Source organism: Spermophilus citellus (genome assembly GCF_964194105.1).
Source record: "Spermophilus citellus genome assembly, chromosome: 1".
Taxonomy (NCBI): Eukaryota; Metazoa; Chordata; class Mammalia; order Rodentia; family Sciuridae; genus Spermophilus; species Spermophilus citellus.
Genome location: NC_138182.1, coordinates 145,805,144 through 145,949,322, shown reverse-complemented (window position 1 = coordinate 145,949,322; position 144,179 = coordinate 145,805,144). Strand labels below are relative to the sequence as shown.

The window sequence follows — 144,179 nt, the reverse complement described above, 5'->3', positions numbered from 1 at the left end:
TGCTTAGGGCCTCATTAAGTTGCTGAGGCTGGCTTTGAATTTGGGATCCTCCTGTCTCAGTTTCCCTAATTGCTGGGATCTGAGGCATGGTATGCGCCACTGTTTGTGAAATGTTTTTGAGGTTCATCCATGTTATAGAATGTATCAATACTTCATTACTTTTTATTTATTTATTTATTTATTTTTCTAGTTGTAAATGAACACAATATCTTTATTTTTATTTACTTATATTTATGTGTTGCTGAGGATGGAACCCAGGGCTTCACATATTCAGGGCAAGTGCTCTTCTAGTAAGCTATAATCCTTCATTACTGAATACTTCATTACTCTTTAAAATGTGATGTTAACATTGTGGGGGGACAGCATTCTAAACTTCATACGATAATGCCAATTTAATAGTTTTAAAAGTATATAAGCACCTTTTGTGAACACCTATAATCCTAGTGACTCAGGAGATTGAGGCAGGAGGATTGAAAATTCAAGGCCAGCCTGGGAAATTTAGCAAGATCCTCTCTTAAAATAAATTAAAAATATATTTTTAAACTTGTAGAAGGATACAATATCTTTATTTTTATTTATTTATTTTTATGTGATGCTGAAGCTATAGAACCCAGTGCCTCACACATGTGAGGCAAGCACTCTACCACTGAGCTACCAACCCCAGCCTAAAAAAATTTTTTTCAAAGGACTGTGGATGTAGCTCAGTGGTAAAGCAGCCCAGTACAAAAAAACAACAACAAAAAAGATAAACAGTAGGAAACACCTACCACTTACCAGCTCATTCTATGAAGTCAATATTTCTCTGGTAATAAAACTGGACAAGGATATTAAGAGAGAAAAGAAGGGCTGGGGCTGTAGCTCAGTGGTAGAGCACTTGTCCCTCACTCGTGAGGCACTGGGTTCCATCCTCAGCACCACATGAAAATAAACAAATAAAATAAAGATTTTTTTTTTAAATCCTCCTTAAAAAGAGAGAGAGAGAGAGAAAAGAGAACTACAAACTAATCTCTTATGAATACAGACATTAAAATCCTCAACAAAATGCTAAGATTTCAAATCCAGCAACATATAAAGAGGTTCATATACCATCACCAAGTGAAATTTGTTCCAGAAATACAAGGTTGGTTTAACCTCTATCAATTAATGTAATACAGCATATCAGTGCAATAAAGACAAAAACCACAAGGTGATCTTATAGCATTTGAAAAAATTCAACATCCCTTCATGAAGAAACCAATCAACAAGGTAGAAATAGAAAGAAACTTCCTCAGCCTGATGAAGGGCATCTACAAAAAGTTGAAACTTAATGATAAGAGAACAAATGCTTTCCTCCTAAGATCAGGAACAAGACAGGAATGTCTGCTCTTATCACTTCTACTAATCATTGTAGTGGAAGTTCTGGTCAGGGCAATTAGACTAGAAAAAGAAATAAAAGCACCTAGACCAGAAAGAAAGAAGTAAAACTATCTCTATTCACAGAGAGCATGACCTCATATATAGCAAATCCTAAGGAATCCACAAAACAACTACTAGAACTAATAAAACAAGTTTGCAGCATATAAGTCCAATATACAAAAGTGAACTGTATTTATGTACGTTAGCAATATAATCCAAAATTGAATTGAGAAAAACATTCCAAAATAATAAAATACATAGTAATAAATTTAATCAAGGAAATACAAGATTTTACACTAAAAACTACAATGCATTTTTGAAAGAAATTAAAGAAAACCTAAGTAAATGGAAATTCATCTCATGTTCACGGATCAGAAGACATAATGTTGTTGAGATGGCAATATTTTCTTAATTCACATACAGATTCAATCTAATTTTCATCAAATTCCAACTGGTTTATTTGCTTAAATTGACAGGCTGATCCTAAAATTCCTATGGAAATCCAAAGGACCCAGAATTGCCAAAACAATCTGGGAAAAAAACTACAAAGCTACAGTAATGAATACTGTGTGTTACTAGTATAAGGATTAGACATACAGATCAATAAAATAGAACAAAGAGTCCAGAATTAAATCCTTATATTTAAAGCCACCTGATTAAAAAAAAATAAATATTTTTTAGTTGTAGATGGACACAATACCTTTATTTATTTATCTTTATGTGGTGTTAAGGGTCAAACCCAGTTCCCCACCTATACTAGGTGAGTGCTCTACCACTGAGCCACAACTCCAACCCCTAAGCCAACTGATTTTTGACTAGAGTGTCAAGAAAGTTCAATGGGGGAAACAGCCTTCTCAATGAGTAGGGCTGAGACAACTAGACATTCGTATGCAAAAGAATGAAATTTGACCCCTACCTCCCACCATATGCAAACATTAACACTAAATGAATCAAAGACTTAAATGTAAGAGCTAAAGCTCTTAGAAGAACAGATTCATGTAAATTTTTATTACTTGGATTAGGCAATGGTTTCTTGGCTATGAAATCAAAAACACAAGCGACTAAAGGAAAAACAGATAAATTGAACACTTCATCCAAATTAAAATTTTTGTGCAGCAGAGGGCATCATTAAGAAAGTATAAGACAGGCCTGGGGTTGTGGCTCAGTGGCAGAGCGCTTGCCTCACATATGTGAGGTACTGGGTTCGAACCTCAGCACCACATAAAAATAAACAAACAAAATAAAGGCATTTTGTCCATCTATAATTTAAAAATTAAAATTAAAAAAAAAGAAAGTATAAGACAACCCAGGAAATTACAAATTATATATGTCACAGGACATTTATATATAAAGAACTCTTATAGGCTCTCCACTCCTCCCTGTTTGACAGGCAATCACATCTTCCTATCTGGTGCAGTGCCAGCCACATCTCTGAGACACAATGGTGAAGGTCATAGTGAATAGATTTGGCCATATTGGGTGCCTCGTCACCAGGGCTGCTTTCAACTCTGGCAAAGTGGACATTGTTGCTATCAATGACCCCTTCATTGACCTCAACTACATGGTCTACGTGTTCCAGTATGATTCTACTCATGGTAAATTCCATGGTACAGTCAAGGCTGAGAACGGGAAGCTTGCCATCAATGGAAAGTCCATCTCCATCCACTAGGAGCGAGATCCCGCCAACATCAAATTGGGGTGACGCTGGTGCTGAATATGTTGTGGAGTCCACTGGTATCTTCATTACCATGGAGAAAGCCAGGGCTCATTTGAAGGGTGGTGTCAAAAGGGTCATCATCTCTGTCCCTTCTGTTGATGCCCCCATGTTTGTGATAAGCGTGAACCATGAGAAGTATCACAACTCCCTCAAGATTGTCAGCGATGTCTCCTGTACTACCAACTGCTTAGCTCCCCTGGCCAAGGTCATGCATGACAACTTTGGCATTGTGGAAGGACTCATGACCACAGTCCATGCCATCACTGCTACTCAGAAGACTGTGGATGGCCCCTCTGGGAAACTGTGGCATGATGGCCGTCGGGCTGCCCAGAATATCATCCCTGCATCCGCTGGTGCTGCCAAGGCTGTGGGCAAGGTCATCCCTGAACTGAATGGGAAGCCCACTGGCAAGGCTTTCTGTGTGCCCACTCCCAATGTGTCAGTTGTGGATCTGACCTGTCGCCTGGAGAAAGCTGCCACATACGATGACATTGAATATGTGTGGAGTCCACTGGTATCTTCATTACCATGGAGAAAGCCAGGGCTCATTTGAAGGATGGTGTCAAAAGGGTCATCATCTCTGTCTCTTGTGGTGAAGCAGGCATCAGAGGGCCCCCTCAAGGGCATCCTGAGCTACACGCATGACCAGGTCATCTCCTGTGAATTTAATAGTGATACTCACTCTTCCACTTTTGATGTTGGGGCCGGCATTGCCCTCAAAGACCACTCTGTTAAGCTCGTTTCCTGGTATGACAATGAATTTGGCTACAGCAACAGGGTGGTGGACCTTATAGTCCACAGGGCCTCCAAAGAGTAAGAGCCTCTGCACCACCTGCCCCAGCAAGAACACAGGAAGAGAGAGGCGCTCAGCTGCTGGGGAGTCCCTGCCCCTAACTCAGTCCCTCAACATGCTGAGAATCTCCCCTCCTCCCAATTTCTACCCCAGGTCCCCTGAAGAAGGGGGAGGAGCTGACAGGCTGATCCTAAAATTCATATGGAAATCCAAAGGACCCAGAATTGTCACATACCCTGTGACCTACTGTCACATACCATCAATAAAGTTCACTGCAACCAGAAAAAAAAAAAAAAAGAACTCTTATAACCTAATAATGAAAAGAAAAATAACCAAGGGGCAGGGGCTGTAGCTCAGTGGTAGTGTTTGCCCTGCCTGTGTGAGGCACTGGGTTCCATTCCCAGCTCCACATATGAATAAATAAAAGTCCATCGACAACTAAAAATGTATATATATAAAAAGAAAAATAACCCAATTTAAAAATAGGCAAATGATCTGAACAGACATTTCTCCAAAAAAGATATAAAAATGGCTAATAAGCACACGAGAAGCTATTCAATGTTATTATCTGTCAGGGAAATGCAAAGAAACCAAAATCAGATACCACTTCATACTATTACAATGCTATATTCAGATATTAACAAGTGTTGGCAAGGATGTAGAGAAATTGGAACCCTCATACATTGGTGGTAGGAATATAAAATGATGCTTTGGAAAAACAACTAACAGAGGTTAACCTCAGAAGGTTAAACATAGAGTTACCACATGACCCAGCAATTCCACTCCAAGGGATTTCTTTTTTTTTATATTTATTTTTTTAGTTATAGGTGGGCACAATATCTTTATTTTATTATTTTAGTTTTATGTGGTGCTAAGGTTCAAACCCAGTGCCTCATGCATGCTAGGCGAGCGCTCTACCACTGAGCCACATCCCCAACCCTCCAAGGGATTTCAAGAGAAATGAAAACATAATGTCCACACACACACACAAAAAAAAATGTGTACATAACCTCATTATTAACAATGCCCCCAAAGTAGGAACAATCCAATGTGTATGAACTGATGAATGAATAAACAAAACATGGTATATGTATACAGTGGCATATTAAATATTATTTGGTCTTAATAATAAGGAATGAAATTTTGATACAAGCTACATCATGGAAGAATCTTGAAAACAAAATGAAAGTCACACAGTGACAAGAAGATATATATATATATATATATATATATATATATGTTTTTGTTGTTGTTAGTGCTGGAGATCCAATGAACTCAAGGCCTCCTGCATGTTAGGCTCTATCACCGAGCCACATACCCAGCTCTGATTCCATTTAAATGAAATATTCACAGTAGGAAAATAAAAAATGACAGAAAATAGGGCTGGGTGGTGGCTCAGTGGTAGAGCACTTGCCTAGCACGCATGAGGCACTGGGTTCCATCCTCAGCAGCACCACATGAAAAATAAATAAATAAATAAATAAATAAATAAATAAATAAATAAAGGTATTAAAAAAAAAAACACTATAGAAAGTAGATTAGTGATTACCTAGGGTTGGAGGTGAGGCCTGAGGGGGCAAAGCTGAGGAATTGCTAATGGGTATAGTTTCTTGAGAAGGAGGGTGATGACATGATGGTTACACAACTCTGAATATACACACAAAAAATTGCACTGTACATTTTAAATAGGTGAATCATAAGTGAATTACCTCAATCAAGTTGTTATTTGGAAAAACTATTAAATAGATCTGGAAGCCAAGTTTCTTGTGATCTCAGCTAAAGTCATTTGGGCTGGTAGGAAGTGGTCAGAGCAAGCAAGAAAAGAAGTCAGCCAGGTGCAGTGGCCCACGCCTGTAATCCCGGTGGCTTGGGTCGGATCATGAGTTTGAAGCCAGATTCAGCAAAGGTGGGGCACTAAGCAACTCAGTGAGACCCTGTCTCTGAATGAAATACAAAAAGGGCTGGAGATGTGACTCAGTGGTAGAGTGTCCCTGAGTTCAATCCCTGGTACAAAAAAAAAAAAAAAAAAAGAAAAAGAAAACAGAAAAATCTCAAGAGGCTCAGCTAGCAGATGAGGCTTGATGGACGATAGGGCTCGGGGGTGTATATTCTGCAGGACCCCCTAAGATATCATCACAGTCCACAGACTGAGGTCCAGAATCTCAAAAAAACTGACAAAGCTGATTCTGTAGGCCTCTGTAGCCTTCTCTTGTGATGCTGGCTAGACCAGCCAGGCCAGTCCTCTCCTACCACTAAAATTCTTCCACCTGGAAAGGCTTACCACACCCTGCTTCCTCTTGGAGCCCTAGAGATGTCGGCTCCCACTGACCACTCTATTCTCAGCCTGCCTTCACACTACGTACAAGATGGCATCGCCATATTGTAGTTTACAGTTTCCACATTCTAAAACTTGCAGATATGGGAAGGATGTAGGCACATACACACTGCTTCTCCAGCTGGTAAGGACAAGGGGATCAGCCATGGTTCCAGCCTATATACCCTTGACCCTTTCTCCCCACCTGCTCAAGCAGGGATTCTGCAGCCCTTTACTTGATGCTCCAGAGATTTCAGATAGACCCCAGGAATGCTGCAGTTACCAAGAAGTTACCATGTCTACATTCTCTTTCTTCTGCCATTCTTCTAGTCACCCTCTGCCTTCCAGAGGAAGTACAAGTCTTACTGGTATTGGTCACATTTGGCAAAGGGATTCCTGAGTAGCACAGCTCGGGTGCTTCTACCTAACCAAATTGGTGTTGAGAAAACCCACTTTTGGAGATCAACTTTGTTCCTGTGCTTTTAGGGGAGTTGGGTGTGCAGCATCTGGGGCTTAGCTCAGAATATGTCCTAGAGAGGAACTACACTGGGCTGGGGATGTGGCTCAAGCCGTAGCTCGCTCACCTGGCATGCGTGCGGCCCAGGTTCGATCCTCAGCACCACATACAAAGATGTTGTGTCTGCCAAAAACTAAAAAATAAATATTAGAAAAATTCTCTCTCTCTCTCTAAAAAAAAAAAAAAAAAAAAAAGAGAGGAACTACACTGAATCCAGCCTCCAGCCGTGATCCCTACCTCTATCTACAAATTCTGGTATGTACTCTGCATAGACCATGAAATTCCTCAGCCGTGATCAGGAACCCTAGATTTTCTGATGCTGAACTGGGAACCCATGTTGGAGAAGAGAAGATTGCCTGGGATCTTGGACCTGGAAACTTTTTTGTAAAGTCTGCCAAACTCATAAATTTAACATTCTTTTACGTAGATTTAACATTTTACATCTATCATCCTCTGCCCAGGCTTGTGGCAGGCAGCTCATTGAATCTGGCTTTCTAGGAAAGCTGTGATATATATATGTGTGTGTGTGTGTGTGTGTGTGTATATATATATATATATATATCACATATATATGCATATATACACACACACACATACATACACATACGCACACATACATACACACACACTTTTTAGTGGTAGGTGGACACAATACCTTTATTTTATTTTTGTGTGGTGCTGAGGCTCGATCCTCATGCCTCATGCATGCTAGACGAGCACTCTACCACTGAGTCACAACCCCAGCCCCAGCTGTGTTTTTCTTGATGCCTACATATGCCCACTCATTCTATCGTGGCCAGAGTCATCAAGTAAGAAATACTTGTGAATCCTTGGGCCCTAGAGATTTTGGAACAGTACAGGCCCCATGAAATGAAGCTTTCTGCATATTGTCCCTCTTTTGGAGAGCAAGGATGTTCATTAATTAGCATTGAAATAAAGGATCTGAGAAAGCCTGCTATAAGTGGTGTTTTGCTTTTTTGAAAGGTGAACATTTTTGCTCATCCCATCCAATATCCTGGAGCATATCTTGGGAAGTGCTATCCCCTTCAATGAAGTCCAGAGTGTCTAGCACTCTGCCCTTGCCAAGCTCTCTCCTCCCACCCCAGGACTCCTCTCCATATCCTACCAGAGGCATAACCCACAGGTGCCTCCACCCACTGGGTGCCAGTATCTCTCCATAAACACCAGGGTCCCCTCTCCCCATCTCAAACCCACAGCTACTCTTGCTGGGGTATCCTGAGATGCCTGTGCTTCCCCACTTCCTCTCCAGGGCATTCCTTGTCCTCTAAGCTGCCCTTGTGAGGCCACAAGCATGGGATATCACACTTGGCAATAAGCCAAGGGGCAGGACTGGCCCTTGAAGGACTCTCAGAACCTGAGCCCCTTTTCTCAGCTTCCCTACCCCCCAAAAGGACTCTGCCTCAGGCAGCAGAACAACAGGGGACAGGATTGAAGGTGGGGATGGGGGTTGGGCAACAACCCTGCACAGCCTTACCCTGAGGCCAACCTCCAGAGCTTGGCGTTTAATGAATGAACAACCATTGAGGTTCTTGAAAAGAAGCACCCCACCACCCCACTCCCCCACCCCGCCCCACACACCTTCCCCACACCTGGTTCCAGACACATTCCCCTGGAGGGAACTGGCCACTTCCCCAAACTCAGACACATCCTGGCTGGAGCTGTCTGTGGGCCGGGCACCCCTGGGGCAGCCCGGCAGGGCGGGGTGTCCTGGAGAGCCGCAGATGGGCCTCACACCCAGGCTGGGCCAGGACACCCAGTCCTTGGCCGAGGCCCAAATCCGCTCTGTTTACAGAATCTGTCAGCTGGGCTCCCCATCCCCCACCCACCACTTCCCCTAGAGTCCTGGGGACTGGGAGGGGGCAGGCGGGGCCAAGGGAGCCCAGGCGACTGCCCTGCGAGTCCCAGCGGCCCCTCAGGTCGCCTTCCCCTCTTGGCTCCTGAGACCATCTGCCCTCGTTTATCCAGTCTTCTGGTTTCCTCTTCAGATCCTCGGGTGACACTCACCCTGTGGGAATGTGCTTTTCTAGAGAAATCTGCAGACACAGTGCTTACCCCCGAGGAAAACGGCGCTAGTAGTGGACAGATAGGCACGGTGCCCATAGGCCCTGAGGGGTTTCTAGGCCAGGGGCTTCCTGGAATTCCTCCCTACAGACGGGAGGAGGCTCCCTGCTTCCTCGGGACCTGCAGTCCGTAGACCCTAGGGAGCATTTCCAGAACTGATGGAGGGACTTGGCGCAAGTTGGATGTCGCCTGGCAAGCAGGGCCAGGGTCGAGGACTTTTAGTAGTAACGACGTCCTGAGATAAGGTCAGCTGCCGGCGGGGCCATGGTGACTCAGATCCAGCTGGCCGAAAGCAAGCCTTGCAGGCCTGGAGGAGTGGGGGGCGGGGCCAGCGATGCCCCGCCCCCTGGATCCGGGAAGGGCTGCCCACCACCCCCAACTTCCCAGAGGCATCCAGATTTCCCATGGATTTCCCCACCTGCTTCAAATAGTAACAAAGGCTGGCATTTTCCAAACGCTCACTCTGTGCCCTGTGCTCACTTGACAGGTATCTTGTCGGTAAGTAACTCCAACAAGCCTCTGAAGCAGAGAGCCATTATTACCTCCACTTAGAGACAAGGAAACTGAGGCTCAGAGAGGCCAAGTGATTCACTCAGCATCACTCAGCTACTGAGTGGTAGGGATTACAGCTTCCAAGCTTTCAGACCTCTCCTGCGCCTTCTCACTCCCCATGTCCCACTCTACCAGGTGCCAGAAGGTTCCTGGGTGATGCCTTCCCAAAGTGAGACTAGGAACCTGGACATCCCCATCCGCGTCGGGGACTAACTCAGTACAAATATCTATTATTTTCAAACAAGTTAAGTGATATTGATTAAGCATCTGCTGAATTCCCAGCCTGGTTTCCAGTGGTGAAAAAGTTCCCCAGCCTGAGTTTCCCCATGACCTCCCATGAAGGAAATTCCCAGATGCAGGGCTGGCCTCAACCCCAGGGGATTACTGCCACTCCAGCACCCAGCCTTGCTCCCTGGGGAGATGTAGTCTCCAGAAAGCCGCTGAATTGCTTACAGATTAGCCCCCGACACCCTACTCCCAACAGCAGGCCCCTGCCCATTTGGGTTGAGGCCAGGACAGTGCCACAGAAAGGCAGTCTGAACCCCAAAGGGAGTCAAGGGGCAAAGAGCAGCCTGCACTAGGGGCCACCCTGTGAAGGAAGGAGCTCCTGTCGTGGAGTGGAAGCATCTGTAGAGAAATGATTCAAAGAGAGGGTGGGGTGAGATGACCTCACAACCCTGAGCTCCTCTATCCTATAGGTCAGAGGGTGTCCAAGAGAAGGCTGGTTCCAACCACTGCTTAGATGGAAACTTTCTCAGGCTCTTCCACTTCCTTCCCCTTTGACCTCTTTCTGCTGGGCTCTGTGATCTTCCCCCTGGAGACTCAGAGAACATCGGGAAGAAGGACACTCCCACGTGTCCCTGCCTCAGTTTGTCACTCAGACTTACTGACCAGTGGGTTGGGCGCTCTGGGAGGCTCTGATTCGTGGGAAGGATGGAGGGAGGGAGGAGAAAATCTTGAATTGAGACTCTGCTCTGTGTTTGCGTTGGTCGGACCTGGGCCCGAGTGGTGGCTCCAATCTCTTTCCCAAATGTGTGAACTTGAGCAAAGCTACTTTACCTCCCAGGGTCTCTACAAAATGAGAGAATTCAAATGTCAGCCTCCTTTCTGTGGAGGATGTTGGTAGCAACAATGCTGGCCACGGTGACCAAACATGAGGGAGCCATGGTGGCTAGTAGGCAGCCCAGCACTACAGTAGACATCATCCTTCATAGTTCTGTCTGGAGGAGGCAAGACTTCAAGAACAGGCAAGTTGGGGTGGAAAAGGAGGGAGAGAGAGGGGGACCTGAGCAGGGAATGCAGGAGATGCACTGTGGTCTGGGGTCAGGAGGCCTGTGTCCTGAAGATTCTAAGTGCCAGGCATGGTGGCACGTGCTGTGATCCCAGCTATGTGGGAGGCTGAGGCAGGAGAATCACATGTTCAAAGTCAGCCTGGGCAACATAGCAAGACCCTGTCTCCAGAAGAGGGTCAGGTTACTGCTTTTTAATTGTGATGATACTGGGGATTGAACTGAGGGCTTCATGCATGCTAGGCAAGTGCTGTATCACTGAGCTGCACCACCACCATCACTGTGGTGCTCAGCTAAGTACTGTTTTTGTGTGCAAGGCATGGCACCAGGTGTTCTCATACATTGTCACATTTAATTCTGTTAATAAGACAGGCACTGTCACTACCCCTACTCTACAGATGCCAAAAACCAAGATTTGGAGAGGTTGAATGACTTGCCAACAGAAGAGCAGCATTCAGACCCAGACAGGCAGATTCTGGAGCCCTGTCCTGCCCAGATCCTGGTTCAGGCCCCTTGCCCATGCCCTATCCTCTTCCCCCACAGTTGTCTTGGAGGCTAGTGCTCAGTGGCCAGGCCAGTTGTGCCCAGTCCTCCAAGATCCCTGCCCTGCCTGGCACCCTCCTTGCTCCCTCCTTTCAGCTGCCTTGACCAGCCAGAGTGGCTTTGGCCAACCTAAGACAGTCTGGCATTATGGCTATGTGGACCTTGTTCAGAGAGAGCAGAGTTGACAGCTCAAAGGGCGAGGGGGAGGGGTCACACAGCAAAGGAAACTGGGAGGGAAGATGGCTGCCTAAACCCCCAAACTAAGAAGTTGTCTCAGGAGCTGTTACCAGAGACCAGATTTGGTTCTTTAGTGTTGGGGAATGTTCTAGACAGTTTTTCAGGGAAGCTGTAAGACTGAAGCTGCCTTAATTATCAGGATGATACTAGAAGACCCCAAGGCCTTTCCCAAGTCCCCCATATACTCTAGTACAGTCATAATGTGGTCCTTCACATCTCCTGTTCACTGCCCCAAATTATAATCCTCCAGCTATCACAGAGCCCCTCAATTCAGGGTACTGATTCACCAGAGGGAGTCTTCCTCCCTGAGAACAGCCCCATCCCAGCCCTCTCACCTCAGCTCCTAGTCAACCCTTCATCTTTCTTTGGAAACAAATAGCTCCCAACTTCAAAGCATCATAATTCCCCCCCGAAGAGCAATCTCGAGAATGTCAAGGGGAAATTATTGAATTATCCTGGTTGGCAGAAAAACCTAATTTATAGCAAAGCATTTCTCCTGAAGTTTTAATAGATTTTTTTTTCTCCAATGGATTTTAATGCACAATTGTTTCCTGGGCCTGGAAAATTTAGTTTAAAGCACTAACATCGCTTTTCAGTTCTTGATTTATTGCCAGCTCCCTGCTCTTGAGCCCGATAGGAAATCCAGCATCTATTTTCCTTTGAATGTGGTAGGATTTTGCTCTGTGGTCAGACTGCCTGACCACATGTAGTGGCACTGCTACCTCATTAAGGCCCAGAGACCCAGCTGAATTCTCCCTGCACTCCTTGCCCTGCTTCCAGGGTCAGTTCCCTTCCTTGAGGATTTTGCTGGAGTCAGATCCTTGAGGCCATGTCAGCGAGGATGCTGGGGTGGTAGCATGGCTAACCCTCCTCTCTGCCCACTGCCTGCCTCCCGGTCTATCACCACGCCTGGCACACGGTTAGAGCTCTGTAAACAGGTGTCGGATGGAATAGAGGATGGCATGGCTGGGTGTCAGTGCTCCTGCTTGGGCCAGTGACAGCTCAGCCTCTCATTAGCAAAGGAACATTTGTGTTGAAATCTTTGCCTAGGCTCTGGTCCAGTGGCTTGGAACCATCTGGGCACAGCAGAGGGAGCAGCAGGCAAGGGTGCTTCCGGGAGGTCTCCATTTATGGGGCAGGGTCAGCTCAAGGTCTGGAGGGCGCTGTGGAATCAGAGAAATGTATCTCTCCCTGAAAGATGAGAAGCCCGCTGTGCCCTCAGCTACCTTTCAAGAACATTTGCAAGGGCAGCTGCACTTTCAGAGGGGAGGCGAAGCTTTTGGAATGAATGACAGGCAGAGAAGAGAGAGATTTGGGGATGAAATAGACTTCTTTTAAGCCCCTGGAGTGGAAACAGAGGCTCAGAGAGGCTTTAGCAAAGCCTTTGCGAGTGGCCAAAGTGACGCTGAGATGCAGGTGTTCAAGTCCCTGGGGTTAACACTGCATGGGAGGCTGTCTCAGGACCTTGCTAGCCTGACCCCTGCACGGCTCAGTAGAGATCAGGTTCCCTGGGAAGAATGGGGGTTCCTCAGTCCCAAAGGAGCCTGCCCATTGTCCAGTGTTACAACAGCTGATGGACTCATGGGAGTTTCTTCCTGAAGGTCAATGCTGTTCTCTCGGGGTTTCTTCTATCAATCCTTCCATCCCTGACCATATCTGTCCAAATGCCTAAAGCCTCTTTCTTCCCAGAGATTGCTTTTATGATGCCGAGTGAGAGCATCACCTGAGCAGAGAAGAGCGGTGAACAAAGCTACCTTTATACCCTTCCATGAGCTTCTTCCCTCTACGCTGGGCCCTTCCCCACCCTTCCCTAACTGCCTGATCCTCAGTGCTCAGGGAACTTGGGTTTCCTCTTACAGCACAGTACCAAGGATAAAGAAGCAAATGACTAGATCCCTGGGAAGCCTCGAGAGGGTCCCTGGGAGCAGAGGGCTGCCCCTGACTAGAGTCATTGTCTGGACAGGGAGGTGAGAGGAGCAGCCCAGGGGGATCATGGGACAAATTCCCATGGACAGGAGAGTCCTGGTGAATAACATGTTTACCACAAAGTAGGATGGCAAATGGAATGGGCATTTTGTCCCTACTTTGTGCCCAGGACATGGGGCAGAAGGATGGAAGGGAGGGACAGAGCAGAGCCAACTTTGCCCGATTCACCAGCTGGCTCATCTTGGGGTGGCTGCTGGTCATGCCAGTGGCTAAGAATGGAGATGAAGGGGACTGTGTGATTTGGGGAGCCCCTTGGAGCCATGTTGAACTCCCATGCTGGGACAGAGGTAGCTGCTGGAGAGAACACTGTGGCTGGATGTTCTAACCTACCTTTTTCTTAGTGCCCTTGCTGGTCCCCAGCAGGCCTTGCCCCCATAACCTGTCTCAATGGCCACCCTTTCTGCATATGGCCAGGCCAGTGCCCCAGTGCCTGAAGTGGCACTGGACACTCTGTGAGGCCCCTCCCCTTCATTCAGCCTTCAGGAGCAGCTTCAGGAGTCCAGCCAGAAGGGAGAGGTCTGGTGGAACCCACAGGGCTGTGGGGTAGGGGACAGAGACATTTCTGTGTGACTACAGGGGCAGAGCTAGGCCAGCGGTGAGGATGCAGGAGGACAGCATCCTCACCACTCAAGTAGCAGAAGTGCAGGACAAGATCTGGGGCGGGGGATGGGGGTGGGGTCAGCCCAGGGAGAGAGCTCCCTGTCACAAGGCTGTTCCTCTAGAAGTCTCCTCTCAAGGCTACGAAAGACACATTCCTGTTCAGGAGGGAGGGGCAGTGACTACCCCTGTGAACCCACTCTGCACCTTCAGATTTCATGATTCACAAAAATGCCACTTCTGCTTGGACACCTGCCCAGCCTCCCTCAGTGCCAGCAGCTGGAACCCAGGGTCCCCTAATTCCATTTTGCAGTGCTCTTTGCTTTATTCCCTGGGTGGCACGTAACCATACTACACATGACGTTGAGCCAGGCCTGAGAAAGCTGAGCATGGTGGCGGGGGGAGGACGGGGCTTCTGTCTTTTTGAAGTAAATGGAGAAGGTAACCTGAGTAGGCTGGTCATCAGATCCTAGCTCCTGGGGACAGAGAGCTCATGAGAAGCCAACCTGGGATACTTTCCTGAGGGGTGCTGGGGAGCAGTCTTCTAGGTTAGGGGCCAATATAGCACTGACTGACACTTTCCAGAAGAGTAAGTTGGGGATTGGGGTCAGAAAGCTGCTGACAGTACCACATATATATGGCAGGTCAATCTTGGGTAGGTCTGGGAGCTCTGTGGTTCCCAAATTAGCCAACTAGAGGGGCAGTTCCAGGAGAGAAGAGGCACTCAGCTCATGGGTCACCCCTTCGTCCCCACCTGCATTTTGTTAAATTGAGGCCTAGTCTGGAAGCCCTCTGTTGACTCTGATAGCCCCCAGGGCCTGGGCCCCTTGCATGGGTTTCTGAAGCTTTGCCCTCTGGTGAGTAATTTCTTAGGGTTTATGTCTGGCATCAAGATCAGAGTTTTTTTTTTTCTTTACCTCCTACCTCTGAAAGAATCACTAGGAAGAGCCTATCTTGGGGGCCCTAGGGGATGCTTCTGATCTGGGAGCAGGCTCCAGAGGTAGGATGGTAGGGCATGTGTGGACCTGAAGTGCTTAGAGCAAGAAGCTCCTGTACCAGGTCCTCCTGCCCACACACCCTGGCACGGCCTCACTGGGTCAGAGTCTGATGGGCACCAGAGGTTGGCTAGCCCTACTGCGGTCATGCAGGAGGCATGCCTACCATGCAAACCCTTGGCCCTCAGCCCATCCCTCACTCCCATGGTCTCTCAGCAATGGGCAGATTCAACAAAGGCCATGTGGATTGGCCTAAACTCAAATGACAGCTGGAAGACCAAGGTTAGACTCAAAGAACTTTTTGACTGTAATGGCTGTGAACATGTAACTGGAAAAGATGGGGGAAGAATATTGAATTTTAAGCAGCTAGGGGCCAGTCTTGTCCTTTTAACCTGTTCTTCCACTGGTACAATCTCAGGGAATGGAATTACCGTTAATCCATTCCCCCAAGTCCCCTGTGTACCAAGTCCCTCCGGCCCCATGGCCAATTCCAGTAGCAGCCCTTGCTTGGCCTCTGTTTCTCCCAACACCTCCAGAATCTCATAGCCTGTGTTAGTCAGCTTTTCATTGCCATGATCAAAATACCCAACAAGAACAACTTAAAGGAGGAAAGTTTATTTGGGGCTCATGGTTTCAGAGGTCTCAGTTCCCAGGCAGCCAACTCCATTGCTCTGGGCCTGAAGTCAGGTAGAACAGCATGGTGGAAGGGCATGGCAAACCATAGCATAGCTTTCCACTTCTACTGCCACTCCCAGCCCAGCCACCACCATCTCTCTTCCAGAATCTGCAGCAATCTCTTCATTATGTACCTGCTCATAATCATGCTCCTTGCTATCTCTTCTTCACTCTGATGGACAGAGTAAGCTTCTCAAAATGTAAGTCAGATGGTCTCTCCCTGCTGAAAACCCTACAGAATGGCCTTGATCTGGCTCTAACCCTACCCAGCTCCTGCCATCTTGACCACTACACTCAACCACAGATACCTCATCTCTGTGCTCCTAGCTTCTATGCTGTCACTTTTCCATCCACCTGGCCTCTTGACTGTCACTTGTCTTTTAAGATGGGGAAAACTGTCCAGATACATTAACTCCTTCCAAGGCTCTGAAAATCCCTGATGAATCCATCCTCCAGCACCTGTCACCTCTTATTATCATATCACTTTATTCTTAAGTCTTCCCATTAGACTGACAGTCACAACCAAACATAAGTACTGGTGGTATAGCTCAGTGATAGAGCACTTGCCTAACATGTGCAAGACCAGGGATTCTATCTCTAGCACTGCAAAAAACAAACAAGAAAACAGCAAAACAAACAAACAACAACAATTAAAAAATGTACACAGATCAAACAAGTGAAATGACTACAGCCTGTCCTCATTGTCACCATTTTTTTGAGAGAGAGAATTTTAATATTTTATTTTTTAGTTATCGGCAGACACAACATCTTTGTATGTGCTGCTGAGGATCGAACCCGGGCCGCACGCATGCCAGGTGAGCGTGCTACCGCTGAGCCACATCCCCAGCCCATTGTCACCATTTTTGGCATCATCTCCATCATTACTGCTAACTCCTATTTTATGTTCCTCCAACTCTTCTAGGCATTTTATTTTAAAAATTTTGTCTTGGCCTAGAGATTGAATACAGGGGCACTTTACCACTGAGCCACATCCCCAGTCCTTTTTATTTTTTATTTTAATTTTAAAAAAATTTAATTATAGATGGATACAATATCTATATTTTATTTATTTATTTTTTATGTGGTGCTGAGGATTGAACCCATTGCCTCACCTGTGAGAGGCAAGCGCTCTACCCCTGAGCCACAATTTCAGCCCTTTATTTTTTATTTTTGAAACAGAGTGTCACTAAGATGCTTAGGGCCTTGCTAAATTGATGACACTGGCCTTGAACCTGCAATCCTCCTGCCTCGACCTCCTGAGTCACTGGGATTACAGGTGTGCACCACTGGCATCCAGCACTTCTAGGTATTTTACATGACTTAAATTATTTAATCTTCATGGGAACCCTATCAGGTCAGATTTTCTTAAATTCTAAAATGCTCCATAAGGGGTCAGTGGGATCTGAAATGGTCATAAATGCTTTGTGATGGGGGTAGGAGTGGAGCTAGGGCTCATGGGATGAGAATAGATTAGATGATACTGGGAGAAACATTCCAGGCCAATAGGAAGAATAATCCCAGCAGTAATGATAAGAATACACTGAGCACTCACTTCATAGTCTTCATACGGCTTGAGAGCTTTCCGTTTATTGTCTCATTGGATGCTCCCAACAACCTCAAGATATCAGTAGCCCCGCCCTACAGACAAGGAGACTAAGCATCGACCGTGGGCCTCCTCCAGCTGGAGACGAAAGCATATCATCCTTAAATAAAAGGGGGACTGTAAAACACTATGTCCCTCAATGCCCCCTTTCCATTCCTAGAAATCTAGCCAAGTTAAGGGAACCATGAGAGCAAGCCTGGACCAGAATGTCCAAATATGTATTATCTTGAAAGACACTGGTTTTCTCTTCTGCTTACTAGAATCTGGGGCAGGTTATCTGTAGGAAGCTACTTTCTTGCATGTGCACCAGGACAGTTGTTCCCTGGGATGCTGGTCATACAAGCAAACTAGGCAAGGATCAAAGTTCAAAGCCACCCTCAACTACTCAAGGTCCTAAGCAACTCAGAGAGACCCCCATCTCTAAATAAAATATACAAAGGCCTGGGGATGTGGCTCAGTGGTTAAGTGCCCCTGGCTACAATCCCCAGTACTAAAAAAAAAATTTGCAAAAAGCAAAACAAACAAAAACTATACCCATTAAACAGTAACTCCCCAATCCTTCCTTCCTTCCATCAGTGGTAGTCACTATTCTACTTTCTGTCTGTATGAAATCGAACACTATTGGTACCTTGTGTAAGTGAGATCACAGTATTTATCCTTTTGTGTCTGGCTTACGTCACTTAGCATAATATCCTCAAGATTCATCCATGTTACACATGTATCAGAATTTCATTCCCTTTTAATGCTGAGTAATATTCCATTGTATACATTTACTATATTTTATTTATCCATTCATCTAATGATGGATATTTGAGTGGTTTCCACCTTTTAGTTATTGATAATGTTGCTATGAACATGCATATACAAATATCTATTTCAGTTCTTGCTTTCAAATATTTTAGATACATAGCCAGAAGTGGAATTGCTGGACCAGATGACAATTCTACATTTAATTCTTTTGTAGAACCACCATGTTTTCTGTAGTGGCTGTACCATTTTACATTCCTAACAGCAATACACAAAGGTCCCAATTTCTCTATGTCCTTGTCAATGCTGCTTTTCTTCTCTCTCTCTCTCTCTCTCTCTCTCTCTCTCTCTCTGCCCTCTAATAACTGTTTTAATGTATCTCATTGTGGTTCTGATTTGATTTCTCTTCAGATGGGTAATATTGAATATATTTCCATGTGTTTCCTGGCCATCTGTATATTTTCTTTGGAGAAATGTTTATTCAAGCCCTTTGCCTGTTTTTGAAATTCAATTTTTCAAAAATTGTTGTGGAGTTGTAGGAGTTCTTTATATGTTCTACTATTAATCCCTTATCAGATTTGCAAATATTTATTCTCATTCTTCATGGGCTGCCTTTTTACTCTGGATGGTATCCTTTGATGCACCAAAATTTTTGTTTTGGCAAAAGCCAAATTTATTTATTTTTTTCTTTTGTTGCCTGTGCTTTTGGTATCATATCTAAAAAAATTGTTGTCAAATCCAGCATCATGGAGCTTTTTTCTTATTTTTTCTTCTAAGAGTTTTATAATTTCAGCTCTTACATTTGGGTCTTTGATCCATTTAGTGTTAACTTTTGTACATGATGTAAAAATTAAGGGTCCAATTTCATTCTGTTTGCTTGTTCATTTTCAGTGTTTCCAACACCATCTGTTGAAAAGACAGTTCTTTCTTCACTGGATGATCTTAGCACCCTTGTCAAAAATCATTTGACCAGCCAGGTGTGATAGTACACACCTGTAATCTTAGCATCTTGAGAGGTAGAGGTAGGCAGATCTCATGTTCAAAGCCAGACTTGGCAATTTAGTGATAACCTGTCTCAAATTAAAAAATGAAAGGGGCTGGGGATATAGCTCAGTGGTAGAGTGACCCCGGATTCCCAATAAAGAAAAAACGATCATTTGACCACATATGAAGATTCATTTTCATGTTCTCTAGTCTATTCCATTGTTCTGAATGTCTGTGTTCATGCCAGCACCACTTGTTTTGATTACTAGAGGTTTCCAGCACTTTCAAGATTGTTTTGGCTATTCGGAGTCCCTTGTGGTACTATATAAATTTTAGGTTGGATTTTTCTATTTCTGAAAAATGCTGTTGGGATCTTGATAGTGATTTAATAGTGATAGTATTGACTCATGTGATTTTAAAGGAAGGAATGGACTAGCTAAGATTATTCCAAGGTGACCAGGCACCAGCAGTAAAATAAGGATGCATGGTGATCTGAGCAGAAGGGGAAGGCACAGACTTGGCACATCCAGGGGTGAGGCAAGGGACCACCCTTTGTTAGAATACTGAAAGTACTGGATGTTCCCCGGCTTCCTCCATCAGAGAGCGGTGCCCACGGGCAGGAGTTTTTCCATGTGTATTTTTTAAGGCACTAAAAAGCTTCTTCCTTTTCCTCATTCAGGTTTTTCAGCTCTTGCTGATTTGTTGGAACACGGGTTCCCTATCCTGGCTTTTAATAGCATGGACACTGTTTTTGATGTGGCTGGGCACTCTGCCTCACCCAACCCGGGACAGGTCATACCTCTAGTCGGCTGGCTGGCCCTTGCAGGAAGAACATGTTTACTTCCTCAAGACTAGGAGGCACACTGGGAGGGTAGCTCAGTGGTACAGCAGTAACCTAGCATGTGCAAGGCCCTGGTTTAAATCCCCAGCACACACACACACACACACACACAAAAAAAAAAAAAAAAAAAAAAGGGAAGGAAGGGAGGGCAAGAAAGTCAGACTAGAGAGAAAAGGAAGAGGTGATTATAAAGACAATCCTGTCATCCTGGGGCCTCTCATAAGCAGAACCAGACGTCAGTGGATGTGGTAGGTCTACCTGTAGCAGTGAAAGCAAATGTGGACACAGGTAGGTAGCCTTCTTGAACAATTTATACCCTGGGGAGATGACTCACTGGGCCCTAAGCCAGACCTCTGACTTGGCCTCAGAAAAACTTCACTCAGCTTATCACTAAAGACAGACAGATGAACAGATTAGTAAAGAGCTCCTTGGGCCCCTCCAGGGGCACAATTTCCAGTTCTGAGCTGTGATACTCACCCTTCCTCCCTGCCTGGCCACAGGGACAAAGAAGGGTCTTTATTCCCCTAATTTTAGGAGGCCTGGCTAGGGCTTCTGGAAACTTAACTGACAGGGAAACTGCTGTTTGTCTCCAGTTCCCTCAGTGAGGCTTGAAGTTCACATATCTGTAACTGGTGTCAGAAAATAAGATCCTTGAGTTATACTCCATGTATGTATAATATGTCAAAATACACTCTACTGTCACGTCAATCTAAAAAGAACAAATGAAAGGAAGGAAGGAAGGAAGGAAGGAAGGAAGGAAGGAAGGAAGGAAGGAAGGAAGGAAGGGAGAAAATGAGATCCTTGAGCCAAGGGGAGCCTTTATCCAAGTTGTTTTTAGAGCATCCCAAGCTTTATCAGGCAGACTTGAGCCATTTTATACACAGAAGTAAAGGAACAAATAGAAAACATTCATCCTATTTCAGAATGAAGCACACAGCCCTAGAAAATTGTATGAATGATGGGAAGGATCATATCTGATTGTGCCTTTTGCTTTGCCAAGTACAATCTGTCCATCTGTTCATTCATTCTTTCATTCATTCATTCAGGGTCTACCCCTGGGACAGGGCCCCTTGGCAGGAACTGGGGTATGGCAGTGAGTAAGACAGGCAGAACCCCTTCCTCATGGTAGGCACAATCTGTTGGGGGAGGCAGATGGTAGTGAACAAGCAAACAGCCCTAATGAAGGGGAGGAGGTAATGGAAGTAGTGTGGGGATATTTCATTATGGAACCTGACCTGGATCAAGAAATCTTTTTCCCTGAAAAAGCACAGATGTGAAGGATATACAGGAGCCAAAAGGTAAAGAAGGGAAAGAGTATTCCAGACAAAGAGAACAGCATGTGCAAAGGTCTGGGGGCCTGGGGAGGTAGAGGCGTAGAGAGGACAGGCCATGTCAATAGTCGCCTGGGAGCTGGATTTAAAACTGAGGCTTTGGATTCCTATATTTCTCCCACCACCACCACCACAGCCCAATGTCCCCAAGATTTATGACCTCAGACAGCACCCCAGTCTCTACTGGGTCATCCAACTCAGGGTATCCTGAGTTGCCCAGAAGAACTCAAAGCAAACCAAAGAGTGCAGAATATTAGAATTTTGTAAAGAACATATAATACTGGGTGTTGTGGTGCACACCTACAATTCCAGTGACTCAAGGAGACTAAGGCAGGAGGATCCAAAGTTCAAAGTCAACCTCTGCAATATAAAAAATTAAGCTGAGGGTGTAGGTCAGTGGTAGAGTGTCCCTAAGTTCAATCCCCAGTTCTGGGGATGGGGGAAGACCAAAGATTAAATGATGAATAAGACAAGTTTAACTACCAAACAGGGAAACTTCCAGCCCAGAGTCTAGGTTCGGGGGTGTGTATGGAGGGAGGGGAAATGAGGTTTGTCATGAGCTATCTCTGTTCTGTATTCAAAATGCAAGTTTTCTGAGAATTGATGATTGATTTGGGAAATATTGGGTCAAGCAAATATTGGGTTGGCTGGAAGTCACCAGCTCTGTATCTAGGGCATCTGCTCCAGGATTAGGGAGTCCAATAGCATCCCAAACAAGATACACCCAAATTAATATTTGGGAACTCAGGCAGACTAGACGGCCAGGTTGGGGCTTAGTACTTTCCTTTGATTTTTCACCTAAGATGAGGACCCTTAACTCCCCACATCCTAAGTCCAATCCAGTTAACAGTTGTTTGCTTAATGAAGCCATAGATCTGGGATCTGCATTCTTAACAACCAAGCCACGATCCCCTTCTTCATTCTACCCCTCCCCCATTCTGTGTTGAATCCTTCCTCTGTGTTCCACTGGGTCCACCCTAGTTCAGGTCACTGTTACTGCTTGCCCACAAGCATTCACTTCCTCTAAACTTATCTCCTCCAGCTCATTCTCTATGTGGCAACCAGAGTCATCTGTCTGAAATTCCACCTTCTGCTTAAAACCCTTCCTTATTCATTCTACTGTAAAAAAAAAAAAACCAATAATAATAAAAACAAAACAAAAATCCTTCCTGACTCCCCTTGGCCATCAAGACAAAACCTGACATTTTGTCAGAAAACATGTGCACACCCAGTCAATTGGCCTCTGTAGCTACCCTCCTGTACTTCTCCCCACACTAGGCTCAGCAATAATGAATTTTCAGTTCCTCCAAAGTCATACTCCTCTTACTCTCAGGTCTTTGCCCATCACATTCCCTCTGAAAGAATCCCATTCCTACCTTTGCCACATCGTGCTTACCTTTCAAGTGTTGGCTGAGATGCTAACACCTGGAGAGAATCTTTTCTGACATCCCTAAGTTGGGGCTAGGTGTTCCCAACTTGGTATACTCTAGTCTCTTCTCCCTATTTAAATATTTATTTGGATTGTGGTATGGAGGAGAGATGTGGTCTGCCTCTCAAGCTCCTTAGAAACATGGCTGGAGCCCCTTGAGAAAGAGTTGTCAGTACACCCTTAGTTCTTTGCCAGATCCTATTGTAAGGAGGTCAGGGCCCATTTATCCCCCAGACTACCCTTACCTTGGGCCACACTAAGGAGAATCACCTCTGCCAGCAAGGAATACTGGCACCTCTGTTGTTTGGTGGTAGAGGGACTACAGACAGACCAGCCAGGACACAGGGCTCAGGGTGATCAGGCAAAGGCCCAATTGGAAAAGGGAAGACCACGGTCCATGCCCTACTTCTTTCCATCTGACCAAGTGACCATATTGTTCAGGCTTTGGCTCAGCTCAGTTAGTTGCTAGTTGTTCTAAACCAGGGGGATTCTACAGAGATCTGGTTGCTTTTTGAACTTTCGTTTCTGGCTCTTGAGTGAATAGAATGAATATTCCCACATGACCTAGGAATATCTCCCTGGGGCACTGTTCTTTGAACTGTCTTGTAAAAAAAAAATCAAGGGGTCCCATAGACTCATTTTGGGGAATTTCTTTCAAAGTTGAACCTATGTCACCACTCTCCAGAGCCTTCCACCAACTCTGCTCATGCCCACCATATCAAGTAATTAGAGAATGTCCCAAGATCCCCTCTCAGGCTGGATAAAATGGATAGCCATGCACATGTCTAATTGTTAACTGGATTACTTCTAGGGGAAGCAGGGTTGGAATGACATACTCTTGTTTTACTGTGTACGCTTCTGTAATGTGGGAATGTTTTTACAAGCATGTATCACTCCTATAATTAAAGATGAAAATCTAATAAAATGCTGCCTCCCTTAGGCCATGGGTTCAGAGGGCAGAGTATGACTAGGAAAACTTGATAGGTGAGACAACATTGAAGCTGGGTCTGGGCCTGGTCAGCTGTCTAGAGCAGTAACAAGGGGGAATTTGGACCAGGTAAATGCAAGATCCAGGCCCCCAAATGAAGATGGGAGATCTTTGTAGGTAAAGAATAAAAAGATGGGCACACACTTGGTTGGAAGAGGAGTATGTGGAAGGCCTGATGATAGGTGGCTTAGTACTATAGTGCATAAAGCCTTGAATGCAGAGCGTGGAGCTTGTAATTAAATGCTTTCTGAACCTGAGAGAGGCCTTGGGATCAGAGCTGGCAGAGGTGAGAGAGGAACAGGGATGCCAGGAGGTTATCTGCATAGCCCAGTGAGAAGAACAACTGGGGGAAAGGGTGAATGTGCGAGCTGTGCTGGCCAGGTCCTGGATAACAAGGGCAAGGCGCACCCTCCTGCTGCCTCACAGGTTCTCTTCTCTGAATGCTGACAGCTCTGTGCCCAGCTCTGGACATACAGAGCCATCCCAATGTGAATTGGTTTAGTCTCACTTGCTCACCTTGCTTCAGAGAGAAGGTGGTGCCTGCTGGACCTCTAGGAGCTTGTGATTCCTTCTGCCTTCATAGAACAACTCCAGAGCAGCTGTTTGGTGGGAGTTTGCCTAGAGATTTATTTGCATCTCACTTTTTCCTGCCTCCTGGAGGTAAAGCAAGCTTGCATACCACAGAAGAGTGACTAGAGTGTGCAATATAAGTCAGATCTCTTTCTTCATGTTGTAGGACCAACTGAAGATGGGTGCTTTGGTGGTACTGGGGGTTCCCGTGGGTTCCGAAGAATCCAGAAGCCTTGGGGAACTGGGTCTGACAGCAGGGAGTGGAGGGCTGGAATGCTTTATGGGCTGTAGCTTTGGCCCCGTCTCCTGCCCCATCAGAACTGGCTAGGGACAGGCAGGCCTAAGAGTTCATCCACAGTCAGTGGGGGGACCTCCAAGGCTGAAGAAATCCTACTTTTTCTCCACTAATTTATGGCACCTTTGACATCATGGGCAGGTACCAAAGACCCAAAGATGGAAGGCAATGCAGCAAATGCTGCAGAGAGGGTGAATCTTCTCCCCTCCCGACTCCACTGTGTTGCTGCATGGATAGAGATCAAGCCACACTGCACCCTGTGGGAGCCCAGAAACTTTGGAGCACGGTGAACACTTCAGGCTCAAAAATTCCCTTGCCTCTACCCTAGGCCATTTCTCAGCTTAGGATCCAAGCCCTGCTTCCCACTTAGCCTGGGATGCCAGGCCCACTGTTGGCTGAGGACTCCTGCTCGTGGTTGCACTTGTCAACTCCCCTGCGGTGCTTTCCCTCTCAACTCTAGGAGCACGCTCTTGAATCATTTCTGAAACTTGTGCTTAACCCATCCCTGCATAGTGCACCCTCTGCTGTTTTACTTACTTATGTGTCTGGGATGATGTCATACGAGCCTTCCTCTGTTCTGTGTCCCCAGGGTATAGCTGGTGTTTTCCCTGATGAGCAGGTGCTCAGTAAGCATTGGTGCAACAGAGCCAGGACGCACAGTCCCAGGTTGCCTGCGTTGATTCAGGCTGTTCCCCCACCCCCGCCAAACACACTATTGGCTCCCTGTCCACCCTTAGCCCCCTGTGGATCTCCCCCTCTGTGTAAGTCTGGCCTCAGCCATGCCTGATCTCTTGAAAGGGCCTTTCAACTATGAATCTGCAGAGGTCCTCGAAGGCTTTGTTAGTGAACTTGGGATTCAGGCCAAGACAGAGTGGGAAGGCTGGGAGCTTTGGTGGTCAACTCAGTGCTCTGGAACTTCACCCTTGTGCAACAGCAATTCAGTGATGATTGACAATCCCCTGTGAAAGAAGGAGCATGGGTGGTGGCCTGAGTGAGTGAGCAAGCATGTGGCCTGCCCAGGGTGTCCTGACTACCCCATCTGGAGATGACCCGATGGTGACACAGGACCCAGGACCTCTTCCGGCTTGGGCTGCCACCCAGACCATGAGGGGGGATTGTGGGACACTCCCAGCCACCCACCCTCCATGCAGTGAAGTATCACTGAGTCCTTAGATCCCCCACTTCCATCCTTAACTCCAGACCACATTCCCCTATTCAGGCTGGCGGTGGCCAAAAAGAGGGGGCAGTGCCTGACAGAAGGACCTTAGCGGTACCTCTTGGGTATCACTGTCCTCTTGGATGCTTGAGCCCCAGGCTTCTGGCTCTAGACTTTGCATTCCTCTAGGATCATAACGTTCGCTGTCATTGGTCACTTGGCCAAGTTAGAGCCTTGTCTTTCTTCTGTCAAGGCAGCTTTTCTTCCTAAGGACCTAGAGGTCTCTCACCAATGGATGGCTTATTTTCAGCTCAGCCAGGCCTGAACAACACCTACCCCTACCCCTCCTCAGGCTTGAGTCAGCGCTCAGCTGGCTGCTCCAGCCCTGGCTCCGGTCTCTAAGAGGTCTCTGGGCAAATCTGCTGCTCAGCTCTAAACACTTCTGCATTTGGTCTCTTCGGTTCATTGATCAGGAATCATATGATCTTTTAAAAACACAGCTGGTAGAGTTTCCCATCTGTGCTTCTGCATTTGGATCCATAAATCAGGCTGCTTGGAATTTATTTAAACCTGCAGTTCTGCATATAGAATGAGGCTGCCCTCACTATGCCTCCTCTGGTAATCTTGCATTTTCTGGATCTTCTGCATTTTTAGGACCATCCTTGGTTAGGCTTCTAGGTCTGGATTTGTTTTTTATGTTACTTTGTCTCTTGAGCTCCTCTAAGGACTATTTTCTCTTTACACAGAGATTAACTAATTACAGGGTGAAGTACTAATCTGTATTCCTCCTCCATCCCATAACACACATAACACTCTTATTTTCTAGTCAAGATGGGTCACAAGTCTTTAACCAGGTCAGTAACTCAAGGTACTGGTGTTCTTTATACACAGAAACATTGCTGATGTGGCAGAGACTGCCAACTGTCCCCAGTATCTGGTCTAGCTTAGCACATAGCCAACCAGAATAATACTAAATTTGCCAGCCTCTACTGCAGCTATGTGACTACGTTCTGTCCAGTGAGATAGAAGTAGCATGGTGTATCCAGATCTTGGACAACATCCTTAAAGGGAAGAGGCACACCCTGCTTTCGTCCTTCCTTCCTCACACAACTAGAAGTTATTGACTGCAATGTGATAAGTGGAATTGGGGCAGCTATCTTGGAATATGAAGATGAAGCCTCACTTTGAGGTGGCACATGTGGTTACCAGTCTCTGAGATAACCCCTAGTGACTCTCAATTTCTGAATTACTTGCCGTTGGCTAGCAGAAGTCAGTGACCATGTTTGAGGTCCACTCGGTCAACCTTATGGAGGATTATAGGTGGTGCAGAACCAAGGCATCCTGCCAACAACCGGAGCCATCTTGCCAGCCATGTTGCACCCCAGTCAAGCCTTCAGTTGATCAAGTTTCCACGGGTCCATCTGAAATCCTGACACTGACCTCATGAGAGAGTTATGCCAGAGCTACTAGCTAAGCCACTGCCTAATGCTGATCCTTAGGAAGTTTGAAAGAATAAATGTTTATCCTTGTTTTAAGCCACTGTTGTTTTGAGGGTGTTTTTGTTTTTTGTTTCAAAACTGGGGAATTGAATTCAGTGGCACTCTATCACTGAGTCACATCCCCAGCCCTTTTTATTTTTTATTTTGAGATAGGTTCTCACTAAGTTACCCAGGCTGGCCTTAAACTTGTGAATCTCCTGCCTCAGCCTCCCCAGTTTCTGGGATTATAGGCATGTGCCATTGCACTCAGCCACTGATTTTTTTTTTTTCCCTGCAGAGCTGGGAATGAACCCAGAGCCTCATGCATGCTGGGCTGGCATGCTACCACTGAGTCACACCCCAAGCCCAAGCCACTGAGATTTGAAGTAATTTGTTAGAAACAATGGAGAAGACCAGGTCTGGTGGTGCAATTTTGGAGGTTGAGGCAGGAGGATTGCATGTTTGAGTTAAGTCTCAGCAATTTATCTATCTCAAAAAAACAAAAACAAAGACAAAAATTAGGCGTGTTGCTCAGTGGTTAAGCACTCCTGGGTTTCATCCCTTGTACCAAAAACAAAACAACAAAATAAAACAAAACAAAACAAAAACAACGGAGTAGAGCAACTACATAGAAGGAAACTTGACCTTTGAAACTATGCGGGCTAACAGCAGCCCTGGACACCTTCTTCAGAATTCTTTTGTTGTTTTGCTTTTATTTTTATTTTTTTGGTGGTTTTGGGGATTGAACCCAGGGTTTACTCATGCTAGGCAAGTGCTCTTTACCTGTCCTCTGTCATTTATTATGTTGTTTTAACAGAGAGAAATACATTTCTCTTATTTTCACAACTATTATTTTGCGTTTTCTGTCGCTCCTATTCCTATTTCTCTTCCATTCGCTCAGAAACTCCAAGAGTCACTAGCTGGAAAGGCCTTAGAGGCCCTCTCAGCCAACCTCCTTCCAATGGCCTCTTGAAGCTACATCTTCCTAAGATGATGGGCAGTGTATTGCAAAAAAAAAGGCCTGTAAAAGGAATTTTATAATGAGGACTACAGGCCACGGAGACAGAAACTACTGCTCCTGCAGGGTCTCACCTATTACTTAGGTGTCTTTATCTGGCACAGATTGGGATGCCCACAAGGCCCAGACAGATCTGTGAATAAAGTGCATCATAGACTGCCAAGTGGCTTTCCTAGCTGGAGAGAGCACCGTGCTGCGGGTCTGCCTAGTTCAAGTTGGAGTTAGCCCACTTTAGCATTTGCAGGTGATCCTTCCATGGACCAGCATTCAGGTACGCAGCACAAGTGGTTTATGGAACAAATCCTCCTCACTGGTGAGATGCCTTGTTCAGCACTATTCAGCCATGGCAGCTGGCAGGACTAGGAGATGGTAATCCTGCTAGTCCATGCTTTCACTCAATCCTTCCAAGTGCCCTGGTTGCAGTAATCATGGCCAGTTCCTCTGAGGCTTCCTCTCTAGCCTATTCCTGCTTCATCAGACTCCAGCATCTGTTTGGAGTAATCGGCTAACACAATTCCTAATCTCCAGCCTCAGCATTCCCAGATCTGCTTAGTGTTCTTCAACCTCTCCCACCTGGCTCTTGCCACACAGTTGGATCTGAAATCTTACCCTCCTGCATTGCACTAAAGGCCCTGCCATCCACTTTCCAGATTTTTCTAGTCCTCCCCCAACTCCTGCTCTTGAATGTTAACAAAGATCTTCTCTCTTTAGAAGTTTCCATTGTTCCCCAGCCTTGTTTGAACCTTCTGGAAAGCCACCCATTGTCTCTAATCCTACATCAGTCAAGGTAATGTGAGATGTTATAACAAACAAACCCCAGACTGTATTTTGGCTTGGACAATGTAGTTGATTTCTTGTTTACAAAACTTCCAAATGAGTGTTCCTGATCAGTGATGTCTGTTCTCTAGGGATTCCAGATCTTCCTCGTGGCCCTGCCATTTCTAACTTGGTTTCCAAAGCTGTCTTAGTTCAGGCTGCTCCAACAAATTGGCTTATCAACGACAGAAATTTATTTCTTGTGACAATGGGGCCAGACATCTGAGATCAAAACACCAACACGCTCAGGCTCCCGTGAGGCTCCGAGTCTGGGTTGCAGACTTCTGACTTCTGCATCCTCACATGGTGGGACGAGAACAAGTTAGTTCTCTGGTTTTGTCGTGTAAGGAAACTAACCTCATCATGAAGCCTCCACCCCCAGAACCTAATTATCTCCCAAAGGTCTCACCTCCAAATACTATCACATGGGGGATGAGATCTCAACATATGAATTTGGAGGAGGGGGGACATAAACATTCCATCCATAAAAAAAAAAAGGGGCATCAAATAGGAAGATGGGAAAAGGAAAGGTGGAGATGGCATATCTCCTTTGTGACTCTTGGGCCAGAATCGATATCAATACGTTTTATCCTGGCAAGAACTAGTCCCTTGACTCTTCTTAGAAGTAACAGATGTGTGGGGAATGCTCTCTCTGCTGGGAAGCCCCTTTCCAGGCTTAACTCTATTCTATGGGAAACAGGGGTGCTTCTTTGTTAAATTCTTTTTTTTATTTTTCAGTCCTGGGGAATGAACCCAGGGTCTCACACATGCTAGGCAAGCATTCTACCACTGAGCTACATCTCTAACCCTTTTAAAAATTTTATTTTGAGCAGGGTCTCACTAAATTGCTGAGGCTGACCTCCAACTTGTGATCTTCCTGCCTCAGTCTCTTGAGTTGCTGGAATTACGGGCATGTGCCACCTTATCTGGCTGAGATCTAAGATAGGGAACTTTTGTTGTTGTTGTTAATGATTAACCTTCTCTGTAGCATACCCTCACTTTCTTCAGAGCCTAATCTAGAACTTCCCTGGCTTCCATGTCCCAGGGACAAACCTGGGTGGACCGATTTGTGCCAATTCAGACTCATGTCCTTTGAAGGCAGCAAGGCCCCTCTGTTGCTAGGCTTCTCTCCTACTTCCCATAACAAGTGTTCCCAACATGCCCTCGTTGCTCAGCACCTTCCTCTAATCCTCACTCTCAGCAAGGAGAATTTTAGGGCCAGGAGGCATGATGCCCCTGCACTTTCCCTCTGCTCCCCACCCCCTGCACTTTTATAAATAAGCTCATGTGTACATACACTCCAGCTGCCTCTCTGCAGTCTCCTAGCATAAGTGTCTCCCCAGGTTTCAGATCTGTGTCCCCACCTGCCTGCCGGGTACTTGCAATTGAATGTCTGAGCTCTTCCAAACAGAAGGGATCATCACTCAGCAAACTTCCTCTTGTGGTTTCTTTCTCCTATGGTGACACCCTGACCAAAACACCTTCCCAAATGAAAACCTGGAGAGAGCCTGGAGTTCTTTGTTGTGTTGTTTCTCAGGTTAAATTCTAGCTAAGACATTTGCTTGTCTGTTTTTTGCTGTACTGAGAACTAAACCCAAGGGGCTCTACTACTGAGCATCATCCTCAGCCTTTTTTTTTCTTTTGGTACCAGGGATTGAATCCAGGAGCACTTTACCATTGAGCCACATCCCTAGCCCTTTTTTATTTAAAGACAGGATCTCACTGAGTTGCTTAGGGCCTTGTTACATTGCTGAGGCTGGCTTTGAGCTCTTGATCCTTCTGCCTCAATCTCCTGAGCCATTGGGATTACAGGCATGCGCCACTAGTCCAACTCTACTCATATTCTTAAACCTTCTAATTTGCAAATGAAGCTTAGACTATCCTCTGAGTTCCAAGACCCACTAACTGGGCCCATTGTCCCCTTGAACCAGCCCCTCATTCCAGAAACACTGGACTTTCCTCTGCATCTGCCCTTCATCTGCCCTGGACCCCACTTTGGGGGGCATGGATGAGGCCCTAGAATAGCCTTTGTTTTTCCATGTCTCTGCTTAGACCTCTCCTTGGTTAAGCTCTTTTTTGTCTGCTTTCGGCTCCATAAGGGCAAGAGCCCTTATCTCAGTACCTCAGTGCTTGGAACAAGGTTTGTCATATAGTAGGTGCTCAATGAGTGCTCACTGAACAAATGAAGAGGGTGAGAAGGTACCTGTTAAAGGGATAGAAAACTTGATTTTGTCTTGCCTTATGCTGAATGAACATTTCCTTCTCAAGAGAGCCAAATTTTATGTGTGTGTGTGTGTGTGTGTAATCTGATCCTCCACCTGAGAGCCTCCCTATCAATTAATCATGACTGGCTATTTGCACAAAACCTTTCCCAAAGCACATTGCATGGAGGGCCAAGCTGCTTGCCCTGCCAGAGCTGTGAGCTACCTTCTGGCTGACTTGGGCAGGAGATTCACATCCATGGCTCTTGCTGGACTGCTGCCCCCACCCCTCCACCAGGACCCCAGGACAAAAGCCAGGAAGTACCAATGACTCCCCATTTTCCATTTCTCTCTTTTTGTCCCCCATATTTAGGTAAGAAAACCTGTCCAAAAAGAATGGTTGTCCAAGGGTGCAGTGCAAGTCAGGTCTCTGATTATTTCTGCTCTACCATAGACCACGGTCCCTCCTGCCCTCTCGGGTGACATAAGGCCCCATGGTGCTAACACAGACCCTGGATGGTGAGCTGGACTCTATAGGAAATTGCCCATGACTGGGGAGGGTTGAGACATGTACCCCAGATCCTTAGGTCATCTTGTCTGTCAGCTATTTTCCTTAGTAGGCAATTATTGCAACTGACACCCACCCCAGCTGACTGGACTCTAAATGCAGGAAATCATCCCAGGAATTGATGGCTCATTGGTCAGGCATTTTGTCTTTCTTACTGGACCACAGTCTTTTCTCTTTGCATTCCTAATCTATTCCTCTTTTCACAAAAGCCTTCACCATCTTTTACAAGGCCCATCATGACCACCAGCCCTGAGTCAGCCTGACTCACAACTTCAGGGCCCACTGCCATGAAAGCAGGCAGAATGGCAAAGCAGAGGAACCTGCATGTGGCTTGGTTCCGCCTATGCGATGAGTTGTTTCTCCTGGGTTAGGCTTTCAAGCCTGGCTCATCACCAAAACAGGGGAGGAGGGGCCGGGTCAGCTGGTACAAACAAAACAGCAGGGATTGTGCAGAGGGAAAATCCTAGGAGGCACTTGTGGGTAAGGATCCAATTACAGGTATAGGGAAAAACTGTGAAAGATGTTGAAATGTAGTGGGTGTCTGAATAACTTACCTACACAGGTTCTCTCTGCCTTTTGTTGTCTTTAACTAGACTATTTCTTGACTCTCTAAAGATAAAAATTAAACTGTAAAAAACTTGGGGTGGGGATGTAGCTCAGTGGTGGAGCTCTTGTCTAGGCATGCACTAGGCCAGAGGTTCCATTCCCAGCACTATGGGAAAAAAAAAAAAGGCAAATTGTGAAATTGTGTCTGGTGGAATGCAACTGACTATCCTTATGACACTGACCAGTTCTGTATTTAGTTTTTTTTTTTTTTTTTTTTTTTTTTTTTTGGTGGGGTGGGGGTTCCTGGATTGAAGGATTGAACCCAGGGGCACTGAGCCACAGCCTTGGCCTCCCTTTTATATATTTTATTTAGAGAGAGGGTCTTTCTGAGTTGCTTAGGGCCTCCCAATGTTGCTGAGGTTGGCTTTGAACTTGTGATCTTCCTGACTCAGCCTCCCCAGCTGGGTCATTTCTAAAATCATTTCAGCATTCCTTATCTGACAATCACGTGTGATCATTTGAGTTCTCCTTTAAATCGATTGCAGTATTTTAGTAGTTCCCTCATGAACTAATAACTTAAATCTCATCTTTGCCACATACTAATTTTATATTATAAGAGAGTCAGGATGACATACTCTTCTAAAATTTTCGGTAAGCTGGGTGTGGTAGCCCACACCTATAATCCCAGTTACCCAGGAAGCTGAGGCAGGAGGATCAGAGGTTAGAGGCCAGTCTGGCAATTTAGTAAGACACTATTTCAACTTAAAAAAAAGGTCTGGTGATGTTGCTCAGTGGTAGAGAACTTGACTGGCATGTACAAATCCCTGGGTTCAATCCTTGGTACCATGAAAAAAATATATATATATATATCTCAATAAATATGGACAAAGCCTGAATGAGCACATTCTTATTTTAGAAACATTACTGCTGTAGAGAGAAAAAGTATAGAAAGATGTACAAGAAGTCATCTGTGGGAAAAAATGGAAGGAGGAGGCACTTATTTGTCTTTTTTAGATCTTTTTGTACCATTTTAATTTTTTAACTGTATTTAAAATTGTTCAATTTCAGTGGACATTACCCAGGCAAAGGTTTGTGTATCATTTATGGATCATTTTTAAAATACTTTTTATAAAAATAGCATTTACTTTACGATTGTTTGTTCTTCTTTTCTCCCTCCCCCCACTTTTTTTTTTTTTTTTTTTTTTTTTTTTGGTACTGGGGATTGAATCCAGTACCACTAAACTACATCCCCTGATTTTTTATGTTGAGACAGGGTCTCAGTTGCTGAGACTGGCCTTGAACTTGTGATCCTCCCAAGTTGCTGGGATTGCAGGCATGAGCCACAGGGCCCAGCTTTAATCATTTGTTAAATTGTCTGTTCAATTGTTTGGACTTTTATGACTATATGTTTTATTTTATAATTAAAAAAAAAACCCAATACATATTATGACAAAATTTTGTAAATTTCAAAGGAAACAGTAAAACAAACAGTCAAAACTACATCTTGGCATATTGCTACAAAGCAGCTGTGAGCAGCCAGGGTGGTTATGACATCGTTGTGACATGCTGCTGCCCTCAGGGAAGAGGTTCACACTTTACCACAGGCAAAGGATTCCAGGCACCAACTACACTCATCTTGCATCTGGAAGTGTTCAGGTGACAGGACTTCCTGCACCTGCCCCCTGGCAGCCCAACTCCGGGAACACTCCATGGAAGATCCTGCCAGAGCAGGAACATCCGTTTCACCTGCCCCTCCTCCCCTGGCAACTTGAGAGGCATCTGTCCTCAATGGCTTGCAACTGAAACAGGAGAATCACTGCCAAACCATTTCTTGCACAACAGTGCACTTCCGAGGAACTACACAAAATTTTTGTCAACTGAATTGTATCTTCCTCCTGACTTACATGATAGTCCAGATATGCTCTGGCTTCCGTGTTCATGGGTGGATCATTATTGGTAATGGCTCCCAACACTTCATATTATTTGATTTCCACTAAATACCTATAAAACAGCATTTACTTCACTATGCAAGGGTAGAAACTTCCTTCTAGGAATTCCTCCATCAAGCAAACTTGAATGTTTGTCTCTGCTGTTTTCTTAGTGGGGAACAGATAGAGAGAGATGGCTGGGGGTCTATCTATCTCAGCCCCAACAGCCTCCTCCACTTCTGGCCTGAGTGTATGTAAGCCTCTGCATTTGGCACATCTGCACACAGGTGTTTCATTCATGAACTCCTGACCAAGGAGGTCAGAAAAGAGGGAAGACATTGGCCTGGGGGATCCCCTGGCTCATCATCACTCTCAGCTGGCCTGACAAGGACTGACCTTGGCTCACCAAGCACAGAGCCTCAGTCACCTCCCAAATCACGAGACTGGTACCCTAGGGGGACAAGAACATCTTATCAAGCTGCAAGTCACCTCTTATCAACTGTCATGGGAAGGCAGAGCCTTACCCTCGTGCCATTCCTCAGGGATGTTTGAGCCCAGACCTTTCCATTTCACTCTCTCCCTGAAGGCCTTCAGGGGCTCCCCACTGTGTCCAGGATGCAATCCACACTGCATGGTCTGGCCTTCAGTTTCCTTGTTTCTCAACCTGGTCCTTGCTATGTCTGTGGTACCATCTATACACTGCTGTGTACCTACCCCTTCACCCCACACACCAGGAGTCCAACTCATACATGGTCTGCAGGCTGTTTTCCAAATCTTTATAGTTGCCAAGAATACCTCATTTCAATGGCTGCCTCTTTCTTATTAACTGATGCCATCCAAAATGCATTTCCACAGATGCAGATGCGGGCCAAACCTATGTTCGTTCTAACGCAGGACCTTACCCTGGTGATCACACAGCCCCTGGGACTGCACCTGAATGAACATCACGCAGACCACTTTCCAGAATGGTTCTCTTCCTGTGAGCAGCTGCAGATCCTCCCCCACCTCCCAAAAGCTCACTGCTGTGGAGCAGAGGCAGTTAGTTGTATTAGGACACATTACAGCATCTCACTGCCAAAGTGACAACTACAATTATGTTTTGGCCGACAGCTGGAGATGAGAGAATATACAAACAACTCAGGCCTCATGCGTGCCCATGAATCAGCAGTTCGTGCTGTCTGCCCAGTTAGTAGGTAAGTTGGTCCCCTCTGCCAGTCAAAATCAGGCCCTCCTGTGGTGGGCAGTTTACTGCCTACAGACCTCTGGTTAGCACTCGGGACCCTTGGGTGAAGTCCTCCATTGGAAGTGGAGGCTACCCTACCCCCAGGACTTAGGAGAACAGAAGAGTCAGGGTGGTCAACCCCAGGCAAGGCCCAGCCTTGAGGGACAGATACTTGGTTCCTAGGCAAAGGCAGAGGCAGGCAAAGGGCCAGGCTGCCCAGGAATGAAGGTTATCATGCTGGGCAGCCTGAGACATTATGTGTTGGTAATTGGTAGAGGGTCTTCCATGAGAAGCCTCTGTGCTACAGACTATGAGCCAAAGAGTGTCAGTATAGGGGCCAAAATCTAGTAGTAGAACCGCCTCCGCAGGGGCAGCAGCTTCCATGATTGCCCTTCCAATGGGCAGAACACTTGTGCCTCAAATACGTCATTTAAGTTTCACCACAATCCAGTGAGTGGATTCTGTTATTATGCCCATTTAACAACTGAGGAAACTGAGTCCCAGACAGCAATTTGCCTGAAGCCATGTGGCTGGCAAATGTAAAGACAGAATTTGAATCCAGATGATTTGGCTTCTGGCTTAGTTAGTTTGTGTCTTGTTGTCCTGGTTTGTCCCACATTTCCACCTAGGGTGAGACATTAGGGCCTCCAAGAAGGCTTTGGCCTGGGAGCCAAGATGTTACTTACCAAGGAAAATAAACAACAGCTATTTTGGGTGACAGGTGCTGGGCTGTGGAAACAAAAAAGCTGCAAGGATTTCCTCATTGTACATTTTTGCATGTTCAGCAGGAATAAGCGTCATTGGGAAACTGCTGTGTGGCTAACATCACCCTTGGAGACAGAAGGCAGGAGTGGGAACTGTCCTTTCTCTGCCCCTTATCCCCCACTGTCCCCAGAGCTTGTCTCTTAGGTTTGACTTTATCCCCAGCCTCTGGAATGGATGCATTGAGGTTGTCAGATCTCTTGCAGGAGTGCTACTGCCCTTTGCTGGCCCCTTGTCGGCCCCTTGAGGACAGAACCTGCCTGTCCTCATGTTCTGCCAAAATTCATGCAGCTACAGGCGAGGGATGAAGCAGGCTAACAACTTTGCTCAACACACCTCCACATGAGCCTGAAAGGCTGGTGGGGCTGGGGACGCAGGAGCGTTTGTATTTCAAGTGGCGGCTGCCCATGAATCACCAATTTCATTTTGTGCTCTCAGCTCGGTGAAGGCATCATTTCCACTAGCCTCACATGGAGCTGGCGGCCAGAGCCTCTTAGTGGGGCTATAAATAGCAGATCATCAACTCACCTCTTCTGAGCTCATCACAGGCTCCTCGGTTTACTGTGTGTCTTCCAGCTGCCTGCACATCACTGTCACTCAGATTTCCCAGGTGAAACCTGGCTGAGAGACCCAGGGCATGCTTTGGGGGGGCTGCAGGGTTTTGGTTCCCAGAGCTTTACAGGGTGACAGTGAGGGCAATGGCAGACTTTTGAAGAGCTTGACATTTAAGACGTCATAATTATAATCTCGGGTCTCTGTGCTCCTCTCCAATTAAATGCAGCAGCAAGGGACTGTCATTTCTCTACAAGTCCTAGAAATCAAAGGCAAAGGAGTCACCCAACACATACCAGAGAAAGCCACACGGAATGGGTAGCAACAAATGAAAGGGTTCAAGCCTTCCTGTGGACTCATCTCCTGACACTGAATGAAATACTTAGGGCTCAATGGCTTCAGCAGTGAGATGGCACTTTTCAAAATGCCTCCTAGCGCTCTCATACTGGGCACTCCCTGTGTGTCAGGCACTGTGCCCAGCTTCCACATGCTGCATCTCATCAAATCAACACAACAGCCTGCGCTTTCTACCTGCATCTACTCACAGATGCAGGTGCCTTGTCCAGAGTCACACGGACAGGATTTCAGTGCAGGGCAACTGCAGAGTCCTGTCTCAGAACCCTCACCCTTTCTGCCTCTCTTAGAAAAGGACTGTGTGTGCGTCCATGTGTGTGTCCCCACATGTATAGGACCAGGGATCTGAACTATAGTCTTATTTTCCCAGCTCCACACACTCCAGGAATGTAAGTAGAAGCCAGATGCTCACAGATTCTTCATCTTCCAAGTCTCTGGCTCTTTTGGCACCCTGAATGTCCCATGTCACCATCTTCTTCCTAATTTGATTTTCTTCTACCTTTTCCTGCAGGGAGAGTACCAGTCTCCAGGAAGCTCTTCTGGCCCCCCTTGATGGTGTTCCTCATAATTTTCTCCTCAGGCCCTACAAAAGGCAGAGTCAAGCGGGACTCCCCTCAAGGCAGCCTTATCCAATCTTCTCCCTCATTTGCCTCTCCAGAGTCACAGTCCCATGTTTAAGATGGGATGTTTTGGAGAAGATTTCTTGTCCTTTCTCAAATCACCTGAAACAAGATCTCAAAGGGTAGAGGCCAGGGTCTCAATTTCTAAAAACTTTCCCAGTGATCTGTCTAGCCATGATTAAGAAACCCTTAAGTCAACAAAGAACAGACGGAGCTCAGAAATAGAGCACCTGCCTAACCCGTGGAAGGCCCTGGGTTCAGTCCCCAGTACGACCAAAACCAAAACCCACCAAGAACCCCCTTGTCTAACTGACCTGGGCATCCTAGGGCAGCCTAGATCCAACTTCTCTCTCTGAGCTCTCTGATGCATGACTGATATATGTATGTAACATTTTTTTTTTTTTTTTGTACTGGGAATTAAACCCAAGGGAGCTTTATCATTGAACTACATCCCCAGCCCTTTTAATTTTTTTATGTCAAGACAGGTTCTCACTAAGTTGCTGAGGCTCGCCTTGAACTTGTACTTCTCCTGCCTCAAACCCAATTTGCTGAGATTACAGCTATGAACCATCATGACTGGCTAGCTTAATGTTTTTAAAGCACAGTTTATCTCCTGCCTCTCTCCTGCTCAAAATCCTTAGGTAACTCCCTACTCCCTGCAAGAAAATCTGAAGGCTTTAGAGTGGCATTCAAGACCCTGTTCATGAGGTTTATCAATTCTGCCAGCTGGCTCCTGTCCCCCTCCCCACAGCAGAGTCACTTTTCCCTATAACAGGTTCCTGACCTGGCTTTCCCTCCTTGGCTTTTCTGGACTTCAGATGGCAGTGGGGCTCAGTGGAACACACTGAAATGGCAGTTATCCTCCCCGAGACGTTGAGCCTTCCTGGAAGAGCAATGAGGAATGGCTGTTGGACATCCCTCATAATTCAAGAGCCATGTGTTCTGTTCTACATGAAGGGGTTTTGAGTGGTCTTCAGATGAAAGGAGCTCCTTGGGCAGACAAAACACCACTGTTGGAAGCAGCCAGCACCCGAGAGCAGAAGAGGTGGGTCCATGGTGAATTCAAAGGTGCTAACAGGGCTGGGGACATAGCTCAGTTGGTAGAATGCTTGCCTTGCATGCACAAGGCCCTAGGTTCAATCCCCAGCACCACAAAAAACTAAAAACAAATCATTTGGACTTTGTTCTATTTCCCATAAACATCTATCCAAAGTAAAATAAAAAGTGACTATTTTGACAAAAAGCAAGAGTTATTTCACAGCACAGCCTGGAAATTGTCATCTGAAAGTGCTTCTGAGTGAACTTCTGGTTCACAAACTTCCGGTTAAACATGGCAGAAGATTCTGTCTTGAATCTGTTTACTCCTTCCCAAAGCCCTACTAAAAACAACTAGAAAGGAGTAAAAATGGGTATAAACAACAAGGTCTCGGAGACCAGGGGAAGAGATAGGAACAGATGAAGGATGTCAACACATTTTTGGAAGGTGGGGAGGGAGGAAAGAAACGGTGAGTCACACGGCAGTGTGGAGGAAGCGGAGGCCCGTGCTTGCAGCAAGGTTCCTGGGAAGGAGCAGGCCAAGCTGCTGGGGAAGGGAGGACCAGGCTGTAAATGGCAGGATCCTGGGGAGGTCAGGTGAAGTGGGCTGTGGGCTGATTACACCTGCCTGCTCCTGCAGGACACCTGGAGTTCTCTCCCTAGGGACTTTGGATCTGCACATCAGACACTCTTCTGGTTGGGTATGAGGAACATAATTGAAAATAAATGGGAATAAATGGAAACTAGATACTAAAAAGTCCCTTTTTTCCTCACCCTGCTTGTAGAAAGCCAGCAGCCAGGTACAATCCTCACCGCCGAGGCTGAAGGCTATTGGGACCCTGAATGAAAGATACACACTGTGCAGGGAAGTCCAGCATTAGACAAGCCTTGTCTAAGCATGCTGACCATCCAGTCATCTCTTTAGGACATAATCCTTTAATATGATCAGAGAGCCAGGATCTCCAGACAATTAAGGAACACCTCAGACAGGAGAGACAGGTGTATGCATGTGTGGGGGTGGGGGTAGGTGGGGGGGGAAAGAACTCATAAAAATTCTCAGGGAGAGACAGTAAGATCTACACCTGAGTTAATTATCATGAAATTTCAGAATACCAGAGACCAAAGAAAAGTCCCTAAAAGAGCTGAATGTTGTGGTACACCTCTGTTATCCCAGGGACTTAGGAGGCTGAGGCAGGAGGAGTGCAGATTTCAGGCCAGCCTCAATAACATAGCGAGAACTTGTCTCAAAATAATAATAATAATAATAATAATAATAATAATAATAATAATAATAAATATATTAAATAATAATAATAATAATATTAAAAGGGCTGGGGATGTAGCTCATTGGTAAAGTGCCCCTGGATTTAATTTCTGGTACTAAAAAGAAAAGGGGGGAGGTGATGAAGAATTAGCCATCTACAAAACAGTCTTCCAAAGCTCTAAAGATATTATGGAGCTTCTGTAACCAGATCCTTTGCTCTGCCTGTAATCGGGTCTGTAGTTTCCCCACCTCCTTTCTGTGAATACTTCTGTTCATCAGTGCTGTGCTTCAAATTAGGCACTCAGACTCAGGATCTCATGGAATGGCCTGGGGCATGCAGAACAGCAAAGGAGTAAGTACAGAAAGTAAAAGCAGACACCAAACCGCTGTTATAAGAACACCACTCAAGGTTTCTGGCAGAGAAAAGACTTGTATAATTCAATAGAAAAACGGTTACATTTACAAGAGGCTTCAACATTCATCCATTGGTACCAAAAATTCCATCTTATATGAATATAAATAATGCCTTAACCAACACATAGCAGAAGTAATCCTCACTACCTGTGCTGTGAGGAGCAGCATAACTTCCGGTGGTAGGATGCCTTTGGGGAATATAATTTCCCTTGCCTTGTGATGTTAATTTGAGGCAATTATCATAAGTAGACTAAAAAAAAGTTTTGCATATTATTTGTCCTTGTGAAAGGTATGTGTTGGAGAGGGAGATTGTAGAGAAACCCAACCGGGGAATACTATGTGGTCCCTCCATTCCTACAAGTTCTTACCTGCTGATAACCAACTACAAGTTGAAAATATTCCGAAGAAAGAACAACATCTCCTTTCTTACCATTATTCCAAAAACAATACATTATAACACTATTTACATAGCATTAATGTTGTGTTAGGTGTTATAAGTAATCTAGAGAGGATTTAAAGATGATTTAGAGGCAGTAAGATGGCAAGTTTGAGGACAACCTGGGCAATTTAGTGACAGCTGTCTCAAAGTAAAAAATTAAAAGGGGCTAGGGTTGTAGCATAGTGGTAAAACACCTCTGGGTTCAATTCCTAGTACCAAATAAATAAATAAAAATATTTGGGAGAATGTACATAGGTTATATGCAAATACTACACTGTTTTATGTAAGGTTCTTGAGGGTCCCAGAACTGTGGATACTAAGGGACAACTATATTCAGAATGTAGATACTTCTGTAATAGTTCTAGATCCAAGACTGGGAAGCTTACCTTCTTCCAGAGAGATCAGAAAACCAGTTTCGAGAACTCAACTCACTCAATATTTTTAATGTACCTTCATATCCAGTTTTTGAGATAGGATGGGCAAGAGTAAAACCACTTCTCCAGGTCATTTGGTTATTTTAGAATTTTTTTTTTCACATATGGAGGAAAAATAGCTCCTCATCCTCTTTGACACATGAATTTAAGTTACTTGCTGAGCTTTCTGGTGGAAAGAAAAAGGAAACCTTGGAGCCTATGGTTCTTGTTCCCACCACCCAGTAGGAGGCCTGGCTGAGACATTTCCAGGGGGGATTGCTCCAGTTGGATTGGCCCTGCTTGGCATGGATGAAAATCAGAAGAGCTGAAAGTGGCCAGAGGGTAAATAAGGACTAGCTGTATTTCCAGCCCCGTGTTTCAGTGCCAGGGCCTCTGGGCCAGAGGTTTCTACAGAGCATCAGCCACACAGCAGCGGGCTGCACAAAGAGAAGACAGGCTGCTTAAGAGAGTCTGGAAATTCAAGAATGTGTGTGTAGTGATTGCAATAACTATTCACCAGATTTAAAGGTTAAGCCTGCAGCTGGTAGGTATGGAAACTTAGGTATAAACTTTCTGGAGGGTAATTTGGCAAAGCATAGTAAAAGCTTTCAGAGTATACATGTTCTTTTGAATCAGGAATTCCACTTCTAGGAATTTATCAGAAGGTGGGGGGACCCTAGATGTCCATAGATGTCTAGTTAAAAGGATAAATCACAGTGGAAGTGATTAAATATTTTTATTACAATTTTTAAAACAAGAAAATGTTCCATTTTAGAAGGAACACGGCAGAAATGTAGTTATGAACATTCCTACATGTAATGACAATAAACTTGCAAACTAATGCATTCAGCAAAACCAGAAGAAAACTGCAATGTCCCAAGTGCTATTAATTGCTGCCAGGCTAAGGATGTGTAGCTCAGTGGTACAGGACTGGCCAGGTTTGTGTAAGACCCTGGGATCCATCACACCCCCACCCCACAAAAAAAAAAAAAAAAATCTGCCATAGAACAAGAAACCCAGTGAGGACCCTTGAGTCAGGAGAGCCCATACAGCTTCAGAGAGCTCAGAAATCTCCAGGAATTATTCCTTTTCAAAAGGGCAGGATACCACTTCCAAAGAGAGCTAGGAGAACAAGGCTTACATTGAACAAATCAAGATTTCTAGGGGCTAAGGGTGTATAGCTCAGTGGTAGAACACTTGCCTAGCATGTATGAGGCCCTAGGTTTGACCCCAGCATAGAAACCAAAACAAAATCCAAAACCAAAACAAACAAACAAACAAATAAATAAAAACAGAAGAATGATTTCTTGGAGAGATATCAATAGATTTCAATGATGAGTCTCGGAAAGCACTGGGAAAAGTAAAACTTGTGAAAGTGGACACATTCTCTTCAAAATAAGGGCTATGATGAAACCTGGAAAACAGAGATGGACAGAGCTCTGAAATCTGGAGAAGAGGTGGCTCCTCAGAAGGATCATGTGTGAATTTTTCCATCTGTCAATCCAGAGAGCTATACTTGACACTCCACCACTTCTTCAGGAAAACAGTCACCACCATAGACAGTGAGCAACACCCAGAATACACTTAATAGAAGAAAATTCTATCCAGCCAACTGATCCTCAAGTATAAGGCCCATAGACAAACATTAAAAAAAAAACTATAAGAAATATAGAAATATTCTCATAAGCCCTTTCTAAGGAACCTATTAGAACCATGGACCAACCTCTGAACAACCCTGAGGAAATCAGGGTAAAAGGATTTTCCTTGAGCACTGCATGAATTTAACTGTAGAAACAAAACTACAACAAATAACAGAGGTTAGGGCGAGAGATCAGAATGCCAAAGTACCATATTTTAGGTAGCATACCCAGAAGTCATCAATACCAGAATATAATCAGCATTAAAAAAAATAAAGAAGGGCTGGGGTTGTAGCTCAGTGGTAGAGTGCTTGCCTAGCATATGTGAGGCACTGGGTTTGATCCTCAGCACCACATATAAGTAAATAAAGGTCCATCAACAACTAAAAACAGTATTAAAAAAAATAAAGAAAAAACAGAGCCAACCATGGAAGTGCACACCTGTAATCCCAGCTCCTTGGGAGACTGAGGTAGGAAGATTACAAATTCAAGGCTGGTCTGGGTAAATTAATGAAACTTTGACTAAAAAAAAAAAAAAAAAAAAAAAGACCTAGGGGATGCAACTCAGTGGTAGAGCTGCTCTGGGCTCAATTCCTAGTACTGGGAAAAAGGAAAAAAAAAAAAAAAAAAAGCCAATCTAATTCATAAACATCAATGCAAAAATTTAAATAAAATTTTAGCAAGCAAAATCTAAGACTACACAGAAAGAATACTACATTGTGCCTAAATGGAGTAGTTTCATTTAGAAATGGAAATTTGACTGTATATTCTAAAACCTACCAATATGTCATAATATTAATAGTTCTAAATAGAAAATAACATGATTATCTTTGTAAATAATGAAATTGTATTTGATATAATCAAGTACTTTTTTGAACCACTGAGCTACATCCCACCCCCCTAGCCCTTTTTTTACTTTTTTTTTTTTGAGAGAGAGAACCTCACTAAATTGCTGAGGCTTACCTTGATCTTGTGATCTTCCTTCCTCAGCCTCCCTAGTTGCAGGGATTACAGGTGTATACCTGGTTAGTGTCTCACTTCTAATGAATAGAATAATCAAAGTGATGGTATGTCCAGTGACCTGGGAGTCTGAAGCAGAAGGATTACAAGTTTGAGGCCAGCCTCTGCAATTTAGTGAGGCCCTAAGCAACTTAGTGAGAACTAGTTTCAAAAAGTAAAAAGAACTGGGGATGTGCTTCAATGGTAAAGTAATTCTAGGTTCAATCCCCAGCACCCTAAATAAATAAATAAATAAATAAATAAAAATTTTTTAAAAAAGTGATGGTATGACCTGTGAGTCCAAAGCAATAAAATATTTTGGGGCTGGGCATGGTAGCACATAACTGTAATCCCGGTAGCTCAGGAGGCTGAGGCAGGGAGGATCATGAGTTCAAAGCCAGCCTCAGAAATTTAGTGAAGCCCTAAGCAACTCAGTGAGTCTCTAAAATACAATAAAGGGCTGGGGATGTGGCTCAGTGGCTAAGTGCCCTTGAGTTCAATCCCTGGTACAAAAAAAAAAAAAAAAAAAAAAAAAATTGGCTTTGTCTTCCTCTTTCTTGGTTCAGTTTCTCTGAAGACCCTGCCATGTGAGGACCCTCATCAACCCTGTGTAGAGATTCATGCAGTGGAAAACTAAGACCTGCTACAAATAACTACGTGAGTGTGCCATCTTGGAGGTGATCTTCCAGGCCCAGGCAAAAATTAACATAACCGCAGTACCAGACAACAAGTAGACTGAAACCTCATCAGATATTGAGCCAGAACCATCCAGATAAGCCACTCCTGAATTTCTGATTATCTTTTTAAGTCTCTAAATGTTGTAGTCATTTGTTATACAGCCATATAACTAATACAGAAGGCAAAATAAAGATATTTTTAGACAGACAAAAGGAAAGAGAGAGTTCAGAACCAGCAGACCTGTACAAATTCTAATGTAAAATTTTCAGGTGTAAGGAAAATGAAATCAGATGGAAGGTAAGAGCTAGATAAGGAATGATGAACACCTAAAATGGTAAATATATGTGTAAATCTAATGTTTTCCTGGATTTAAGTTACTGAGGCTGACCTCAAATTTGTAATCATCCTGCCTTAGCCTCGGAGGTCGCTGGGATTATGGGCATCCACCATTGGGCCTGGCTATTTCATTGGATTTAAAAGTACATTACAACAATAAGAAGGCATAAATATGCGCTGGGGTTATGACTCAGTGGTAGAGCGCTTTGGTTCTTCGATTCTCAGTACCATATAAATAACTAAAGATATTGTGTCTATCTACAACTAAAAATTTTAAAAAAGAAGGCATAAATAAATGAAGAGATATACCATACCATGTTTTTGGATTAGAAGATTTAATTGATGTTGATTATCCTCAAATTGATCTATAAGTTCAATACAATACCAATTAACATATCAGCCACCTGTCTTCCCCCAAATTAACAAACTGATACTAAAATTTATATTGAAAAAGCAACAGACTAGCCAGACGTGATGGTGCATGCTTGTAATCCCAGTGGCTGGTGAGTCTGAGACAGGAGGATTCAAAGCCAGCCTCAGCAAAATCAAGGCACTAAGGGGCTGGGGCTATGGCTCAGTGGTGGCGCACTTGCCTGGCATGTGTGAGGCACTGGGTTCAATTCTCAGCACTACATATCAATAAATAGGATAAAGGTCTATCAACACCTAAAAAGATATTTTTAAAAAATTGAGGCCCTAAGCAACTCAGTGAGACCCTGTTTCTAAATAAAATACAAAATAGGCTAGGGATGTGGCTCAGTGGTTAAGTGCCCCTGAGTTCAATCCCCGGTACTAAAAAATACCCAATCAACCAACCAAACAAACAAACAAAAAACAGACTAAAATAGTCAAAACTATTGTTTTAACAATTTCATAAAAGAACACAGTTGTGGGACTTTTACAACCTGATTTTAAGACTTACCCTAAGCCATAGCAAGGTTGGCAGACTGACCTAGAGTCAGAGGTAGCCTGTAATCTGTTTTTGCCAGAATTTTAAGCTTTTTAAATGATTGGAAAAGAAAAAGAAAAGAGGTGGTGAAACTGACTTTGTCTTTCTCAGTAAGTACTTTAAGAAAGTCTCAGTCATAGCCAGTCCAACTGGTGCACACCTGTAATACCAGCAACTGTGGAGGCTAACGCAGGAGGATCACAAGTTCAAAGCCAACCTCTTCAATTTAGTAAGATCCTGTCCCAAAATAAAAAACAAAAAGGGGCTGGGATGTAGCTCAGTGGCAAAGCACACCTGGGTTCAAATACCCGGTACCAAAAAAGAAAAAAAAGTTTGAATCATAAAAACAAGTTAGAAACAATAAACTGCTTAGTAACTGGTCTTTTGTGAAATGTTAATACTAAAGTTTTTTGGGGTTTTTTGGTACCAGGGATTAAACCCAGGGGCATTTTACCACTGAGCCACATCCCTAGCACTTTTTAAAAAAATATTTTAATTAGAGACAGGGCCTTGCTAAGTTGCTCAGGCTGACTTTGAATTGGGGATCCTCCTGCCTCAGGCTCCTGAGCCGTTGAGATTACAGGAGTGCGCCACCACATACCCAGTTTAATACTAAAGTTTTAAAACTACTTCACATTTCGATGTATAATGTTAACAATTTCACATTACAAAAAATGAATACCTGTTAGTGCACTTTTTTTTTTTTTTTTTTTTTTTGTACCAGGGCACTTAACCACTGAGTCACATTCCAGCCCTTTTCATTTTATTTTAAATTTTTAGACAGGGTCTCACTAAGTTACTAAATCTCTGAGGCTGGCCTTGAACCTGTGATCCTCCTGCCCCAGTTCCTGAGTTGCTGGGATTACAGGCATGTGCCACTGTGCCTGGCCTATTAATGTGCTTCTCATTCTTAAAACACATGTCTAAATTTGCTTGCATATATGTGTATGTATATACATATGCCGCATCATTGATTGCCAAAGACTATGCTAAATAAATTAGTTGCTGCATGACCCTCAGTATTTTCCCATCCTATAGGTTGGGTTGACTGTATAGCTGTAGCTGCAGTTCACAAAGTCTGGATTCCTGTTTCTGGTCCATCCTCTGCACTGTATAATCAGGTGACCAAGAATTTGACTCAGAGAATCCTTGACAACACTGTTTGTCTTTCTTTCTTCCTTCCTTCCTTCTTTCCTTTCTCTTTCTCTCTCTTTAGAGATGGGATCTCAATATGATGCCCAGGATGGCCCTGAACTCTAGGTATTTGCCACTGTTCCTGTTTATTGAATGCTTTTCACATTTGGTATGAATTGTCTGGAGCCTTGATTCTGAGCATGCAGGGGTGGGCTTGGGAATCTGCCATATTAATAAGACTATAAGGAAGTGTGATCTGCATTTTAGGAACTGGAGCTCTGGGCACCTAATCTAGACTGCAGGGAAGAAGCTGCATCTATGTTTGGTTTCATACTCTGTTCACACCTCTTCTTGCTGGAGTATGAGTAGCATGCCTTCCTATTAATGTAGTCAGATGTTGCTGAGCCTGGTGCTAGTCCTCATGAGGTAGAAGAAATAAGAAACAGGTAGATAGGAAGGACAAGGAAAAGATTTGAATTCAGAAGTTCTATCATTCCCTAAATCTGCTTCCCTTCCAGGCCTGTAACTCCCAAATTCCTGGGAAATCTGTAAATCTACCTGTGCACTGTTAATTATCACCCTAAAGAGATTAAGCAAAGAGAGATAACATAGCTTGAGGAACATGTAATTCAGGAGACTTTCAAGTGCTATCTATTGATCAGATAATGAAGACCATATTAGCCTAAGAGATTGACCAAACCACCAGAACCCGTCTTGAGATCACCAGTCTGATATCATTCCTACATATCCAGCCTGGACAATTTAGTGAGAGCCTGTCTCAAAAATAAAATAACAAAGTCTGGGAATGTAGTTCAGTGGCAGAGTGTCCCTGGGTTCAATCCCAAATACTGCCCCCCCCACACATAAGAGTTGAGAATCTCCCCAAAATATATTTTACTCTTGAGATGGCCTGTATTATCCCTTGAATGCGTATCTACTTTCTTAAAGGGGTTTCACTAAGTTGCTTAGGGCCTCGTTCAAATGCTGAGGCTGGCTTTGAACTTGTGATCCTCCTGCCTCAGCCTCCCCAGCCGCTGGGATTACAGGCATGCGCTGCCAGAGCAGGGATTTGAGTTTGCTCTAGTTTATCCTCAGCACCTAGCAAAGTGTCTGGCAAGTATTCATTGGATGGATTACTTACTCAGGCCTCAACCTGGGGGGGGGGGGGTGTTAAGACCCCTGGGAATAAATCAAAGAGAGACCCCAGGCAGCTACATGTATAGATCCCCAGAAATTAGGGTATCCCTCTGTGGCACAGGCCTCTGCTGTCGCTCAGGATAGGGCGGTGCCTGGAGACCTCGCAGGGCAAAAAGGACACAGCACAGTTCTATTTGGTATCCAGCTGCCCACTGGAGGTGGGGGTGCCTGGACTCCACTGGCGGACCTCAGTTTTCCCATCGGTTTTCCGTGGGGTCGATCCCGAGCCGCCCTTGCAGTCCAGAGTACACCCACTCCGCAGCCGCGGCAGGCTGCGGAGGTGTGAGGGAAGCCTCGGGCGCGGCGGGCAGAGCCGGGGTACGCCGCCGGGCCCGGCGAGGGCGCTCCAGGCCGGTCCTCCAGAGCAGTCGCGTGCCGCCGGGGCCCCTCTAGCAGCCGGGCGGTGGCGCGGTGTGCGTCGGGAAAGCGGCGGGAGGATCCGGCCCTCGGCTGCAGCGCGAGTCATGGTGGGTGGCGAGGCGGCTGCAGCGGTGGAGGAGCTGGTTTCCGGGGTGCGGCAAGCGGCCGACTTCGCCGAGCAGTTCCGCTCCTACTCTGAGAGCGAGAAGCAATGGAAGGCCCGCATGGAATTCATCTTGCGCCACCTGCCTGATTACCGCGACCCGCCCGACGGCGGCGGCCGCCTGGACCAGCTGCTGTCCCTCTCCATGGTCTGGGCCAACCATCTTTTCCTGGGCTGCAGGTGCGGACCCCTGCCGGCCGGCTGACCCTGCTCCCTGCCTGCCGACCCTCAGCCCTCTGACCCAAAACCTCTGTCCCAGACTGAACCCGTCCCCAACCTCCCATCGCATTGGCTGTTCCACCGGCTCCTTTCCACCTTGCAGCCCCTTGGAAAGATGCTTAATTTTTTTCTGAGCCTCAGTTTCCTCATCTGGTAAATGGATGGTTATGATGGCTACAGGAATTAAAAGACGAACAGCTTAGTACATGGTGGGCTCCGAGAGTTGCCACATTGCTCTTATCAGTATTACTAATTACTAGCTCAGATCACTACCTTTTCAGAGTGCGTTTTAAGTCCATTTGCTCCTTTCACTCACAAGGCAAAAGTGCATAGACTGAAAAAGACTCCCCTGCCATCAGATGAAGAGGCTGAGGGAGAGGAAATGATTTTTGTAGGGCATGCAGCTTCTGGCAGGATTGGTAGATTTTATACCACGATGGTAGGATCTGTGTCCCAGGACTTTGTCTCCCCAAACCCCAGACTATTTGATCCTGAGCAGGAGCTAGGTTTACTTTTTTGCCTTCCCTTTAATGAACTTTTTTGAACTTATCTTTTTGTGAAGGTCCCAAAGTCCACTGCTTCTTGGCAACTGCATCAAGAGAGCAAGGTCCTGCTTTTGAAATGCCTGATTGACCCTTTTTTGACCCCATTATGAAGAAGGCAGAGATCTTGAAGATCCCTTCTACCCTCTTACAGTTTCTTGAAGTTAGAAAAGAAAGACTTGGTTTGGTGGTGGTTTCTGTATCTTGCTTGACTCTGGTCACATGACCCCTCCAGGTCAACCCACTTGGATTTGCTTTGGTTTTGGTTTTGGTGCTGGAGGTTGAATGCAGGGCCTCTTGCATGCTAAGCACATGCTCTAGCACTGAGTTACACCCCCAACCCCAGATATTGGGATTTATTAGAATAGGATATACCAGATTCACCCATCCCAGACATACACTTCTCTCCTTTCTGCCTTCTATGTACCCCTGGGTATTCTTGGTTAATAGGTTCAAGATTAGACAGATGTCAGAGAATTGAGCAAATGAACAAATGATGCTGTTTTCATTAGACAACATTCTAGATGTTTAAAATAAAAAATATTTTTCCCTCATACCATATTCATGAATATGTACTGCCAGACATATGGTGCCTCTGTTTTTGAAAATCTTGAAACATCTGCTCTTATTGGCATTTCCAAAGCCTAATTCTGTACCCCAAAAGAGGAAGAACTATTTTCTAACCTTGTGCTGAACATATATATAGATTTCCCTGACAGTATCAAATTAGTCCACAGAAGAACCCAGCACAGTGGCCTGTACTTATAGTCCCAACTATTAAGGAGGCTGAGGTAGGAGGATCACTTGAGCCCAGGAGTTCTAGGCCAGCCTGGACAACAGCAAGACCCTATGCCTGCCTGCCTGTCTGTCTCTGTCTCTCTCTGTCTCTCTCTGTCTCTCTCTCTCTCTCTCATACTGGGGTTTGAACCTAGGGATACTTTACCACTGAGTACATCCCTAACCTTTTTTTATTTTTATTTTGAGACAGGGTCTCACTAAGTTGCTGAGGCTGGCCTTGAACTTGTGATCCTCCTGCCTCAGCCTCCTGAGTTTCTGGGATTACAGGTGTGTGTTACCATGCCCAGCAGTAAGACTCTGTCTCTTTAAAAAAAGAAAAATTTAATACTTCTAGAGTTAAGTTTACAGTCTTAGTAACTTGCAATTTCTTATTAACCCACAGTGACTAGTAATTCTTCCAAGGTTTTTACCGTACTACTTTTTATTGTGCAGTTACAATAAAGACCTTCTAGACAAGGTGATGGAAATGGCTGATGGTATTGAAGTGGAAGACCTGCCACAGTTTACTACCAGAAGTGAATTAATGAAAAAGGTAAACAGGATATCCAAGTGCATTTGATGAAAAAGTGTAGATTTAATGGTCCCTGCTTTGATGACACATATTGGGGTATACTGGTTTTTATGTTATTTTTTTTCTTGTAGATGGACTCAATACCTTAATTTAAATTAATTTATTTTTTCATGTGGTGCTGAGGCTCAAACCTAGTGCCTCACACATGCAAGGCAAGCACTCTACCTCTGAGCTATAACCCCAGCCCTGGGGTATACTGGTTTTTGAATACCTTGTTTATTATTCCACAGATCTATGCCCTTTCAGTTTTATTTCCCTGCAATTGGTATAAACATTTTTATAACTAGCTAACAACCCACCTTAATAAGTTATGCACTGTTGGTGGAATAATACCTAAACTCAACCTCTTTGGTTTGTCTACGTACACTCCATTTTAAGTTTTTTTCTTGATTTTAAGGAAACTGTTGGCTAGACTAGTGCAAAAATTTCCCAATTGTTAAAAAATCTTGTTGGTAACAAATTAGTGCATTAGTGCCCCTTCAGGTGAGGGCTGGACCTTCAGGTGTCTGGCCTCTCTGACTTGATAAGGAATGTGGCTAGAGTAATGTCCAGATCCCATAGCTGCTCCCTAGTCTGCCGGGTTGGTTTAACCTGAGGCTCTGGGATTGGACAGGTGAGCTCTTGCCTAGGGTCTTGTATCTGTACCCTGGAGCTGCAGCTATGGAGAGGATAGGGCTGTGGAGGAGATGGGGTGGGGTTTCCCAGCTACTTTTCCAGAATAACCCTCAAAACATGCATTTTTCACATTTTTCCAGTCTCCTCATATAGCAAAACTAATTGCTCCCTTATCTTCTAAAGTTCCTTGGGGCATTTGCCCCAGCAGATTGTGATGTTGATGGTGCCTGATGTTTTAGTCCTTATAACTGCAACAGGCACTCAGAAAATACTTCCAAAATTAACCAAAGCAATAAAGAGCTTCTGGCCCCTTTTTAGTTGTATCTTCAGCTATAGGTAAGCTCTTGTTTCACCCCAATTGGCATGTTTTAGGAGTCAGGGCACATAAAGAGGTCCTCTTTTGAATAGTTGAATCCTCAGCTGCCTAGAAAGGCATTTTAGTTCCAAACTTGATTTCTGGTTTGTTTTTCTTAAAATAAAACATTCTTTTATTAGTTTTTTAATCTAAACCTGGGGTCAGAAGATTCAGGTTGGTTTTTGAGATGCTATTTTATTTTTAAAATCAGCTGCTAATATATAGCAGGGAGCCATGTGAATTGGTAGTTTTGGACTTTTTGGAACCTTTCATATAATACTTTAAAAAATCCTTAGGTGTTCCAGAGTGGTGAGGGGGGCCAGCCAGGAAGGAGCTAGATGGTTGCTGGCTGTCAGACTATACCCCATGAGGCAGGGGTGATCCATCATTTTCTAACTACTTGTGGCAGTCTTTCCTTGTTTTTGTTCCTAAGGTGTTTTTGGTTGTCCTTCAGATCTGCTTTTCTTACGTTAGTTAGCCATTTTACTTCTCTGTCTTGGTTTTCTGAACAGTAGCTATACTCTTTCCAGTCCTGCTGGGCTATTAGAGATTAGAACACTCCATGATATTTGGGCTGTAGATCCCAGAAAGAGACTAAAGAGATTTTCATGTCCTCAACATTATCCATAGAAGTGTGTATACATTGGGAAGGATCTGTCTAAACTGTGGGGTTGTTTTTGGTACCTGGGATTGAAACCAGGGGCATTCCCCAGCCCTTTTGTGTATTTCATTTAGAGATAGGGTCTCGCTGAGTTGCTTAGGGCCTCACACAATTGCTGAGGCTGGCTTTGAACTCTAGATCCTCCTGCCTCAGCCTCCTGAGCCATTGGGATTACACGTGTGTGCCACCATGCCTGGCAGGATATGTCTAAACTGTAAAGGGGTCTTTCACTTTAAAAATGTGTAGAGCCCATGCCCTGGGATGCTTTTTAAAAAAAAAATTAAAAGAATTTTTTTTTTTAGTTGTTGATAGACCTTTATTTTATTTATTTATGCGCAGTGCTGAGAATCGAACCCAGTGCCTCACACGTGCCAGGCAAGTGTGCTACTGCTGAGCCCCAGCCCCAGCCCTGGGATGCTTTTTTTAAATTTTAATTTATTTTTTAGTTTTCAGCAGATGCAACATCTTTGTATGTGGTGCTGAGGATCGAACCCGGGCCGCACGCATGCCAGGCGAGCGTGCTACCGCCTGAGCCACATCCCCAGCCCTGGGATGCTTTCTTGATATCATCTTTACATAAAGCGAGTCTCCAGAGCAGAATCCTCAGGCTTGAGCTTATCATTCCTAAAAGCAGTGCTGCCTGGAAAAAGCCTGCATGGGGGCCATAATTCTATACTTTTATGGATTAGGTGTGTTTTAACTTCCTTTATATGAAACTAATGTTTTCTTTGTAACCAAGTTTAATTTTAGACTTCTGGTCATACTGAAAATGAAATTCATTGCTCCTGAAAAGTGAGATTCTTAGAGGGTACTTGGAGTTTTGCAGTTAAGACTCTTCTAGGGGGCTGGGGATGTGGCTTAGTGGCAGAGCACTTGTCCAGCATTCATGAGGCTCTGAGTTCCAGTCTCAGCACCACTAACAAAACAAAAGCCCGTCTAGATGAGCCCATCCTGAGAACAGGCCATCCACCTGTGTGCCATGACTATCCCCTCCACTGAAGACCGCTCTGCAAACACACTGGAAAGAGCCACAGGGCCTACACAGCAGTTTTGCCCCTTATCTGCAGTTTCTGCATGTTATAGAAGAAGCTGTGAAACATTAGGCAACAGTGCCAGCCCTGAGTGGGGGGAAAAAACCCTGATGTTAAGCCATACACCTGAAAATGTCCATTGTTGTACTGCCCAGAATTGAGTCTTAGCTCTAAAAGTAGAGATCAGTTGGGTTTTAAAGCTAGCTAGCAAGTGGAAGTGATCGCCTGGCATTGTTGGTATCTCAAGGCCAGACAGTGATGATGACTTAGAGACTTAAGCCCTCAATAAGATTTTAAAAATACTTTTTGGCTATTCTGCAATTTTGAGGCAAGTACATTTCTGTGGTCTGTTCAACTTTTTTTTTTTTTTTAATATGAGAAGTGAGTATTGGTCTTTGACAGGTGGGATTTGATAAACAGTTGCAGTGTATGATTTTCTCTTGTGAAAGAGGGTTTCAAACACAAATATATTGAGCAAACAATCTTGATTATCCAACCACTATCCAGAGGCACCTGCTTGAAGCATGTGTGGTTGCCCAGCTCACCTGTTAAAAAGTGATAATTAACAAAGAGGAGCAGCTGACTCAGGGAAGAGTGGCATTGCCATGACTGTCAGAGTTAATATTTCCAAGATAGTGTCTTAATAACGGAGAAAGGAGTGATTGACTCGGAAGCTGTCATTACTGGCTCAAACAAGTTGTCAAACTTAATTATTTGGTCAATTTTTCCTGAGAATATTTGTATATTCCCAAGAGGAAAAACGGCAGTATGAAAAGGGACCGTAGATGAAATGTGGAAAAAAAGTTAGAAAAACCAGTGTGCCTACATTTCAAGAGGCACTTTTTTAATGCATTATGCCCAGTCTTGGTAAGCTCTGAGGTAATGCTTTGGTGAGAATAGCCATGTTTTAAGTATTGACAAGTATTGCTGAATATCTAAAACAAATTCAACCTGTCAGACTCATTAATACAGAGGAGATCTTACATCTCAAGATAAAAAATATGCTCAGTGAAGCTACTTTTAATCTGTTAGAAGTCAAAAGAAGCCAATATTTTTATCTAGTGCCCAGGATGGTTGAATCAATTGCTAGTACCTTGTGGAAAAGACTGTACTGTGGCTGGGCATGGTGGTGCATGCCTGTAATACCAGCAACTCCAGAGCTGAGGCAGGAGGATCACAAGTTTGAGGCTAGTCTGGGCAACTGTCTTAAAATAGAAAATAAAAAGGGATGGGGATGTAGCTCAGCAATAAAGCTCTGGGTTCAATCCCTAGTATCAAAACAAAACACTGTACTTTTAGCAACCTATATCAGTGGCAACTGATGTACTGTTGTAGTTGGGGGTCTGTCCTGTTGGAAATTTGAGAGATAACTGAGAGGACTATTCTTCTTTAGACTGTTTTTTTTTTTAGGTGATACTGCATTCTTCCAAAAGGAGAAAGATTTCTTATATTTTGCTTTTGTTGAGGAATTTCATTTTATCATCACTTTAAAAGACTGACTGGCTTAGCTAAGAAATAGGTCATACCTTGAAATCTCTGATTACTCAAAAGACTCTCAGATTGATTCATTGCTAAATGTTAAGGAAATCCACTCAAATACAAGGTGACAGCCAAAGTGATTTCTTCACACCCTGCTTAAAATTTGTCTAAAGCCAAGTTTAAATTTACCAAAGGTGCTAGAGAGTCCCCAGAAAGAATATATCTGCTTCAGTTCACCACTATTTGAAGACATGCTTTTATAGTTTGTAATAGTGTGAACTCCTGAAATATATAACCTTCACATCTCCTAAATACCCTGACTCAGTGTGAGATGTTGTGAACTACTACCTGAATCTGACTACTTTTAATTTAGACCAAAAAGTGTTTGTGTGATTCTGCTTTTAGAATCCTTCACTGGAGAGCATGAAGGTGCATTTCAAGTATTTCTGTTACCGCTTTAAATTGTGAACATATATAGATTGCAAGAGACAAGAAAATTAGATTCTGGCTTCGAAATGGATGATGTGGTCAATGTTTTGCTAAATTTTCTGTATGTAGTAAAATATTAATAATTTGTGAGTAGACTTACCATCTGGATAGTACATAAATATTATATCACTGCTATATTTTAATTTATGAAGATGAATTCGATTCACTGGATTGCATGGCTATATAACCTTTTCTTTTTTTCCCTCTCAGCATCAAAGCTAAGGAGAAGATGTATCACATTTTCATCATGGGCCACAGGCTTAGAGAGGAGGCTGGAATGAATGTGACAGTGACCACAGCAGCTCTAGACTCCTGGTAGAGGCAGTTGGAATGAAAAAGGAATCTGTCTAGATTGGCTTATAGAAGTCATTATTCTTCCAGTAGCTACCACTGTAAAAGTATGCATGGATATTTATGTATTTATAAATCATGCACTCCAGGATGATTTCGTCAACATCATATAAGCCTTTGTTCAAGATGTCCTTTTTTGGTAAATGTTGTAATAGTGGCAGGTAATGAATTTTATAGTTTGGATTTTCAACAGTATACCTGTAAGTGTGATTCTGGTTGGTTTTTTTTTTTTTTTTTTTTTTTTTGCCTTTTTTTTCTGACTAAGGCAAATCAGATCTTTTATTTCCTTATTTCTACATGAAATTCCTTATTTATACCATACTATTCTTCACTGTCATTATATACCTATCTTTGTGTAGGAAATGAGAATCACATTGTGGGCTAAGGTACTCATGAGCTAGCTAGTTCATGGGAAGAGGCAGAGAGGCAGTTTACAATAAAGTATCTGGCTGCCCACTGCGGTGTTGTGCACCTATAATCCTAGTGGCTGGGGAGGCTGACACAGGAACATCAGAAATTCAAGGCCAGCTTCAGCGACTTAGCAAGGCCCTAAGCAACTTAGTGGGACCCTCAAAATAAAAAGGGCCAGGGATTTAGCTCAGTGGTAAAGCACCTGTGAGTTCAATACCTAGTACAAAAAAAAAAAAAAAAAAAAATAGCATCTGGCCTTATTTTAAAATTCATTGAGGGCCAGGGGTGTAGCTCAGTGGTAGAGTGCTTATCTAGCATTCTTGGGGCCTTAGGTTTCATTCCCAGCACTGCAGACAAAAAACAAAAACAAAAACCCAAAAAACAAGTAAAATTCACTCATAGGAGATTCTCTGGCTTTGTCCAGCCAGCCAGATGATTTGTAGATTGTCCAGGTCTCCCAGGCTGCTGGGTAAAACTTGGGTCTTCTAGACTTGAGGAACTGTCTTGCACAGTCTCTCAAGAAATACAGTATAAATCTGCTCTGCTTTGAAATTTTGGTATTCTCCCTTTAATTAATGTACCTGTTTTGAATCCTCTTCCTGTTCCTTTCATTTAGTTCCCACTATTACATATGTACCTCAAATCATAGTGGGACTGGGGCTTCATTTAAGGGTAGCAATGTAAGTCTAACACAGAAAGAGTCACTCATCATTGATAGGCACTGGCAATAGTTATGAAACCTGCCTTAACTTAATTGGTGAAAACAGGTAGAGCTGGTAAATAAATAAAGTAGAGCTGGTGTCTGTGGGCAGAGAAGTTATACTTTTGGATGAAGGCCAAGCATCTTCCCTTGTATGGGCCACATCTCTGTGCAGCTCCCAGTTCTAGTCTCCCTAATGATCATGAGATGGACTGAGTTAAGTCAGGCTCTCTGATCTGTAACTTTGGACAAGCTACTTCTTTCCTTACTTAAACTTGCTTGAATAATGGAGATCACAGAAATACCTACTACAGAGAAGCATGACAAGGATCAGGAGAGTAAGTTTGAAGGTCAAGCACAGTGCTCCTTGACTTGGTCTTTTTTCCCCTCAAATGCAGCCTAGATTTTTTCCATTCTGATTATTTGTACAACTTTGTGTGAGATTTAAAAAATTACATTACAGAATGGGAAAACATCTGTGTGATTATTCAGTTTTAAAATGAAATTCCCATAGATTTCTCATGGATTTTTCTTTCTTTTTTTTGTGCTGGAGATTGAACCCAGAGCCTTGGCCATGTAAAGCAATAAATACTCTACCAATTAAGCTACATTCCAGCCCTTGGATTTTATTTTCTATATGTAAGTTCCAATGAAATAGCCTTCCCTTGCATAAAAAGTTGATTTTCCCCAATCTCGTTCAGTTTGATTGTTTATTTAGTTTTTGGTGTTGGAAATTGAACCCAGAGGCCTGGGTCATATGAGGCAAGTACCCTACCACTGAGTTATACCCCCAGCCAACCCTATCTTTCAGTTTATTTTTTAAAGAATTCTACACTCTAGTTAACTAAAGTGTATTATTTATCTATAAATCTACCTATTTATTTATTTATAGTACTGGGGACTGAACCCCAGGGACATTGAACCCTGAGCTATATCCCTAGCCCTTTTTATTTTATTTAAAATTTTTAAAAAATATTTATTTTTTAATTGTAGTTGGACACAATATTTTTATTTCACTTATTTTTATGTGGTGCTGAGGATCAAACCCAGGGTCTCACATGTGGGAGGTGAGCACTCTACCGCTGAGCCACAATCCCAGCCCTTAAAATTTTTAAAAAAATATTTTTTTAGTTGTAGATGGACACAATATTTTTATTTATTTATTTTTATGTGGTGCTAAGGATCGAACCCAGAGCCTCATGCGAGTGAGGCAAATGCTCTACCACTGAGCCACAACACCCACTGCCCAGCCTCCTTTATTTTGACATAGGGTCTTGCTAAGTTGCTGAAGCTGGCCTCCAACATATGGTCCTTCTGCTTCAGTTTCCAGTTGCTGGAGGTGTGAGCCACTGAGCCTGACCTCTCATCTTACTTTTTATTTATTTACTTATTTTGGTACTGGGGATTGAACCCAGAGGTGCTTTACCACTAAGCCACATCCCCATCCCTTTTTTAAATTTACTTTTTTATTTTGAGACAGGGTCTCACTAAGTTTCTTAGGGCCTTGAGTTGCTGAGGCTGGCCTTGAACTTGCAATCCTCCTGTGTCAGCACCCCCAGGTGCTGGGATTACAGGTGTATGCCCCTGTGCCTGGTCTCATCTTACTTTTACAATTGGTAGTAACCTCATGTATAAAGTGAATATTTTAAATTTTCATTCTTCATGTATTTCTGGAAAAGAAAATAGCAAAGAAATTTAAATTTTTGTGTTGTAGCATTCCTTGTGTAGGTAAAATGGCCCATGATTGGCTTTGAAACAGGAGCTCATACCACATGCAAGCTGCAAGATTCTGACCTTTACATATACAGTTCTGCCCAAGAGTTGGGATGAGAATACGTAAAATGATATGAAGGGACACGGTAAAGTATAAACCTTCAAGTAATGACTAAGGATGTTTTCTGTTAAAGACACGCCTCAGACTTTATGAAAAGAACAACTAACTTATACAGTTGAGATGTTCAGCTAACAGTGATGGTCTCTCATGTTATTCAAGCTATATCTACAAAATTGCTTTCAGAAATATTCCTTAGAGTCACCCAATCATTCTTCTACCTTATCAGCGATAAGGATTCTCTCTGAACTTTTCCAAGATCCACTTGGAACAGCGGCTTACCTATCTGTGGGCACTGGGAGGAATCATTGCCTGTGCTCTGATGCTTTGGTATCTGTAGTAAATGCATACTGTCCCGTCTTGAATTTTCTATCACTCTGTCAGGTGACTTGTGTTACTCACTTCTCCAGTTCAAAACGGTTTCTGCTAACTGGGTGCAATGGTGCATGTCTGTAATCCCAGTATCTTACGAGGGTAAGACAGGAGAATCCCAAGTTTGAGACCAGCCTCAGCAATTTAGCAAGACTCTGTCTCAAAAATAAAAAGGGTTGGTAATAGTGATTAAGTGCCACTGGTGATGAAGCACCACTGGGTTAAATCCCCAGTACTGCAAACAAAACAAAACAAGAGATTAAGTATCTTAGGATCTCCAGTACCTAAATCAGTCAATCAATCAATAAAGGGTCTTGCCCAGCAGAATGTGTCTGGAAGGAGACTGTCAATTTCTGGATGTCTGAGGCCTGTGTGACCTATGATGTCTAATCATGGCTCTCATTCATCTCCCCCGCCTGCCCCAGGTACTGGGGATTGAACCCAGAGGCACCCTTACCACTGAAGTACACCCCCAGCTCCCCTCCCCACCTTAAAAAAAAAAAAATTGCAACAGGATCTTGCTAAGTCACCTAGGCTAGTCTTGAATTTGCAAAACTTGAATTGCTGGGGTTATAGTCACCTCACCTGGCTCTTATTCTTGACTAGTTTAGCAATAACTTTCAGTTCTGTAGGAGAAAGAATAAGTATGGATCTTCAGAGGTAAGAGTTTTAGAACTTAAAACAGACATTTAGTCAACAAAATTGCTTTAACAATTACTGAGTGCATTGCTAAGAAAAAAAGTCTGCCGTAATTTTGCATGTGTATAAATAAAATGAAAAGTAAGTCAGGCAACACTATTTTTTCCTTGAGGTTCACTGTGCTCTTTCTGAAAGTTAGGATTCCTGGAGCTGTGTGGTGGCATGCTGACTGACTCTTACACTTTTGTTTGGGAGGTTTTCTCTGAGTGTCAGCAGTAGGGCAGAGTCTTTCCCATGTGCTTGTCAGGAATGGAGGTGGGCCTGAGCCATTGAAGAGGTGGGGTAAAAAAGACCATTACCTGAGCCAGAAGCTATGGCACATACCTGTAATCCTAGCAACTCAGGAGGTTTAGGAAGGAGATAGCAAATTCAAGCCCCTTCTGGATAACTTAGTGAGACCATCACAAAATTAAAAAAAGGGCTCAGGATGTAGCTATTACCAACCCTCATTCCTGCCCTGGGTTCTCTCTGAGGCCACACTGTGAGGATAGGAAAATGTCCTAACTTAGATTTACACAAAAGAAAACCCAAGTGTCTACAATCTCCTACCCAGTGAAGCACCACCCGGTTAAATCCCCAGTACTGCAAACAAAACGAGATTATCATTTAAACACAGAGGCTCTTGGAAATCAAGGAACTGAAAATAAAAATTAGACTATTGGCTCCTAATAAATTTGAGCTGATTTTTACCTAGACTTGGCATGTGAATCACAGCTTTTTCCTTTGACAGTGTTAAGACATGTATGCCTCTTCAGAATACAGCCCAGCTGGTCCCAGCCTCCATTCTACTTTCCCAGCCTTGTAGGCTAGTCAGTCAAAAAATTATTCTTAAATATGGCACTCCAACCTCATTTTCCCTGGCAAATGTCACTTAGGGTCCTGCTCTTCTTGGCCCTCCCCTGGTTTAATGAAGGGACAATTGGCAGTAAAGGCATCAACCTTGAGCTCTGTGGGCCTGGTGACTAAAGCTCTTGCATCCCTATGGAAGCTGGCATCAAAAAATCTCATCCTGGGGCTGGGGATGTGGCTCAAGCGGTAGCGCGCTCGCCTCGCATGCGTGCGGCCCGGGTTCGGGTTCCATCCTCAGCACCACATACCAACAAAGATGTTGTGTCCGCCGAGAACTAAAAAATAAATATTAAAAATTCTCTCTCTCTCCCCTCTCTCACTCTCTCTTAAAAAAAAAACAAAAAAAAACCCCTCATCCTCCTAAAGCTGTTGTTTTCCTTTCCCTTTGGCCATGTTCTAAGAATGCTGACCTATCCACAGTAGGTGTGTGCTGGGAGATACATTCTTCCTGTTGAGTTACTTTATTTCAGTATAAGAATCTGTAAAGTGGGGAGCCTCCAGTTTTATTTGGAAACTTCAGTGGAAAAACTCAAAAATGCTTGGCACTTTATGGGCTCTGACTGCCTCATTCCTGCCCTGGGTTCTCTCTGAGGCCACGCTGTGAGGATAGGAAAATTTCCTAACTCAGATTTACACAAAAGAAAACCCAAGTGCCTACAATCTCCTACTCAACCAAGTTCTGTCTCCAGAGATGCAAAAGGTGGATCTTTTCAGTTTCAGTTGTTGAGCAGGGCAAAACATGCAACTTGACACCCATTAGATACTAAGTGACCATGGCTAGTTGATGAATAGGAGTAGGCCATTAGCAATGTAGTAATAAATACCAGCCTGCTCTGGGGAGGGGACAGAAGCAAAACCACCGGTGGAAAAGGGTCACCAGATGGCAAATCTTGCCAAAGCTTGTAAGTGGCCACTGCAGATTCCACTCCCAGACATTATGTATCTTAGGATCCCTATACTTATGGATCTGGGGCCTGTGCCACCTGTGGGTGTGTTCCTTTCACTGCAAAGATGGCCCATGTTCCAATGATGGCTATGTGACAGGAGCTCTTCTATTTTTTTCATGTAAAACCAACTATGACTCATCATCCTGGCTACAATAGTTTCGCCTTAAACCAGCTGTTTGCAACATCTCAGGTTGTAAGATGACTCATGTCTCCTACCATTTTGTGTTTACCAAATTATCTTTCATGATTGTTCCTATTTTTGTAACAAAAAGCACATCTGCTATGTTAAGAAGTGTCCCTAGAAGGCTCAGAGCTTGGACCCTGAAGATCCTTTGCTATCCTTTAGGCCTGCAGTCCAGGCCTGTGCATGCAGATGGGCTATGAGGAAAGCAGTTCCCAATGTTCCTTTGGTATTTTTTTTTTTTTCCCTTAAGATACTGGGGATAGAACTCGGAGTCTCCTGCATTCTAGGCAGGTGCTCTAGCACTTGGCTATAATCCCTGCCCTTTTTATTTTGATATAGTCTCCCTAAATAGCTCAGGCTGGCTTCAAACTTGTGATCCTTCTGCTGGGATTATGGTGTGCACCACCAGTAATATTATGGATTCTCTTAAAATCTGATTCCTCATGCTCATTGTGGCCTCAAGCTGCACTGTATAGAACCACCAGCCTCTGTCAAAAAGCCAGTGGTTTAAGTGCTAATCAAAGCCAGGTGCAACTGTCAGGCCTCAGTGCTGCCCCTTTTCTTGCTGGCTGGTAAAGATCCTTTGTATCCATCCCTGGCATTGTCCCTATTCTAAAGGCATCCATCTATTTTGTGTCCCAGTAAGTCTCTACCTGAAACCACAGCTTTGTTTTCACGTGGGAACAGTCCCATACCCAAAGGCCACTGCAACATAGCAAGGCTTATAATTTAGCTTTTCTTTGGAGGTGATATTTCAAGCATGTGGTTAAAGTTGGTGACATGGGCTAGTCCCTAGGGTCCTCCCTATTCATTGCCCAGTACAGTTATCAGGCCAAGCCAAAGCATCTTTTCATATGGGAAGGGCAAAGTATCCTTCAGATTTGGAATAAGGTAATAGGTAAGCAGCTTCCTGTTCCTTGTTTTCTTTGTACTAGCACCAACCCCAAACCATAAAAATTTCCAACTCGGGTTTTCTAAGATGACTTTATATAGGGGCCAGCCAGAGCTGCAAGCCTCTCTGTGTTGGATGTTCTCTTCTTCCGGAGTGCTGCTGGTCCAGTTCAGCTGGTGGGCTGTGGTATTCTTGGCAGAAAATGTTGTTTGTAAAGGGGGAAGAGAAGAGGGCTACGTTATCCTTGGGGCTTTAGAGAGGAAACAGCCATAACCAACCCTTTGCTCTTAAGAGGTCTGCTTTAAGTGCTCTTATGTTTTCATTCTGGCAGCTTTCAAGACACAGTAGAGAAACTTCCCTGCATTCCAGGAAGAATGACTAAAGGGTTCACAATTCAGAGACAGTCTAGTCCCCTTTACATCAGTTTCTAACCCAGTGGCACTTTATTGATCAGTCTTCCAGGTAAGATTTATCTGAGATCAGCCAAATTTCCCTAAAGACTACATTAAGCATCTTTAAAAAAAAAATATTGTTTATGTGGTGCTGCTTGAAACTGAACCCAAGGCCTCCTACAAGCTAAAAAAAAAAAAAAAAAAAAAAAAAAAAAGCTCTACCACTGAGCTCTGTACATCTCCCAGCCCTGAAAACATTCTACTTATGACCACCTCTACATAGAGACATACACTAATCAGGCAAATGGTTATCTACTTTCTCTCAGGAGAGCACAATATTTGTTTTAGGTTCTCTTCCCAAACATCTTAATCCAGAAGTCACTGATAAAGATCCCTCATCCATCTATGAACAGAGGAAATGTTAAAGCCTCAAGAAAGTCCTGACAAAATTATTTTAAAGAAAATTTATTGAAAGAGTGGGCACACATGCTCATCTCTGTTTTTGTTCAAAGCATAGAGAAAAGAAAGTCAGGTGGGTGTGGTGGCCTATACCTGTAACCTAAGCTACTAGGGAGGATGAGGCAGGAGGATCTCAAATTTGAGGACAGCCTGGGTATCTTAGTGAGACCCTGTCACAAAACTTAAAGAATGGGAACCACATGCGGTAGTGTGCACCAGCTGCTAGGGTGCTGAAGCAAGAGGATCACAAATTCAAGGCCAGATTGGGTAACTTGGTGAGAACTTGTCTGAAAATGAAAGGACAGAGGATGTAGCTCAATGGCAGAGTGCTTGCCTAGCATGTGCAAAGCTCTGGATTCAACAAAAACACAAACAAAAAATTCCAAAGGACTAAGCGGGGCTGGGGGAGCAGGCAGCTCATTGGTGAACACTTGTTAAGTACGTGTGAATTCCTGGGATTGAACCTCAGCAACACATGCACAAAAAACATACTAAATGAATAAACAAGTAGGCAGGTACTATTCACGAAGTACAGAAAGAGTATACAGTACCTGTAATAGCTATATATATATATATATATATATATATATATATATATATATATGCTGAGGATTGAACCCAGGGTCTTGTGCATATGAGGTAAGCACTCTACCAATTGAGCCACATCTCCAGCCCCAAGATATTCATATCAATGGAATGATTTTGTTGGGAGTGGAAATTGGGTTTGAGATGTATCCTATAGACTCAAGGATATTTCCAGGAAGGGGGGGGGGAAATGTGGTTTATTGATACATCACAGTTCTTTATATCAGAGACAGGAGTGTGTCCCTATATCCACACTGTACTTATTTACATTGAAGAAGAAAAAAAAAGTGAAAAATGGCAGTCAAGAAGACCTCTTTTTTGGATAGATACAAGCCTGGGTATACCTCTAACTGAAATATTTCCACAAATTGGAATGAATATCTATGTCCAATGGAACATCCAAAAGTAAACTTGATTCCCTTAATACCCTTCAGGGATCATACAATTACTGGTTATAAGATTAGACTAGGTTTAAATCCCAGCTCTATCACTTACTAGCTGGTTGACTCTGAACAAGTCATGTCATTGCTTTTTTTTTTTTTTTTTTTTTTTGGTGCTGGGGATTGAACCTAGGGCCTTGTACCTTTCATGTACAAGGCAAGGACTCCACCCACTGAGCTATATCCCCAGCCCATGTCATCGCAACTCTTACCTAGTTTTCTCATCTGTAATATAATAGTACCCACCCTATAATTACCTTGAGTTTGAAATAATGTTAAAGTGCTTCCAATAGTGCTTTGCAGATTGTTCTCTGCTAGAAGTATTTGTTATCAAGGAATTGCATCACAAATGCATTTAAACCTTAACCCAACAATATAATTTTGTAACTAAATAGTTCTAGATCCTTGGATACCAAACATTTATGAAATTTACATAAGACTTTAAAAGTAAACACTTTCTGTATAACAGAACTTTACAAATTGAAGGTTCATACCTGGTACTTAATCAAAGAAATAGATAGGAATCTGTTCTAAGGCTGAAAGGAAAAAATCCAGGAATTACTAAGAGATGGAACCCTCCTCAGGGTTTTCTCCAAGTTATGCGAATTAGGCATGAGATTCATGTATGTGTTGAATTTAGCAGTCACAACTCACTGTCCTCCCTGCAAAAAGTAATTCTCTCTAAGTACTTGAAATGTTCCAGTTTTAACTTGGGCAAAGAAAAACAGGTTAAGGATAAAAATAGGTACTGAAGCAATATTCAGTAACATTTAATTGGGAATCACTGGAGTAAAGGTCTATAATTTGTTTTACAGCTAAACTACAGAAGCATTACACAATTAATAAAGACCATAGGGTACCTTTAAATAAAGCATCTCTTATTTTTGGCCATGATTCCAGTGAGTGAATTCCCATTTGTACCAAAGTTCTCTAAGACCATACACTTACTCCCAAATTTGCCAATAACTTTTAAAGGAAAACATCAGCACTTATCCATTCCAGTGTTAAACTTTGCTTAACGAATAGAGGCTGCAGATACTGCTATCCTGTAACCCAATCTTCCAATAGAGAAGTCGCTATTGGTTATTTCTATGAAACTGGTATGGACATGACAAAAAACTTTGGGGTCACTGAAATAGCTGTTTTAACTACTAGAGAGACTACACAGGTGGTTCAACAGAATTTACTTGTATATTTTCCATTTTCTATACTATTTGAAGGCATAGGATAGCTTTGAATTAGCTTTCTACAATACTGTGTTTTAAATTTATCCAGTAAACTAAGATGCAGTACAACTTTTATACAACTTAGAGGAGATTTTAAAGGAAAAAAGTCTCCACAAGAGAAAGCAACTCAGCAGGCCCTGGTGTTAAACATTTCCCAGAATAAACAGATAGGCAATTGCATTAAAAGGTAGTTTTCAAATATTTAAATTACACCAAGATTCCTTCCAAATATCTGTCTTTCTCAAACCAATGCAACCAATTCATTGCTAATACTGGGACATGAATTTTTGGTAAATGCTAATGCTTATGGTTTTACTTTCTTCATTAGTCAAAAACCTTTTGAAGTGCTACCAAGTAGCAGAAAAAGCTGCATCAGTTCTCTGCTCATGGTAGAGGACCAATTGTGAAATCACAGAAGGTATACAGTTTAACATTAAGTAATGCAAGAAACTGTAACAAGTGGCCTAAATACAGAGTTGGACACAATCAAACCAGTTATATCTAAAAATTACTCAACTGGAACTAATATAGGTACATTCAAAATAAAGTTGGAGATTATAATTGGTATTTAGAATCAAATTTGAAGAGTTTCTTGATAAAATAGAAATATTCTTTTGAAATTGGAAATGAAACTATCAATTGATGGAAAGCTAGAGACTTATTAACCCCTCCTACACAGATAAGGAAATAAGTGACAAAGTCTCTTGCACTGAAGTTATGTATTTTAACAGCTTTACATGTAATATTCATATATAAAAAACTTTTAAGTGCTTTTCTCCAATTTAAAAATCTAAAGAATTCAAAAATAAGGCATTCAATATTTGAAAAAAGTACAGATTTACAAAATGTGTATATTCTGTCATGAAAACTCCACACCAACATTATACACTTGGAAAAAAATACAAACAGGATATATTACAAATTTATGCAGCAATAACTTAGTTCACACCATGCAATAAAAAGTACATTAATCAAGATACACAAGCTTTTGTAGGTTCTAAACTGAAGGAATTTTTACTTTTTTTCTGCAGAATCCTTAAAACCTGTGGCACTTAAAATTTGTTAGCCTTTCTACTGGGAGGTAAATTATACACAACAATGATGAAAAAGATTAACAGACCAGTTGTCTATTATGAATCATTCCAGCTTTGTTCAACAATGGCCGAAACTCTTTTTTCATATTCTCGTTTGTTTTCCTGATAAAGCTGTGCTGCCTGGCTATTAGCTGGACTATTTGGATTCGGTTCATCCAGCAGAGACTGGAAAGAAAAAGAAGAAAAAATAGATTTGCACTGTCATTCTTTCAACTAACAAGGTTTAAATATGGAATATATGAAAATTATAAAAATAAATAAAATAAAGATATTGTGTCCATCTACAACTAAAAAAATATTAAAAGAACTTAGGCTTCTAAAACACAATTCTAAATTGCCTTCAGACCATTAATTTCAAGGAAATCAGAAAAAAAAATATTCTTTAGTATATTTAGATTTTCATTAGCCAAGAAATAGGCAGCTTAATTTGGTTAAGATATGATACTTATAAATGCTTTAGTAAACAATATTTTCAAAAGTTAAATTTTCCAGACACAGTGGTGCATGCCTGTAGTCCCAATGACTAAAGAGGCTGAGGCAGGAGGATCACAAGTTTGAGGCCACCCTCAGCAACTTAGCAAGGCCCTAGGCAACTAAGCGAGAACCTGTCTTAAAATAAGGGCTTGGGGGTCTGGCTCAGTGGTTAAGTGCCTCTGGATTCAATCCCTGGTCCCAAAAGATAAAACTATGTTAGTAGTGCTGGGGATTAAACCAGGGCCTCACAGGTTAGGCAATTACTTCTATCACTGTTACATCCCTAGATCTAAACCCCATTCATCCCCAGCCCTTTTTATTTTTTAAATTTTGAAACTGAGTCTTACTAAATTGCTGAAACTGGTCTAGAACTTGTAATCCTTCTTTCTCAGCCTACTGAGTTACTGGGATTATAGGCATTTGCCACCTTACCCGGCTAAGGGGGTGTATCTTTATTCTTTTGATAAACAAAACATATACATTTAGCAGTAAGAGAACAAAATAGATGATATGACTAGAATTAAGTTAAAGTGATATAGAAAAAGTTTTATAAAGGTCACAAACCAAAATGTTATTTTTGCTCCTCTCAAAAACTGCTTTTCAAGGTCAACTCTGAACTCGGCCAGATTGCTCTGGCAAATGGTTACACTCAGTTTTATTTATTAATTTTTAAAATTTTATTATTTTTTTAATACTTATTTTTTAGTTTTCGGCAGACACATCTTTATTTGTATGTGGTGCTGAGGATCGAACCCGGGCAGCAAGCATGCCAGGCAAGCGGCGCTACTGCTTGAGCCACACCCCCAGCCCCTCATTTTTAATTATTATTATTTTTTTAAAACTGGGGATTGAATCCAGAAGTGCTTTACCACTGAACTACATCCCAGCTCCTTTTTACTATTATTTTTTATTTCGAGACAGGGTCTTGTTAAGTTGCTTAGAACTTCACTAAGTTGAAGTTGGCCTCAAACTTGTGATCCTCCTGCCTCAGCCTCCCAAGTCACTGGGATTACAGGTATGCCACAGCATCTAGTTGATTTTTAATTTTATTAGAATTTCTTGCACAATATACTCAATGTTTCTCTGCACTTTTTCTTAAGGTTCTTAGGGTTTTCTAAACAGTTATCTTTATATTTCTCTCCAAGATTTTCTTCACAATCTCTGCTGTGCTACATAAGAGTAAGTTTGACCTATGAGAACACATTAAGAAATGGATTGTGAAAGTTCTAAAAACACAAACTAATAAGTAACTCATGGAAAACATAAGGAACTTCAACAAATTATAAACTGTGTAAAGAACTTCAACAAATTAAAAAGAAAAGAAATGGATTGTGGGCTGGATTTCATATGGTTAACGAATAAAAAAAGTAAGCCAGGTACATAGGAGCACACCTTTAATCCCAGCTATTTGGGAGGCTGAGGCAGGAGGATCACAATTTCAAGGCCAACCTGTGCAACTTAGACCTCATCTCAAACAATAAAAGGGCCGGGAAGGCAGCTCACCTGGATTAAACTGACATGTAATAGCACCCCTGGGTTCAATTCTAAAAACAAAAACAAAGAGCAGAGCAGTCAGGTGAAAATCATGGGCTTCTACTTGAGCTCTGCCATTAGTTACCAGGTGCTGGTAGGTAAGTTTGTTCACCTGTCCTAAAGGAGCTGACTGTATCCCACAGTACACTGAAAAATGATATATTGTAACACACTCTTACCTGAATTGATGTTAAGATAGAAGATACATCATATGTTGGACTCCATCGATTCTGAAGGATATCTAAACATATGCTGCCATCAGCATAAACTGCAAAGACAACACTAAAATTAGTTATATGTTAACTTTGCCTATCTGTTAAGAGAAGTCCTTACCACAAACAGGATACTTGGCCCAGTTAATTTAAAAAAAGACATATCTACTCTGTTTACTATGTAGGAAGATATAAAACATTTATAAGATTACATGTCAAAATACAAGCAGCAGGTATCTGTAAATTAAATCATGAATAATCATATTTTCTTGTCTTTATGATTTATTTTTAGAACAAGTACATGCTTGTGATGATACAAAAATGCAAGTGATGAACCTGATTACATGTCTTAAACATTTTGGATGCTTTTCTTCCCTCTAGAATCAATTATATGAAAATACAAGTGATGAACACAAATTTTTACCTACTTGGGAGACTATGTACTTGGAGGATAAATTTTTTTGAAGACCACACTTAATACTGCCATTTTTCAGAGCACTAACCTAGGCTGTCTTCCTTCCTAACCATTACTGAAATATAACTAGATGATGCTAACCACTCCTTGGCCTTAGTTACTGTCCAAGTGCTCAAGTGCTCCCAAATGTTAGCTTTGGCCGAGATCTCCCTCTCTCAGCTTCAAAACAACACAGTCAACTGCTTGCTGTTTACCACAGAAGCATCAAACTCAGCAACTTCAAAGCAAAAAAACCCAAAAAACCAAACCAAACAAAAAAAAACTACAAGATGATTTTAAAGTTTTGAACTAGTAACTATTTTTGAGAAGTAATCCAGAAGTCAGTTAGAACCCAAGCATCCATCAATTGATGAACGGATAAAATGCTTATGCAATGTCTTCATGTCAGGTCTAGAAAAAAGAAAACAAAATGACCATGGCAATGATGGCATAACTCTGTGATTATACTAAAACCCACCATACGGTATATATAGTTTAAATGAGTGAATGGCATGGGTGTGTAAATTATATTTCTTTCTTTTTTGGTGCTGTAGGGTAGGGTGCTGTGGACTGAACTCAGGGCCTTGCACATGTAGGCAAGTGCTCTACCACCAAGCTACACACCACCCAGCCATGTACGTTATATTTCAATAAATGTTTTTTAAAAAGTGAAACCATCCTATGAATATGTAGGGATGAGAACACCAAATACATTGTTTTACCCAAAACTTGCTTAAGTTGATAATTCTCCATTCACATATCGCCCCCCAACCCCCAATTCTAGCCTTTTCCAGTTTTATTTAAAGGCCTTTGATTTGTTTGGGTTGATTCAATACCAACTTTAAGCCAAATAAAAACACAGTGGAATAAATGATAAATGACTTAAAAATTTTCCCAAAACAGAAAATAAAAATCAAGTGTATCTTGGCAAAAAAGAAAGGCAAACTAGAAGGAAAAAGCAACTTCAACTTTATAGCTTCAAAATGCCAAATGCTGTACAAACTGAGTATCCCTAAATTTGAAATGCTTGAGGCATTGTTTCAGATTTTGTAATATGTGTGTGTGTGTGTGTGTGTGTGTGTGTATAGATAGATAGATATAGATGTAGAAATATCTTGGGATAGAACTTAATTTCTTTCTTTGGAGTAAGGATTTGAACTCATGGGTGCTTTACCACTGAGCCATATCCCCAGCCCTTTTATTTTGAGAGGGTCTCACTGAGTTGATTTTTATTTTCTGTTTTGGGAAAATTTTTTATTTTATTTTGAGACGAGGTCTCACTAAATTGTTAAGGCTGACATAGAATTTATAATCCTCCTGACTCAGCTTCACAAACCCCTGGGATTACTGCACGAACCCCTGGGCCCAGTTCAAGTTTGTATTTTTTAAAAGCTAGATTTTAGATGAAAAAGTTTGGTATTGTTCACAGTTCTACAAATACCTATTACTTTTCTTTCAAAAGTTATTAAAACAAGCCAGGTGCAGTGAAGCATGCCTGTAATCCCAGCAACTGGAGAGGCTGAGGTAGGAGGACTGCAAGTTTGAGGCCAGTCTCAGCAAGTTAGTGAAGCCCTAAGCAATTTAATGAGACCCTGTCTCAAAAATAAAAAGGCCTGGGGATGTAGCTCAGCGTTAAAGTACCTCTGGGTTAAATCTCTAGTACCCCACCCCCAGAAGTTATTAAAACAAAAAAATTTTTTCCAGGTGTGGTGGTACATGCCTGTAATCCCAGTCACAAAGGAGGCTGAGGCAGGAGTATTGAAAGCTCACAGTCTGCCCAGGCAACTTAGTAAGACCCTGTCTCAAAATAAAAAGAGGTTTGGGATGTGACTCAGTGGTAGAGTACCCCTGGACACTGGATTATCCTCAGTACCACAAACAAAAAAGACAACAAAGAAAAAAAATACCTCAAATTTGGAAGCTTGATAGAATCCAGCTACAACAATGTAGCTAAGATGGACATCTACCAGTAGGCCCTAATTGAGAGAAGTAAGGGACAAGACCTAAAAGGAGGAAAAGAAGCTCCTACCCCAATCATTTGTGAAGTGTAATAAATGGCTACTTACCATTTGGATGAAACATTTTGGATAAAAACCTAACAGTTGGTGGTTTATTTGGATATTCTTCAGAAAATTCTATTACTAGTTTAAAAGTACCTAGATAGAAAACAAACCAAAATAATTAAAGAGAAACACAACTTTTAAGTTTATTAATTCTCAAACCCATACTGGCGTTTGCACAACCACACAAAAATTTTCTATGTGAACTCTGGCACAGCATACAAAAAATACTAACGTACCTCTATTTATGTTAGACTGGTAACATGCAACATTGGCAAGCACTCGGGGAATAAGCACTTTATGTTTATTCCCAATGCTATTGGCAGATATGTATAATTTTTTTTTTTTTTTAAAGACAACTGGTTCCTAGCTACCAAGATTTAAAATGTACTTGAAGAACTACATATAGTTTATCATAGCTTAGAAGGGGAAGATCAAAGATTCTGAGAGCGGCTGACTACCACATGGCAAAAGACCCACATTAGGTATGGGCGCTAGTATGAAAAGTTCTTTCCACAATACCAATCCCTTCATTTGAATATACCAAGAACCATTAAGCTTTTGTGTAAATGCCTACTGTAGGTATTTTGGTCAGTCTAAATCAGTATTTAATGGTGAACAGAGACAGGCATTTAAAAAAATTATCCATTTGTTACAAAGTCAACACATTCAGAGTACATAAAGGACCTTCAACTCTAGTTCTAAGAAATAGCCACTATCAATGGTTTTGTGTTTGCCTTTCTAGACTTCTTTTGTGCTTTTTATCTAGAGTCCTTTCATTTAGAGGAACATGTGTAAAGGCCAAAGAAGCCCTCTAACTACAGCTCATTAGACATACTCAGTAAGCTAAACTTATTAATGACGTAAACAAAACTTTAAATCATTGCAGTTGTTTCTGCAAGTCTTTCCTTATTCCACCAATGCAATTAAAATAACACGCTTTTCTAATGCTAAATTCTAAGTTCCTCGCTCTAATGTCCAAAGTTAGAGGTTCATTTTTAGTAAAATATATTGTACCTCCACTGGTCATACATTTAGAATATAATCTCTACCTTTTTACATTGTTGTCTGAAAATTTTGGATCAAGGAGGCCAAATATACAAGCATTAAATGTAATTATTTCATATTTGTATACATATTAATGTAACAGAGGTATTTCGCATATGCTAGTAAGTACATGTTATACTGAGTTATATGTAAAAGATAACATTTTAATTATATAGCTGTACAATTTAAAATTTCAGGCAAATATAAAACAGCTATATTTAACTTTCTGATCTCAGAACCACTTAATACTCTTAGTCCCACCACTGCCAAGAAGTGGACATGAAACAGGAAGAAGTATGCAAAAAGTTACCATTTTGTAGTTATCTCACCACAGAGAAAAATAATTAAAAAGTGATGAGGTTTGATATGTGGAAGATAGAGAAAAAAGCTAAAAAAGGGGAGGAGAAGGAAGGAGGAGCGCAGGAAGAGGAAGTTATGGGGGAATGAAATTGACCAAATTATGTTATATGCATACACAAACATGTCACAATGGGCCCTAGCCATAATTATAGATATAATTATAATTCACCAATAAAACATTAAGAAAGATGAGGTTTGAGTATTATCACTTTCTAAAATCTTTGCTTTTAAATGTAATTTGGGGTGGGGGTAGGTACCGAGGATTGAACTCAGGCACTCAACCACTGAGCCACATCCCCAGCCCTATTTGTATTTTATTTAAAGAAAGGGTCTCAATGAATTGCTTAACACCTTGCTTTTGCTTAGGCTGGCTTTGAACTCGAAATCTTCCTGCCTCGACCTCCCAAGCCATTGGGATTACAGGCATGTGTCACTGTGCCCAGCTTTCAGATGTAATCCAACTTTAAAATAAATGCTCTTTAGTAACCAGCTTGAAAAACTTTCTGAAATTTAAATAATTAGCTCTCATCAATTAGTACAGGCTGCTTCCACCAAATCACTGATTATACCTATTGATATTTGTTGTATTAAAAATCACAACTTAGGGTTGGGGCTGTGGCTCAAGAGTAGAGCACTTGCCTAGCAAGTGCAAGGCCCTAGTCCGTTCCTCAGCACCACATAAAAATAAATAAATAAAATAAAGGAATTGTGTCCAACTACATCTAAAAAATGAATATACAGAAAAAAAATCACAACTTGGAAAATCTTCAAACATCTACTAACTAATTAAACTGTAAAGCCACCACACAGCAACCCAGGTAGTGTATTTAACAAAACGTTAATGAGAAGCATAGCACTATTTTATTATTTTTACAATCCTCTTTAATGATTGGCTTCACAGAAGACAGTTGGACTTCCTTATCTGCTTCTGTACTCAATCTGTTACAATATGTTGTTTTGGTTGAAGTATAGTACATGAAGAAAATCCTTTCTCACACAAATATGTGAGCAAAAAAGGATTACTTTCATGACTTTTATAGATAACTGTATTCTTTTTTGATATTACACAAAAGAAATGGTGATTAAAAAAATTTCTTGTAAAGTACAAACTGAAAGCCTAATTCAGCAAACTTTTCTTACTCAGTAACATTAAAATATGTTGTAATCTGCACAAATTTTACTTATTTGCTGTTAGTGGCAATTGAATCTGAGGCCTTGTGCATGCCAAGCATGTATTCTACCATTGAGGTACAACCCCAGACACAATACCCGGACCCAGATGCATAAATCTTTTACCAATCCACAATTCTATAAAAATCACAACAACTGGAAAATACTGATCCATTCAAGTTATATGGATCATCCAGTTTATAAACTATTCAAAAAAATCACATTACTTAATAATCACCTATTATTCTCATCATAAAAGTCTTTAAACATTTGGAAACCATCATTTTACTATCAGTAACACATATCTTCAATTGCTTTCCTTAACCTATCAACCTACTTAGGGCACTTTTGAGAATACATATGCCATATATTGAAACTTGAATAACCACAGTCTTGTCAGTTATTTTCTGGTGTTGATGATCAAAAGCAGGGTCTCATGCCTGCTAGACAAGTGCTCTACCAATAAGCTATATCAGCAGCCCTGTCAGTCATTCAAGTAAAAAATGTTCCATGAAAAAACAAAACCAAAAACAAACCAGTAGCTCAAGTTGCAACTCGACTGCAGAAGTGTTTGTCTTCCAGACAAACACAATAGTTTGGTATGTAGAGAAAGTGCTTTATTCATAATTCTTACTTCATCACACAGAATTTTTTTAAAGCACCAGGGATTGAACCCAGGAGCCACACTTAACCACTCAGCCACATCCCCAGTCCTTTTGATTTTTTTATTTTGAGGGCTGGCCTCAAACTTGTGATCCTCCTCAGTCTCCCAAATTACTGGGATTACATGTGTCCAATGCCATGCCTAGCCCACAAAGAATACACTGGTGAGAATTTAATACTAATAACTTCGGCAGTTTCATCATTTTATTTTATTTAATACTGGGACTGAAAATAGTTGCACTGAGTGACATCCAAGCCCTTTTTATTTTTTAAGTTTTGAGACAGGGTCCTGCTAAATTGCCCAGGCTGGCTTCAAACTTGAAATCCTCCTGCCTCAGTCTCTTGAGTCACTGGGATTATAGGCGTGTGCCACTGTGCCCACCTAAGACATTTAAGTACCTCCTTTAATTCTTTACCTTACCTAGAAATAATTGCTAACAATAGTGTGGTTCATATGTTCTAAGACACATGTGTTTAGTAAAAATGGGATGTTACAACATATTCTGCAACTTTTTTTGCCTACTCAGACATATGTCCAGATCTACCTTATTCTTTAACTGGTACATAACTTCCAGAGTCCATATACATCATCATTTGCTTAACCATTTCCCCTACCAGGCATTGAGGTTATCTCCTTACAAATAGTTTTGCGGTCAGTATTCCTGTACAAATACCCTTGATGGATTAATTATGAATTAATAAATATATTTAAAATGGCATGCTATAATTAGTGAAAATCGTGTCTGGTTAAAATCAATTTGATAAACTCAAGTATATACACATATTAGAACTGGTTTTCCATTTTCCTGGCTCATGGTGAAAAAATCCAATTTGAGATGAAAAATTTCAGCTCAACCAGCTATAAATATTAGATAGCAAAATAAAACAAAACATAATTTCCCTCAGGGACCTCTTTATCATGCTACAAGATCACCTAAAATAAACTGTTCGCAACATAGACTATGCCACTTATGCTTTCAGTTCTACAGGCAGATAACAAAGTAGCAGAAGGAACTGGCAATGGAGGTAGGTATACAAGCTGATATATGAAGAAAGTCCCTTGTAAACTATAATTTCACAGTAGCTTTATTCAGTTAACTTGGTTTATTAACAATAGAATGTGACTTCAAGTAGATACATTGGTGTTACAATTTCTTACTAGAAAAGTACCCTTTTTAATAGTATAGAAAACAATAAGAATGACTTACCATCTTCAAAGGGTGTCCCTTCTGGTCTGAAAACAAGAAGATTTCTGGTTAAAAGATGTTTTTTAACATTGCTTTTCCCTGATCTTCAAGAATGAAAAAGATAAAACTCCAACAGAAAGAGGGGCTCATTTTTATTTTTTTTGTGATGTTTTAAAGATATGGTGGAGTTTGATATCACCTTAGCCTTGGATTTTCATTGAAAGAAGCATAATAATTTAAACTTTCTACTTTTCCTTTTAGAGTGGTTTTATGAAAACAAAACTTGTCCATGATTTCAGCACAAAACCAAATCAGCTTATGAATATTATGTATTCTTTTTTTATTTTTTTGGAGTACTACAGATTGAACCCAGGTGCTCTAAACTGAGCTACATTCCCCAGTCCTTTTTATTTTGAGACAGGGTCTTGTTAAGGTGCCCAGGCTGGCCCCGAACCTGTGATACCCGAACCTTGGCCTACTGAATGGCTGGGATTATAGGTGTGCAGCATTGTGCCCAGTTCCTTTTATATTTTAAGAAAGGATTTCTGTAAGTGTCCCAAGCTGGCCTCAAACTTGCAATATTCTTTTTCAACCTTCTGTGTGGCTGAGATCACAGGCGTGTACCACAATGCCCAACTAAATGTGTAATCTTAACAGAAAGAGTAATCTTTTCACTTTATAGCTTTTAAGATGGAAATTAATAACCTTTAAGGAAATTACGACACCAAGCCAAATTTGGCTTTCTAAATCAACAATAGCTCTTGTTCAGGTAAACAAAGCTGGCATCACAAAAATCACCAGATTCTTATGCTCAGATGCTCAGAGCTAGAACATTATTATTTTTTTTTCTTTTTTGGTGGTACTGGGAATTGAACACAGGGTGCCCTACTACTGAGCCACACCCTCAGCCCTTTAAGTTGCCAAGGCTGCTGGTCTCAAACTTGAGATCCTCTTGACTCAGTCTCCAGAGTCACTGGGATAGGAGCATGCACCACCATATCCATCCTATGCTCAGATCTCTTCCTTGCCTCCATATCCACATTTAATCTTTCTTAGAGAGCAGCGTGCAGTTTATCACTTGCAAGACACATTCAAAATTTCAAAGAAGCAGAGTAACAGCCTGAATGTAATAGAATCACTTTATTCTAGAAGGATGAATTTCACTCTTTTCCCACTAGTTTTTAAATGTACTTTTGTGTGGTGCTAGAGATTGAACCCAGGGTCTTGTAAATGCGAGACAAGCACTCTACCAACTGAACTATATCCCCAGCCCTTAAATGTACACTCTTATAGCCAAGTCTGTGCTAATAATTGTTTATGAAAAATATTCTTTTGCATTTTAGTTGAAAACCCTAGTTTTAAGAGTGAAAGAAAAACAGATTTCTAAGGAGAAAAAAGGCATTGAAAATTTTAAATCAAAAAGCATATTCGGGGTTGGGTTGTGGCGTAAGCATGCATGAAGCACTGGGTTTGATCCTCAGCACATAGAAATAAAATGAGGGTATTGTGTCCACCTACAACTAGGAATAAATATTTAAAAAAAAAAACATGTGGCTAGATGTGGTGGCACATACCTGAAATCCCACTGACTCGGGAGGCCGAGACAAGAGAATCACAAGTTCAAAGCAGTCTGGGCAACTCAGAGAGACCCTATCTCAAAATTAAAAATAAAAGGGCCGGGGCTACAGCTCAGTAGTAAAGTGCCCCAGGGTTCAATTCCCAATACCAAAATTAAAAAAAAAAAAGTTGAATATATCATCTGTCCCAGCAAGGTGGTACATAAATTTGAGGCCAGCCTCAGACTCTGCAAGATCCTGTCTCAAAATGAAAAAATAAAAAGGATTTGCGATGTAGCTCAGTGTTGGATTAAGTCCCTAGCACCAAGAGGGGGGAGGCAGATGTGCAATACGTATAAAACATATACTGGGTAGAGAGTAGTTCACTTTATATAAAATGGCTTCATTCAGTTATTTCACACTGGGCTGTGAAATTTTCCTATTAAATTCTTGCCACAGTGAAAGTTCTCAGTATTTTTGGTTCTGAGCCTTTTTAAAGCTCCAACAACAGAATGATCATAAACATCTGCACAGCACATTTTATAAAAAATAATCTTTTTCTTCTCCTTTATTATTCCATTCTACTTTGTTCCAAACAGTATTTTTTGCCAATCACCTAAAGGAATTATAAAACTAAATGTAGCTGGGTGCAGTGGTGTGCATCTGTTGTCCCAGCTACTTGGGAGGCTGACACAGGAGAGTCGCTAAGGCCCAGGAGTTCTAGGGCAGCCTGAGTAACACATTAAGACCCTTCACAACAAAACCAACCAAAATAAAATATAAGAACACCAAAGAGTAAAAAAATTGTATATACCTGCCCAACCTCATTAAAATGTTTCTTTGGGCTGGGGGTGTAGCTTGTGATAATAGCAAGTGCCAGCATGTGCTAAGGCCCAGGACTCAATATTCAGTATCTCAAAATGAATAAAAAGTAAAAATTTTCCCAATTTATATTGCAGTTTCAGCTCTTATTAAGGTCCCTGATTATATGTCAATCTCCTTTCCTAGATAATTGTTACATATTCACTTTTCTTAAAGATTCATCACACACCTCTTATTTGGTAAATCTTTCAACTCACCCAAATATAACTGCATTCCACTGCATGATGTTGTTTTCAGATGGTGCACCACTGACACCCACAGGTGGGTCCTCTTGCAATCTAGAAATCCAGGGTGATAATTTTCAAAGTTGAACACTGAGGTCACCAAGGAGGCCAAGCGGAACACCTACTAACTCTATACCAGTAATTTTGAGACACAAACTAACTAAATCCATTTCCTTGTTATGGTGCTGAACAGGAACAAACCATAAGAATTATATCAACCAAGTATACACATTTATTAAATAACTCTTCAAATTATCTGTAAACTTGAAGTGCTTAAGAACCATGTCTCTTCAAATAAAAAGATTAAGATTATTTTCTCTTCAAGAATTGATGTGTACAGTATGACTGTCCCCTTGAACCAAAAATAACTATTTAAAACCTCAATAGCAAAAAATATTTTTACGGAACCATCAATATGCAAAAACTGTGTGTCCTAATCACAGCTGCTGGTGCAAACTGCTACCAAAAAAAAAAAAAAAAAAAAAAAAAAAGGCACGCAAACCTTTGTGTATACCCTAATGACTAAAACCACATTCAATTTAATTAGAAAACTGTTTTAGATAGGAATTTTACTTCATCTCCTTTAGTTCCCACAACAATGGCTTTTAAAAGTAATCAGAAGTTTCAGGTATTCCAGGGGTCTCTATTTTAAAGGCTCTGCACTAATGCCAAATCAACCTCTCAGACCAGGAGATTCAAGACAAAGCTTCCAACAGTTGTCACAGTCAAATTCTTGTAACCTGAAGACCCTTGAAAAACTACCAGAGGTGCCAGGCGGTCAACTCAGAATTAAGCAAAGAATTGCAATAATGAACAAGAGAATGTGGACATAAACTGGAAGTTTTATCTGAATTTCAGTCATGGGAGTTAATCAAACCTATTGATTTCAAGACGATTTTTTTCACCATTTAAAGACCTCAACAAAAAACCTATTATATAAATATATATAGCCATTTTCACCTGGCAAAATACTTTGCAATTAGTCTACACAAAAATGGTACTGTTTTGTTAACCTCAGGTAAATTAACCTACGATGAACAGAAGCTTTGGAGGAAACTACGGCTTGAGGCCTAAACTTAAGTGGTTAAAAGAAGCCACTAATGAATTAAATGCCTGTTAGCCAAGGCCCAAAACAATGGCTTCCAAAAGCCACACAAAATAATGGCGAAGTTAAGAGATTACTTCCTGAGCGGCAAATCTAAGTTTTATATTTATCTCAACCAGGGTTAATGTCCCCAGCAAAAAAAAAAAAAACAAAAAAAAAAACACCTTAACGCTAAATTTCTGAACCATTTTGTTTCTGTACTCGTAAATATTAAACAGAAGGTAAACTGAAAAAAAAAAGTTACTTCCTCCTTTAACCCCCACACCGCCTAACAAAACCTTACTTTACAAAAGAAGACCCAGGAGTATCAGGTTAGCGCCAGTATGAAGGAAGGTATTTTTCCAGACGGGAGGCTATAGATAGGGCTTTATTCACCAGCCAGAGCCGAGTTCCAGAAAGCACTGGCAGCCCGAGGCCCGTGTCTCCAGGCCAGCTCTCAAGGTCCTTTCAAGCGGACGTGAGTAGAGTCGGGTTTCGGGGGTTGGGTTAATCACCTCCGGACCTCTCACAGTATACCCCACCCTCAACTGAAGACCGAGAGAGCGCGGGGGGATGGGGGTCGCCCCAATACTGTTCCAAAGAGGAGGAGACCAGAGGCCTTGAAACAAAGCTGACTGCAGCAGGCGAGGCCCAGGCGGCCTGCAAGAGCTCACTTTCAGGGGCAGGGAGGGGGCGCTACAGAGTGCAGGGGTGGGAGACAAGGTTTGAGCGCTTGGGAGAGACGTCCGGCATCTGATCTAAGTGGACAGTAGAGACCCCTAGGCAAGCTCATCGCCTCCTTTTTACTTTTTTTTAGGGAGGGGGTGAAGGGTAGTAGTATCGATATCTTTACCCTGCCAGAGTGAGCAACAAGAATGACGGAGTGGGAGCCGAGACTACGACTGGGCTTCCGTCGGTCCCCCTGGGCCCACTGGTAGTCCCTTTAGGGTTGTAAGGGGAAAATGTCCGGGATCCCCGCCCTGCAGACCCGCAGCTTTGGGGGTCATCTCGGTGAGGGAGAAGGCCCTTACCGCTTGAAATCCCGCATGAGCCTCCTCCGGGCCGGGGTCGACATGCTCCCCAGCTGCCCCGCAGTCAGTCTGAAAGAAAAGAGTCCCGCGCAGCCCCCCCACCCCCCGGCGCAGCGGCCGAATCACTATGGGTCACCACCGCCGCCGCCGAGACTGCACAAACAACCCTGCAATGACGTCTCCCTCCGCCGCCTCCAGATCCCTCCGCCCTCCGCCGGTACCACAGAGCAAGGAGTGGGGGAGAAGGGGGCGGGGCGTGTGGGGGCCCGTTCGGGGAGCCTCTTGACTAGGACCGTTTCCATTTTGGCCTTCTTAACTTAATAAGAAGTTGTGTTCTCCGCGCTCAGACTAAAGAATGTGGACTAAGAGACACCGCAATCGAAACATTACTGTCTTCCCCCTCCCCCGCCACTAGTTTAGGTTCGGCGGGATGGGGAGAGGGACGCATCCGGGGCCAGAGATTTCAGGGAAAGGAGGTGGGATGACGTAAGATCACGTGACTGCCGGCGGCGTTGTCAACAATCCACCCCTGAGGGGGAGGGGACGAAGTATCTAGAACCACGTGTCCCTGTGACGTGATTAGAACAGGTCACGTGAGAACGTCGCCTGGATCTGACTTTCAGAGAGGTCTATGGAAGCGTCGTTTAACTTACGGGGCTTATTAGTTGTTTTTCTTGTTTGTCCCAAGTTCAGAGTCGTCCTTACCAAATGGACAGCTTGTTTTGTCTTGTCTTTAAAATGGAATCAGAAATACTTTGGACTTAATTTGTCTCTAGTTGGTTGTTGGTTTATAAACTCTGGTCCTTGGGGCAGAGAGGATGACTCAAAAGGATTTGCATACCTTCTAATAAATGCAACATTTAGTGCTGGGGCCCACACATAGTAAAATCTCCTGAAATGCTTCCTTAGGATTACCAAATACCCTGTTTCTGCACTCTAGTGTGGTATCTGGTGTTGGAAATTTGGGGCGATGCTAAAAAGAATGATGTAGATGTCCAACTCTTAAAGATCCTCACAACTACGGAATTTAGTTTTCCTCTATGGGTCTTTTTTCTTTGAAGATATGTATCTAGCCTGAGATACTTCATTCCAGGTTTTCTACACTAGCAAGGATGGTGCAAATAGTCTGGAAGTGCCCCCCCCTCCAATTTTCTTTAATCACTCAATTCCCTCTCTCTATAGCCTAAAATTCCATCCAGCCTTTAGGATTTTGGTTGGCCAGAATTCTGAGCACTTAATTTGTCTATACATTTGGGGAATTCTTCAGCTCATCAGGGCAAGAAGTGAAATGAGATCCCTAACCCTAACCCTCACATTTACCCATGCTCTTTCTTTTCATGGAACCAAAAAGAATTAAAGTGGGAAAAGTTCCCATTTTCGTGATACCTCCTTTCTTCAAACCTTAAATTCTACCACTTGCTTTTAACCTTGGTGAATATGTTAGCCAAGCCTAACTCTTGATAAATCTTGCTGTGCATTCACAATATGATTCCACATGTCAATATTCTTAATTTTTTGACTTCCCGCAGTAGCAATCCTAATCTTCTTCAAAACTAGGGAGGGCAACCTAAGTGCAGGGTTACATGCAATGAAATGCTAAAGAGAAACTATATTTCTAAAAAGAAATCCCTGTAGCCAGGCATGGTAGTGCAAGCCTGTAATTGCAGTAACTTTGTGGGCTGAGTCAGGAGGATCACAGATTTGAGGCCAGCCTCAGCAATTTAGCAAGACCATCTCAAAATAAAAAATTTTTTAAACGGGCTGGGGATGTAGCTGAGCGGTAAAGGGCACAACCCCCCTTCAATCCCCAGTAACCTCCTCCCCCCAAAAAAAGTCATGTTTTGTATCTAACAATTTATAACTTTATAAAACTGGGAATTTATAATTTTCGAAAAGATCAAAAACACTTATATCAATCAGTAAATGTGGTTCTTGAAGTCTGATGGCAGTAGTTGCAAAAATCACACTGGAAGCCAGCCACAGTGGCACATACCTGTAATCCCAACGTCTCAGGAGGCTGAGGCAGGAGGATACCGAGTTCAAAGCTAGCCTCAGCAAAAACAAGGTGCTAAGCAACTCAATGAGACCCTGTCTCTAAATAAAATAAAAATAGGGCTGGGGATGTGGCTCAGTGTGCACCTGAATGCGGTCTCTGGTAATCCCATCCCCCCCAAAAAAAAGTCAAGAATCACACTCTATCTTGGTCACCAGGCCTGCCAAAACCTATTTGTGGAAAGAATAGTCTTAAAGCTCTAATTATATACTGTAGTAATTTTGTAGTTCAGAAACTGAGTCTGGTTCATGCTTTATTTAACTTAACCACAACATATACTGAATAAATATACTAATCTCAATTCACTATATCTATAACTTTTCATTTTTTGCAGTACTGGGGATTAAACCCAGGGGCCCTCTACCATTGGGCTACATCTCCAGCTTTTTTTAAGGCAAAGTCTCACAAAATTGCAGAAGCTGGCATCAAAATTGGGATCCTCCTGCCTTCTCATTCACTGGGATTATATAGGAGCACCACTGTGCTCGACTCAACTATTACATTCTTATTTATACACAGAAATTATTATTTTGTTGGATTGAAGCCAGGGCCTTGGGTCTGGCTAAATTGTCCAGATTGGCCTCAAATTTGTGATCCTACTGCCTCACCCTCCTTAGTAACTGGAATTACAGGTCTATGCCATGGTGTCTAGCTAGAAATTATTTTACAATATGGTTGAGTAAATTTTGGAAAACAGACAATTCTGAATATTTTGGGTGGCAAAAACGATGAGTATTTCTCCTTCATGTAAACTACAGCAACAGCGTACAAAAACTTAGGAAGACTTAAAAATACTAATTTCTTTACCCATTAAATCAGAATATCTGGGGCCTTTTCAAAAGCTCTCCAGGTATGTAGATGCTTGGATGGGAACCACTAGACTACAATTAGTGGAAAATAATGTCTGTCCTGTTATTTAGAGGAAGCATAACTATTTACATTCAACACTTTACAGAACTACGAAATTAAAGCTCCCATAAAGACAGCACAACCCGGGGCACTTGCTTCATGATATACTTTTTACTCACTGAAGGCTGTCACTAGAATTAAAGCGGTCTACTTCTTAAACAATTAGGCACTGGCTCCTCCCCACGCCACGCCCCGCCGTGCATCATATATGGTAGGACCCTTAGAATTGTTTTTCTAAAGAGTACCTTTTAGAATTCTCACGTGTAGTAAGGGAGTTTTTTAAAGAGATTATAAGATTTGGAAAAATTTAGAAGGCAAACAGTAGATACCCGGGGCCTCGGCGCGTGCTAATTACGCGTTCTGACACTGAGCTAGCTATACCCCCAGAACAAGGAAAGTTCTTGGTTAAAGAACCATCTTACCCACGTTTTGAGGATGGATGTCAACTGTTGACACTCCTACATGGGAATATTAATGCAGTTGGCGAAACTGTATCACACAAAACTTTGGAAATATGATTTTACAAGCTGTCTGTTTAATTACCACAGCTACCCTTTTAGGACCCAGAAGAAGCAGCTGGTATTCTCCGACCGGGGCACATCTGCGACGCAGGTCGGGAAAGTTTTCACCTCGGCTTCCCTTCCCTAAATATTTGCAGTCACTTACGCTGCAGCGAAAATGTGGACGCTCCGGTTCCCGGATCAAAACCAACCTTTGAGGACTCTCCAACTGCGACAGTAAGCTGTATTTCCCTCCCCCACCTCCAAACACGTTTCCACTTTCCACACGCTTCTGTTTCCGGGTCGGCACCCCTCAGTTATTCCGGTCTTGCGTACTAGGGCTGGAGCGCCCTCCCCGCCCCACACCGTTGCCATGGTAGCCGGCGACCTAGGGCTGTGGAAGTTAACCCGTAAAGTTGGGGCGGTGTCCCTCGCCTGGCTGGGGCTGCGCGGAGCCGGGCCAGTGGGATTACAGAATGGGCTGAGGAGGCGGCGGCTGCCGGAACAAAGTCGACAGCTGGCGAGGGGCGCAACACCGGTCCGGGATTCCGGGACGCGGGTTTGAGGAGTGGGCGGGAAGGAGGCTTTGGTAGGACCCGTGGCATGTTGTGTGGACGACTGCACTAGTGCGGGAATCCCTTATTTGCCCCTAGCAGGAAGTGTGGGGACCCCGCGCTTGACACTTGGTGACAAGTAGTGAGGGAATCTCAAAGTTGATGGGAATGACCGAGAAAACGGGAGGACCCCTCCAGTCTGGTGAGATTGAAGCCTCTCAAAGACACGTTGATTACCGAGGAGGCATAATTCCCAGAGGCACACGGGCTTTGTGGAAAAGATTACTATTCCGTTTCCGTATTTGAAAGTGGGGGCTTACTGGGTCTATACATTATCCAGCTTGAATAAATAAAAGTGTAAACGTTTAACATTTTCCATTTTCTTTCTTTATTTCTATGAAGAAATAGAAACCAGGCTTTGAAAATGGAGGTGTATGAAACCCTTGGAAAAGTGGGAGAGGGAAGTTACGGAACAGTAATGAAATGTAAACATAAGGATACTGGGCAGATAGTGGCCATTAAGATATTCTATGAGAAACCAGAAAAATCTATCAACAAAATTGCAATGAGAGAGATAAAGTTTCTAAAGGTTTGCTTCTTTTGCCTTAATTGCTGTGTAAGTCAAAAGAAAAATTGTTATGAAATAAAAAAATTTAAAATAGTTGAGTTAACCCATTCAACAGAAAAACCAACCTTATTGCTTACACTTTGTAATTTTATAGTACTACAAAATGTATGTGCTTCTGTATAATGTAACAGTTATGTAAATATTTGTGAATAGTTAGAAATATCGAAGTATAATGCTTAATAAAAAAAAAAGTCTGTGCAAGAAATTGTGCTAGATGCTGAGACTATACAGGGGTAAAAGGTGGTTATTTCCTCGATGACTCATAATTTAATCAGAAAGGAGAGTATATAAGAATAACACTAAATAAAAATTGGCTCATAATAAATGCCAAGTGATTGCCACAAAATTCTATTGGGCAGGGAAAGTTTCTTGGAGGAAATGGCACACATTTGGTTTTAAAGGCTGTGTAGGATTTATATAAGAGGGATGAAACTATTGAGTTTCAAGGTGGGAAACAGCATAAATTTAGAAAGGCTAATGGACAATTGACAAAGAGCAAGAATAGAAAGAAAAAAGAATAGAGGCATTTGCCTGTGCAGATTCCTGTGCAGAATTAGAAAGAGTTGAGATTAGTGTAGTAGATTCTAAACTCTTGTCATTTAAGTTAAGGACAGAATAAAAACTTGATTTTGTAAGATGTGGAAAGTGAAGGGGTTTTGTTTTTGCTCAGTACTGGAGATTGAACACAGGATCTCACACCTGTTAGGCAAGTACCACTGAGCTACATCCCTAGTTCCTTTGTTTTGTTTTTCTCTTCACTTTTAAACACACACACACACACACACACACACACAGCCTCCTTCTCTTCACTTTTTAAAAATTTCTTCTTTTTTAGGTATACATGAATTCCTTATTTATTTATTTATTTATTTATTTAATTTTGAAGCAGGGTCTTGCTGGTTTGCACAGGCTGGCCTCAAACTTGGATCCTTCTGCCTTAGCCTCTCAAGGAGCTGGATTACAGGTTTGGGCCACTGTACCTGCCTTCTTGTTTTTTAACTTTGTTGCAGTTAAGCTGATTACTTTTTCTACTTTATAGTTTAAAAAGAATAACCAATATGTGGCAAGACATAGAGATGAAAAATGTATTTTTACTGTTACAACTATTATGCAAATTATTTAAAGATACCTTAACTTTTTTTTCCCCAGCCCTAATTTGAATTTTATTTAGAGACAGGATCTCACTAAATTGCTTAGCACCTCATTTTTGCTGAGGCTGGCTTTGAACTCAAGATCCTCCTGCCTCAGCCTCCCAAGCAGCTGGGATTACAGGCATGCACCACCGTGCGTGGTTAAGACACCTTAACTATTTAATTGTCTTCTCATAGGATTTTTAATCAGCTGTAATTAATTCAACTAAGATTTCTTGGAGCATTAAATCTAAAACTATTACTAAAATGAGTTAATTTGAACTAAAGTTTTATCTTTTAGAATTTTAGTAAATAAATTATAGATAATTAGCATGTTTGTAGAAATGTTGTCTAGTAATGGAGAAAAATAAAATTAAACAACTTGAAAAGGAGTAATGAAGCATTTATAGGTGTTTCTTGTTTTTATTCTGATAAACACTGGGCATGGTGCAAACTTCTAATTCCAGCAACTGGGAATACTGAAGCAGGAGGATCTCAAGTTTGAGGCCAACCTCAGCAACTTAGCAAGACCCTGTTGTTTCATAGTTTAAAAAAAAATTAAAGGACTGGGGATATAACTCTGGTAAATATCCCTGGGTTTAATACCCAATACCAAAAAAAAAAAAAAAAAAAGATATTTGAGAAGGTATCTGATTCTGGATGAATCTTCCCTAATTCTTATTAGCTCATGTTAACATTTCACTGTTTTCATTGCTTTTGCCTTTAAAATATAGACAGGAAGCCGGTAATTTTCCTTACGTAAGGGATTAATGTTCTTGTGTCCAGAAGCAGTCAGTTCTTTCATTGCTGCATTACTCTGGCATCTTTCCAACCAGGGAAATTGGGAGCAAAAACAGGAAAGGTATCTGGTCTTATATTTTGGCATGTTTTTCTGTTAGTCATGTTTCAAAGATTTTGGTCTCTGTAATACTTAAAGATATGAAGAAAAATTGAATAAAGGCAAATTTTAAAAACCAAAAGTATAGTTTTCTAATGAATACAATAATGAAAATATACCCTTTAATTTTTAGCCAAATGAATAAATATTTTTGGTAACTTGAAACAATAGTTAAATATTTCAGAATTGATTGTAATAAGGTCAATGTAAAAAATATATTAAAGTTAATTTTTAAATATTTATTTTCTGAGCTGATACACACTTTTTTTTTTTTTTTAAACTGGGGGTTGACCCAAGGTCTGGCAATTACCCAGTCTGGCTTGAACTTGAGATCCTCCTGCCTCTACCTCCCAAGTAGCTGGGATTACAGGTGTCCTCTACTGTACCTGATTTACATGCCATTTTTGACAATATATTTTAAAACTATTTCCACAATTAGTTGTATCATTACAAAAGCTGTTTTGTGCTTAATAGTCTAGACAATGAACAAGAATTACCACGCATGATTGCATATTTTTGTAAAGTCCCTGTGGTTATAAATTGATATCTCTTATATCTGAAGGTTTTCTAGATAGTTTAATATTTTGCACTCTGAAAAATTTATAATTTCCCCTGAAATTAATGGGTTTACTCTCTAGAGTTTAAGACTCAAATTAGAAAATAATTAATTTGCATAAATTCAGATTACTTACTTAATGGTGTTGAAATCCATCCTTATTTGAAAATATAAGGACCTTGGGGGCGGAGATAGAGCTCAGTGGTAGAGTGTGTGCTTAGCTTGTGAAAGGCCCTGAACTGGTTCCCCAGTACAAAACTACAACAACAAAACAATCAGAAAACATAACAACTTAAGTGTCATATGTTAAATTTAACCATAAATCAAGTTTAAAAATTTGAAGACATTTCTCAGCATACTAAGTTTCATTATAGTACATTGTTTCTAAATTTTTAAAATAATCAAATGCCAACTTGATGTAAATTCTATAAATAGTTATCATGAAATACCTTAAAATTTTTCTTAAAATAAGAATTTAAACAAGTCACTTGAGAAACTTTTTTGAAATACATGGAGGAAAAGAAGCTGAGAATATTTAAAAGTTACATAGATATTGTATGTACATGTTACCATATTTGAAATAATTTATTAAAAGTCTGTTTCTTTTGTCAATAGCAATTTCGTCATGAAAACCTGGTCAATCTGATTGAAGTTTTTAGACAGAAAAAGAAAATTCATTTGGTATTTGAATTTATTGACCACACAGTATTAGATGAATTACAATATTATTGTCATGGACTAGAGAGTAAACGACTTAGAAAATACCTCTTCCAGATCCTTCGAGCAATTGAATATCTTCACAATAATAATGTAAGTGCTTCATAATAAACCAAACTATAGGATGGATCATACTTACTTCTTTGCATGATTAATAAATTTAATGTTGAAAGCAGGACGTTTTAAATAATATACTGTGGTTACTTTGGAAATTAGAGTTTCCCATCAGGGTTTGTTGTAGTGGCTGTGACTATTTGTTTAGTTGCATTCCTGAACTAATTCTTTGAAGTCTATATTCTTTGTCATGTATGTCCTCTGAAATCTCTGTTCAGTTAGCTTAGAGGTTAGTTACCAAGCAGACAGTCTTTTTAAAGTTAATTAATATGAAGTCCTGCAAATATCACCACAGTCCTATTATAAAATATTTTCACCACTCCAAAAAGATTCCTCTTGCTCATTTCACTCAACCCTAATATCTACCCCCATTCCAGGCAGCCAAGAATCTACCTTTTGGCTACAGATACACCTTTTAAGATATTTATTATAAATGAAATGATACAATATGTGGCCTTTATCATATGGTTTCCTTCACTTACCATAAATTTTTGAAATTCATCTTTGTTGCATGCATTGCTACTTCATTTCTTTTTAATTGATGAATGATATTCCATTTTATGGATATACCACATTTGTTTATCCATACACCAGTGGATAGACATATGGATTGTTTCCGATTTGGGGCTCTTATAGATAATATTGCTCTGAAAATTCATGTGTAGTCTTTGTATGGATGTACATTTTTAATTTTCATGGGTGTATATCCAAGATGGATCACATGGTTAGTTTTATTTATTTTTATGTGAGATTGTTGTTTTATTTGTTTGTACTGGGAATTAAGCACCTAAGGGGACTTCACCACTTAGCTGTAACCCCAGTCCTCTTAATTTTATATTTTATTTTGAGCTGAGGCTGCCCTTGGACTTGAAATCCTGCTGCCTCAGCTTTCTGAATTATTAGGATCACAGGTATGTGCCACCACATCCAGCCTGTATTTTTTTTAAATTTTTTTTATTTAAATTACAATTGTTTGTATTATTCTTAAACCACAATCTTTTACTATTTTCTTTTTTAAAGTTTGTTCTAATTAGTTATACATGACAATAGAATGCACTGACACATCATACATAAATGGAGTATAATTTCTCATTCTTATGTTTGTACATGATGTAGAATCACAGCAGTCCTGTAGTCATATATGTACACAGGGTAATCCTTTTCCGATACATTTCCCCTCCCTTCATTCCCCTCTACTTAAACTAAAGTAACTCTATTCTTCTCTAGTGTCCCCTCCACATTGTGAATTAGCATCCACATATCAGAGAAAACATTCTGCCTTTGGTTTTTCCTGTGTTGTTTTTAAAGAGACGACCAAATTGTTTTCCAAAGTGACTATCATTTTAAATTCCCACCAGCAATGGGTTCCATTTCTTCCACTGACGCCCCGATATTTGTTAATGTCACTGTGTGTGTGTGCGTGCACTCTAGAAATCTAACCCAGGGGCTTGTGCATGTTAAGCAGGTGCTTTACCACTGACCATTACCCCCAGCCCTATTATTGTATGTATGTATGTATGTATGTATGTATTTATTTATTTATTTATGGTACTAGGGATTGTACCCAGGGACACTTTACTACTGAGCTACATCTCCAGCCTTCTTCATTTTTTGTTGGGGGGCCCAGGATCTAAGTTGCTTAGGACTTCATTAAGTTGCAGAAGTAGGGGCTGAGGCTGTAGCTTAGTGGTAAAGTGCTTGCCTCACATGTGTGAGGCACTGGGTTCAATCCTCACCACCATATAAAAATAAATAAAGATACTGTGTATTCATCTGCAACTAAATAAATATTAAAAAGTTGCAGAGGTAGAGGTTGGCCTTGAACTTGCTGTCCTCATGCCTCAGCCTTTGGAATCACTGAGATTATAGGTGTATGCCACTGCACCTGGCTTATTATTGACTTTTTAATTGTTGCTATTCTAGTAGGTGTAAAATGGCATCTTTTGTGTGTGGAGGGTTAATTTTCTTTATTCATAGTGCAATTATCTATGTACAAAATCCTATAAAATATACAACAAAGCTAACAACTATTAAGTGAATTTGTCAAGGTTGAGAAATTCAAGATCAACATACCAAAATCAGTTGTATTTCTATATATTAGTAACAATCAGAAATTGAAATTTATAAATATCATTTACAAAATGCGAAATAATAGGGAAAATTTGACAAAAGATGTTCAAAACTTGTACACTGAAAACTAAACATTGATAAGAAATATTAAAGATCATCTAAACAAATGAAGAGAAATTGCTTTTATGGAAGTCTCTATATTATGATGAAAGATCAAGGAAGATGCTTCAAAACAGAATTGTAGGGCTGGCGTTGTGGCTCAGTGGCAGAGCGCTTGCCTGTGTGAGGCACTGGGTTCAAATCCCAATATCACATACAAATAATAAATGAATAAAATAAAGGTCTGTCAACAACTAAAAAAAAAAAAACTTTAAAAATTCCAGAATTGTCAAAGTCAGAATTCAGAGAGTGTTTGGTTTCTAATAATATTCTCCCTGTAGTAATAGTGTTGGTTGCTGAAAAGACTGAGAATGTTAAGGAATGGAGTGAGAGACTCTTCATGCCCCATGTTTATAACATTGAGGTGTTTGATGGGTATGTGGTGGGCAGAATATGTGAAGTAGTATCATAATGTGCTTATTTATTTCTATTTTCATGCACATTTTATACTCAGACCTTGACATAGTGACTGACATATAGCAGGAACTCAATAACAACTGTGGAAATAAAAAAGGATTAATGTAGTTTGACAGATACAACCTTAAGGAAGCTCGATTAGAAAGGCTTACCCTAAGTTATTTATTTAGTTATTTTGGCTATTTATGGAGGCAGACTGAGGCCATACAAGAGCAACTTCCAAAGATTTATGGCAGTAGTTTGTATGAACTTTGAAAGATCTCAGGTTTCTAATACTGAGACATTTTCACTCATGCTATTACACTTTGCAGATGATGAGTGTATGTCTCTATCATTCATCTGATTAAATTTAAATGCCTTCTTTGCTGTAGGCATTACATTGGACACTGAGAATATTGCTTGAACAAAGCATGTATCTTGCCCTCATGTAATTTACAGTACACTGGGAGTTTCAGACAAGTAAATAATTGACAGTTCAGCATGATAAATATTGTGAAAGGGGAAGTACAGATGATGTGAATGTATGGAAGGAATAAACATTTAAGCTTATATCCAAGAAAATGGTTGGCCAGGCAACTGGAACAACATCAACAAATGCATAGAGATTGGGAAATTAATATTGGCTCTGGCAAATTTGGAAACTAATATTCTATGGACAAGGGAGGGGAGGTTGAGAAGTTAGGCAGGGGCCAAATCTTACAAGTCCTTTCAAGCCAATTTTTGGAGTTTGATATTTATCCTATGGGATGGGGAATCCTTAAAGGGTGACAAACAGAGAAGTGATATGATCACACATGTGATTTTAGAATAGTACTGTGACTTCGTTGTGGATGTAGAGTGGAAGGGATCAGAATGGATTCAGGAAGAGCAATTGATAGTTGTGTTTAGTAGTTTTGGTTAGAGAGCTGAGGAGTTGTGTTTAGTAGTTTTGGTGAGAGAGCTGAGGAGATTTGAGCTAGGAAGATTGTAATAGTGTGAGGGATGGGAAAAAGGCCTTGGTTTTTGGCCTGAGCCATGGGGTCAGTGGTGGCTCCACTCATTGAAATAATGTATTATTGAGAATGAGTAGGTTTAGGGGAGAAGGAGATGCATTTAGATTTGGATTTGCTGAATTTGAGGGGCCTGTGGTCAGTCTTGTGGGATTTCTTGTGGACTTTCACTCCTGGAAAGTAAGAGAGATCGATCTTGGTGAGAAACAGAAATGTAGAAATCATTAATGTATGGATAGTTACTAAAGCTTATGAGTAGATGAACCATATATAAAAATCAACTCAAAGTTGACTAAAGACTTAAATATAAGACCTGAAACTAAAATTTTCTTTACTAGAAGAAAAAGTAGGAGGAGACACTGATCAGGGCTGAGATATATATCTCCAAAAGCACATGCAGCAAAAGCAAAAATAGACAAATGGAATTACATTAAACTAAAAGCCTTCTTTTAGTTTAATTTCTTAACCAAAGAAACAACCTGCAGAGTGAAGAGACAACCCACAGAAGGGGAGAAATGTTTGAAAATAATACCTCTGATGTTGACTTAACATTCAAAATATGTAAAGAATTTAAACAATGCAACAGATAAACTGATTTAAAAATGGACAAAGGATATAAACAGATATTTCTCAGCCAGGCTCGGTAGCACTTGCCTTTAATCCCAGTGGTCCTGTAATTCCAGCAGCTCAGGAGGCTGAGGCAGAGGATTGCAAGTTCATAGCCAGCCTCAACAATTATAGTGAGGCCCTGAGCAACTTAGCGAGACCCTGTCTCAAAATAAAAAATAAAAAAGGGCCGTGGATATGGCTCACTGATTAAGCACCCTGCGTTCAATACCCAGTAAAAGGAAAAAAAAAAAAGGCATACAACCAGGCTCAGTGTAGCATGTCTGTAATCCCAGCTACTCTAGAAGCTGAGGCATGAGTGTCATAATTTCAAGACCAATCTTGGGAACTTAGACTATTTCAAAATTTAAAAAGGCGGGAAGGAGGGGACAGTAGCTCAGTGGTAGAGCACCCTCTGGGTCCAATCCCTAGTATGAGGAAAAAAGAAAAGAAGAGAACCTTTGCACAATGTTGGTGGGAATGCAAATTAGTATAGACATTATACAAAACAGTATGGTGGTTCCCCAAAAATAGAAATTATGGGCTGAGGGTGTAGTTCAGGGATAGAGTACATGCCTAGCATGTGTAAAGCCCTGGATTCAATCCCCAGAAGTAAAATAAATAAGTAAAAAATAAAAAAATTAAACTTTCATATGCTCTATCAACACCACTAATATATATCCAAAGGAAATGAAATCAGTATGTCAAAGATACATCTATACTCTCTTGTTTATTGCAGCATTATTCTTTTTTAAAAATTTTTTTAGTTGTCAGTGGACTTTATTTATTTATATGCAGTGCTGAGAATCGAACCCAGTGCCTCACACATGCTAGGCAATCGCTTTGAGCAACAACCCCAGCCTGCATTATTCTTCTTTAAAATATTTTTTTTAGTTGTAGATGGACACAATATCTTTATTCATTTATTTACTTTTATGTGGTGCTGAGGATTGAAACCAGAGCCTTGCCTGTGTAAGGCAAGCACTCTACCACTGAGCTACAGATCCAGCCCGGCAGCATTATTCTTAATAACCAAGAAATGGAATTAAAACCAAAATGAAATAAGGCACAGGATAAATATAATGTGATTTCACTTATATGTGGAATCTAAACAAGTTGAACTCAGAGTGAATAATGAATAGAAAGGCAGCAGAATACAACAATTACTAATAGGGCATTATGTAAAATTGTGGATGTGTAACCGACGTGATTCTGCAATCTGCATTTGGGGTAAAATTGGGGGTTCATAACCCACTTCAATCTAATGTATGAAATATGATATCTCAAGAGCTTTGTAATGTTGTGAACAACCAATAAAAAAATAAATAAATAAAAATAAAAATTAAAAAAAAAGAAAAAAAATGAATAGTTGGGTAGAGAGTATAAGAATATATCTTCAAGAGGGTTAGCTGTGAAAGAAATGAGAAGGACAGTAACTGGAATGGGCCATGGGGATAAAGGAAAGTTAAAATTTCCTAAGTGCTTTTGATCTTATAGAAATGTGATTTACCTTTTTAGTATTATGTCTATCCTGACTTCCTGACTTACTTCCTTCCTTCCTTCCTTCCTTCCTTCCTTCCTTCCTTCCTTCCTCTCTCTCTCTCTCTCTCTCTCTCTCTCTCTCTCTCTCTCTCTCTCTTTGGTACTGGGAATTGAACCTAGGTGTACTCTACCACTGAGCTACATTCCCAACTCTTTTTATTTTTTATTTTGAGACAGGGTCTCACTAAGTTGCAGAGGCTGGCTTTGAACTTGCAGTCCTCCTGCTTCAGCTTCCCAAGTAGCTAAGATTACAGGCATAAAGCACCATGCAAGGCAGGTTTTATTTAATTTTCAAGTGATGGATAGGTAAGAATTGAAAATATGTAAATATTTTTACATGTGCTAAGGAAATAAATTCATTGTCTTAACTAGATTTTCTCAGTGTAATTTTTGAGAGATTTTCTAGAAAATGAAACCTTATTTTAATATATTTCATCTTCTGTTTGTTTTTTAGATTATTCACCGAGATATAAAACCTGAGAATATTTTAGTATCACAGTCAGGAATTACTAAGCTCTGTGATTTTGGTTTTGCACGAACACTAGCAGCTCCTGGGGACATTTATACAGACTATGTGGCCACACGCTGGTATAGAGCTCCAGAACTAGTATTAAAAGATACTTCTTATGGAAAGTATGTATATTTTGGGAATCTGCCTGGCCTTTCCCAGGCATCTCTTTTTTGCCCCTAATACTGATATTCTCTGCCCTCTGGATCTAGATTGGGGCAAAGAAGAGGGACACTTCTAAAGGTAACAAAGATCCTATGAGCACCTGTACTGCTGGCAGCTGCTGTTGTGCTTAACCTCTGGTCAAATAGCTACAGCACCAGGAGACAGAGGCAGACGTCTCAGGGTATATCCATGCTTGCTTTAAGCTGAGCCATACCTTTGGAGATCTGCCCCCTCTGTTTATCTTTGGTCTCTACATTTTGCAAAGGTTTTAAATCATTTACCTCCCTCTGCCAGTGTTATAATAAGAGCTGCCAAGTTTCCTGTTTCCTGGAAAAATGGCACCCTCTTTGCAAAGACTGGCAAATAGTAAGTTTTAAATTGTACTGTTCTCAATGACTCAAAAAGGAGCATGGTCTCAGTCTAATGTAAAATAACTATCTAAAATACAAATAATCAGTCTTGAAGAACATAAAGGGGCAATGGTATACAATTTAATACTTTATTTAATAGAATTGCAGGGATAATTCTCATACACTTTTCCTGGAAACTATTATTCTGTTATGGTAATATCTAATATTGGCAGTGGAATGGAATCTAGGACCCCACACATGCTAGGCAAATGCTCTACCACTGAGCTATAATCCCAGCCCTTTTTATTTTGAGACAGGGTCTCATTAAATCATTCGGGCTGGCCTCAAACTTTCAATCCTCTTGCCTCAGCCTCCAGAATAGTTGGAATTACAGATGTGTGCCACCACACCCAGCTGGTGCTTTGGATTGAACCCAGAGCCTTGCACATGTCAGGCAGTCACTCTACCACTGAGCTACACCCCATCCCTTTTTTATTTTTTATTTTGAGACAGGGTCTCACTAAGTTGCTGAGGGCTTCACTAAATTGCTGCAGCTGGTCTTGAACTTGTGATCCTCCTGCCTCCTGAATCGATGGGATCACAGGTGTGTGGCACTACACCCAACCCATTCTCAGTTTAAATAAGAGCACACTGAGGCACAGAGGTAAAATAATTACCTGAAGTCACATAGCTGGTTAAGTTGCCCAGATTCTAACCTAGGTGGTCTAGATTCACAATGCATGCCCCCCCCCCCCCAGTACTTTCTTCTTCTTTTTTTTGGTACTGGTGTTTGAACCTAGGTGAACATTATCCCTGAGCTATATTCCCATTCCTTTTTAAAAATTTTTAAAAATTTTGAGACAGGGTTTTGCTAAATTGCTGAGGCTGGCCTCAAAGTTGGGATCCTCTTGTCTCAGCCTCCTGAGTCTCTGGGATTAGAGGGGTATCCAGGCCCAGAGTAAGTTTTCAATTGTACCTGTCACTGAGGCCCTGCACAAAACCATCTCTATGCCTCATCTGTGAAGTGATAATAATAATAGGACCTCCTTCATAGGTTTGTTGTGAGAATTAAATGATTTGATATATTAAAAGGATTAAAATATAGAAAATGCTCAATAGATGTTAGCTAATCTTATACAGAATATTATGAACTTTTTCCCCCAATTCTTTTTGTCCCTAGGTATAATATAGCCTTTGTAAGATCTATGTCTTTTTTTTTTTAATATATATACTAGGGATTGAACCCAGGGGCACTTAACCACTAAACCACATCCCCAACCAACTTCATTTTTTATTTTGAGATAGGGTCTCACTAAGTTGCTTAGGGCTTCCATAAGTTGCTGAGGCTAGCTTTGAATTTGCCATCCTCCTTCCTCCCGAATTGCTGGGACTACAGGTGTGCACCACCACGCTTTGTTTTTGTTTTCTTCTTAGTACTGTGGATTGAACACAAGGGCACTCTACCACTGAACTACATCCCAGCCAGATAGGGTTTCACTAAACTGCCCAAGCTGTCTACGAACATGTCATCATTCTCCCTCAGTCTCCCAAGTATCTGGAATTGCAGGCATGTGCAATTATTGATCTTATAGAATGTGCAAGACAAGCCTGGCAAAACCCTTTTCTGATACATTCTCTAGCACTATCCCTTGCTCTTAAATTGTATCCTTTCCCTAAATCTTCTGTTTTATCTGCCAATGTTATGTCAGTTAACATTAACATAGTTTCACTCTTTCTCTAGCCTTCTTTCACTTTCTCTTTCTTTTCTAACTTCTTTCTAAAAGATGTGTTCCTTGAGGACAGGCATAATCTGTTGTATTTTTCCATATTTTTAATTGGTGCATTATACTTTCACATAATGGTGGGATTTGTTATTACATATTTGTACATGCACACAATATAACAATCATTTCACCAATATCATTCCCCAGTGTTTTCCCTTACTTTCCCTTTTTCCCTTTTCTGATCCCTTTCCTCTACTTTATTGATCACCCTTTGATTTTCATACCTTTCTTTTCCTTTTTCCTTTCTAGCTTCCACATGTGAGAGAAAATATATGCCCCTTCACTTTCTGAGTTTGGTTTATTTTGCTTAGCAGTGTTCTCAAGTTTCACTGTCCTACAAATGATATAATTTCATTCTTTATGGCTGAATAAAACCGCATTGTGTACATACACTACATTTTCTCTATCCATTCATTCATTATGGACACCTAGGCTGGTTCCATATTTTGGCTATTGTGAATTATGCTGCTATAAACATGGGTGTGGATGTATACTGACTTTAATTCTTTAGGATAAATAATGAGGAGTGGTATACCTGGTTCCATGCCTAGTTTTTTGAGTATCTGTTGTATTCCACATAGCCAAACTTGGTGCTTTGCACAGGATAAGGTTGGATTCTATTTCACATTGTGTTTGAAACAAATTTGACAGTGAGTCTTTTCTTTAAAAAGTTGTAATTGTAATAAACAAACAAAACCAGACAGAAAACCTCATATAACAAATGTACAGTTGTACCATAAAATCAAAACTTGAATTTTGCTAGCTACCACAAGAAACCCTTTGTAACCCATTCCTTCTCCCAAAACTAACCATAGTGTTGACTTTTATTGTAATCAATTCCTTGCATTTTCTAATAGTTTTATCATTCATGTATACATTCATTTAGTTGAATGTAACCTTTTTAATGACAGCTTTTTATTTTTATTTTTTTTGAATTTTTTTTTATTTTTATTTTTTATTTTTTATTGGTTGTTCACAACATTACAAAGCTCTTGACATATCATATTTCATACATTAGATTGAAGTGGGTTATGAACTCCCAATTTTACCCCAAATGCAGATTGCAGAATTACGTCGGTTACACATCCACAATTTTACATAATGCCCTATTAGTAACTGTTGTATTCTGCTACCTTTCTTATCCCCTGCTATCCCCCCTCCCCTTCCCTCACATCTTCTCTCTCTACCCCATCTACTGTAATTCATTTCTCTCCTTGTTTATTTTCCCATTCCCCTCACAACCTCTTATATGTAATTTTGTATAGCAATGAGGGTCTCCCTTCATTTCCATGCAATTTCCCTTTTCTCTCTCTTTCCCTCCCATCTCATGTCTCTGTTTAAAGTTAATCTTTTCTTCCTGCTCTTCCTCCCTACTCTGTTCATAGTTGCTCTCATTATATCAAAGAAGACATTTGGTATTTGTTTTTTAGGGATTGTCTAGCTTCACTAAGCATAATCTGCTCTAGTGCCATCCATTTCCCTGCAAATTCCATGATTTTGTCATTTTTTAGTGCTGCGTAATATTCCATGGTGTATAAATGCCACATTTTTTTTATCCATTCATCTATTGAAGGGCATCTGGGTTGGTTCCACAGTCTAGCTATTGTGAATTGTGCTGCTATGAACATCGTTGTGGCAGTATCCCTGTAGCATGCTCTTTTAAGGTCTTCAGGGAATAGTCCGAGAAGGGCAATAGCAGGGTCAAATGGTGGTTCCATTCCCAGCTTTCCAAGAAATCTCCATACTGCTTTCCAAATTGGCCGCACCAATTTGCAGTCCCACCAGCAATGTACAAGTGTACCCTTTTCTCCACATCCTCGCCAGCACTTGTTGTTGTTTGACTTCATAGTGGCTGCCAATCTTACTGGAGTGAGATGGTATCTTAGGGTGGTTTTGATTTGCATTTCTCTGACTACTAGAGATGGTGAGCATTTTTTCATGTACTTGTTGATTAATTGTATATCCTCCTCTGAGAAGTGTCTGTTCAGGTCCTTGGCCCATTTGTTGATTGGGTTATTTGTTATCTTATTGTCTAATTTTTTGAGTTCTTTGTATACTCTGGATATTAGGGCTCTGTCTGAAGTGTGAGGAGTAAAAATTTGTTCCCAGGATGTAGGCTCTCTATTTACCTCTTTTATTGTTTCTCTTGCTGAGAAAAAAAACTTTTTAGTTTAAGTAAGTCCCATTTGTTGATTCTTGTTATTAACTCTTGTGCTATGGGTGTCTTAGTAAGGAATTTGGAGCCCGACCCCACAATATGTAGATCTGAGCCAACTTTTTCTTCTATCAGATGCAGAGTCTCTGCTTTGATATCAAGCTCCTTGATCCATTTTGAGTTAACTTTTGTGCATGGCGAGAGAAAGGGATTCAGTTTCATTTTGTTGCATATGGATTTCCAGTTTTCCCAACACCATTTGTTGAAGATGCTATCCTTCCTCCATTGCATGCTTTTAGCCCCTTTATCAAATATAAGATAGTTGTAACTTTGTGGATTAGTCTCTGTGTCCTCTATTCTATACCATTGGTCCACCCGCCTGTTTTGGTACCAGTACCATGCTGTTTTTGTCACTATTGCTCTGTAATATAGTTTGAAATCTGGTATCGCTATACCGCCTGATTCACACTTCCTGCTTAGAATTGCTTTTGCTATTCTGGGTCTTTTATTTTTCCATATGAATTTCATGATTGCTTTATCTATTTCTACCAGAAATGCCATTGGGATTTTGATTGGCATTGCATTAAACCTATAAAGAACTTTTGGTAATATCGCCATTTTGATAATGTTAGTTCTGCCTATCCATGAACAGGGTATATTTTTCCATCTTCTAAGATCTTCTTCTACTTCTCACTTTAGGGTTTTGTAGTTTTCATTGTATAAATCTTTCACCTCTTTTGTTAGGTTGATTCCCAAGTATTTTAATTTTTTTGAGGATATTGTGAATGGAGTATTTTTCCTCATTTCCGTTTCAGAAGTTTTGTCGCTGATATACAGAAATGCCTTTGATTTATGCATGTTGATTTTATATCCTGCCACTTTGCTGAATTCATTTATTAGTTCTAGTAGTTTCTTTGTAGATCCTTTTGGGTCTTCTAGGTATAGAATCATGTCGTCCGCAAATAGTGATAATTTAAGTTCTTCTTTTCCTATTTTTATGCCTTTAATTTCTTTTGTCTGTCTAATTGCTCTGGCTAGTATTTCAAGGACTAAATTAAATAGAAGTGGTGAGAGAGGGCATCCCTGTCTTGTTCCAGATTTTAGAGGGAATGCCTTCAACTTTTCTCCATTCAGAATGATGCTAGCCTGAGGCTTAGCATAGATAGCTTTTACAATGTCAAGGTAAGTTCCTGTTATCCCTAGTTTTTCTAATGTTTTGAACATAAAGGGATGCTGTACTTTGTCAAATGCTTTCTCTGCGTCTATCGAGATGATCATATGGTTTTTATCTTTAAGTCTATTGATGTGGTGAATAACATTTATTGATTTCCATATATTGAACCATCCTTGCATCCCAGGGATGAATCCTACTTGATCATGGTGCACAATTTTTTTGATGTGTTTTTATATTCAATTTGCCAGATTTTTATTGAGGATTTTTGCATCTAGGTTCATTAGAGATATTGGTCTGTAGTTTTCTTTCTTTGAGGTGTCTTTGTCTGGTTTCGGAATCAGGGTGATGTTGGCCTCATAGAATGAATTTGGAAGAGTTCCCTCTTTTTCTATTTACTGAAATAACTTGAAAAGTATTGGTATTAATTCTTCTTTAAAGGTTTTGTAAAACTCCGTTGTATACCCATCCTGTCCTGGTCTTTTCTTGGTTGGTAGTCTTTTGATTGCTTCTTCAATTTCATCCATTGATATTGGTCTGTTCCAATTCTGTGTATCCTCCTGACTCAGTCTGGGCAAATCATATGACTTAAGAAATTTATTGATGTCTTCACTATCTTCTATTTTATTGGAATATAGGTTTTCAAAATAATTTCTAATTGTCTTCTGTATTTCTGTAGCATCTGTTGTGATATTGCCTTTTTCATCCCGTATGTTAGTAATTTGAGTTCTCTCTCTTCTTCTCTTCATTAGCATGGCTAAAGGTCTGTCGGTCTTATTTATTTTTTCGAAGAACCAACTTTTAGTTTTGTTAATTTTTTCAATAGTTTCTTTTGTTTCAATTTCATTGATTTCTGCTCTGATTTTAATTATTTCTTGCCTTCTGCTACATTTGCTGTTGGTTTGCTCTTCCTTTTCTAGGGCTTTGAGATGAAGTGTGAGCTCATTTATTTGTTGGTTTTTTCTTTTTCTGAGGAATGACCACCAGGCGATGAATTTCCCTCTTAAAACTGCTTTCATTGTGTCCCATATGTTGTGTCTGTATTTTCATTTATCTCTAAGAACTTTTTTATTTCCTCCTTTATGTCTTCTGTAACCCATTGATCATTCAGTAACATATTGTTCATTTTCCATGTGATGTAGGATTTTTCCTTCCTTCTTTTATCATTGATTTCCAGTTTCATTCCATTATGATCAGATAAATGCATGGTATTATCTCCACCCCTTTATATTTACTGAGGGTTGCCCTATGGCATAATATATGGTCTATTTTTGAGAAGGATCCATGTGCTGCTGAGAAAAAAGTATATCCATTTGATGATGGTTGATATATTCTATATATGTCAGTTAAGTCTAGGTTATTGATTGTGGTATTGAGTTCTATAGTTTCTTTTTTTTTTTTAAAGAGAGAGTGAGAGAGGGGAGAGAGAGAGAGAGAGAGAGAGAGAGAGAGAGAGAGAGAGAGAATTTTTAATATTTATTTTTTAGTTCTTGGAGGACACAACATCTTTGTTGGTATGTGGTGCTGAGGATTGAACCCGGGCCGCATGCATGCCAGGCAAGCGCGCTACCGCTTGAGCCACATCTCCAGCCCCTCTATAGTTTCTTTATTCATCTTTTGTTTGGAGGATCTGTCCAATGGTGAGAGAGGTGTGTTGAAGTCACCCATAATTATTGTGTTGTGGTCTATTTGATTCTTGAACTTGAGGAGAATTTGTTTTATGAATGTCACAGCACCATTATTTGGTGCATAAATATTGATAATTGTTATGTCTTGTTGGTGAATGGTTCCTTTTAACAGTATATAATGTCCTTCCTTATCCCTTTTGATTAACTTAGTCTTGAAGTCGATTTTATTTGATATGAGGATGGCCACCCCTGCTTGCTTACAAGGACCATGTGCGTGGTATATTTTTTCCCATCCTTTCACCTTCAGCCTGTGTATGTCTTTTCCAATCAGATGTGTCTCCTGGAGGCAGCATATTGTTGGATTTGTTTTTTTAATCCATGATACCAGCCTATGTCGCTTTATTGCAGAGTTTAAGCCATTAACATTCGGAGTTACTATTGATATATGGTTTGTACTTCCAGCCATGTTTGATTATTTATCCTTTTTTTAAAAAATTTAGTTTGTTTCTCTATGATTATATTTCCCCTTGCCCTCTGTCTTTACCGAGGCACTTCCCGCTGATGGTTTTGGTTATTGTTTTTCATTTCTTCCTCGTGTAGTGTTTTGCTCAAAATGCTTTGCAATGCTGGTTTTCTGGCTGCAAATTCTTTTAACTTTTGTTTATCATGAAAGATTTTTATTTCGTTGTCATACCTGAAGCTTAATTTTGCTGGATACAGAATTCTTGGTTGGCATCCATTGTCTTTCAGTGTTTGAAATACATTATTCCATGACCTTCTTGCTTTCAGTGTCTGTGATGAAAAATCCGTTGTTAACCTTATTGGTTTACCCCTGAATGTAATCTGTCTCCTTTCTCTTGTAGCTTTTAATATTTTCTCTTTGTTCTGTATATTGGATATCTTCATAACAATGTGTCTTGGCGTTGGTCTACTGTGATTTTGTGTGCTCGGTGTCCTGTATGCATCTTCAATTTGTATATCTGTTTCCTTTATTATTTCTGGAAAGTTTTCTGTAATTATTTCATTCAGCAGGTTACTCATTCCCTTGGTTTCAATCTCTGTACCTTCTTCTATCCCGATGACTCATAAGTTTGGTTTTTTTATGTTATCCCATAACTCTTGGATGTTTTTCTCGTGATTTTTTACCAGCCTTTCTGAGTTGGCTAGACTGTTTTCAAGATGATATATTTTGTCTTCATTATCTGACATTCTGGCTTCTACTTGCTCCACTCTGTTAGTGATACTCTCAATTGAGTTTTTAATTTGGTTTATCGTTTCCTTCATTTCTAGAATTATTGTTTGATTATTTTTTATAATCTCTATCTCCTGATAAAGATGCTTAACTTCTTCTTTTATCCGTTTATGTAATTCATTCTCAATGTGTTCTTTCGCTGCTTGAATTTGCTGTCTCGTATCCTCTTTAAGGTTCCATTCCATCTGTCTAAGGTGTTCCTTGAGTTCTTTATATGACCATTTTTCTGATGACTCTAGGTCCTCCTGAATATTTAGGCTGTCCTGCATTGTTTGTACTCCTTTTCTTCCTTGCTTTTTCAAGTTGCTCATGTTACTTCTTGTTCTGTTTGACTGCTGAGTTACTGTTTACTCCTATAAATTTATTTGATGCTGTAGCCGCAGGTTTCAATGAAGTTATCTCCTCCGCCGCAGTCTGGTGACATCAGTTCTCTGCCATGGTGGTATCTCTTCTTAATGACAGCTTTTTAAAGATATAATTTGCATACCATATATTTCACTCATTTAAAGTGTTCAATTCAGTCATCTTTATTATATTTACAGAGTTGTGCAACCATAACCACAATAATTTTAGACCATATTTATCACACCCAAAAGAAATCCTGTATCTGTTTTTTATGTTGTTGTTATTTGTTTTTTGTGGTACTGGGAATTATTGAACCCAGGGCCTTTAGTATGCTAGGCAAGTGCTCTATCACTGAGCTACATCCCCAGTCTTTAAGCCTTATATTTATTAACAGTTGCTTTCTATTTCTTTCCAGCCTCTCCAGGTCTAAGCAACTACTTATGTACTATTATTCTCTGTGGATTTGCCTATTCTGGATGTTTCATGTAAATGAAACTATACAATATATGGTCCTTTGAGACTGCCTTCTTTCATTTATACTTTTCAAGGTTCACCCGTGTTGTACTCCATTTCTCTTTATAGCTGAATAATATTCCATTGTGTGGATATATCACATGTCATCTACCCATTCATCAATTAACGAACATTTGGCTTTGTTCTCCATTTTTTTGCTGTTAAAAATAATGCTGGGGCTGGGGTTGTGGCTCAGAGGTAGCACACTTGCCTAGCATGTGTGAGGCCCTGTGTTCGATCCTCAGCACCACATTAAAAAATATAAAGATATGTGTCCACCTATAAGTAAAAAATAAATATTAAAAAAAGAATAATGCTGCTGTGAACATTTGTGTACATGTTTTTGTATAGATAAATGTTTTCATTTCTTTTGGGGTGTATACCTAGGAATTGGAACTGTGGGTCATATGGTAGCTCTGTTTAATCTTTTGAGGAACTGTCATACTGTTTTCCAAAGTGTTCCTATTATTTTCACATTCCTACAAGCTGAATATGAGGGTTACAATTTCTCTGTATCTTTGCTAACACTTATTATTGTTCTTTTTTTTTTTTAAATATGGCCATCCTCACCTTTTTATTAAATCATCTTTTGGGAAAATTTTAGATTTATAGACAGTTTTCAAAGGATAGTACAGAGAGCTTCCATATATCCCTTACCCAGTTGCTTTTTATCCTAATGTTATGTTACCCATATGTGGTATATTTGTGAAAATGATGCTTGCTTTTTGTATTTAAATAAGATTTGGTGTGTTTTTAAAAATTCCTTTTAAGCTACAGGAATTTGGGGCTGGGGATGTAGCTCAGTGGCAGAATGAGTGCCTTGCATGCAGTAAGGCCTTGGGTTTGATCCCCAGCACTCACTGCAAAACAAATGATAAGAAACCAATAAACAAAAAAACTATAGAAATTTCCTTTATCTCTTTCTTTTCCTTACAGCTTATCTGTTAAGGCCAGATCATTTGCTTTGTCAATTTCTCACAGTGCAAATTTTGCTTATTACATTCTTGTAGGGAAGTTCAATGTGCTTCCCTGACTTTATATTTTCTGGAAATTGGCAGCTAGATCCAGAGGCTGGATAGTCTGAAGTTCAGTGCCTTTGGCAAGAGAACAGGCTTTATTTTCTTCTTTTATTAGGAGGCACATAATGTGATGCTAGCAGCTTTTAATCCTTAATGGCTAGATTCAACAACTCTTAGGGGTTTGCAAAATGGTGATATTTTAACTGCATCATCCTTTTAAAATTTATTACTTAGAATACTTTTATGAAGGGACATTTCTCCTCATTTGGTTACTCAGGGATAATAGTTCATATATAGAAAGCAGAATAAATGCTTGATTTATCAATGTTTAGGATGAATTGGCTCCAAAAAATAGACTTTGAAAGTCTACAATTAATTTTCTAAAAATATGACCAGGCCAGAGATGTAGTTCATTGGTACACTACTTGTTTAGCATGTATGCAAAGTTCTGGGTTCCATACCCAGCATGGAACTCATGGACCTAAACTTATTTAATGGGTTTCTTTGCATTGCAGTTTTTTGGGGCAAGAGAAAAAGGCCTTCTCCCACTCATCACAAGATCACAGGTATCCCCCGCCAAGCATACAGGATTGAACCCAGGGGTACTCTACCACTGAATTACATCCCCAGACCTTTTATTATTTATTTGAGATAGGGTCTCACTAAGTTGCCCAGGCTGGCCCTGAACTTGTGATCCTCCTGCCTCAGCCTCCTGAGTAGCTGAGATTACAGATGTGTACCACCTAGATTTACTTTTTAAAAATTGTATGTGGCATAGAAGCCTTCAGAAATGAAGACCCAAGGAAAACTTTTGTGTTTTTATGTTAAATATGATAAAAGATATGAGTAGTTGTGGAAAAACATGATTGTACTAAAAGAACACGATCTAATGGTAATAAACAGAGAGGGGAAACCCAGAAATGGCTGTTCATTCCAATTCTTCTTTCTTCTCTGTATAGCATGCTCACTACCCCTACCTCCATAAGGGACAAGATCCCTGTGGCATGAGATAAAGTAGGAAGTCAGAGAATCAGGGAAAGTAGGTCAGAGAGTATCCTTTCTAGCTTTTATGACTTGTTTTGGGGGAGAGGAATTTTAGTTTCTATGACATACCTTGGGAAAGTGGGGAGAAAGGAGGGCAAGAGAAGGTCAGAGAGATCTTGCTTCTGAGGTTCTTCTGGTCTCTTTCTGTTCAAAGTACTCAGCATGTCAAGGAACCATATTTTAGGATAACATATTTGAGCTCCTACACAGTATTTTTATTATTGAAGTTCAAAATTTTTCATCTTTGGCCAATGGAAGCCTTTCAAGGTGGCTCCTATGTCCTTTTAACATGACCCAGTATACAGTCTTTGATAGCTTCTTTGTTACCTAGCTGACAAGATGTTCTAGGCTTATTTTTACTTTTTTTTTTCTTTAGGGAGTCTGCCATATATAAATATCTTTTAAAAATCAGCTTTATAGTGATATAATTCACATACAATATAATTCACTCATTTAAAGTGTGAATTTCAGTAGTTTTTAGTATATTTACTGGTAACTGTAGCCATCACACAGTCAATTTTAGAACATTTTTATTACCTCAAAAAAACTCATTCTCTTTACACCCCTGTATCTTGGACTCCTTTTGCCCAACTCTTGACAACCACTAGTCTACGCTCTATCTTTGCAGTTTCCCTATTCTGAACTTTCATTTGAATGGAATCATATAATACGTGGTCTTTTGTGACTGGCTTCTTTCAGCTAGCATAATATTTTCAAGATTCATTCAAGTTGTAGCAATATATTGATATTTCACTCATTTTTTTCCCTCCAGTGCTAGGAATTGAACCCAGAGCCTCACGCATGCTAGACAAGTGCTCCACCACTGAAACACCGCCCCCCACCCCCAGCCAGTACTTCATTCCTTCTCATAGCCAATAATATTCTGTAGTTTGGATTTAACATATTTGGTTTATTCATCTGCCCATTGATGAACCTTTACTACTTTTGCCTATGAATAATGCTGCTATAGACATTTATACTCTAGTTTTTGTGTGGACATATGTTTTCATTTCTCTTAGGTATACACCTAGGAATGAAATGATTGGATCATGTGATAACTACGTTTAATTGTTTGAACTGCCAGATTGTTTTCCAAAAGTCTTCATTATTTTATATCATTGTCAATAGAGTATGAGGGCTATAATTTCCCCACATCCTTTCCAACACTTGTTATTATATGATTTTTTTTATTCTAGCCATCCTAATGGGTATGAAGTGATATTTTACTGTATATTTGATTTACATTTCCCTATTGACTAATGATACTGAACATTTTTTTTTTCTGGGCTTATGGACTCTTTGCTATCAGAGAAATTTCTGTTCATAATCTTTTGAGTATATTGGATTGTCTTTTTATTATTGAGTTATAAGAATTCTTTATATATTCTGTTCTTTATGCAATTCTTTATCAGACATGACTTGCAAATATTTTTGTGAATTAAACGTAGTTATCACATGATCCAATCATTTCATTCCTTCATTTGTGAATTTTCAACACTTTCTTCTTGATGATATGAATTTCCCCTCAGTATTTGGGATTGAATCCAGGGGCACTCTACCACTGAGGTAAATACCCAGCCCTTCTTATATTTTATTTGCAATAGGGTCTCATTAAGTTGTTCAGGCTGGCCTTGAACTTGCCTTCCTCCTGCGTTGGCCTCCCAAGTAGCTGGGATTACAGGCGAGTGCTCCTGTACCTGTCTTATAACTTTAGCTTTTGTATTGAGGTCTTTTATTCATCTTGAGTGAACTTTTGTACATGATATAAGGCAAGGGTCCGACTTCATTCTTTTGCATGTGGCTATTCATTTGGCCCAATACAATTTGTTGAGGAGACTTTTTTTTCTCTTGAATGGTTTTGGCACCCTTGTTGAAAATCAATTGACTGTGGATATAAGGGTTTATTTCTTTTTTGTTTTTAGAGAGTTTTTTTTTTTTGAGAGAGAGAGAGAGAGAGAGAGAGATTGATTTTATTTATTGATTTATTTTTCAGTTCTCGGCGGACACAACATCTTTGTTTGTATGTGGTGCTGAGGATCGAACCCGGGCCGCATGCATGCCAGGCGAGCGCGCTACTGCTTGAGCCACATCCCCAGCCTCTATAAGGGTTTATTTCTGAACTGTGGGTTCTATTCCCTTGATCTATATGTCTATACCATGTTGTCTTAATTATTGTTGCTTTATAGTAAGTTTGAAATCATAAAGTGTGAATATTTCTACTTTGTTCCCTTTGTTTTTGCTATTCTAATCTCCTGGCAAATCCATATAAATTTTGGGATCAACTTCAGTTTTTGCATAAGAGGCCACTGGGACTCTGATAGGGATTGAATTACATCTGTGGATCAATTTGGAGATTATTGCTATTTTAACAATATTGTAAGTCTATGAACAGAGGATTTTTTCCCACTTATTTAGATCTTCCTTAATTTCTTTTAACATTTTGTACTTTTTACAGAATACGTTTTGTACTTCTTCTGTTAAATTTATTTCTAAATATCGAATTATTTCATTCTGTTTGGTGCTATTGGAATGGAGTTGATTTCTTCATTTGCAGATTTTTTCATTACAAATATGTAAAATTACAACTGATTTTTGTATATTGATCTTATCTCCTGCAACTTGGATAGATTTGTTTATTAGTTCTCATAGCTATTTAGTGAATTTCCTAGGGTTTTCTATGCAGAAGTTCATGTCATCTATGAACAGAAACAGTTTCACTTCTTTCCTGGTTGGGTCACTGCTTATTTATTCATTTATTTTCTAATTACCCTGACCAGAATCTCTAGCACAATGTTGGGGAGAAGCTGGGTACAATGGTAAGGGCCTGTAATTCCAGTGTCAGTAGATTGAGGCAGGAGGATCACAAGTTTGAAGCCAACCTCAGCAACTTAGTGAGACCTTGTCTCAAAATAATAAAAAAGGCTTAGGATATAGCTCAGTGGTAGAGCACCCCAGGGTTCAGTCCTGTACCAAGTATCTGGGATTACAGGCGAGTGCTCCTGTACCTGTCTTATAATTTTATATGTGTGATACACACACACACACACACACACACACACACACACACACACTAAAACAAGGAATCAACAATGTTGAATAGAAGTGGCAGGAGCAAACATCCTGGTCTTATTCACAATGTTAGAGGGAAAGATTCCAGTCTTCAATAATTAATTATGATATTAGATGTAGATTGTCATAGATGCCCTTTATCAAATTGAGATAATTTTCTTTTATTCTTAGTTTGTTGAGTGCTTTTATCATGAAAAGGTATTATATTTTATCAAATATTTTTTTGTCTATTAAGATCATCAAAATATGAATGTTATTTTTATTCTATTGATGTATTGCATTTGTTGATTTTTGGATATTAAACCAACCTCATGTTCCTGTAATACATGCCAATTGGTCATATGTAATTCTTCTTAGGTGTTATTGGATTTTATTGAGAATTTTGTGTCCTTATTCATGAGGGGTATTTGTAGTTTTCTTTTCTAGTGATACCTTTGTCTGGTTTAAGTATCAAAGTAATTCTGTTCTTTAAAAATGAATTGGAAAATATTCCCTCTCTCTTCTTTCTCATTTCTTCTCTTCTTTCCTTCCCTCATTCTCTTCCTCCTTTCTTTTTTGTGGTACTAGGGATTGAGTCCAGGGTCTCATACATGTTAGACAAACATTCTACCACTAAGCTACATTCTTACCCTTTTTTATTTTTTTCATTTTGAGAAAGGGTCTTGTGTGGCTGAGGCTGGCCTCTAACTTGCAATCCTCTTGCCTCAGCCTCCTGAATAGATGGGATTACAAGTGTGTGCTACCATGCCTGCTCTTGAAAGGTTGTTTGATAGTTCTTAAAGAGTTCTTTAAATATTTGGTAGAATTACACAGTGAAACCATCTGGGCCTAGATTTTTGTTTGTGGATAGTTTTTGATTACTTACTCAATATTTTTGTTTGTTTTAGGTTTATTAAAATTGTCTGTTTTTTCTTAAGCCAGTTTCAGTAGTTTGTGTTTTCCTAGGAAACAATCTGTTTAATCAAAGTTATTTAATTTACTCATTGTTTGGTAGGTTGGCTAGCAACATGTTCTCCAACTTTTTGTTTATCTTGGAAAAAATTTTAATTTTACTTCATTTTCAAAAAATAGGTTTCCTCAATATGGGATTTTGGGTTGACAGGGTTTTTTCGGAGCACTCTGAATTATGTCATTGCTTCTGGGCCTCCATTGTTTGTACTGAAAAGTCTCCTTTTAGTCTGATTGAGGATCTCCTTGTAAGTGATGATTCATTTTCTCTTGCTTTTCTTCTTGTTTTTGACTTTTGGCATTTTTACTATGGTATATTCCTTTGTGGTAGATCTCTTTGTATTTATCCTAGTTGGAGTTTGTTTGGCTTTCTGGATTTGTTGATTATTATTTTGCAATAAATTTGGGAATTGTCATCCATTATTTCATTAAATATTTTTCTTCTTTTTCTTTCTCTTTTCATTTTGGTATTCCCAGATACATATGTATGTGTGTTTAGTAGTGTTGCACATTTGAGTCTCTTCTCCCCACTCTCATTTTTTTTATTCTCTATTCTTCAGCTTGCAAAATCTCCATTGATCTGTCTTTAAGTCCATGAATTCTTTCTTCTGCCTGTTCAAGCCTACTATTGAGCCCCTCCAGTGAACTTTTAATTTCAGTTATTGTACTTTTCAATTCCAAGATTTCTCCCTGCTTACCCTCCTGCCTCTTTCTTCATATATAATTTGTTTCTTGATTAATATTCTCTATTTGATATGAGATTGCCATTGTATCTTCCCATGCTTCTTTAATCATGCTTTCCGTTAGTTGTGTGAATGCACTTTTAATATTTATTTTGAAATCTTTTTCTGTTCAATCCAACATATTACTCTTATAGTCAGTTTGGACAGCCTGCTTTTTTTTCTTGCATATGAATAATTTCTCATAGATTTCTTGCATGCCTTGTATTTTTTTGCTGGAACCTCAGTATTTTAGATAACATATTCTAAAAACTCTGGGTACAGGACTTTCCACTCTGGGTCTTGCTATTGTTATTTTTTGTGTGTTATAGTGACTAACTGAATTTTAGTGAAATCTGTTTCCTCCCACAAAAGTATTAAATCTATATAGTTGCTCCTCAGGGAGTCACAGCTTTGGATAAGTCATGGTCACTCTGGGATGGCAATGGAATTAGTAATGTTATCTTTCTGTCTTCCCCTTACTGTTCCTAGCCATTGAACTCCACGAGATAAGCTGATTGCTCTATTGCTTTCAGAATTGGCATGGGGCTTAAATTGCACAATGAACTATTCCAATCACACTGTGGCTCCTTTGAAGGAATAATTTCTGTGATGGTCAATATTTAGTGTTTGTTCTGATTTTGAGAAGGCTCTCTCAACTGGCTCATTTGATGGCTCTTTCCCACAAACTAGCTGAGATATAGTCTAGATTGAATTGTCATTTAATGCAGGAATCTCTACTCAGTTGTCTTTCACTGCATCCTCCACTGTTCTAGAGAGCACCTTTAGGCCTGAACTTTTCTACACTTAGTTGCAAATAAAGTCAACTCCTTTGGAAGAGATCAGAAGCCTTTGATTTTATGGTCCTCTTCTTTTCCCAGGCAAAATCTCTGAAGTGTAGGGTTCTGGAGTTATTTTGGATTAAAGCAAATTTTATCTCTAAGCAATACTCTTTCCTCTAGGAGCTGAGTGCTCAGTGACTGGGAGGAGCAGCAGCCTGAGGTCCCCTTAGCTTGCTTCTCCCAACATGAAATCACTATCCCACCAGCCAGGTTGAGTGGTCCTAGTATTCTTGGTGTACTACACCCAATGTACAGCCATTGTTCCATGAGTTAGGGCTTGGTGGGAGATGTGACCTTCGTCTTTTTTTTTTTTTTTTTGTATCTTTATTTTATTTATTTATTTTTATGTGTTGCTGAGAATCAAACCCAATGCCTCACACATACTAGGTGAGTGCTCTACTACTGAACTACAATCCCAGCCCTTGACCCTCATCTCTCAACCTTATTCACCCAGGACTTAGCCTCAGCAACAGATAGCTGGGAAAAGTATGAGCAGTGCTGAAGTTCTGTTTCTCCAGGGAAGAAAGAACTTCAAACGGGAGCTAGTGAAGAGGTAGCCAGCCAGCTCTAGACTTAGAGCTGAGATTGGGGAAGGAGGGAATACACTTACTTCCTTACTGAATTTTCATAGTTTTTTGTTTGTTTTGTTGTTGAGTTAGTTGTTTTTGTTTTTGCATGCTGAGGATTGAGCCTAGGACCACAATGAACTACATTCCCAGCCCTAGTTGTACTTTTAGAAAGATAATTTTCACTGGTTTCAATGAGGAGTAGCTCAGCTGACCTGTTCATTATATCATGCTAGAAGTCCATCCCCAGTTGTTATTGTTGTTGTTCTTCTTTCTCACCTCTTCCTTCCTTTCTTCCTCCTTCTTCTTTGATTAAACCCAGGAGTACTTTACCACTGAGTTATATTCCCAGCCCTTTTTATTTTTAAAATTTGAGACAAGGTCTCACTTAGTTGCTGAGGGTCTCACTAAATTTCTGAATCTGGCTTTGAACTTTCAGTCCTCCTGTCTCAGTCTTTCATGTTGGAATTACAAGCAGTGCCACTGTGCCTGGCTTTAGTTCTTTTAATCCCCCCTTACCCCTGCATGTTAGACCAAAGCTTGGTTGGATCAGCTTTTCTTGACCAAGCTTGTCTGTCTGTCTGTCTGTCTCTCTTTTTAAAAACAAGCTCTAGAAAATTTTATTAAAGAAAAATTTTGTATAATTTACTTTTCACCAGTCTATTTCAGCATGTTTCCATGATATCAAAATCACCTGCATGAATTTCAGCCAGTGTGCATACTTAATAGTATTTTCTTCAGCTTGTGTCAAATTTAATATTATAGCCATCATAGCGATGGATCCTAGTTTGGCCAATGTGATGTAGTACTGTTTTGGATATATTCAAAGCTGGGAAGCTGTTGGTAAGAATGACTATTATAGTTTAGCTTTGAAACGACCCCCAAAATCTGAAGTGTTAATGTCTAAGTGTTGATTGCCCATCTGTATCACTATTTGGAGGTCATGGAAATTTCAGGAGGTAAAAGGAAGTTACATTATTAGGGGTATGCCATTTAAGGGGATATGGGAACCCTTGTCCTCCTCTTCTCTCTTTGCTTCCCGGCCACTATGAGGTGAGCAGATCTCCTACACCCATGTTCCATCCCCATGATATGCTGCACTACCATAGATCCAAAGCAACTGACTGAAACCTCTGAAACCATGAGCCCAGATTAATCTTTAGCCTCTTTTAAAGTTGTATATCTCAGATATTTTGTCACAGCAACAGAAAACTGACAAACACAATGACCAATTTTGCTTTGCCTTGTCTGATAATCTTCAGAGTCTGTTTGTACCCTAGCATATACCTTCCACTTCTCATGATGAGTTGGAGCCTATAAATGATCAGTTCCAGTTTCTACAAAACAAACATTTATAATGGACCTTAAGCCTTGTATATAACAACCTCAAAACTGGATCTAGCTTTCTGGAGCTGAACCCCATAATAAAATTCCTAAACTAGAGGGCCCCATGTCCTCTCAGGTTCCCTTTGGGAACCCTTAAGATGCCAGTGGGCATGCTGTCTTCCCAGTGTTGTGTGTGTCTCATTAAAATTAATTAGAGCAGTTTTAGGTTTGTAGAAAAGTTGAACAGAAAGTGCAGAGGTATCCTATACCCCCTCCACCTCATACCTCACTACTACAACATTTCCTTTTTCTCTTTCTCCTCCTCATCAATATTATTGTTATTATTATTATTATTATTATTATTATCATCATCATCACCAATAACATCATCATCATTATTTTCTTTTGGTACTAGGGATTGAACCCAGAGGGCTTTTATCATTGAAGTACACTCCCAACCCTATAATTTTTTTTTTTTAAATTTTGAGATAGGGTCTCTCTAAGTTGCTGAGGCTATCCTTGAACTTGTGATGTTCTGGCCTCAGCTTTCAAAGTTGCAGAGATTGTAGATGTGCTCCACTGCACCTGGTTACATTTCCATGTTATTAACATCTTGTATTATATGGTATATTTGTTACAATTAATGGGCCAATACTGATACATTATTCTCAACTAAATCCCATAGTTTACATTAGGATTTAACTTTCTGTGTTGAACTTTCTGGGTTTTGATAAATATATAATATCATGTCCATAACTTCAGTATCATAGAGAATAGTTTTATTTTACCTTTTTTTTTTTCCTTTTTTTATTGGTACTGGGACTGAACTCACAGGCACTTTACCAATGAACTGTACCCACAGCCCTTTATATTATGTTTTCTTTTTCTTTCTTTCTTTTTTTTTTTTTTTTTTGTATTAGGGACTGAACTCAGGGGTATTTAACTGAGTATTTTACTGAGCCATATCCCCAGCCCTTTTTATTATTTGTATATTTTAAGTCAGGGTCTTGCTAAGTTGTCTAGGTCCTTGCTAAGTTGCTGAGACTGGCTTGAACTTGCCATCCTAATGCCTCGGCCTTCTTCTGAGTCTCTGGGATCACAGACTTGGACCACCACACCTAGCTTTTATTATGTTTTTTATTTTGAGATAGAATTTTACTATCATAAATCCCATAGTTTACATTAGGATTTAAACGGGGTGCCAGGGTACCTGCTTGTAATCCCAACAATTTGGAAGCCTGAGACAGAAGAATTTCTGAGGCTTCCAAATTGTTGGAATTACAAGCAGGCACCCTGGCACCCCGTTTGTACCTCTACCTTTTTATTATTTTCTCCTTCTCCTTTAACTAGCAACCACTGGTCTTTTTTATCATCATTTTACTTTAGCTTTTTCCAGAATGCCATATAGTTGGAATTATACAGGATGTAGAGTTTTTAGACAAGCTTCATTGACTTGGCAACATGTATAATGTTCTATGATTTTTTTTTTTTTTTGGTGGCTTGATAGCTCATTTCTCTCTCTCTCTCTCTCTCTCTCTCTCTCTCTCTCTCTCTCTCTCTCTCTCTCTCTCTCATTTTGCTGCTAAATAATATTCATTGCATACATGTACCACAATTTATCCATTAACTTATTGAAGGACACTTCAGTTCCTATCAAGTCTGTGCAATTATGAAGCAAGTTGCTATAAATATCCATGTCCAGGTTGTTATGTGAATCTAAACTTTTTACTTGCTGGTTAACTACCAAGGAGTACAATTGCTAGATTGTGTGCTAAGACTATATTTAGCTTTGTAAGAAGTTGCTAAACTGTCCTTCAAAGAGGCTGTATAATTTTGCATTCCTGCCAACAATGAATGAGAATTTGTTGGTCCACATCCTCATCAGCAGTTGGAGGTGTCAGTATTTTAGATTTTAGCCATTCTAATAGGTATATAGTGATACCACATTGTTTTATTTATTTATTTAGCTACTGGGGATTGAAACCAGAGGTGTTTTACACCACATCTTTAATCGTTTTCACTTTTTGAGACAGAATCTCACTAAATTGCCCAGATTGGCCTTAAACTTGGCAATCCCCTTACCTTAGCCTCTTGCATCACTAGGATTACGGGTAGGTACTACTGTGTCCAGCTGTTTTCTTAATTTTTGGTTTTTAATTGTAGAAGGACACAATACCTTTATTTTATTTATTTTTTAAAAAATATTTATTTTTTAGTTGGACACGATATCTTTATTTATTTATTTTTATGTGGTGCTGAGGATCAAACCCAGGGCCTTGCATGTGCTAGGCAAGCGCTCTACCACTGAGCCACAATCCCAGCCCCTTATTTTTTATTTTTATATGATGCTGAGGATTGAACCCAGTGCCTCACACATGCTAGAGAGGAATATTATTTCATTATGTGGTTTTGCAAAAATTTATTTAGTCATTCCCTTATTGATGAATATTTAGGCTGCTTCCAATCTTTTTTTCTACCACAAAAAATGCTGCAGTGAAATTTTCATGTAATTTACCCTGATGAACATATCTTAGAATAAATGTCTCAAAATAAAGTCATGTAATCAAAAGTATATACAATTTAAAATTTGTTATCTTTTGTTAATTTCCTTCCAAAGAAGTTGTATAAGTTTTCTCTCCTGGACTAGTACAAAGAAATATTCATTTCCCATAGCTTCACAAATATAATACATATCAGTTATTATAATCCTTGTCATTTGGATCAATGAAAAATAAATCTCATAGTGATTATTTATATTTCTTCTAAATGTGAGATTGAGTATCTTTTATTTATTTACAAGTCCTATGAATAAGAACAATCTTTTTAAAAGCATCATGTGGAAAAAAATTTGGATTATGGCTGACTCACAATGGGCTAAGATAAATAAAATAATAAGGGTAAAATATTTGAGACTTTTAATTTTTACTTTTAAAACATGAGACTTTAGTATTCAAATCTAATTCATAAACCGCTTATGATAATATGCTTATATAAGTATATGAAAAAATTTTAGAATTAGTTACTTTTTATCTGGATTATTTCAGGGCTTCTTGTGCAACTTAAATACAAGTTATTTAATGTTATTAATAAAATGCGATAATATTTAATGTTTAAACTAAAGTTAGCATATGATGCTACAGTGAAAATTTTAATGATACCACTTAACATTCTTGTTTCTTTGGCCTTGATCTTATTTTAAAAGTATTTTTAAAATAGATAATCTTGATGAAAAAGTAATTTACTTGGGTTTGTTTCAGGCCAGTGGATATCTGGGCTTTGGGCTGTATGATCATTGAGATGGCCACTGGAAATCCCTATCTTCCTAGCAGTTCTGACTTAGATTTACTTCATAAAATTGTTTTAAAAGTAGGTAGGTATTAATGAAATATTCTATTACATGCCTAAATAAATATTACCAGATAAATTCTGTTTGATTTTCAAAGTTAGTTTTTCTGCCTAAAAACAGGGAAGCATATTGTTTGGATAAATGATGGCAGATGGATGCCTGGGGCTGATAGAGAAGGTAGAAAATTTTCTGTTTTTACAAATAATATTTTCTTTTCCAGGATGCAGATAGCTAAGCCATATGTTGATGGTTGGTGCTAAGAAAAACAGTACAAAAGGAATGTATTTCACACTGTCTAAAAGTTGTTGTTAATTTTTGCCTTCTACAAATATTTGTACTTTTAAAATAAGATCTTTTGAACAATAGAATTGAGTCAAATTTTTTTAAAGCATTTGGAAATAGAAACACCAATTATTTATTTAGAAACCATTCTCTTCAACCAAACCAAACTAAAACAAAACGAAAAACCTCAGGGTACTTAAAATAACTTATTCAAGAATATATTTGAGGGCAGGGGTGGTGGCTCAGTGGTAGAGCACTTGCCTGGCATGTGTGAGGCACTGGGTCCTTAGCACCACATAAAAATAAATAAAAATAAAGATATAAAAAGAATATATTTGATGAGGGCTAGGGGCATAGCTCAGTGTTAGAATACTTGTCTATCATACATGAGGCCCTGGATTCCATCCCTAGTACAACACTCAGAAAAAGAATATATTTGATGACAAACAAAAATTAAAGAAATATATTTGATGAGAGTTTTAACTATTTGATGATCTGCTTTAATTACTCAAATATTTTGGTGGTTAGCCTTGCACAGGGTATTTCAACAATTTGTTTTTAATATTTCTGAATGAAGAGCTCAAGGAGCACTTTGTGTGGTAGGAAAGATATACATAAACATAATTTTACAGGATTATGAGGAAGGAACTGGGAACAATTATGAAAACAATGAAATCTAGATAAATATTGACTTAAGATACTGTTCAGAGCCTTAAAACATCAACTTCTTTTGTGTCTTCTTTAAAGTTCTGGTTAGGAGATTAATGTTAGAAGGAATCTTAGAGAAAATTAGATTAATCCCGTAATTTTACAGATAAATTCAGCCATAAAAAACAAAGAGATTTGCTCAGTCACAGAACTAGTTATAGCAAAATGGATGCTAGACTTAGTTCTCTCCACTCTTATTTATAGTTCTTTCCACTCTACTACTAGTCTGTAGTCTTGTTTCATCTTATGTAATATTTTGATTTTAAAATAATTTTAATGTTTTAGCTGTTTTGAGTAAGGCTGTAATCTGTTTTGCTGATGAACTTGTAGTTCAACTATTTAGATACCAATAAGGAAATATGTAAAAGTTTAAAAATGCTTTTTGGGGTAATAGTACATGTCTTACAGTTTGGGAAAAGAAAACAAACCTGATGTGCCATATTATGCTACCTGTGTATTATTAACAGTTTACTAGCGAAACCTCAATTTTTTATGACATTCAGATAGTTTCTTGTTCAACTTTGAAAAATTTAAAAAACTGTTACTCTTTCTTGTCTGGGTTTTTAGTAATTTAGTGGAAATCACATGGCAATTTGATTATTTTGATTGTAGATAATTTCTATGTTTTCTTATAAGTATGTATTTCTCTTTTCAGGCAGTTTGACACCTCACTTGCAGAATATCTTTACTAGGAGTCCTATTTTTGCTGGGGTAGTCCTTCCTCAAGTTCAACACCCCGAAAACGCAAGGAAAAAATATCCAAAGCTTAATGGATTGCTGGCCGATATAGTTCATGTATGTTAAGATTAATAATGTATATCTGAGAAATTTGCATAAATTATAATACTATTTTAAAATATTACTTTAGGGCTGGAGATATAGCTTAGTGGTAGAGCACTTGCCTAGCACATGTGAGTCTCTAGGTTTGATCCCCTGTATCATATATACAGAAAAAATTATCCAGTTTAGCATATCACTAATCATGTTTCCAGATCTGTCAAATGCAAATGATTTCCCATGAACTTTCTACCATACAGGGCTGACAAGAGGACCAAAATGAGCTAAATAATTTCTGTTCATCACAGAAACACACTGAGCTTTGCTTTGGCTAGAATTATTGAATATTTAACCTGTAATAATGCTTTACAAGTAAAAATTTCTTAGGGAAATAAATGATCAGAACATACTGTCAGAAATTCCTGAGCTTTAATTTCATCTTTTCTCTCTCATCTCTGGGTAATTGACTATTTCTAAGAATCATTTGTCAAATAAATTTAATTTTTGCCCTGTTAGAACTCACTGATTATCAAAATATTTTTTATTTTCTAGGCTTGTTTACAAATTGATCCTGCTGAGAGGACATCCTCTACTGATCTTTTGCATCATGAGTATTTTACTAGAGATGGATTTATTGAAAAGTAAGCATTTGAGTGAATGTGGTCTTTTAAGTATTTTTAAGTTTTTTAAAAAATTTATACATGACAGCGGAATGCATTATAATTCTTATTACACTATAGAGCACAATTTTTCATATCTCTGGTTGTATACACAGTATATTCACACCAATTCATGACTTCATACCTGTACTTTGGATAATAATGTTTTGGATACTTTAGGAAATTTTACTAGCAGGAGAATTGCTGGGTAGGTTAATGTTATCAAATAACTTAACAAAAGCGTAATGAGTTATTGTTGCAGGTGCAGACTATATGATAGACTTACAGGTATCATGGATGAAAATTTAAATAAAATTAATGAAAGCTGACATCATAACACATTTACAATATTCTAGGCAGTGTGATATGTTTTCCATTCTACAATTTCAGAGTCATCAGAGAGCAGAAATAACATTAAATAGACAATCAATACCTTTTAGCTCCCATTTGGGCCTCTCACTCATAAAATAATTGGTTATTCCTCTTTTGATAGCATCTTTGATCTTTATACTATAATTAGCACTTCCCAAATTATTTTTTATTTCCTTATTCTCTGCTGTGAGACTTGCTTTCTGATCCTACCCACTAAATTTGAAGTTCCCTGAAGATAGGGGCCATAATTCTTTAGACCTTCTGTGTCTCACATGGACAATTAAGATTCAATCTTCAGCCTTATTTCTAAAAATCATTATTTTGTATCTGGGTTTTGAAAGAAACAAGAAAGGTTTCTTATTAATTGCAGAATCACTCAGTTTGCCTGTGGACATGAATTCAGAAATGTGGACAGCAATTTAAATGTGATGGAGTTAAGGTCAGGGATGAAAAAGTCTGAGAACTGCCACTAAACAGAAAAAAGGCAAAGAAAAGAGAATCCTTGAGAGTAACTAGAACTTCAAGCATTTCAAGAATTTTACTCTAAAACAAAAAAATAAGAAGATTTATTAATGAACATGCCATTGGTAAAAAGTACCAATCATTACATAAGAAAGTTGCTTCATATAAATTCCATATAGATTAAGTTGATATCTCCTGGGTGTTTAGCTATTAGGATTTTACTATTACAGGGTGAAAGCAACTTGAGTTCAAATTATGGAACTCTCAGAAAATGTTTGGGTAAGACTTTTTCCTTTGATACGACGCCTCTTTCCTTTGTGGACCTTCTTCAGTGCAAGGGAGGTTTTATTGCTTTGTTTTTTAAGTACCAGAGATTGAACCCCCAGGGGTGCTTAACTACTAAGCACATCCCTAACCCTTTTTAATATTTGATTTAGAGACAAGGTCTCACTGAATTGCTTAGAGTCTCATTAAGTTGCTGAGGCTGGCTTTGAACTGGTGATCCTCCTGCTTCAGCCTCCCAAGCCACTGGGCTTACAGGCATGCGCCACTGCGCCCATCTGTGCAAGGAATTTTAACAGAAGTGTGACATTTTCTAATTTAGTCAAACTAATCATACTGGAGATTTTTTTCTTTCTTTTTGGTACTGGGGATTGAACTGCACCTGGCACACACTGGAGATATGCACATACAGGATATTTTAATTTTAGGTGGACATAATATTTTTATTTTTACATTTATGTGGTGCTGAGGATCGAACCCAGTGCCTCATGCATGCAAGGTGAGCACTCTACCACTGAGCCACAACCCCAGCCCCAATAGGAGATTTTTTACATCTCCTCACACTGCCTGTTATTAGACATGTGCAACGCCCAGCTGACAAGAGTGGACTGGACTAGGGAACAATTCATTATGGACTAGTATTTCAAAACTTTCCAAAACCAATGGCAGTTGTGGCTTTTGGAATATCGATTTTGGAATTTTGAACCATAGAAATAAATTTTCCATTAAAAAATAAATAACTTCTCAAAAGAAAGAAAGTCAAACTAAAATCAAAACAATCATCCTTCATTTTTGATGTATTATGTAACTTTGTATTGAAAATATTTCTCCAGAGTAATATATCAGAAACTAGGTAGTTCGTCTTTTAAGTCCTGTTACTTTAAGGAACCACAAAAACCACAAAGTGGCCTCAATTGACCTTGAAAAGAATAGATATTTATCAAAACTTTACTTTTGATAAATGAAAAATTAATTTTAAAATTTTATTAATAAAATGTAATTTATTGAATAGAGTTTGTATTACAAAAGGAATCTAAATCACCTGTTTGGTAAAAATTTTACATAGTAGATTCCAATAGCAAAGAAATTATATGCATGTGTGTGTATACATATATATATGTGCATATGTATATATATTTAATGCTGGGGATTGAACCCAGGGGCACTCTTTCACTCAGTTATATTCCCAGTCATTTTTGGTTTTTTGAGACAGGGTCTCGCTATGTTACCCAGGCTGGCGTTGAATTTGTGATTTTCCTGTCTCAGCCTCTGGAGTAGCTGGGATTATAGGCATGTGTCACAATGCCTGGCTAGCAAAGTTTTAAATTTTTACTTTTTGTGTTGGCTCGAGATTGAACCTAGGGCCTCACACATGCTAAGTAAGTATCCTACCAATAAGCCACATCCCCATCCCCCAGGGAGCAGATTCCAGAGGTGAATATTGAGCCATCTCTTTGAGTGCTTTTTTTTTTTTTTTTTTTTTTGGTACCAGGGATTGAACCCAGGGGTGCTCAATCACTGAGTCACATCCCAAGCCCTTTATTTATTTATTTATTTATTTATTTATTTATTTTTCAGTTATAGATAGACACAATACCTTTATTTTATTTATTTATTTTTATGTGGTGCTAAGAATCGAACCCAGTGCCTCGCAACCTGCTACGCAAATACTCTATCACTGAGCTACGACCCTAGTCCCCTGCCCTTTTTAAATAAAATATTTTATTTAGAGACAAGGTCTCGTTAAGTTGATTAGGGCCTTGTTAAGTTGCTGAGGCTGACTTTAAACTCATGATCCTCCTGCGTTAGCAGTTCTTAGCACCCATTTTAATCATGTAGCGTTGTTTATGCTATACTTGAAATGTGAAATAATTGGCTAAATGATTATTGAAAGATAAAATATCAACATAAACTTTAGAACGATTATTGTTGATATTGCTTGTTTTATCAGATTCTTGCCAGAGCTGAGAGCTAAATTATTACAAGAAGCAAAAGTCAATTCATTCATAAAACCAAAAGAGCATTCTAAAGAAAACAAACTTGTGAAAGATGAAAGAAAAGCAATTTATGGCAATATGTTCCTAAGTACTTCAGTTTGGGGAAAGGTAAGAACTTTGCTTTTCGTTTCAGCCAACATAATTGATTTATAATTATCCCTCTAATGGAAAAAAATTCTCATGACTCATATTTTGGATGTGTATATTTCAGGAAGTAGAAAAAGAGAAAAAGCCCAAGGAGATCAAGGTCAGAGTTATTAAAGTTAAAGGAGGAAAAGGAGATATTGCAGAACTGAAAAAGATGGAGTATGAAGGTGGACATGGTCAACAGGATGCAACTGAAAATACTCACACTGTGTGTCAAGATACAAAACCTATAATCAATGAGCCATCAAACTCCGTCAATCCCAGCAGTAACTCCAGTGGTATGAAAGAAGATCCACATGCTGGAGGGTGTATGATAATGCCACCCATCAATCTAACTAGCACTAATTTGATGGCAGCAAGTCTCAATTCAGATATCTCCCACCCCAATCCAAGGTGAGCTGTAATAGAGAAGAGACCTAAGTAATAAAATGTTATTGTATAATAGAAAAAAAGTTGATATGACTGAACTTCTCTTATACATGTACCTTGGTGTCTTAGTCCATCTTCTTTTGCTATGACAAAATACCCAAGGCTGGGTACTTTATTAAGAAAAGAGATTTATTTGGCTCCATATTCTCATGGTGAGAGGGTCCAGGCAAGGGCCCCCTGGCTGCATCATAACATGGCAAAGAAGTGGAGAGGGAATGGGCAGTATATGGAAGGAGCATGTATACAAGCAAGGAAGCAATAGGGATTCAAGGGAAGTTCCTGGCTCCCTTGTAACAACCCTCTTTTGTGGAACGTCCTTCAAGAGTAAAACACGCCCCCAAGAGAAAAGCATTAATCCTTCTTAAAGATCTAATCATCTTCCACTAGGCCTCACCTCTTTTTTTTTTCATCTTAATGATATATTTAATCCAACATATTCAAAATATTTTTTTGCATCTAAAACTCGTTTAATCTTGTTACTAATCAAATAATTACGAATTAAGCCCAAATCATATTGTTTTTTGGTCAAGTATAAGAAACAAGATCTTTTATGTATTAATGAATTGTGTTGTACTATTTTATAAAGGAAATTTTAGCTTGTTCAAACAAGTTCACCAAATGCAGTGTGATAAATGAAAAATAAAAATATAATCAAAATAATTAAACATATATCTTGGAATATGTTAACTCTAAATAATTCTTAGCACCAGTATTGGAATATGCTAGTATTGGAGTATGCCTGTAATCTCAGCAATTCAGGAGGCTGAGGCAGGCGGATGGCCAATCTAAAGCCAGGTTCAGCAACCCAGTGAGGCCCCAAGCAACTCAGTAAGACCCTGTCTAAAAACAAAAAAAATATAAAGGGTGGAGATGTGGCTCTGGGTTAAATTCTGCTACCAAAATAACAAAAACAAACAAATGAATAATTCTTAGGTTAATGAAGAAATAGAAACAGAAATTGCCTACTTTCTTGAACTAAAAACACAATTTATCAAAAGCTGTGTTAAATGGCGCCAAAGTGATACTTAGAAAAAAAAATGATGAGTAATTATCATTGTACTTTTTTTTTTTGGTACTAGGGATTGAACACTGGTGCTTTTTTTTGCAACTGAGTTACATCCCCATCCCTTTTTACATTTTTAATTTGAGACATGGTCTCACTAAGTTGCTTAAGGCTTCACCCACCTGCTAAGGCTGGCCCTGAACCTGAGATGAGGATCTCCTCCTTAGTCTCCCAAACTGCTGTAATCACAGGAATACACTACCATGCCTGGTTATCACTGTACTGTCAATCTTTGTGGTGTTCTAAGTTTTCAACTCATGAATTATTATTTTATTATAATAGTAATCATTTTTTATTGGCACATTATAATTATACCTAACAGTGGGATTTGTTCTAATATATTTATATGTGCACACAATAAAACGTATAATTTGAACAATTTCATTCCTCAGTACCTCCCCTTTCCATCTCCTCCCTCCCCTGATCCCTTCTTCTATTCTGCTGCTCTCCCTTCTATTTTTTAAAAATTTGTTCTAATTGGTTATACATTACAGTAGTATGCATTTTGACACATTGTACACAAATGGAATACAATTTCTCATTCCTCTGTCTGTGCATGGTGTAGAGTCACACCAATAGTGTAATCATACATGTATAGGGTAATAATGTCTGTCTCATTCTATTGTTCTTCCCATCCCCACAACCCCACCCTTCCCCTCACTCTACTCTGCACAATGCAAAGTTCCTTGATTCTTCCCTATCTCCCCCTCTCACAATGGATCAGCATCTGCTTATCAGAGAAAACATTTGGCCTTTGGCTTTTTGGGATTGGCTTATTTCACTTAGCATGAGGTTCTCTAGTTCCATTCATTTACTTGCAAATGCCATAATTTCATTTTTCTTTAAAGCTAAGTAATATTCCATTATGTATAAGTACCACATTTTCTTTATCCATTCATATGTTGAAGGACAACTAGGTTGGTTCCATAGTTTAGCTATTGTGAATTGAGCTGCTATAAACATCAATATGGCTGCATCACTGTAGTATGCTGATTTTAAACCAAGGAGTGGGATAGCTGGGTCAAATGGTAGTTCCATTCCAAGTTTTCTGAGGAATTTTCATTCTGCTTTCCAAAGTGGTTGCATAAATTTGCAGTCCCACCAGCAGTGTATGAGTGTACCTTTTGATACACATCCTCACCAACATTTATTATTGGTTACAGGGATTGAACCTAGGGGTGCTCAACCACTGAGCACATCCTCACCAACACTTATTATTGCTTGTTTTCTTGATAATTGCCATTCTGATTGGAGTGAGTTAAACCTTAGAGTAGTGTTGATTTGCATTTCTCTAATTGATAAAGATGATGAACATTTTTTAAAATATTGTTTAGTAGTCCATGGACCTTTATTTTATTTATTTATATGCAATGCTGAGAATCGAACCCAGTGCCTCACACATGCTAGGCAAGCACTGTGCCACTGAGCCACAACCCCAGCCCCAGAGATGATGAACATTTATCCATATGTTTGTTGATTGATTGTATTTCTTATTCTGTGACGTGTCTGTTCAGTTCCTTAGCCCATTTATTGATTGGGTTATTTGGTTTTTCGGTGCTAATATTTTTGAGTTCTTTATATATCTTGGGAATTAGTGCTTTGTCTGAGGTGTGTGTGGTAAAGAATTTTTCCCATTCTGTAGGCTTTCTATTCACATTATTGATTGTTTCCTTTGCTGAAAAGAAACTTTTTAGTTTTAATCTATCCCATTTATTGATTCTTATTTTTTCTTCTTTTGCTTTAGGAGTCTTGTTAAGGAAGTCAGGTCCTAAGCTGACATGATGAAGATTTGGGCCTACTCTTTCTTCTTTTAGGCACAGGGTCTCTGTCCTAGTGCCTAAGTCTTTGATCCACTTTGAGTTGGTTTTTGTGCAGGGTGAGAGATAGAGGTTTAATTTCATTTTGCTGCATATAGAGTTCCAGTTTTCCCAGCACTATTTGTTGAATAGGCTATCTTTTCTCCAATGTATGTTTTTGGTGCCTTTGTCTAGTAATAAGATAACCCAATTTATATCAGTTTGTCTCAGTGTCTTCTATTTTGTACCATTTGTCTACATGTCTATTTTTGTGCCAATACCATGCCATTTTTGTTACTATTGCTCTATAGTGTAGTTTAAGTTCTGGTATTGAGATGCCTCTTGCTTCACTCTTCTTGCTAAAGATTGCTTTGGCTATTCTGGGTCTCTTATTTTTCCAAATGAATTTCATGATTGCTTTTTCTAGTTCTATGAAGAATGTAATTGGGATTTTAATAGGATTTGCATTAAATCTGTAAAACAGTTTCGGTAGTATGGCCACTTTAATAATATTAATTCTGCCTATCCAAGAGCATGGGAAGTCTTTCAATCTTCTAAGGTCTTCTTCAATTTCTTTCTTTAGTGTCCTGTAGTTTTCATTGTAGAGGTCTTTCACCTCTTTTGTTAGATTGATTCCCAAGTATTTTATTTATTTAGTTTTTGAGGGTATTGTGAATGGAGTAGTTTTACTAATTTCTCTTGCAGTGGATTCATTACTTGTGTATAGAAATACATTTGATTTATGGGTATTGATTTTATATCCTGCTACTTTGCTGAATTTATTTATTAGTTTTAGAAGTTTTTTGGTGGAATTTTTTTGAATCTTCTAAATATATTCTATATATTTATGTCATCAGCAAATAGTGATAGTTTGAGTTCTTCTTTAGCTATTTGCATACTTTTAATTTCTTTCTTCTGTCTGATTGCTCTCGCTAGATTTTTAAGGACTATGTTAAATAGAAGTGGTGAAAGAGGGCATCCCTGTCTTGTTCCAGTTTTTAGAGGGAATGTTTTCAATTTTCTTCATTTAGAATGATGTTGGCCTTGGGCTTAGCACAATGTTGAGGTATGTTCCTACTATCCCTAGTTTTTCTAGTGTTTTGAACATGAAGAGGTGCTACATTTTGTCAAATGTTTTCTCTGCATCTATTGAGATAATCATATGATTCTTGTCTTTACATCTATTGATATTAAGTATTATGTTTATTGATTTCTATATGTTGAACCAACCTTGCATCCTTGAGATGAACTCCACTTAATTGTGATGCACTATCTTTTTAATATGTTTTTGTATGTGATTTGCCAGAATTTTAATGAGAACTTTTGCATCTATGCTCATCAGGGATATTGGTCTGAAGTTTTCTTTCCTTGATATGTCTTTTTCTGGTTTTGGTATCAGTGTGATAACTAGCCTCATAGAACAAGTTTGGAAGAGTTCCTCCCTTTTCTATTTCATGGAATGATTTGAGGAGTATTGATGTTAATTCTTCTTTGAAGGTCTTGTAGAACTCTGCTGAGAATCCATCTGGTCCTGGACTTTTCTTGGTTGGTAGGCTTTTCATTTCTTGAAATTGATCTATTTATATTATGTGTGTCCTCCTGATTCAGTTTGTGGAGAGCATATGTCTCTAAAAGTTTGTTGATGTCTTCAATATTTTCTATTTTATTGGAGTATAAATTTTCAAAATAGTTTCTAATTATCTTCTGTGTTTCAATAGTGTCACTGTGATATTTCCTTTTTCATCACAAATTTTAATAATTTGAGTTTTCTCTATCCTTCTCTTTATTAGAGTAGCTAGGGTTTATCAATTTTATTTATTTTTTCAAATAATCAATTTTTTGTTTTGTCAATTTTTTCAATTGTTGCTTTTGTTTCAATTCCATTGATTTCAGCTTTGATTTTAATTATTTCCTGTATTCTACTACTTTTAGTGTTGATTTGTTCTTCTTTTTCTAGGGCTTTAGATACAATGTTAGGTAATTTATTTGTTGACTTTTTACTCTTTTAATGAATGAGCTCAATGCAATGAACTTTTCTCTTAGCACTGCCTTCATAGTGTCCCAGAGATTTTCTTATGTTTTATCGGTGTTCTCATTTATCTCTAAGAATGTTTTTATCTCCTCCCTGATGTCTTCTGCTGTCTATTGTTCCTTCAATAGCATATTATTTAGTCTCCGGGTGTTGGAGTAGCTTCTATTTTTTATTTTATCTGATTTCTAGTTTCATTCCATTATGATCTCATAGAATGCAGGATAGTATCTCTATTTTTTTTTGTATTTGCTGAGAGTTGCTTTGTGGCATAACATATAGTGTATTTTAGAGAAAGATTTATGTGCTACTGAGAAGAAGGTGATTCACTCAATGATGGATGAAATACTCTCTATATATTGTCTGTTAAGTCTAAATCATTGGTTGTATTATTTAGTTTTATAGGTTCTTTGTTTAGTTTTTGTTTGGAAGATCTATCCAGTGGTGAAAGAGGTGTGTTAAAGTCACCTATTTAATTCTTGAAATTGAGAAGGGTTTGTTTGATGTACGTTGATGCACCGTTGTTTGGAGCATAAATATTTATAATTGTTATGTTTTATTGACATACAATTCCCTTAAGCAGTATAAAATATCCTTCTTTATCCCTTATGACTAACTTTGGTTTGAAGTCCACGTTGTCTGATATGAGGATAAAACCCCTGCTTGTTTATGCAGCTTGTTTATGAGCGATATGTTTTTTCCCAACCTTTCATCTCAGTCTGTGGATGTCTATTCCTAGGAGGTGAGTCTCTTAAAGACAGCATATTTTTTTTCTTTAATCCAATCTGCAAGTCTATGTCTTTTGACTGATGTATTTAGGCCATTAACATTCAGGGTTATTATTGAGATATCCTTTGTATTCCTGGTCACTTCGGTTTATTTTTGGTTTTTAACTCAAGTTTCTCCTTTGATTGGCTTTTCCTTTAGTGTAGGCTCCTGTCTTTGCTGGTTTTCATTTCCTCCTTGTGAAATATTTTGCTGAGAATGTTCTGTAGTGCAGGCTTTCTAGATGTGAATTCTTTTAATTTTTGTTTATCATGGAAGGTTTTTAATCTTCAAATCTGAAGCTTGATTTTGCTGGATTAAGATTCTTGGTTGGGGGCTGGGGTTGTGGCTTAGTGTTAGAGCGCTCACCTAACAAGTGCGGGATGCTGGGTTCGATCCTCAGCACCACATAAAAATAAATAAATAAATTAAATAAAGGGATTGTGTCCAACTACAACTAGAAACAAACAAAAAAAAAAAAACAACAATAATAACAACAACAAAAGATTCTTGGTTGGCATTCATTTTCTTTTAGAGCTTGATATGTGTTGTTCTAGAACTTCCTCGCATTGAGAGTCTGGTTTAAGAAATTAGCTGAAATTCGAATTGGTTTCCTCCTGTATGTAATTTGATTTTTTTCTCTCATAGCCTTTAAAATTCTTTTCTTATTCTGTATGTTAGTCATTCTCCTTATAATGTGCCTTGGTATGGGTCTGCTGTAATTTGGGGTCCTATAAGCCTCTTATAATTTTCCGTTTCATTCTTTAGATTTGGGAAATTTTCTGATATTATGTCTTTGAAAAGACTGTGCATTCCTTTGGTTTATATCTCCATATCTTCATGTATTCACATAAATCTTAAATTTGCTCTTTTCATGTTATCTCATATTTCTTGGAAGTTCTTTTCATGGTTTCTTACCATCTTCTCTGTGCCGTTGACTTTATTTTCAAGAGTATGTATTTTGTCTTCATTGCCTAAGGTTCTGACTTCCAAATGGTCTAGTCTGTTGATGATACTTTCCATTGAAATTTTAATTTGGTTTATTGTTTACTTCATTTTGAGGATTTCTGCTTGATTCCTTTTTATAATCTCTGTCTCTTTATTGAAGTGATCTTTTACTTCCTATATTTTCCCTCTGATACCATTCTTTATTTTGAAGATCAGCCTAACTATGTACCTTCTAAATTGCTTCTCTGGCATTTCTTCTACTGTGTTATCTATGGCTTCTATTGTTGGAAAATCTTGGTTTATTTGAGGCACTTTGTTCCCTTGTTTTTTCATGTTTTTTGTGTGTCTTCCCATCTAGCAGTATGGATCTGAGGCAGTACAGTTTCTACCCTGTAGTCTTATAGTGTCCTTGAAGGCTTCCAATACCTCATCTGCAGGTACTGTAATGGGCTTCCAGGGGGCAGCAGGCAGTCTGTGGGTAGTCTTTAAGATAACAGCAGCAATCCTGGAGGTTGGCTGGTGGACAATGGGCAGGCAAGAGGCAGGCAAATGGCCAAATGGCGGATGATAGGCAGCAGTAAACAAGCAGTCTGTGCTCGAAAGGCAGGCGATATGCTGGTAGACAACAGAAGGAAGGTAAACAGCAGGGTATCAGTGGGCAATGATGGCTACTTTGCAGAGAAACAGTAGTTCCTCTCTTCATATCCTGAGTTACGCAGCCACGAGGAATGAAGCTTCCCTCTAGTTCGCCATCTTGGATCCTCCTAGGCCTCCCCTCTTAAAGGTTTCACCACCTCTCAGCACCATCACATTGGGACCAAGCTTCCAGCACATGGACTTTGGGGGACAAACCGTATCTGAACCATAGCAGGTGATACAACAAAGTAAGCTTTATTCTATATCATAACAAATTCTCTAAATATAGAAAGGATAATAAGAAATAATCTTTATTAGTCAAATGGCATTTTAAGGTCAAATCTTTTGGCAGGAAAACAGCATATTGGGTCAGTTTTAGATTTAACCTCTGATGAGAGACTGGTATCTTGAGTCTGATTAATTGTGGACAGTGTATTGAATGGTGAGAGACTGTCTAGCAAATCATTAGGATTATTTATAAATTCATCTATTGTGATTGTATGTAAGGAAGGAGACAAGCTTCATTCATTAGTTCAAGCAGATTCTTTTAGTGGTTTTTTTTTTTTTTTTTTGAGGGGGCCTACCTGGGGATTGAACTTGGGTGTTTTACCACTGAGTTACTTGCCTAGTCCCTATTTTAAAACAGGGTCTTGCTAAATTGCTGAGAGTCTCACTAAGTGCTGAGATTGGCCTCAAACTTTCCATCTTCCTGCCCCAGCCTCCCAAGTTACTGGAATTACAGGCATGCGTCACCATACCTAGCAATCCAAGCAGATTCTAGCAGACTTTTTTGGACTGGCAGATTGTAAGGATTAGTGGTCTGCAGACATGAACAAGTGAACATGTCCATCCAAAGGTGCAGTAGGTTACACACTATAATAGCCCGATTGTTCTTGATCCCAAAACCATGGTGTCATAATTGTGATTATAAGCCAGTCTTAGACAGTAAGCTCATATGAGATCCAAGTTCAGGACAGTCAGAAGAGATCAAGTAGGCCAGCAGTAGTAACTCCATGACATATTCATTACCACATGTTAGCCATGCATTAGTTTTCCTCATTACCACTTCTCTCTTTAGAGCTCTTGGTACTTAAAGACAGCCAATCACTTTTTGGTCCTCAGTGTTCTAACGGTAGACATCCATGGTGTAACTTACACATCTTGAAACTAAAACAGAGGCACTTCTGGGGAGTTCTAATAACTTCTCATTTATTTTTAAATAATAGGTTAACTGAAAGAGCAAAAAAGAGACGCACTTCTTCACAATATGTTGGACAAGTTATATCTAATAGCAGGCAAGAGGACACAGGTCCCACTCAAGTAAGACAAGAAGCTAGTCATTAAAATGTGGCCTCTTTTAACATTAGCCCCCTTTTCCTTTTCTCTGTTTTTGGGATTCCAACATTTAAAAAATATGCTTTTAGTTTCTTTCATTTACTTATTTTTTTTAATGGTACTGGGGGTTAAACCCAGAACCTTGTACACGGTAAACATGCAATGTACCACTGAGCTACATCTCCAGATTTCATGTTCTTGAGTTGATAATAGGCCATTATTTCCTTATTGTTTTCACAATTTTAGTTAATTTTCTATATTTTAAGTTTTGTATTTAATGTGAGACTTAGAATAAATTAAAATTTCTACCTTTAAAAGTCACAAAAATATTTTAAATATTTTATTCTGGATTAAAAACAACTGCCAAATATATACTACTTACTTTCACTAGAAAAAAATAATCGGTGTAGTTCATCCACCCTCACCAATTTTTATATAGGAAAGTGGTTTATTCACAATTGAAGCACGGGCTCAGTTTAATAATGAAAATGATGTCAACACAAACCTATCTAAGAGTAGGTGATCTAAGTACATTTCTGTACATTTGTGGAGTGGGATACTGTACAATTACACTGCCTTAACAAAGTTTTTTGATCTTTTACCAAATGATCAAAAATAGGTAGACAAATGTTTTCCAAATGCCATTCATAAGTAGTTTTTTTTTTTTTTAGTTTTCCCAGTGTTCACAAAGTGTGTAATTTTATAAAATAGGAAAGTGAACTGAAGCAATTTTTCCAAAGAATGCAATAGATGGTACTAGAACTTAAAAGTTAAGATTCTGGTTCTCTGGAGCAAGACTGTTATTTTCAGAATAATAAATATACTAAAAGTTTGTTTTTTGAAACTTACATTGGAGTTTGATCTGTTTATATGTTTAATGGTATTCTATTCTACTTCTTAATTTTAAATAATTGTTGTTATAATTTGCATCATCCAAATGGTTAGCAATTCTAGGCTTGTCATTCTACAATAGTTACACACATTTCTTTAAGCTAGCTCTCATTTGTTTGTTTAGAGCCAAATGGAGAAGCATGTATTGAATGAGCGAATAGGTCCAAGCCACCAAATGGCAAATGGGAACAAACAGAAGCTGAATTTTTCCAGATCTGACAGGAAAGAATTCCATTTCCCTGAATTGCCTTTCACAATACAGTCAAAGGAGATGAAAGGAATGGAAGGTACACATTTGCTGCTTAGCTGCATAAATCTTCGGATGATAACATGTACAGGACTTTTTTTTTGTAATACAGGTTATAGTATGATTTGAAAATAGTAAATTATTGAGAAAAACATTTTCCATTGTTGAGATTTCAAATAAAGGATGATACAAATGAGATAATTTAAAAACCCATTACATCCCAAGTTTTCAATTCTATATAGTACAATGGGACACAATGGGTTAAAGAGGTGTTAAGACAGCTTAAAAAGGTAAATTTTTAATTCATTCAATGTTGAAATGTTAGGACAGCATGCAAAGAAGGTGGTTTTGGTTCAGTAAATGACCTGGAATAAATCACCTTTCTATAATTATTTGACCAGGAATGTTGTATGTGCTTTAGGCACCCAAGGATTTCATAGATTGATTTATAAATTTAAGATTTATCTTAAAATGAAACTTTTTTTTTTGCCAAGTTATGTTTTTTGAAGAATAGTGACACCTTGTGAAAATATGATATAATAGCAAGACTGTAGTACTTGTACACTTATGAGGAATTACCTGATCTGCTTAGTAATACTTAGGATAAAAATATATTCCTTTAATACTAGACTCTGAATTATAAAACAGTTTACCGTATTTTATTATTGTAACTCATGATTCATTTATTTCCTTTGTAATAAACTAAGAAACCAACTGTAGTGGACTTCAGAATTTCCATTTGAAATTCTTGAAAAGGAGAGTAAAATTTCCAAGTATGAATAACGAATTTTCATTGTTTTATATATTTTTGCAAAAGTTAAACAGATAAAAGTGCTGAAAAGGGAGTCAAGGAAAACAGATTCATCTAAAATACCAGCTTTATTTAATATGGGTCAAAAACCAAGAAAAACAAGAGGTAAAACTTTTTTGCTTATAGCTTTTACTAAGCAATGTTATTTAAAGTCCTTGATTCTTTATAAATTCAGTTGTTACTAATGGAAAGCTATATAAAAATTCAGAATTCTGTAATCTTCAAACTCTGGAAAGAGAACTATATCTTTCTAGAATAACCAATCATAAATGTTTCTAAAAGTTATTTTGGGGGGTATTAAATAACAGCCCTCATTTTTTATGTTTGGTTTGTTTTTGAGATGGAGCCTTGCTATATTGCCCAGGCTAGTCTGGAACCCTTGGGCTCAAGTAATCTTCCCATATCAGCCTCCCCAGTATTAATGGTATTAATATGGGAGTATTAATGGTATTCTATTCTACTTTAAAAAAAATATGCCTGGCATATCAGCTCTCATTTGAATTTTGAATGACAAGAATACACAGTACTTAGGGAAAATAGCAACTGTGTGTTGTCAAACATCAAGCAATTAATCCATACCAATGAAAATGACAGTTAAGATATAAACATCTGGTTACATGGGCCACCAGCATATATATTCGATTTAGCTTCTTTTTGTTTTCTCTCCAATTTATTCCCCATCTCTGCTATTTACCCACATGTCCTATTTTCACAAATATTTGCTCTCAGCTAGCTATCAGGTAATTTCTTAAAATATCCCCTACCCCTATTCACCAGAAAGATTTTTGAATTTTATTTGGAAATTCTGAAGTTTTCAACTCCAAATGAATATCCTTTAAAGGTACTCTTAAGAAAAAAAGCCTGTGCTGAGAACCCAGTGAGTTAAATAATGTAGGTGGCCTCCTAGCTGCCCTTTTGAGGTCAAATCTGTAAATGATTTATCAACTTTATTATCTCTATTTAAAAAAAATTGGCTACATTTATTCATGATAAAATTTTACATACTTATTAAGGAAATTTGAAGAAATTAAAAATACAGAAAATTTTATCTGAAACTGTAAGAAGGCATTTTAACTAAAGCTACTCATAATTTGGAGAACAATATTATTAGACACTATTAGATGTATGCTCCCTGTGGCAATTAGGGCTATGCCTTAGTCTTGATCTCGAACTTGTTAAGAATTCCACAATCCACTTTGCAGAAAAGAGATAATAAAACAAGAAAGCCACTAATGGTCATCTGCTTGTTCATTATAAAAGTAACAAGGTGGCTTTAAACTTATACTTTTGGTGACTTACTAATGTTACAGCTTGTTGCACAGCACACCATTTACACGTATTTTGAATGATTGGGTGAATTAGAGCTCTTGAACTTGTGTAGACTAGTAAGCATTACAGATTTTTATCTTACTGTTCCATGAAAGGCCCCAGGCACAAAACCATTCTAATGCTAGAACAAAAGAAATTCTTAAGGCAGTTCTGTCAATTTTAGGATAGTAAATAAACAGGAAACTGGAAGGAAAGCCCTTTCTTCCTCACGTGATGTAGAGCTCCTAAAAAGATGACTTTTTTGGGAGTGAGGTACCAGGGATTAAACTCAGGGGCACTCCACCATTGAGCCACATCCCAGTCCTATTTTGTGTTTTTATTTATTTGGATACAGGGTCTCACTGAATTGCTTAGCATCTCACTAAATTGCTGAGGCTAGCTTTGAACTCGTGATCCTCCTGTCTCAGCCAAACCAGCCACTGGGATAACAGGTGTGGGCCACAGCGCCTGGCTACTTATTCTCTTGAAAACATATTATGTTATTTTGTTCTCCAGAAAATCATGTCATTGTTTTGTGGTGCTGACGATCAAACCCAGGGCCTTATACATACCAGACAAAGGCTAGACCACTGAGCTACCCATTTCTCAACCTTGATATTGCTTCCCACCCCACTTTAGGAAAGGAGCCTGTTTAGATTTTTTATCTTTATCTTGGTACTTACTATTAAAATTCCATTTTGCTGGATGTGTTGGCACACTTCTGTAATTCCAGCTACTGAGGAGGCTGAGGCAGGAGGATTACAATTCTGAGTCACTGGGATCACAGATGGGTGTGCTCTACCACACCCAGCTAAAATGACCTTCTAAAAAGAGTGACCTTAAAACAAATTATTATTAGAAATAACCAGAAGTCAGTTGTTTATAGTTTATTTGTACTATCTATTCAAAAGTAGTTCTGACAGGTGACTGAAACGGCATATAAGGTGTTGGACCACGATGCAAGAAAAGACCACTGACTCCAATTAAAATCAAATTAAAGCAAGCTTATTATTTCGACCGGCCGGGCTGCCTTTCCCATCAAAATCATGGGAGCCAAGGACAGCCCGAAGCTTCCTTGCAGCCCAGTTTTATAGCCCAAAAAGTTACACAAAGGGGGGGTTACAGATAACAAAACTCTGAGGAGCATAACATAGTTTACATTTTTGCTGGCCCCGACATCAGAATTTATGGAGGTCTTAGAGACTCAGAGAGGGTCGTTATCTGGCCAGGGAAGACCAGAATTTTTGAGGCATCACTAAGGTTTAGGAAAAGGTTGTTATCTGGTCAGGGAAAACCAGGCATGGGTGAGTTCAGGGCACGGGCAGGCATTCCAATCAGCTTTACAACATCAACTAATGGCCAGGCTATACAGACATCCTAATATTTTTACAGAAAACAGAAATGAATCCTTCATAACTTGTGGCAAGCTGGCTTCTGATCTGAAGAGAGAACTAGGCTAGGTATATCATAAGGCTAGTTCAAACACTTTTAATAAATTAATATACAAATTAAGAAAATTTCTAGCCCAGGCACAGTGACACACACCTGTAATCTCAGCGACTGGGGAGGCTGACATAGGAGGATCTTGAGTTCAAAGCCAGCCTTAGCAACCACAAGGTGCTAAGCAACTCAGTGAGACCCTGTCTCTAAAGAAAAAAAAAATAGGTCTGGGTATGTGGCTCAGTGGTTGAGTGCCCCTGGGTTCAATCCTCAGTACCAAAAAAAAAAAAAAAAAAGAAAATAAGAAAATTTCTTCATTTGCTTCGGCAGCACATATACTATATAATTGGAACTGTACAATGAAGATTGGCATGGCCCCTGCACAAGGATGACAGCAAATTCATGAAGTGTTCCATTTAAAAAAAAAATAGATATTTTGAGTCTGTAGTTTTAGAGTACAAGAGAATATGATATGATACATTTTTAACAACATAAGATAGGAGGCTGGGAGTGTAGCACTTGCCTAGCATGCATGAGGGCCTGGATTAGATCCTCAGCAAGGCCAAATAAACAACAACAGTATACAAAACAAAACCCATAAAAACAGGAATAGCAAATCGGATCAAAGTATTTCCTAAATGTACATTAAATTGTTTCTGGCATATTGAAATAGGCATGCATCCCTTGAAGAGGCTCTACAACTAGGGAGAAACCCTAAATTATTGTGAATGAGTAACTTGGGCAAGACGGATGAGTCCATACAAAGGCCACCTTTAGCTCTGTTTGATGGTGATAATGAGGAATACTTTGTTAGAAACAAACCCCAGATGCAAAATACAGTATTCTATCTCTGCTTGCATTTCCTTAGCCAAAGACTCACTGTTTCCTCAGTTAAGGTCCTGTTTCTATTTACTTTTAGAATACAGGAAATGCATAGACTCAAAGGAAGAAGAACCTGCCAGATGTAGAGTAGAAAATGCAGCAGCTGAAAATTCAGGGAATATCAGAATTATAATATGGTTTAAAGAGAATACTTTTTTTAAAAGAGAGAGAGAGAGAGAGAGAGAGAGAGAGAGAGAGAAAGAGAGAGAGAATTTTTTTTAATATTTATTTTTTAGTTTTCGGCGAACACAACATCTTTGTTTGTATGTGGTGCTGAGGATCGAACCCGGGCCGCACGCATGCCAGGTGAGCGTGCTACCACTTGAGCCACATCCCCAGCCCAAGAATGCTTTTTATTAATGTTACATACACAAAAGTGTTGACCAGGGGATCATACAGATTAATCAAAAATCTTGTATAGTTATGTGTATATTCACCTAAATTTGAAATTTATAAAATTTGAATTACTTGTTGTCTTAACTTGAACATTAATTTATAAAAAAATTGCCTGAACTGTATATTCTAATAAAATTGCAGTTTACATTAAGTCAAATAATTTTATTTGAACATCTGTTATTTCAGGCATGTTTGATTAGTGGTCAATCTCAGCTTTGGCTCAGAGTTTTATAATTACAGAAGGGAGTTTCTAAATACGTCATAAAGTGAGATCCCAATGTCTGAGAGCACCAAACATTTGTGGGCAAACAAGTATACGTGATAAACATGAAACATGGGTTTGGTTCCACACTGTACACTCTGAAACAGCATTTAAACAGATTGAGAAATTGTTTAAAAAGATGGAAACTGGATACAGCAAGGAAGCAATTCTTTTGGCCTGACCAGCGTATTTATAATTTAGTTATTTACATATAATGTTAACACAGTCAAGGTTTTAGCAGCATATATTTACATTCTTATCTTTGATTCTTACTAGCTTGGTTTCTAATTTTAGGGTGGAGATGGCCATTGTGAGGGGAAGAATTCGAAGAGGAACAGATTTTTTTTCTGGTAGTGTCTTTTAAATAATGGTAAAAATACAAACTGACAACTTCCCTTTTTAATGTTATATACAATAGAAATGTACCTTGAGCTGTTGCTAAGAGAGCCATCCATCCATCTGCATTAGCCTCATCCAATTGTTTTTGTTTTGTTAGGAAAATATTCACTGTTTTCTTCTTTCTTCTAAGAACTCTGTTGTTGTGATGCTTTGATTTGGAATTATAAAGTCATCTCCTTTCTGTCTGTTTTTTACTTGCCATGATTACTGAGTGGGTAACATTCCCTGTTATATGACACACATTATACTTATACTGAGAGCTTCAAAAGTCAATTATCTCCTAGAACTCTCCAGTTTCCTGAAAACAAATTCTTAATGAAATAGCTAATCCATTATTTTATTTTTAGTATTACAATTGAGCTCTAGCCCTTTTTATTTTTTATTTTGAGACAAGTTCTCACTAAATTGCTTAGGGCCTCATTGAATTGCTGAGGTTGACCTTGAACTTGTGTTCCTCCTGCCTCAGACTCCCATTATTTTAAAAGCTAATCATTACCATTACATGATGAAATATATCTTCTATTGGTCAGCAATAAAAATATAATACTTATAAAATATCTAAAGATAATATGACTTTGAGATGTTAATTCTTTTATCATTTTAAATAATTGGCTACACTCTTCCAGTTTCCCAGTTCCATGTAATAGTACTTTTATGTGGTAAGGACTTTTTCTATTTCATAAAATAAACTGTGCACAACCCAGAGATGGTATACTATCTGACTTTTCTATTGCTGTAACCAAACAACACAGATTGGATAGTTTATTAAAAAGGGGGGGGGGTTGGCCCCTAAGAAGCCTAAGAGCATGGTGCTGGCATCTGTAAGGCAGCTGATGAGGGAGGGCCTTCTTACTGTATTATAAACATGGCAGAGATCATTACATGGTGAGACAGGGCAAATATGCTAGTTTAGTCACTCTTACTTTTCTTATAAAGTCATTAATGTCATCATAGGGGACCCACTAGTATGACCTCATCTAATCCTAATTTCCTTTAAAGGCTCCACTTTCCAAATCTCTGAACATATAAATTTGGGGATTGAGTTTCCAATATCTGAACTGTGTGTGTCTGTGTGTGTCTGTATGTGTGTGTGTGTGTGTGTGTGTGTGTGTGGTGCTGGGGACTGAACATGGGATGTTGAACACACTAGAAAAGCACTATACCAAGAGCTACATTCCCAACCCTTCAACACATGAACTTTTGAGGGATATATTTGAACCTTGGCACTACCAAAATTCTGGATTTTTCTACTCTTCAAGAAAAGTTAATACAATTGTCCTACTTGATGTTTTACCAGGATTCTACCTGATTCTGTATTTACTGAATCAACACGGAAATAAAGGAAAACATAATTTTATTTTTTTTTTGAAATTTTTATTTCATTTCATTTTTGAGGGACTGGGGATAAAACCCAGGGTCTTGCACATGCTGGGCAAGTGCTCTGCCAGTGATTTTCCTCTCCATTCCTTTATTTTATTTATTTTTAAATCAATCATTTTCACTTTCATTTATTATAATTTATCCTTTTCATTTATTATAATGGGTTTCATTTATTACAATTTATGCTTATTTGCTAGAGGTTTGATCATCCTATTTTGGCATCATCAATAATTTTTTTTATTTGTTCTAATTAATATACATGACCGTAGGATGCATTTTGACATTATACATAAATGGAGTATAACTTCTCATTATTCTGGTTGTACATGATATAGAATCATACTGGTTGTATAATTGTATATGTACAGGGGTACCTGTATTTTTTTAAATTTTATTTTTTAATTTGTTCTAATGAGTTATACATGACAATAAAATGCATTTTGACACATTGTGCACAAATGGAAACATAACTTCTCCTTCCTTGGCTGAACATGATGTAGACTTACTTTTATTTTGAGAAAGGGTCTTGCTAAATTGGTGAGAATGGCCTTGAATTTGTAATCCTCCTGTCTCAGCCTCCCAAATATCTGGGATTATAGGCATGCACCACTACATCCAGCAGAAAATATAATTTCTTCATTACATATTGTGATCTTTTTTCATTTCAGAAAAAAATTAGCATTAGTACTGAGATTATTATATATAATAGACCTTTCTAATCAATTTCTTGTTAGCTTTAGTGTAAGGGTCCGGCGAAACGTCGGAGAAAGAGACCACGAGACTAGCTTCATGCAATTGCAAGGGGGATTTATTGGATCCATTCCAGCGCGCTGGGACTCCATGCTCACTCAAGAAGGGAGAGCAGCCCGGAGCCCAGAGCAGAGGTCAAGCAGAGCTTAAGTACACTTTTTGGAGAGGGTGGGGGGCTTTGCATACATCAGAACAAATCATCATGAGGCGCGGGGAAATTGAACAACAACTCTGATACATGATTAGTCCATTCATTGGCGGGAACAGGCTGGGCAGGGGTGATTGGTCACTTCTAAACTGGGTACACATTCAAACTGATTGGTTCGGGCCCTGTGACGAACTGCACAGGGCCCTAGGCTGAATGGCCAGTAGGGCGTTGTCTTAACTATCTCAGGAATCTGGGTGTAACAGAGGAACTTAATAGTACCTAATCTTTTACATTTCAATTCAAGGTTTCCAGCTTAGAAACTTTACCCTTTCATTCCCCACTCCTTTTTCTGACTACTTTTAATCTTAAAAGTAATGAATCATAATTATTGGGGAGTCTCATTTTTCATCTCTGTCGGTGGAGCATATTGCCTTCTGATTACCATGGGTTGTCCTGTGTTTCCTGGAATCATTTTTAGCATGGCCTCCATTTTAGATTTCACTCGGTATTAGACCCTGATTTATCTAACTACACTGACTACCTAACTTTAAATCTGGCTTCATTCCCCCCTCTAATTTGGGAACTCCTTACTGCTGTGAGGAAGGGGGACGAAGAGGATCTCTCTGGCTTCTTCAGGCTGAAAAGGGACGGTGTGGGGCAAGCAGTTTGGAGTCCCCCTTAAAAATATCGGGTCTATCGAGTGGTCCATGCTAAAAGTCCAATTGAGAAGTAATAGGCTGGAGGGCCATTCGAGTGATAGGTGGTCTATAAGAGAAACAAGAACTCATTAGTACTGGAACCATATTGATGCAGTAATAAATGCCACAGCACAGGAATATGCCAATGAGTATAATGACCAAGACAAAGATTAACAATGTTTTCCATCAGGCAGTACCAGGAACTAAGAGCTAAGATATTGTTTTCACAACAAAGTTGCTGAGGACATGGCTTCCATCTGAGCATGTAAATCTTTAAGGATATTTGTCACATTGTCAGAAATGTCAGGGATGTCAACACAACATTTAGGGTTACAGATGTCTTTTCCTTTAAGATATAGTCTAATAATTTAATGCCATCTGATCCTGCAAAATCCTTTTACTAGTATGACCTCTGTGTCTAATAGAGAAATCTTTAATTTTGCTACTCAGGGCTGGATAACCATACTAGCAAACATCAAGCCTACCTGCGTTGGTTAGAAATAAAGGCCTTAGACTAAAACTACTCTAGCAGTCCCTTTGACAGTTATCAGGCATTTCTGTCTAAGATTCTCTTTTGTAGCCTCCAGTCTACTTATTTATGGAAGTTACATTTAACTATTATTATCATTTAAGATGTCCAGGAACAGCTGTGCTTTGGCTTTGACTGTCTTTGCTAAGTGTTTAAGATGAAGCAAGTCAAACTGACTTCTGTTTCTACCTATTGTTAACAGTCAGCTGAGTCTCTGGGAAGTCCTCGGGAACTTCACAGCAGCTTAGTGCCATTTGCGCTAGGATGGGTCCAGGCCTTGCTTGACCATACGGCTTACCTCAGAAGCATCAGGGATATCTCCCTTTTCTGATGACCCTCCTCTTCACAGCAAATGCACTGACTGGCTTCCTGTCCTCCACTGGTCTCATTAATCTCCCTGATCGGGAGGTTATGTGGCCTAGAGTTGCAGAGCCCTTTGAAAAAAGTTCCCTATCCCCTGATTCAGACTGACTCAGAGGGCAAGAGCCAAATTTTTAATTTTAAAACTTAATCTTAAACATCCAGCAAAATAAGTTAACAGCCTTATATTAAGGGTACTGGGCTTTAATGTCTATCTCTCTATCCTGTAGGTGGCAACTCCCTATAACTCATTATCTTAAATTAACCCAGGTTGTGTTCTTAAAGCAGTACCTCTTTAAAACATTAACAGGCGATTCTTAAACCATCTATAGGCAAACTACAAAACAAAACTAACTAGGGTAAAAACATATTTAGTCTATGTAATAGCTACCTAGAATTTTGGCAGAGTACATCCCCTGTTTGATATCCTGGCAATCGTGACAAAAACCAACTTTTGGGCACAACTTTAAATGCACTAAAATCTGGCCTACTTCTTTCATAGTCACTTTCACATGCAGTGAGTTGGGACATAGAGCCTTATCTCAAGTAAGGCGGGGCTCTTCATAAGTCTTAAATACTATAGTTCTAAAGCTGATCTTTGCTTTTTAGACATCATTTTACAAAACTTACATAAATTGTTGCTCAAGTTCAAATGAATATTAGCTAACACAACATAATATCACATCTAAAACATGAATTAAAGGAAGGCTGAAAGCTTTTAACCTCTTGTAGGAAAGTAGCAAAGCACTTTTGTGTTTTACAATAAAACCTTTACCCAGATTAGGCTCTCATTAACTTAAAAATACATTTAAATTGTGTCTCAGTGTAGAAAGCAACATAGAACTTTACATATCCATCTTACTGATAACAAGTCCAGTTATAGAACACAAATGATATAATTGAATCTCCAACATGTTTGGTTTTTTTTTGAACCTAAAATTACCATACAACTTTAGAACACCAGCTTGTAAAGCTTCTACCTTACAGACTTGTATACCTGGAAGATATGAACACATTAGTAACATCACAATTACACTGATGATTTTATGCTAACCAAGTTTGGCTTTTAAAGAAATAACATAGCATAATTCTCTAAAACAATAGCACTTGTTTAACCAGCTGCTTAATTTCTTTAAGATTACTTGCTCAAAAACTTATTTATAACCAACTTGCACAGACCTTTTTTTATCATTTACTTAAACCCTCTTAATTAGACTCTCTTATCCAGAAACACATTTTCCTTCTATTAAATCCATATTTAGAACCTTCTAGTTTCTCTTTTCTATCTGTTAACCCCCTTATGTTCACATCTTGAAACAATACTTGTAAACTTTTTAATTTAAGCAGAGTTAACATTTTATTAGGGCCTTTTTGAACACCTAGAAAAACTTATAAGCTTAATTTAAGACCTCCTTTTTTATCTGTTTACCAAATTTAAATTGAGCCATTTGAATCACGTGAATCAAAGATATTTGGATCCATTTTTAATTTTTTATGAGCGCTCCTCATCTGTTAATTGTCATATCACTGCAGGATATATGGACATACACA

The 144,179-nt window shown here is 39.7% G+C and overlaps 3 protein-coding genes and 1 pseudogene across 6 annotated transcripts; 3 read left to right on the top strand and 1 right to left on the bottom strand.

The window, feature by feature from the left end:
• Positions 1 to 2,821: 2,821 nt before the first annotated feature.
• On the top strand, positions 2,822 to 4,089 carry LOC308652654 (glyceraldehyde-3-phosphate dehydrogenase-like; annotated as a pseudogene). The gene is made up of 2 exons: positions 2,822 to 3,611; positions 3,714 to 4,089. The product of its transcript is annotated as a glyceraldehyde-3-phosphate dehydrogenase-like (transcript).
• Positions 4,090 to 48,479: 44,390 nt separating this feature from the next.
• CDKN2AIPNL (CDKN2A interacting protein N-terminal like) lies at positions 48,480 to 58,641 on the top strand. Of its 2 annotated transcripts, XM_081310037.1 has the most exons (3): positions 48,547 to 48,899; positions 50,711 to 50,810; positions 55,690 to 58,641. In XM_081310037.1, the coding sequence occupies exons 1-3, from the start codon at positions 48,661 to 48,663 to the stop codon at positions 55,699 to 55,701; spliced, it is 351 nt and encodes a 116-aa protein (XP_081166163.1). In that variant the 5' UTR covers positions 48,547 to 48,660; the 3' UTR covers positions 55,702 to 58,641. The 2 variants fall into 2 exon arrangements, with proteins under 2 accessions (XP_081166164.1, XP_081166163.1); XM_081310038.1 differs by lacking the exon at positions 55,690 to 58,641 and having other exon boundaries at positions 48,480 to 48,899; positions 50,711 to 50,852.
• Positions 58,642 to 65,337: 6,696 nt separating this feature from the next.
• UBE2B (ubiquitin conjugating enzyme E2 B) lies at positions 65,338 to 81,009 on the bottom strand. Of its 2 annotated transcripts, XM_081303469.1 has the most exons (6): positions 80,849 to 81,006; positions 78,707 to 78,787; positions 76,093 to 76,118; positions 71,651 to 71,740; positions 69,098 to 69,186; positions 65,759 to 67,076 (listed from the first exon to the last, which is right to left on the bottom strand). In XM_081303469.1, the coding sequence occupies exons 1-6, from the start codon at positions 80,890 to 80,892 to the stop codon at positions 66,948 to 66,950; spliced, it is 459 nt and encodes a 152-aa protein (XP_081159595.1). In that variant the 5' UTR covers positions 80,893 to 81,006; the 3' UTR covers positions 65,759 to 66,947. The 2 variants fall into 2 exon arrangements, with proteins under 2 accessions (XP_081159596.1, XP_081159595.1); XM_081303470.1 differs by lacking the exon at positions 71,651 to 71,740 and having other exon boundaries at positions 65,338 to 67,076; positions 80,849 to 81,009.
• A 3,112-nt stretch (positions 81,010 to 84,121) lies between these two features.
• Positions 84,122 to 139,072, top strand: CDKL3 (cyclin dependent kinase like 3). The gene is given in 11 exon segments (XM_081303438.1): positions 84,122 to 84,547; positions 117,352 to 117,464; positions 119,086 to 119,225; positions 119,760 to 119,848; positions 122,934 to 123,087; positions 123,191 to 123,519; positions 132,019 to 132,112; positions 133,143 to 133,305; positions 134,083 to 134,159; positions 134,161 to 134,181; positions 138,659 to 139,072. Coding segments are annotated over 11 exon segments (1,299 nt in total). The 5' UTR covers positions 84,122 to 84,488; the 3' UTR covers positions 138,719 to 139,072.
• Positions 139,073 to 144,179: the final 5,107 nt, after the last annotated feature.

Bases quoted from the DNA above. Each gene is read 5' to 3' on its own strand.
- CDKN2AIPNL (XM_081310038.1), top strand. From the start codon at position 48,661: ATGGTGGGTGGCGAGGCGGCTGCAGCGGTGGAGGAGCTGGTTTCCGGG. The intron at 48,900-50,710 runs GTGCGGACCCCT...TTTATTGTGCAG, and splicing joins CATCTTTTCCTGGGCTGCAG to TTACAATAAAGACCTTCTAG.
- UBE2B (XM_081303469.1), bottom strand. From the start codon at position 80,892: ATGTCGACCCCGGCCCGGAGGAGGCTCATGCGGGATTTCAAGCG. The intron at 76,119-78,706 runs GTGAGTTGAAAG...TCTTGTTTTCAG, and splicing joins TGGAATGCAGTTATATTTGG to ACCAGAAGGGACACCCTTTG. The intron at 71,741-76,092 runs GTAAGTCATTCT...TTTTCTATCTAG, and splicing joins AGGGACACCCTTTGAAGATG to GTACTTTTAAACTAGTAATA.